This window comes from Argopecten irradians, chromosome 16 (assembly GCF_041381155.1).
Source record: "Argopecten irradians isolate NY chromosome 16, Ai_NY, whole genome shotgun sequence".
Lineage (NCBI taxonomy): Eukaryota > Metazoa > Mollusca > Bivalvia > Pectinida > Pectinidae > Argopecten > Argopecten irradians.
The window spans coordinates 10,214,408-10,341,908 of record NC_091149.1 but is presented as its reverse complement, the minus strand read 5'-3'; the positions used below and the strand labels follow the sequence as shown (position 1 = coordinate 10,341,908).

The window sequence follows — 127,501 nt, the reverse complement described above, 5'->3', positions numbered from 1 at the left end:
CCGATATAGATCGAAGAACTTTGAAGATTTTCAAATAAGATTTAACAATATCTGTTACAAGTTGTCAGTTGCAAATTTGCAAATTTTGTCCAAACTTCTTTCCTATTCTTTGTATTTTTTTATACAGGGATTCTAAAAATAACCCATTTACCAGTCAATTTGCAATCGTGTCATTTTACGATCTTTTACCTAAATTGTTTTTACTTAAATCATCACTGTGCCAGCATTTTAAGTTGTATCCAGCTTTGCTGTAATTACTATGATCGTGGTAGTTAAAATATTAAGCACTAATGTGTGAAATGATGCTCTTATTACTTACGGTTATATGACGCTTCTATTTTTACTCTAAAATATTGAAAAATAAATTTTTGAATGGGACAAAAAAGCAAGTACACAGACTCTCCAATTTTTCTTCCTGATTTAGAAAGAGCAACCTTTTCGCTATTGTTATGCAAAATATTTACAAAGGTCTAGTGGTACCAGAACTTTTTGTAAATCTGAAAAAAATGTCAGAAAATGGTGTCTTTAGTAGCTCAAAATTAAGGGGTAGGTCAGCATATGTTGTTTTCTGAGAACAAAATATGAGTCTTATCATCATAACTGCTATGTCTTTTAAAGAAGAATACCGGAAAATTAATTCTGCAAATATCCATACATATCAAAAACTTTATTAGAAAATTATGGCTTGATTATGTCAAATATGTGGTCAAAACGGCATAATTCCAATAACAAATCCAAAATTTTGTCAGTTAAGTATTTTTGAGAGACAATAGCTCAAACATTATCACACGGACATGTTTTTTCTTCCACACCTTTCAAGGCATGATTTCCTATTTCAAAAATCTAAACGAAACAAAAATGTTCGCCGTTTAAGGATTAAAAGCATTTTCGGGATAATACTGGTCCTAAAAAGTGTCAAACTTTGGGACCGTCCGAGTATGATATTTGGGTCCCACATTGAGGACAGGTTCAGTAGTAGAACAGGTGTAATACTTCTATATAGGAAGGTTACAATAAACGTTCTCTTTCTGACAATCACAAGGCGGGTTCAGTTGTCGAAATGAACTCAGGGAGAGATTGAAAACATTATTCAGAAGCTAATTGATAAACCCCATATATATTGTAATATTGTATTTGTATTGTAGAAATATAACATTAAGAACTCAAGGTAATTGATAAACCCCTTATACATTGTATTTGTATTGTAGAGATAAAAACATTAAGAAGCTTATTGATAGACCCCATATACATTGTATTTGTATTGAAGAGATACAAACATCAAGAAAGTTATTGATAGACGTCACAAATATTGTATTTGTATTGTAGAGATAAAAACATATAAAAAGTAATTGAAAAACCCCTTATACATTGAAGTTGTATTGTAGAGATATAATATTAAAAAGCTAATTGATAGACCACATATACATAGTATTTGTATTGTAGAGATATAAAATTAAGAAGCTAATTGATAGACTACATATACATTGTATTTGTATTGTAGAGATATAACATTTAAAAGCTAATTGATAGACCACATACACATTGTATTTGTATTGTAGAGAATTTAATATATAATATTAAAAAGCTAATTGATAGACCACATATACATAGTATTTGTATTGTAGAGATATAACATTAAAAGCTAATTGATAGACCACATATACATAGTATTTGTATTGTAGAGATATAACATTTAAAAGCTAATTGATAGACCACATATACATAGTATTTGTATTGTATATGTAGAAGAATAAATTAGCTAATTGATAGACCACATATACATTGTAAACTACTATAATTGATTAGACTAAAGCATGATAGACCATAACATAAGAAGCATAAAAGCTAATGATAGACCACATATACATTGTATTTGTATTGTAGAGATATAAAATTAAGAAGCTAATTGATAGACTACATATAAATTGTATTTGTATAATAGAGATATAACATTAAGAAGATAGATCCCATACACATTGTATTTGTTTTGTAGACATATAAATTAAAGAAGGTAATTGATAGAAACGTGGACATTTACGCGAGTGGGGTTTACGCTTATTACCTTATTACGCGAAAGTCTCTTGATCGCAAAAATCCCCCGCGCGTAATTTTTACATGTATCAATTTTGTTGTAATAAAATTCTGAAAGTATATCTATCGCGACAATAACAACACCGCGAAAGTGTTATACATGCCAATCGCGAAATTAAGCACTCTCGGAAATACCCATGATTACAGTATGCAGAACCGCTGAATTTTTTTTATTATTATTTTAGTGCATTCTCGTAAAATATGGAACTATGTGCATTCTTAGTTTACAAGCAGTCTCATTTCAAATGATACCGAATGCTCATCATTTTGACTGTATATACGGTAGTATGAACGCAGTTGGCAACGAATATATTCTATAGAGCGCGTTCCAAGAATGAATATGATCGTTGCCAACTGAGTTCACGCTACATGCACTATACATGCAGTCAAAATTAAGATAAATCTTATATTTACATCCTTTTTTGGCAAAAATAAGTCATTAACTATTACCACCGTGAATGTTAGGCTGAACAGCTGCATATACATTTATGATTTACTGTATACGAATTAATAAGACTTAAAGGCCCACTACCTTTCCGAAACGGCTTTTAATTTTTAAAATGGGAATGTAAAACAAGATCGATAATTTTGTAGAGTCCTATAAATTATTAACTTACCGTTAATACTACATTTATCATCACCCTCTGAACGATTTGATTAAAATAAATAAAATGTTTATTTTCATAACGCGGGTCGTATTATGTTTCCCGCCGTCGTCCTAAATACCGCACGGTAGTTGACTATCACTGCGCCAGACGGCAAAACAGCGAATTGACTCTCCGGGATCCACTGTTTTCATATATTACGCAGGCAATCTTGCATATGTTTGGTGCCGTAACCTTATTTTAGATCATCGGTATGCGTTTTCTGATATTATCAACGTTTTTTAAGAAACCTTTATATTTTGCTCCGAAACGTAATGGGCCTTTAACAAAGCCAAAGGAAAGAAAGATGTAAATGTATTTAAATTGATTTTGTACAATACCAAAATATGTAACTAAAGTAAATTTCGCCCGTCGATGTCCCATGGCCTTAGGTGTATGACTCATCTGGACATTTGAATGCAACATTTGCTGCCCATAATTCTTATCACGACTTGCTCTTGCTGAAGCTGATGTATGCAAACGTTTGTGCAAGGGAACTTAATTTGACAGTTATTTGTTGATGGCTTTCATTATGACACGTGGGACATACCTTCAATTATTTATTTATCTGAATTTAAACAAATTTATTTTTTATTGAATAAATATTGTATAATTGACAAACATCAATTTTTATATGCTAACCCAAGCTATTTGAAACGCTTATAATCTTGACATTTACTGGTGATCGCCAGAAGACAACTTAGCTGCAGACATTCATCATGTGAGTATTATTTTTTGACTGTATAACATGGAATGTCCGGGGGTACTTTCTTACGAAGTTTCAATTTATTTCATTGAAAAGGATTTTCATGGTTGAATAATTACATGACAGAAATTCAAAATAGTGTATACTGTACATCAATCCAATTTCGGTATTTCAATGGTCTGTTAAAGCAATAAAAGATTCTTCATTTAGATATCCCAATCTGTACATAGTTTGGAATCTCACGCAAGAGAGATTTTTTTCAATGTTTTCATGTCATATTCAAGAGAGATTTTTTTCAATGTTTTCATGTCATAGCATTAAAAAGTAATCATTATCACTTTAATTCAACAGTTTATCTTAATTTGATATCACGTTTGTTTTTATCCTGTATCGGAATCACTTGCCCCTTATTTTTTGCTTTTCTTGAGGTTCTTGTGTCGTCAACCGATTCCCATTTGCAAAATGTCAGATTTTAAACTAATCTAGATTAATCTTGCGGTATAGGCGATAATTCTAAGAAGAATTAAATACATGTTTTAATTAAGTAAAATACCTTCATGACAATGCTTTTTTAGGTAAGTATTAAAGTATTTGAGGAAAGAAAAATAAGCTTTCAAGCTACGGAGGAGTCTTCATTTAGAAAAACATTTTTTTCTCAATATTTTGATATTTTAACAACTTCTGTATAAAAACGTTTCGGCTGCTTTGGGATTTCCAAAAAAATATTTTTTTTAAGGTTCGATTTATATTTTCCTCAAACTTTCTAAATCATCTTATTTGTTTTAATCTGCTTGATCATAGGCATCTTAACATTTTTATCCATTCATTCTTTTAGCTTTAAAAAATGTGAAAATGTCAGGACCTTTTACAATCGCAAAAGTTACCGGTTACTCGGTATCTGTTAATGTAATATCTTCTCTGTGTTGGAGATGAGTACCACGATATATACAAAATTACGAGAAATGTATATACCAGGATACTAATTCACTTAAGTAAAGTAAGTCGTTTTATATAGTCATTAAGCTGTTAAATGTTTTAATGCATCTCGATTTGTCTATTGATCACTATGTCCATCCTTTTTTTAAAATTGTTACCTCTTGTTACATATGTCATGAGTGAGTTAATAATAAATCTTTAATAAATCTTGAATCTTGTTACCGGTCGTTTAGTTGTATTGGTGATGGAAGCAGGATCAAGTTTGTAATCCGAATTTAGAAATGTATATTTCATGAATATTTTTAATATCCTCTCTTTTGCTACTTAACCTTATATTACAATTTTATCAAATTACGAGGTTACTCTAAAATATAATTTAGATCACTAAACATTTTCTTTCATAAGTTTTGTGGACGTTCTCCCTTTATAATATTGTTTGTCGTAGGGGTGGACTTGCACATTAGTACCTCATTAACTATCATTATATCATTTAGCAAAATCCTACACACCAACCACTATATATATAAAAGTTTCTGCTCCTACTTAGCGCTCACCATAAAGAGAGTTGGACGACTGGTTCGCCAGTAGTCAGTATACTGTGGCCAGATGGGATATATTGCTTTGTGACTTCGACGGCATGCTTCAGTGATACAGCAATGCAATTATACAAGAAACATAACACGAATATAACGGAGTCTCCCAGAACACGCATTTCTCATTTCACACACGCAAGTCACCACATACACGGGAGGCAGCTGTTTTGAAATGACCCTGTCCGTTGATAGAACGTAAATATAAAAAATAGACCAAACGAAAGAAACTACATAACAAGAGTTGTTCGAGCATAGCAAAGGCCACCTCTAGAAACCTTGAATGACACTATGTGAAGTGTATTAAGGATTGACTTGGATATATTTTTTATAGTATGGAGATAGGTCACCGCGAACTGGTTTATGATAAGAGTACCCTCAGATTTTTGTTTGGGTCATGTAAGGACGGCCTCCCATGTACAATATGCGGTGTGTAGCATGTATGAGGGCACAGTGCGTGTTTTGGAAGACTGTGGTATATTCGTGTTGTGCTTTCTTGGAACTGTTGGAAAATTTGCCCTTTTTATGGTAATTATTCATCGTTCAGTTAATTATCCTGACTGACCTCGGCATTATTGATATTTTGATGATTAATAGTGTCTTCCTGTACGTAACTTATTCTGTATTTGAATGCCATAATCTGTCTCTGCATGTAGGTATTGATTGTGACGTCATCAGTTTGCATGCGTAGCGTCATACTTCCAGAAAATACGACGTGCGTTTTGTTCACAAAAATACGTCACAGTGACTACATTGTACCTACCCTCAAAGACGCTAACTTGGTGATATGCAAAGACAGAATATTCAATTGCAATATTATGACGCCATCTATGATTACAGTCGCATTTCCAGTTCCTCCAATTTTATTTTGTAGATCGGAAACAAATCTGGGCTATCGTCCTCCAAACCATTGGATTATCTCTTATTCAAAAACAAAAAAAATATTTGTTAGGATCTTAGGAGTTTTTTTAAATGTCCATAATGTACTTGAAGTTATTCTGAATGAACTTGATAAATCGTTAGCGTATATTCTGCCTGACAAACGTTAGCGACTTCCTGTCGAATTTGTTGGGGTACAACTGGTTTGTATCGTATTGCTTTCACAAAATATTCATGTCATTGTGCTTACCTGTGCCTATTAAGGGACCGATATACATTAATAGTTAAAGTGTGTTTGACCTGATTTGACTTAGTAAAAGAATAAACTTTAATGCCTGTTTGATATCGAATTGTCTATTACGGTTATAAATGATGCTGCACGAACACTAACTTTGTCAACGTTAGCGTGTCGGTCGAATTAAATCCTAGCTGCTAAATTGTACGCATTCGTGTCGGATCACGTAATATTTGCAAGGGTTGGCGAGCGGAAATGTATCCAGGTAAAAAGAAAACAAAAATTGAAGTAATTTGCCTGCTGCTGTTCCTTACATTATTTTAAAATGCGACTGATTTTGTGATATTATCTTTCTAATGTCTCCTTTGACACCGCCTCACTTTTGGCCTCGAGTCGAACGCCCCTTTAATGAATACTCTGGTTACTGTCTTCCGGCCGAGACACACTAGTCTATAAAGATGGAAGTGAGGTATCTTCGTGTGGTGTCTCCTTGTTATATATGAACTAAACAGGTGCATTGTCCAAGTTGAATGATACATATTTACTGAATATTTGACTTTAATATGTTCCCTTTCGGAGAATAATCTACCATGCATCAGAAATTCTCATAGAACATTCTTTGCCTCCGTTGTTCCATTGTTTAGACGGGGTTTGACCTCTGCGTTTGTTTTCAATTAAATTAAGGTCCAATTAACAGCCAGGTTCATGTAAGGACGGCCTTTCATGTATGTGGTGTGTTGCATGTGGGAAATGTGTGATGTGTGTTTTGGAAGGCTGCGGTAAATGCCTGGTGCATCTAACTTGTAACCGAGGATCTTTTGCGCTTTGATAGTGGTATCCCTCTAAAGACTGCCGTCGAAGAAACTAAACAAGGAAACCAAATCCGGTCCCTTTATGTTGAGCGGTAATCCGGTCCCTTTATGTTGAGCGGTAAGCAGGCGTTGAAATGATGGACACATGTTATATCTATAGTTAAATATCTTTGAAGAAAGAAATGTTCAAATAAGAACATGACCCAACAGGTAAGGCTTTCTTATTGAATGATCCTTTGTCGAAATATAACACGAAATGGCGTCATGTTTTCTTCCTCCGGATGACATGGAATATTTCAAACATTAACATGTTTTGACATTGTAAAGATTTATATATTTGCGTATGAGATGATTTACTAAATTTGAAATGAAAATTGAAATTTGAAATAACAGGTTTTTCGTGCTGAATTTCTGCTCGATTTCATTTACTGTTAATGTATTCCAACGCGTCAGGATAGCGATCATTGAATTAACGTTAAAATTCGTTGATAATGTTAGATAGAACACATACCGTAAATGTAAATTTAAATTTCTTATTGAAACAACCGCTCCCTCCTAAAAAAATGATGATGATAAATACAAAATGATTAACACTTATGCTGCAATGCATTTGGTAAAATAAAAATAAAAAATAATATTACGGAAACGACAATTGAGCGCGAGAAACCATTTTCAAACGATACCAAACCAGATGTAGGCAGACAATGAACAGAATAAATCCACGATAGGAAACACATACAATGTAATAGTTTCAGATATGTAGTCTCACGTGTTCACATTGCATACAGAAGCAGCCCGTAAACCACTAAAACTGTTTCAAGCTACATGCAACAGTTCATTTCATTTAACGGTTATTATGTATGCATTTTGTTGCAGTTTTTGGAAATTAGCAAATTACGTTGCGCGCCATGTGTAACCCGACATGTTATTATAATTAATTAATTAATTAATGAGGTATTATATTTAGCAGGCACCAGGCGTCTTCGGAGTGACAGCATTAACAAGGCAGTTACTTATTTATTACCATGTTTGACCCTCTCTGGGCATGTGGTCAGTGATATGTCGTGTATGTAATTATGTTTATTTTAATGTCATTAAAGTGTTTATTTTTAGATGAAACATTGTAAATAGATACTTTGATTTAAGTGAATATCATATTTTTATTTTTGTCATGATATCATCAAAAGACAAGGGACACTCCCTATCATTTTTATTTTAGATATCCTAAACAAATATTTTTTTTAAATGAATAATAGATTTTGTTTTTTTTCCATGACATCATCAGACACCAGGAACACTGCTATCATTTTTATTTCAGATATTCTAAATAAATAATACCTATGTTTTAAATGAACATCATTTTTTCATGATATCATCAAAAGACCAGAAACACTCCCTATCATTTTTTAATCTAGATAACCTAAATAAACAATTTGTTTTAAATGATTTTCAGATTTTGCGTTTTTCATGATATCATCAAATGACCAGTAACACTGTCTATCATAATTTTTTTCTCAAAATATTCTAAATAAATAATTTGCTTTAAATGAACTTCAAATTTTGATCCTTTTTTTCATGATATCATCAAAAGAAAAGGGACAATCCCTATCATTTTCATTCTAGACATTCTAACTGAATAATCTATTTAAAATGAATAATAGATTTAGCTTTTTTTTCCATGATATCATCAATACACCAGGAACACTGCTATCATTTTTATTTTACATATTCTAAATAAATAATACCTGTATGTTTTAAATGAACATCATATTAAGATTTTTTTCATGATATCATCAAAACACAAGGAAAACTGGCTACCATTTTTATTCTAGAGATTCTAAATAAATATTCTGTTTTATATGAATATCATATCTTTTTGATTTTTTTTGTGATATCATCAAAGGCAAAGGACTCGCTACCACTTTCATTGGAGATAATAAATACTCTTTTGAAATGCTTTCTTTAACATAGACAGTAAAACTTTTTATTATATAACGATAGCTGTGATAAATCCCAAATGTTAATTACAATAATGTTTTCTATATAGCAGAAATCTCTCCAATGCGGACAGCGGATGCCAATTTTTGTCCATGGACGTTAAAATGTGTATTTTTTTTTTATAGCTTTCGTTATCCAACATATGACATCCATATGGCTGTTTTAATCGCATAATGGGCTTGCTGGACATTTTGATAAAGATTATTGTCAAGAACACGTTGCATCAATGTTGAGAAAGTTTATCTGTTGCCCTGAATAAGATACATGCACAATTAAAGTCTTAATGAATACACCAGCGGACATGCAATTTTTGACGGATCGTGAAAAACTGTTGACGTAATTTTGATTAATTTCTCAAAATTATAATAAAGGTCGAATGGAGTAGAAAAGACGGTGTATATATATTCAGAATTGAGTTAAACTTTCTCGAATACTCAGGATATGGAGATGGATTAAGGGCACATAGGAAATCCACACTGACATTGAGGTAAAACGACGTATTTTACAAGAATGTTAAGTTTGACAAGTATATTTAATTGTCATATTCCAGAAATATTGAGACATGTTAGCTTAAAAAACAATATAATATTCATTATTATAATTTCTGTTTGTTAAATTGATGTGAAAAGCCAACGAAATAATTGCAGAGCACATACCAAGTACTCACAAGAGCTGATTGGATTCAGTGATACATCTTATAACGATTAATATGCTTTTAATAATAAAGGACACCTTTATGTCCTCAATAATATTTTTATGATAATTTATTTATTATTAGAAGCAATAATTCAAATATTTAAATGTTGTTTTGTTCTTATAAAACAAAATGCAAGTGTAGATATTCACATACACCATCAGAAATGAAAATTAAATATCTATATTGAGATATACAAAGTAGAAAATGTTGACCATTGTCGTTATTATTATTTTTTTGTCTAGTTGGAAATTATTGCCTTTCTTGTACATGTGTGGGATACAATTAAATCCTAATAAATTGGTTCACTGTAGATAAAATAACCATTTAATACTGTTTAATAAGTAAGTGATTGAATGTTGTCAATTTCGTCTATTTTTTTTTAGTATGAGGAATTAAATTAATATTTTAGATTGAATACCCGGAGAAAACCGATTATTTTGATTCATTGTGGTGAAATAGGCTTAGTTTTAATGTTTTTGACCATAATGATTAATTAATATTTTAGATGAAATATCCGGAGAAAACCGATTATTTTGATTCATTGTTGTGAATTTAGTCTTTGCTTTAATGTTTTTGACCATAAGAATTAATTAATATCTTAGATTAAATATCCGGAAAAACCATTCATTTTAGATTATTTTAGACTTTTAAAGCACAATTATTATTTTAGACTTTTATAACACATCATGTTGCATTTTATCATTTACTAAAGGTTTAACCTAATGTTTTTATAATTAGGTGACGTTATATTGACTTGATCTCAAAATAACTGACAGGTATATTGATTTATTAGATCATTACTTGTTTTTGGTGAATATAAATTCAAAGTTAAAAAAAATGGAAATAATTACATCCACGAATTTAAAATTACGACAAAGAGTACTTTGACAGGAGAAAATAATGGGATGAAAAAAAAAATCTTGTGTTTTTTCAGATTCATCAGATTTCCTTGCTTCAGTTAATATTTCTGTCAAAGTAAAATATTAGCATTTTAATTATGATACATAATAACGTCTTAATTCCTAATTTAAAGCAAACGTTCACAACGAATGATACCGACACAATTAAGAAGATAACTTACCCGACAATAATTCGTAAGATATTTTAAATATGTATTGGGGCCCATCATTATTACGATCATATATAATAAATATAATTAAGCAGAACGGATCCTGTTGCATTGTTTCCTCGTCAAGGTCAAACCGGATTATATTATTTGATTTCATTGGTTTAACGTCCTCCTATCAGTCAATGTCATTTAATACAGTCCAAAGATTGAGAGGTGAGACCAGCCGGAGTACCCTGATAAAAGCCCCCCATACATGGAAACTGCCCCACATGTGATTCGAACTCGCGACCAAGAGGTAGAGGGCATGTTGTAATATGTCGGGACATCTCAACCACTCGGCTCTTGGATTGAACTTAAAGCTCTGAAATGTAATACATGAGTAATGGCGTAGCTTTGATATCTTCTTGAAAATTTCATCTAGCTGTCTATTCCATAAATATAAGACGCCTAACATCGACCTACAGTCATAATTAATGAACTTCGTATTCAAGATATACCCAGATATCTAAGATACTTGAAGGTAGACAAAAATATATGTATTATGTGATATGGAAGAAGAAGAAGCTGACAAAATAATTATTTCAGGATGTTTTCACATGAGGTTAGGATAATTGCATTGCACTATAAAGATTATTTCTAAATAGGTTTCCATCAATGTGTCCCGAATAACATATATTGCTTTTGCAGTTATTTCTTTTTGTACTTCTTCCACCATGCCATTCGGAATGGGAATCGTACAAATAAACGTTGTTGTCCTTGCACATTTGGTCCTGTATCGATTCTATATGGCGTCAGACACATTTCTAGGAGGATTTGATAACGATACCCCTGTACGGTATATGTTGCATATGCTGGCCCATTTAGAAGCATGTGGTAGATTTGTTTTTGGTTGTAATAATGAAACATTTTGTCTATAAAAGTACCGTCGCCAAATATAGCGTCAAACAGACCAAGAGGTCACATTGTATTAAAAGTCGCCTACTAAAAGCGCTAAGCCAACAAATCAGATTTTGGTGTTCTTGGACCGCGTTCGCCGAGTGGTTAAAATGTCCCAACATAAAACACTTGATGTTCGGATGTGGGACAGTTGTCAGCTACCGCCCGCTTATCGGTGGTTTATCTCCGCGTTTCCTCTTCTATCTTCACCTGACACGTCCTTACATGACAGTGGCTGTTAATAGGAAGTTTAACGTTACAACCTTTGGTGTACGAAACAAACAGCTTTTCTTTTAACATAATGCCAAACGTGAAGCTGTATCAATGGAATCATTTTGTCAGAGAAGTGACATCTACTACATTCATTTGTCATTTATTGTCCTATAACGGGACCATAAAGTGCATCTTCAGAGGCTTGCATTCACGATGGCAAAAACAAAAACTAGATATCAAAGTTCCTGTTTTAATTAACAGAAGGACAGAAGTTATTGTCAATCTGATAAAAGCTTGTCGTATATCGTTGACAGTTTATACAGTCCATTGGTTTAAAAATAGTTGTTGACAAACAGCTTTTGAATAATTGCTTATCAATGTAACGAAAGGTGAGTCAAACGACATATTCTGTTTTTTATCAATCATATTTGTTATCAAACTGAATTTTGACATGGTATTATATACGTCATGTTAGAAATCATGTTACGTTTTATGCTAAATCCAATGGATGAGCGACTTCCATAAACGTTACTATAATTGGAGTAATGGAAAGCATTTTTCTAAGATCTTGTAAATAAATAATTCTGAAATAGATAAATGTATGGTATCGCCTATTCCGTCTTTTCATCTTACGGAGTTACTTTCCGCTAAATGTTACGTATCAATTGTGACGTCATTATTTTGTGAGCGCAACTCACGTCATTTTCTCTGAAAAGTATGGCGTTATCTTCGGAAACACATGACTTCACAATTAATATCTTCACGCAAGAGCAGATAATTTTGTAACACCAACTTATCTTCACGTCGACGTCAATTCGCATTTTTTTTACATAACGACGTTTTGGTTTCGCGATCGAAACGTCTTGCTTCTACTTTGTATGTAGTTTTGAAACATTTATTCGGTGAAATGTTTTTGCGATTTACTATCCCAATAGGAACTCGCTTAAATAAATAATACAAATAGCCAGTAATTACCTTTCATATCATTACATAAAATAAAACTCGAAATGGCAAAGGCAATGACAAATGTACTATAGCAGTAAACTCTCGTAAACTGTCAATGTCGTTATATGTGTGACTACATACAAATTAACAGACATGATTATTTGAGAATAGTCTCCCCTGAGTCTCCCATAAGTGCAAAGTAACGAGTTATGCAATTATACACAAAAACGCTTTCTTACAGTAGACAGTTATCATATTTTTTAGATCTTCGATTCCTCAAGTGACCGTATCAGAGAGATAATAATTATATCCTTTGTCATATATCTAATTAATAAAGCTGAATTGGTTCCCTTTACACAAAAGGTTTTGAAAGGCGAATACTGCAAACCAACTTTTTTTCGCGGCTATTAAATTTCGCGATTTCCATTTCAAAAACACATTCGCAAAGATTTACCAAAACTTAAACGAATTTCTTTGATCGAGAACTTCGCGAAGGTAGATCGAACGTAAAAGAAAGTTGATACATAAATAGTCAAAAGTGTTACATTTTTCGATCCATGACACGATGAACTCATAAGGGACTGTCTCAATATACGATTTGGTTGTTTTTGTCATATGCCTATAACATTATGGTAATAATACGAACCCCCTTCCGTCTTATATATATGACAGCCCTTAAGAATAAACTTAAAGTATGTGAATGTCCTTTATTGTTATTCAGATGAATGAACGTGACAAGTGCATTTTCGTGAATCATCTGAAATTAGTTATACAGGAAATGAATGCACGACACAAGACTTATTCTTATCAGAAATACTTGCTAGACATATGACGCATGCATGCAAATACTTTTGCATACTTACTGTGCGTTCCATTAGCAGGTTCGTACCGGAACAACTGATGTATCTGAAATGGAACGTACGAGTCAAACCGAAATAAATGGTTCGCACTATTTGGATGCAATATGGTAGAACCGACATTACACATTTCGTATCGAAATGGACAGAAAATATCCATATTCGATGAAATTGTATAGATTATGTCTACATTGTATTTCAATTTATGTCGATATATTTAGATAATACTTTTTATATCCGTGTGATTGTTCATATAGGTAATACAGTGTACTTCGTTTTATGGTTGAAATTTATCTTTAGGTTAATCTTTCTATACTTGAATTCTTGATACAATGATAAAAAAATATAATGTACAATTCATATAGAGGAAGACAGAAACAAAATTTATTGTTTAAGACAATTATGTTAATTTGTCACCTTAATTTAATTATTTGTAAATGTATGCACATTCTTGATGGACAGCACGTGCACATAGAAAGTTATTTTACGTACTGATTGAGAATTATAGAATTTCAATAAATCAATAGCACAGAGTTGTCTAAAGATATATAAGTAGTAATATGAATTAATAAATGAAAAAGTAGAATTTGGACTAAGAGGGAGGAGGAAGGGTCTATGGTTTTGTTGAAATAACGCGTATCGTTAATATGGGAGTCGACATATTGGAAAATATCCAAATGTGATCCATTTGATGCCGAATCGGTATAACTGGTACGAACCTGATAAGGAAAGGAAAATGAAAGAAATTCAGGTTGTCAATCAATGCCGAAACTTTAGGAAGAACAAATCACTTATGCAGAGAAAAGATAAGCAAAATATATGCCATGTAAAGTGTAATAGTTAAGATGCTTCACCGCCGACAAATGGTATTTTTAGAACGGTAGTATGGGATGAATCAGATGGGTCTTATGTAAGTGGTGTGGTGTTTAGAAGAACAGGGGAAACACATTTCTGTCTAGTGCCCCGACCGGGAATCGAACCCGGGTCTCCGGTGTGAAAAATTAGAGCTCTGCCGGTTGAGACAAGGAAAGATGCTCCGTAAGCTGAGTGACAGAGATCGTTTTTGAAACTGTGTAAGAGCCCAAACGACGATGTATTTGAAATGGAAGGTACCAGCCATAGCCAGATTTCAATAGTGCCATTCTTTCCATTATTTCGGGACGGAATAAAACTTATTTTTACTAACTTGAGTTAAAATTCGAGACTCAGATTTTTCATTGGTGATTATAGTGTAAAGTAAGTAACTTTTGTAATTGAAGGAAACTACAGATTCGTCCGCTCCTGCTTTTGCCAGAGAAAAATATAGATAGCAAACACGTATAGTACATAGTAAATGGAAACAGATATGGTCATCATATCAAACTTAAGCACCACTTATTAATGTATGCTTTGTTTTTTCCTCTTTCTTTTCAGATCTACAGTTTCAACAATGGCCCAGACTTTTTATGTCCGTGTGTTGTTTGCGGTGCTCTGCTTGGGGATTGCTTGTAAGTCTCAGAACAAACCGACAATTATTAAAATAAAACACGAATATACCGCAGCCTCCCAAAACACTACACTCTGATGTTCCAACGTCAATAAGAAATAAAATCAAACCTTCCTCATTTTGGTTTTATTCTTGCTGCACATTTGGTGAACATTTTTCTTTATACATAATGAGAAGATCAGAATAGGACCAAAGTGCGGGTCGAAAATTCATCAGCAAATTAACTTTGATAGGATAATTTGCTTTGAAAACATAATGTGTTTATGGTTTGCCTCATTCGAATATTTCCATAAAGTTTAGGAAGAGAGATATCGGTTTTAGTTGGAGCAGTAAGATTAATGTATAAAAGTTACTGTAATAGTAAAAGAAATATTAGTTGAAAGAACAGTGGGAATGACAATTTATTCCATAACTATGCATGTTTCACAATGGAAAAACCATGTGATAAATTTCATAGCAGTTGGTTATTATTTATGTTTACACACTCCAGTGTGTAAACACCTACGGCGCCTCTGATTGGTCAATTCCAAGATCTCTTGATTCCGATTGGCTTTCAACTTCAGGCTACTTTTCATAGCACATTTTCTTTAAATAGCATTGTATTTACTGTATAACAGGTAGATGCGCGTATTCAAAGTACTAAACAATAGAATATTAGTTCACTATTAAGGCACTATATTTAATGGCGGAAAGATATCATTACACATTGTATGGTGGTAAGTTTCCCTGAATGAAGACGAGATAATGGTCACCACGTTATAAATGTTGAGTTAAAGTTATGGGATAAATAAGTTCCTCAACAAGTGACTGTTGTTTATTATGTTTATCTAAACTCTCGTTAGTTAATATACAGCTCGTGTCTTTTAAAAATTTGAAAATTAACTAACGAGAGTTTGATAAACATGATAAACAACAGTCACTTGTTGGGGAACCTCTATTTAATTTGAAAGGTTCGATGTTGTAGATAACGACTCTGTATCGATTAATGTTCTTCCACCAGTGACAATATGATTCATATCAAAGGAACACAGCAGGATGAAGAGATTGAATTCTTCTGTTACAGTAATTAATAACCTCGATTGTTGTGCGACAAGTTTAACTCAATCACCCCTGAACATGTATAATGCACTCTGCCAGCATTTTAATAAGATGAGTTCAAATGCGTTTTCGGGGGTAAATGATTACAATACACTTGACCACCAGTACTTTCTTATTACATTTTATTATTAGTTTTAGTACATCAAATATAACTGAATTATTTTCTCTATTTTACCAGCGGTTACCGCACGAGCACGACGGTCAAGAATGTACGAAAAGTGCGTGGAGTTCTGTGACAAAAAGCCTATTGAAGTGAGCGGTGCCCTGAAAATGTGTGTGAAAGGGTGGGAAGCTAACTGCACGTACTGCAGATATTTCAACAACAACTGCCCCGAAATTCAGGAGTGTCAATTCCAGATGGCTCCAGTTCCATCGGAAGGAAATCGTTGCATGGTTTGTCCAGGTAATGTTTTCTGTATATTCTGTATCAGCCCTTTCGGATAGGTGCGGATTCTGACGTAATTTGTTTCTGAATATTGTTGGATACCCTACGGGCAAGGGAGGTAACTCTGTGATATAAAATGACTGAATGATGATGCGACTTATACATAATTAGATCCTAGAAATTAGAATTCGTGTCCATAAGGATTTTATTTAGCATTGTAAACTTGTTTGTTTGTTATTATCACGTCCAATTAACAGCCAAGGTCATGTAAGAACGGCCTCCAATGTATGCGATGTGTTGTGTGTATGAAGTGCGGGTGTGTGTTTTGGGAGACTGCGATATGTTTGTGTTGTGTCTTCTTGTATAGCGGAACTCTTGCCGTTTTTATAGCGCTATATCACTATGGCATGCCGCCGAAGATACCAAGCAACACATCCCACTCTGGTAGTTGTACTGTTCTCTGGGTTGGGAAAGAAAATATCTTCCATGGAACTCAACCACGTACTGAACAGAGGGTTAATAGTACATTTCCTTATTTGTACTAAGTGTTTATATCATTAACTCCCACATAAATATAACTTAATTTATTTCATTCAGGTGACGGCTGTGTCTACAACGGTGAAATACGCCAGGTTGGAGATGTATTTGATCCCGTGATTGGGCATGGCGAATGTCGCTGTCACAGCGGCGGGCGAGTGGACTGCAGAGGGCTCAGGGAAATGCCAGCCTGGGTGTTTTGTCATTAATCACCCCAAGAAGATTGAATGTATATTTTATCACAATTATTATAACATTATTAAAGAATACTGATAGAGGATATCATGAGTGAGTTATTTATCAGTTGAAAGTTTTCATCTTGTTTGGTTTATCAAATTTACGTTCTGTAAACACCTGGGTTATTAAAGAATGACATCCAGTGTATGTGGTGTCATACGTGTGTGATGGAGTTATGGGAGGCTGTGATATTTTCGGATTGTGTCTTCTTGTGTAGAGGTATATCACTGTTCAAAGCATGTTGCCGATTACCACAAGCAACGCATTCCACCGAGTTTCCATGAAAAAAGAACAGGAAAAATACCAATCTGTCACCTGATTTTTACTATAAAGCTAGAACATTACGTGTCATAAACGCTGGGAAATCTTTTTTTTTGTTTTTTTTTTCTTGTAATATCAATGGTTTTGACGACATTAGTTCTAAAAATATCGTATGTCATGGACAAACATGTTTTTCTTTATTAAAGTGATATGTGTGAAAAGTCTGACATGCTATTTTTCTCTAACGTAATCCATTGAAAACCATACGTCAAGATGAATGAAACTGTTATAACCATTCAAAGACATGGACAAATATTACGGTGCTTTATTGCAGCATTGCTAGAATTAATTTTGTGAATTCTCTTTGATTTGTAAAAACATTCTATGCATTGTAATTGTTTTAATTCCCCAAATTTAGTAATATTAAGTTGTGAGAAACTTGTTAAAAGCTTTTTATTAAATCGTGAGTATGCAATTTACGGAACATATAACCTTGATATAAGCGAAAATGAAGACTTTTAAAATGTAAAAATCCTTGCATCTACACAGTGTGTGAACAGCACTGTATGAATTCCAGATATAGCGATCGTCAAAGCGACAGATCCTGTTTAAGTAACATAGTTGTGTTCGTGTCATGTTATGAAAATGGAAGTAAAATATTTAATGTATATGATATATCTTATCGACCAGCGGTCAATACCTAGCAACTGGCTCACAAGGAATTCGAACTCGTGTACCAAAGTTGGAGGGCTTGCGGTAATATGTCGGGACATTTTAACCACTCCTGACACTCGTAAATGTCTAACAAGTAGAATTTAATTGTGTTCAACAATAACATTAGTTGTTTACAAATAAAGCTATCCTTGATTTACAATAGCAACTTTGGACATGCACTATATACTTGTAGTTTATAAAACAACAACAACAACAACAACAACAACAACAAACAAACAAATCAAGACTACAATACCCTGCGAATAGTACAAATGTTATTTGTACATAACATAATTTCATTTTGATCTGAATTCCTCTATGATTCATCAGATTTATATAAGAATTGAATAACTCGAATGAAAGTGCTGGGCCCAGTTGTTCAAAGCATGGTTAGCTTAATCACATGATTAGTGAAATTTTCATTTCTCATTGACTGCAAAAATTGAGATCATATCTTCACTAAACGCAGCAAGTAAGTAAAGAACGGAGTTCTTCAGATTCTTATAAAAAAAGTAATTTTTGTATTACCAGAATTTTTTTTATCTCGATTTGAAAATTGTCGTTAAACTAGTGAGTAGCTGAATCACCTTTTGAACAACTGGTGATTAGGTCGATTAGGTGAGTTGAAGAACAGGATTTCGGATCACTATTTTGAAATTCGGAACGCATACATTCAACGTGCAACCACTGTGATCGGGGGCCACATAATGACCCTACATGTAATCCTTTGGTTTAAAATATGAAATATCCTTTTCGGGAAAGAAAGAGGAGTAGATTTCATAAATAATGACAGGGATCAAAGATGGTAAAAATGGAAGGAAATACCACTTTGGCCAAATACAGTCAACAACCCTTTTGGAAAGAGTACGATATTTTCACTTGGCACAAAGGCAGGATGAACAAAAAGAAGTTCTGGTCCAATCGTGTAAGCACCAGAACTCCCAACAAGAAAACACAACTAAGTAAATAAGGGGGAGAGCAGAAATAACCAGAAGACCGATACTTGTCACCATTTTTCCTCAACCCAAAACATTCAACATAACAATGGTAGGGCGACATTTTCATCCACGATAAGTATATGAGACCGCAAATGGCATAAGATAGGAAAAGAACGATAACTTCACAGTGCTGCACAAACAAATTATGGAATTCCTTAACTTAAATTTTTATAGATCTGTAGAATTACAGATTTGAAAAATATGCTCCTTAACTTTCAATTATCCAAAGGAAAGTATTACAGATTTTAAGAAATGCTCCTTAACTTAAAATTCTTCACAGGAAAGCATCATAGATTTAAAGAAATTATTCTTAACTAAAAATTCTTTATATGAAAGCATTACAGATTTTAAGAAATGCTTAATAGCTAAAAGTAAAGGCGCTAGTTCATGAGACATCGGTTCACATTCAGGAACTTGGATAAACATGTGTTTCATTGTGGTAGTTATGGAAATATCATACTTTTCTGAAAATTCTTTCATTAAGTGACAGGTTGACACACTAAAACCAGTGAAAATGAAGGGTGAAGGAAGACAGTATCTATGAGAAGTATGACATGCAATGATGAATTGTTTCAGGAATTAAACATGTGTATTGACGAGGTATGACAGAAACGTACTAATTAATATAAAGGAGGAGGGAAGAGGTCAGACGGTTATGTGGGTTGTCAGAAAAACACGAATGTTAAAATGGTTACAGAGTATAGTTTTTCTATTGAGTAAAAGGGAGAAGAGGTCAGAGGGATATGTGGGTGTTAGAAAAACGAATGTTAAGATGGTGACAGAGTATAGTTTTTCTATTGAGTAAAAGGGAGAAGAGGTCATAGGGATACGTGGGCTGTCAGAAAACGAATGTAAATATAGCGAGAGAGTAAAGACTTGACGCAATCGTTTCTCGGAACGCGAGAGAGTACAGTGTTTCTGTAAAAGGGGAGAAAAGGTTATGGCTGTCACAAACTAAAAAAAGCGACAGATCACATCGTTTCTGTTGTTTATTGTATAAAGGTGATTTTTTAAATGCAGTTATCCGTACAATAATAGAATCGATGTATACATATTTTCAAATTTGTTGTTTTCAACATATAAAGAACAAAGAAATGTTAATCATTTGAATACTTAAATATTTTGTCCTTTTGATGTGCGTGAGTCGCAAAATGTCCTTTTGATGTGCGTGAGTCGCAAAATAGTCTATAAACCAAGTTATGTTCACGTTGCAATTGTTAATCATTAAAAGCATGTCTTTCATGACAATTGTTTAATAAAGAAAATAAAGTTATCTCCCTTTATCCACGTAGTAATGTATGTTCTCTGTTAAATGATAGTGTTGTATCAGTATATTGAACATTGAAACATACTGTAAACAGCAGCTGTTTTCTTCTTTCTTCAAAAACTCAACTTTAAGTTCTAAAGTCACCCAGTTTTGATTTTAATTAAAAATAATTGTAACAAGTTTATCTTGTGATGTGAAAAGACAGATTGATGGAGGGACATTCAGAATACCATATAGCCGGGTATTTTCACGATTTCGAGGGGCAATGCTATGATCACGAAAATTTGATCCGCGAAATCTTGAGAAATGGTTGAATGATATCTACCCTTAAACCCATATCGCGAAAATTTTAAACCGCTAAAAATTTGACTTTCTATAGATCAAATCGCGAAAATTTGATCTGTGAAACTAACCGGCTATACAGTTACAATAAATAGAATCGACTGATTGGATAAACAAGTTCCCCAAATGCGTGAATGTTGTTGATCAAGTTTATCTGTTATCTTTTTTTGACATGATCACCTATTCAATGGCATAAATACATGAAATACTGTTTATTGTCAGTAACCTTCAATGACTTCGTGCTACAGAATGGGTCAGACTTATACCACAGCCTCCTAAAATACACTCCCTCACAACAAACTACATAATGTCTAGATGATTTGTTATTAATTTGACTTGTTATATAAAAATAAAGTCTGCCCTACAAGTAGGGTGTAAGAATTGTACCTGCTGCCCCTACTGCATGATCGTAAAATGTGACTACATTTATGTGTGGTTTATATACGGTAAAAGATTTTTCTGATCATACAATAGGGGCAGCAGGTATAATCCTTACGCCCTACCTGCAAAGCCAAGCAGTGGGACGACTGGTTCGCCCGTTGTCAGTATAATGTGACCGGGTGGGGTGTGTCGCTTGGTGTCTTCGGCGGCATGATTCAGTGATATAGCACTATAAAAAGGGCAAGATTTCTACTATACAAGAAGACACAGCACCACTTTCACAAATGTTACATGATGTTAATAGGGCGTAAATAAAATAAACCAAAACAAATAATTTAGAATTAACAAACATATATCTGATTTAGTGTGGTTTATATGGTTTAACGAGCATACACACACGCTGTTGACACTACAGTAAACGATACCACAGACCTGAACTACGACTTAGGCTTTCACGTTTATTGATACCATTTTTTTTTTTCAATTTATCGTGAACGTCATATGACTGCTGTTATTTTGTATGTGGCAATAACAAACAAAAGTGCACTGGGGGTATCTGTCACTTTACCTAGTTCAGACGAAATCCGTTAAACATGGTAAATGTCGGGTAGATATCGGCTCCACCACTGTGGTCCGCTGTAACTCGTACCCAAACTGAATCACCAGGAACCAGCATTGTTATTGCTGACGCCGAGCCGGTTGTCCATTGATTATCGTCCCCGCTCATGCCCGAACCTATTACCACGCCGTTCCGAACCAATTCTGTAACCATCCATTGAATATTATAAACTTTGATCGTCCAAGAAAACTGGTAAACGCCAACTTCCGGACAGATGAATTCACCGGTTTGGGAATTGAAATGTGAGCCGATGTTTGTAACGGTTTTGTCAAACTGAACGATATGTCCGATGGTAGGGTCTGGGATTGTGTGTGAGAGAATGGCGTGGAATGCTATTATACTGTCGGTAGTGGAGTCTGCAAAATAACGAAATTCCAATGTTTAATTTATAAAACAAAAAACCAAAGTATATAGAAAGAAACGTTCAACAATGTTGATCACAATTACGGGTGTAGTACAGTCAGAACTGTAATTGAATTAAAGACCAAAATCTGCGCTAAAATATCACACTGTTTCTAATGCATGTAGATATTACATCGTGTCGAAGCTTTCTTGGAATTAATCAATAAAGAATTTTCAAACTAGTTTTGTATTTTAATGAGAAAAAAATTCATAATGTCAAAGTATGAGAGATCAATTTTCTGGACATTTTTAAAGGAAGAACATGACCTTTTTTTGGATCGGGAAAACATTGTTAAACCCTCTGAAAGCCTCGGGTATTGGTATTTAGTTTGCTACATTTTGTGACCCTCGGGTAGGGTTTCTACAAAATGTTCTGATCCAAATTGATCCATATTTTTCATATTTACACATACAGTATCTTATAATATCAACCTATAAATTATCATCGTCAGAGGAGAACGCTTTTTCGAGAATGGTGAATTTTCATTCATGGTTTTCTTAACAAAGAAGATATTTTAGACTTACCGACACGTTTGATTACTTTCTTGGCCCCATCTGAAATTCGAAATAAAAATGAAAAGCAACAAAAACAAGATTGTATCAAATCTGAATCATCACGATGAGAGTCTTAAAATCAATATTGTTTTAAATTTTGTACGAAAAACAAAATCACAGTAATAACGCATTTTGTGTATTTTGAACGTCATATGAAATGCAATATCAATTTTGTTCTTACACACGGCACTTTCATTATATTTCACCGATAAAAGTTAGTACAATAGCAAATACTAGTCGTAGGCTTAAAGCTGATTCATCACCGACGAATGGTAGTTCCTTTAAAACCCTTTAACTTACTTTATGTATCTGGTAATACCATTGGTTAGTTCGTTTGTGAGTTTGTGTTTGATGGCGCACGCAGGAAGATACTACTTCGCATGTGTATATTATAAGATGAACACGATATCTATAACAGCTACCATTTTGTTTAAGTACCTTTAGGTTGTCTTGTTGTTCGAGATTCATCGATTCCTCCCGATTCCTCTGGACACGGTCTAATGATCTCAGTCTGATCAGCAGAACGCTGATAATGTTCTAGCGAAGTGATTTTGTCTTCGAGAGTTACGATTTTCTCTTCAAGTGAAACAGTTTTCTCTCGAAGAAATTTAACTTCTCCTTCCAGAGTAGAAGATTTCTCTGCAAGTCGGATGTTTTCCTTTTGGAGGGCCTCTGTATATGGCAAAACGTACAATTCACAGATTATGTTATTTTCATATAAGTCTTTAGGAACGATACAAAAATAGCATTCTTAGTCAACGAAGTTTTCACAAGAAATCTGTGTTGTCCTTCAGATAAAGGTTGTAAGCCACCAGTAAAATCATCAAGCGTGACGAAACGTTTAGTAAACACTGATCGGTATCAAAAAAAAATATAGCAGACAATTAAAGTAGGAATGACAGTCGTTGTTACCTATTTGAGCTTCGTGTTTTAGCAGGAGACGTTGAACCTGGAGCAAAACTGGATCAGTGGACGCATCTCCAACCATAGAAGGACTGGCTAGCCCTAACGACACGTCCAGTATTAGGACACATACCGTAAAAATAAAGCACCATGCCATGTTCACAAATATCGTCTGGAGTGCGACTTACACATATATAAACTATTAGATAAGGCCTGACCTTAATTGTATGTAGTCTAACATTCTGGCTTATAGATAACGGATACGACGGGTTTACCAATGTCTATAAAAGTAGTGGTTTCTGTTCCTAATTAGCACTCAGCATACAGGGAGTAGGACGACTGGTTCGCCCGTTGTCAGTATATGACCGGATTATGTGTGTTGCATGGTGTCTTCGGCATAATATAGCATAATAAAAATGCCGTTTGTGATCAAAGGCATAGCACGAATATACGACAAAACACCCACCTCGCACTTCACACACACACACAACACACTGCATACATAAAAGACCGTCCTTACATAACCCTGGCTGTTAATAGGACGCTGATTTATTCAAACAAACAAACAAATAAAGTTTACAAAATGTTAACACCGAAAAGGGCCACTTACCTTGGTCTTTACAACAAATGCATTTGTTTCTTTGATTAAATAAATGTCCTATTAACAGCCAGGGTCAAGTGAAGGCCAAAAAGGAGGTGGTGTCAAGGGAAACGTTATGAAGAAAGAAAAATTAAGATACTGAATTTACTCGCCTTTTAAGATAATGCAATAGATGCAGGAGATACAATTCTAGCCCCCCCCCCCCCTACCTGCAGGACATAAATTTTTAAAGATGCTACACCGCCGGCAGAGCATTCACCATACTCATCATTCGAACAATAATTGGTGTTTAATTGTGTAGAAATATGTCTAATTTACACAAAAAATAATATCAAATAACTTGTTTAGCTTTTTGTGTATGCACAATCACTTAACCATTCCAATTAGGACATGGTACCACAGAAAGTTTGGGGACGCAATAAATTATCTAAAATAATCTTGAAGTAAAATTAGAAGCTCAAATCTTTCAACGGTGGTAAATGTGTAAAGTAATTAAATTCGTAAATGAAGAAAATTACTAATTCGTCTGCTCCTGTTTTTTTTCTTTTTTTATAGAGAAAAAAATACTGTTTGTCAGCAGTGGAACATATTCAATATACATCAATATACTTGTTTTTTTATTTTTTTTTAAACTTTCAATTTTCCTCGACGTCGTCGCCATTTCCTCATAATATGGAAACCGCCTCAAATCACGACGGATTGCTACGACGACCAAAGCAAATATCGCTTCTTGGTGGTACTTTTATATGCAGTCTTCAAAGGAGATGATCTAAGCCCGATACCAAACGGTGTCGGCGAATTCCACGTTTTCACATAGAAGTCGACAATGTAAAATGTTAAAGGACACACGACAAACGAATTACGAAGAATAGCATTCTTGATACTCCAGTGGTTCCGAGGACTTACTATCTTTACACCCCTAGACTATCTCATTATAAAACTGGAGGCAACAGAACAAAACAGGTAATTTAGTCATTTGATGTACATCAATATGATACACTGTGGTTGACTGTGTGGCTTTGAAGGTGGACGTCGCTCTCTCTGTAGTCTTCAAAGAAAATTTTTTCAGGCCTCGATTGGTTCATATTTTGTCCTCTTATCTGCATTCAGTTTTACTATGAGATAGATAAGAGTTGTATAGATCGTAAGTGATCGTAACCCTTGGAGTATCGAGGATGGAAAAATAGGTCGCCTTTACGATGTCCCCGTTGATCTAACGTTTATTTTCAGTCCCTCTACAATGTGTGTTTTATGAATATCTAGAGAGCTATGAAGATTTACTGTTATACTTTGGTAGAAAAGAAGCGTTTCCTGATGTTTTTGTGGTTTGTTTTATTTTCTATTGTGTCCTCCTATTTTAAGTAGCAGAGTCACAACCTATATTTCTTCCTATCAATGGTCATGTCACATTCATCCAATATTCTGAACGCTTGTACATAAGTATACGCTTTCTCCTGAAGGGAACAACCAACTAAATGAAAAAAAGAACTTCGAAATAGCCCCATGTATACAAGATTGATCCCATAAGAGAATTTTAACCCGGTCGCTGATTTGCTGGCTAATTATGAATTTCAAAAAAATTAAGCTTTAAGTTGTGAAAATCATTCACATCGGCTACAAATTGTATTGTTTTATAAGTAAATGTATTCCAAACAACGCAGAAAATATGCACTGTGTAACATTGCGTGTGAATGTGCTTAATTTACGTATGTTGAGATGAAAACATATCTCAATCAGTAATTTTGTTATTACTAATTTCACCGTAAAATGTGAAATGAAATGTGCTTGGGTACTTGGTTCGACCGTATGCAGTCTTTGTTCTGCACTGTATAACCTCCCCTGTGAGATGGTATTCATGACATCATGAATGATTCGTGAACTTTCAAGATATTAGCAGATTGTGGTTGATCAAAAAAATCAAAAAGTTCATGAATATTCATCAAATGACTCTCATGAAATATTTATGAAGTTTTAAGAATCCATGAAACATTCATGATTGTTCATGATCAATGTGTCAAGAATTATCCATGAAGTTTTATGCATTTATATTCATTAAAATTCTTCAAAATGAAGGAAAATGTTTCATTCATTTTTAAGAATTTTAATGAATATCAGTTATGCATAAAACTTCATGAATGATTCTTGAAATGCTATTTCCTTCATTTTAATGAATTTTATTGAATATCCACTGAAGTCACCTGACTTGTCACATGACCACATGAGTCACAACTTTTATATATATTTCCCGCCAAAACAGTCACAATCCAAAATGGCTGCTGTATCTGGTGGCATGTGGAAGGGGATCGAAATATTATTCATCTTAAAATGGAAATTTTGGCACATTAATGAACGGATTATTCCATTCCTGGATTTCTTTAAGCACAAATGAACACTTTCGGTAAGCTTTGATTTATCTGCAGTTCTTTTTCAACATGAAATTGTTGCACACTGATATTGCCATAGTGATTACGCATATATGTTTGTTTGTGAAATTTTGTCAAATGTTATTGAATTATATTGTCCATATAAACAATCATGCTTTACAACTATAGGTTTATTTTGGACAAATACTAATTAACTGGGAATGTATTATGAAATTGATTGCTGTGTATCAGTGAAAACTGATTTTGTTAGCACTTATCTGTGGCAGTATGAAAATATAATGAACACAGTAAACTGTTGGCGATCTTCTGATGTTATATATTAATATATGGATTATACCTAATGCATAAGAACTTGTTTCAACAAATATTGAATTGATTCCAATAGAATTGTTATTGGTTTGATAGAAATGTTCAATTCTGGACCCCCAGTAGAGTTCATGAAATTAAGATGCCGCTGACTCCATATTGCATTCACTAAACTTCATGAACGCGACTCAAGTTCATGAATATTCATTAATTGTTCTAGTTCATGAAGTTTCATGAATATTCATGTTATTTGTGTCAAATGTAGTTCATGAATAACTAATGAATTATCAAGAATAAACATTCATGATCTTTCATGATGGTTTTAAGTGATGCATTTTCATGAATGGGTTTTTCATGATTGTTCATGATTTCATGAATAAAAGAGTTTCATGAGCGTTAATGAATTCATGAATGAAAGGACTCACGACTGTTCATGAAATATTTTTCCTATGTTTGAATTTCATGACTTGCATTAAAATATTCATGAATAATTGAAGAATATTAAGGAATTTTATTCATGAATAATTCATAAATTATTCATGAATGTTAATGAATTATTCATCAACGTCTCGCAGGGGCAGTTTTGCCAAATTTCATTTTAAACTCTGATTTGATATTGTAAAATTAAAACCTATGCATTATAATTCTCAAAAGGCTGGTACCTTTTGTTGGTGAATAACATATTGAAAGCTCTTCCTGATTCGTGGATATTTAGCTTTAAACATTTTCTAACTCTTTGCCAGTAGCAATAAATTTCCGGTAATCTTAGTAAATGTAACACGAAGACTGCCGGAAATTACTCCGAGATGTCGCGATTGTGCCAGTAGTGTGCTCTAAACCCTGACCACACATTCCAACTGGGTTCTTATTAAAGATACTACACCGCTGACGAAATGTATTTTTCTCTATCAAAAACAGTAGCAGACGGATTAGTATTTTCATTCAGTTACAAAAGTTACTTTACACCATTACCATCATTAAAAAGTTTGAGCTTCTTACTTTACTTCAAGATAAAGATGTTAAAAATATCATTAGCACCCCGCCATGGCACGATGTCCTATATGAGATGAAGTACTGATTGTATATGCACCAAAAGAGAATTATTTTATATGTATTTTTGTTTGAATTAGACGCATATATACACGATTAAACTCCAGTACTTAAAAAAATCTTTCTTTTTTCTTTTTCTGTCGGCGGTGGATCATCTTTAAAGATTAATATTTACAATTGCCACTGTTTATGTATCGATAAACTAAGTTGGAGCAGATCTGTTTATTTCCCAATAACTTGAGTGCAGAACGTGACCCAATTCAGTGCGTATGGATACATGTAAACTTTGGCGGATTTTTTTGACAACCCACAAAATTACGTGTCAATGTTTACAAATAACACGTGTACGAGACAATCGGAGATATACAATAAAACAAATTTTATTTTCTAATGTGTAATTACTACATGGCCTGAATTAAATAAGTGAAATATAAGAACTATTTTTGTGACGTCATAGAAGAAAGGGCGGATGGGATGAAACTGTCAGTCAACGCCGCGGTTTTTCAGAATGGCTGTTGTGCACCATTACAACGAAGCACAACGGGATTGCACTGCAATCTACAAAATCACTCACGTACATCAACCACGCAGCATACCACACACGTACGCCATCCTTAAATGATCCCTGGCTGTTGATAGGACGTACATCTCATTAAAAACCGACGTAATTTATGTTTAACGTTTAGTCTCCTTGCGATAGCGAAACTCCTACTAAATGGCCCTACCTGCATGTACAAAGATATTCCATCCATTGATTTTAGACCTAAACCCTTGTAAAGATGGTTTCTAATAAGTTCCCAAATTATGTATTTATGACACAGGACACAAAAAGAAAGAATTATAAGCAGAATAAAAACATGTGAATGATAAATTTGATATCACCGAATATGTGACATATGAAAGACAATGCTGTTTATTATGCAGCTAATAAGATAAATTCTTTGTCGATTGTGCATTTGCGTGCATTTTACAAGGAAGGAATAGCAAGCACTATGAAATTATCTGCGACGTAATCAAGAATGTTAAAGATGTTTGAAAGGAGATCTAAGCAAATCAGACTCAATTAAAAAGGTAGAGGCAGTTTTATAAATAGAGAATTAATATGGTCGGTCCATATTACGCAAAAAGCATGAATACATGTATATGTCGCATTTTAAATATGATTAAATGTATGAAATGTAGATTGCGTTGAGTTTAGTCGACAACTATGGCATCTGCAATGGGATAATTCCTGACATATTGTAATCGCGGAACATATTTACATAAAACTGGACTTTCTAACACCTTAATCTCATCTAGATGTGTGTATTAAACGTCGCAATGGTCTTGAAATAGCACAGCAATTTATATAGACGGTGGGAGTGAACTGCGCCTGTTCGGACTGAAGGTATGTGTTCGTTTTACCAATAGACACAATTTACTGTGAAAATGATTAATTAGTTTATCACTAATACATCATTAATCAAATTAAAGTAGAACTTGAATGGCAACGGAGAAAATGTTATCAAAAGAATTGTAAACAGTTCGTTTATTTCATGAACATTCATTTTCATCAATTATATATAATTTTCTGTAAAATGATTCATTAGTTTTAGCATTAATATATTATTGAGCAAATCAAAGTAAAACTTAAATGGCAACGAAGTATATATCATCAAAGTAAAACTTAAATGGCAACGGAGTATATATCATCAAAGTAAAACTTAAATGGCAACGGAGTATATATCATCAAAGTAAACAAGAACAGTTCATTTATTTTATGAACACCAAGAAGACACAATTTCCTTTTGAAAATGGTTAGTTATTATTTTGCCATTAATCCATCATTAAGTGTAAAATCATTAAGGTAAAACTTGAATGACAAGTAAGTTAATATTATCATAAAGAATAATTCTATGAATACCGTATATCCACAACAATTATTTGTTTTGTCATAAATACATAATCAAACAAATTTGGGTAAACCTGAATGGGCAACAAAGTAAATGTTATTAAAGGAAAAACACACAGTTCGTTCATTTCATAACTATTTTGTTTTCACAAATACACACAATTTTCTGTTAAAATGGTTTATTATTGTTTTACCATTAGTACATAGTTAAGATGAATGAAGTAAAACTTGAATGAACAACAAGGAAATAGGAACAGTTCGTTTATTTCACCAGTGATAAAAATTATTAATTAGTTTTGGAATTAGTACATTCACATGTACATGTTTGAGAAAATTCGGGTAAAAAAAGAAATGGGAAACGAAGTAAATATTATGAAAAGAAATAGAAACAGTTTGTTTATTTCATAAACATTTCTTTTCACCAGTAAGATTTTCTGTTCCAATTTTCTGTAAATGTGTTTATTATGTTCTTGCCATTAATACATTATTTAAAAAAATGGGTAAAAATTGAATGGACACACAAACATTTCGTTTATTTCATTTTAAAGTTTATTACTCGACTTTTTCGATATAATAATTTATGAAATAATGATTTATAGATGCCAAATAATTATAACCTACAAAAAAACCCAAACAAATAATTATTATTAAAAAAGAATTTTCACAGCTTCTAAATTAACATTAAGCAAACCTATTAAATATATTAATTATTGTCTAGATTATTTTAAAGCAAATATATGAATTGTCCTATATATACCTATTTTTATATTTCCATGGTAAGCCTTTCTTTGTTTTTCAGCATCAGCAGTATGAACGGGTCTACACTTATATCATTGGTATGGATAACCCTCATAGGCTATGCAGGTATGTTAAACTGATTATGTTGAAGATCTTACACCTCCAACATAGCATAAACGATACCCATATCATTTGAACAATAACTGGTGTATAATCGTGTATATATGTGTCCAATTAATACCAACGTACAACTAAAACAATTTAATTTGTGTTGGTGCACGCACAACCAGTACCAAATTCCATATAGATATAAATGCCATGGACAATTTCCGAGACGTAATTAAATATTTTTCTAAATATTTGTATCTTGAATTAAAATAAGAAGCTAAAATTTTCAATGGTGGCAATGATGTAAAGTAAGTATTTTTTAATTGAGTAAAAAGATTAATTCATCCGCTCCGATTTTGATTGAGAAAAATATTATTAATCGGCAGTGGCGCGTCTTTAAAGTTATATGTACCGTTATTTCATACAGATAAATCCAGAAGTTCATATGGTCAATCTGATTAAAATACAGATCCATATAACCACTCCGTTAAATAGAGGATCTGAGAACATCCCATAAAGGGTCATGTTCGGATGACCTTTCTACCACGTGTACTTCAGATCACATACATTTTCTACACATTGCTAAGTTAAATGCTAACGTCATTTCGTCCCAGTATAATATATTTAGCATTGTTGTGCTCTTTGGTCGAGACGACTACGTACACGAAAATAATTCGGACAGCTTTTCAAACTATTTCGTCCCCAGTCAGGATTATGGCAGTGCCAATTTGATTTGCCATTTCCAAAGATCATCTGGACGTGACCCCTAATGGGATGTTGTCAGATCCTCTTACTAAACGTAGTGATAATAAGGATCTCTATTGTAATCAAATTGTTCATATGGTAATCCTTACCAGTAATGGCCAACATTTTGAGAATTACAATACACGCAATGCATAGGTTTTACAAGTACACAGACAAATAAGAGCTCAGCATGAATGTTGTGAGTGCTGACAAAATCACGCCTACGTCTATGTACAGTGTTCTGAAATGGGTACATACATATATGGTCTGACAATGAAGTCAAGTTGTACTGTACATTTTTATTTCACATTTAAACAGTAATATACGAGTGATATTAGTTATTTTAAAATGAAACCTACACATTTTTACAATGCAAAAAATCTGTGTTTATAAGGCATAAAACCTATTTGTTTTTTTATCTTTGACTGATTTTCATGACTTAATTCATCAATCCTTTTGGTTTTCAATTTATTATGGAATACAAAAATAACTTTTTTTTCTCTCATAATTTTGGCCCTCTTATGGCACATAAAACTTAGATGTTGTGTTAAGTTTCCATACCACACCAATCAGCAATGTATAAATATCCGGTCGAGTAGATTGTGAATTTGTACGACTTTTCAGGTATACGGAACTCTTAAATAACGATTACCCAATAGTTACAAATGAAAGATTTCCCTTTGTTACTGTTTAGATTATTTTAGGACTTCCGTTCATAGTTTTACGTTTTCGTTATATTGCTAAAATATGTTATAAATACAGGGAAAACTTTCTACTCCGACACAATGGGGGAACGACGCATTTGGTCGGATTAAACAGGTTGTCGGAAACGTCAGTTGATTACTATTGTTGTTCACAAGAATATGGTACAGTGTCGGATTTGAAAGGATGTCGGCAATGTCCCCTATTGTTGTTGGCTATTATTGTTCACGAGAATGTGGTACAGTGTCGGATTTGACAGGATGTCGGAAATGTCCCCTATTGTTGTTGGCTATTATTGTTCACGAGAATGTGGTACAGTGTCGGATTTGACAGGATGTCGGAAATGTCCCCTATTGTTGTTGGCTATTATTGTTCACGAGAATGTGGTACAGTGTCGGATTTGACAGGATGTCGGAAAAGCCAGGTGTCGAATTAGACAGGTTTCAATGTGTATGTGAATTACTCCTTCTGGACTATGTCTTGATTATGAAGTATTCTTTAATTCTTTTTTACACTTTTATGGTACCAGATCATGCAAGACACTCGCATATTGCACCTGTTTGGTAACTGAGATTACAAAATACCGTATAACAGTATAATTTTGACTTGATGAGGGAAATAAATTTATATTTCATTGATATCTAATGATATCCTAGTGCAACTAGTGGCTATCTACAATAATATATTAATGAAAATCGCAAAAATACGTGAAAAAATCGGCTGTTTATTGTTTTTTCATTAATTTTCATGAAGATATTTAAAAAAATCTTTTTCCTTATTATCAACTGTAAGATTCCTGTATTAATCTACCGTTTTCCGGAATATTAAATATGGTATTGTACCGCCCTGAACGAATGGAATAAAGAGCGAGGCGTACATTAATGTGACAATCTTATTATTTCAAAGTTTTTGGCAGTAAAACGCTATATTCACCAAAAAGGTCTGCATTGTTTTATTATCACACGTAAAATGTATATCAGAATGTTAATATAAAATACATATGATATATAAGTTGATATGCACGTTTATGAACTTATAAAAAATCTGACCTTAGATCATCGCTTTGAGTAACTCGAAAGTTTTGGCAGTGTGAGTTTAGAAGCGTAGTATCAAACACAGAGTCAATATTGCTTTACAACCTATTATCCACCGAGTGACAATGTATTAGGCAATGAGAAAGGTGTCAAGAGCAGAAATGATACAGCCAATATCACTTTTTCGTCTTCAAGATGCTCCACCGCCGATAGAGCACACTTGACACTAGCCCGAGTTACTCTGGCCGCGAAACCAGACTTAGACATTATGACAGATAGATGTCTTGTTTAGGGCCAGAGCGCAGTATTACTCGAAAACAATTAATAAGCCGACACCGTTAAGTCCCGACCTGGTCCGATACCAAACGGTGTCGGCTTATTCCATGTTTTCGAGTACTTCTGCGCTCTTGCCCTAAACCAGACATCTATCTGTCGTAATGTGTAAGTCTGGTGTCAGGGCCAGAGTATCTCGGGTAAACTCGACACTCATCGTTTGAACAATAATTAGTGTTTACTCATGTAAATGTATGTCTTATCAACACAAAAATATCATTAAATAATTTATTTTGCATTTGGTGGAAGCGCAATCGGCACTTCATTTAACATATGTTATAGTGCCATGGACATTTTTCGATCATAGTTATTTTTTTTTATTAATTTTATCTTGAAGTCAAAGTAAAAAGCTCAAACTTTTCAATGAATGTGATGGAATAAAGTAAGTAACTTTTGTCACTGAAGAAATATACAAATCCGTGTGCTCCTGTTTTTGATAGAGGAAAATGCCATTCGTCAGCAGTGTAGACATGTCTTCGCTAACCAAAGACTTCAGATTGCGTTACACCCCAATGGGACGTTGTGGAATTATTCAAGTTGGTGTAATCGAACTATTGATTAGTATAAAAGGGCATTTTATTCGGTCAATATGGTGTTTTAATGATTGGTAACATCTGTAATAATAATTAATGTCGGGCTATAGCCTCGGTCATTTGTTATTATTCTTGATTCCGATTTTTCGAAACAAAATTGCAGACTTGAGAATAATTTTTCCCTTGTTTAACTTATATAGAAAGTGACTCGAGTTTTTCTTTGTAAAATGTGAGATCTGTTCTCACCATATTATCATCAAGACCGAATTAATGTACATAATGGATAAAGATATGAAGATATTTTGCATGTTTGTCCATAATGGATAAAGATATGAAGATATTTTGCATGTTTGTCCATAATGGATAAAGATATGAAGATATTTTGCATGTTTGTCCATAATGGATAAAGATATGAAGATATTTTGCATGTTAATGGATAAAGATATGAAGATGCATGTTTGTCCATAATGGATAAAGATATGAAGATATTTTGCATGTTTGTCCATAATGGATAAAGATATGAAGATATTTTGCATGTTTGTCCATAATGGATAAAGATATGAAGATATTTTGCATGTTTGTCCATAATGGATAAAGATATGAAGATATTTTGCATGTTTGTCCATAATGGATAAAGATATGAAGATATTTTGCATGTTTGTCCATAATGGATAAAGATATGAAGATATTTTGCATGTTTTTATTTGTCAGCATGTACGGAGGTCCCCATGGAAATGCTAGGAGAATGTGTAAAGACATGTGGGTATAAAGGGCAGCCTACAGTTAGGATGATGGACAGAGAGTGCATGAAGAAGGACGACTGTTTATACTGTAAATACTACGGCTGTCCAATTGTCGAGTGTCATAAGAAAGGAAAGAGGGTTCCCCCTACGCTTACCCCAGATCGTCGATGTCTCGTCTGTGAAGGTACTGTTTTCATATCTTTCTAAACGATATTCTTTATTTGCATATTACAGAGTTATCTGTCCTTGTGGGTACGCATATATTGTAACGTCATTTATTTATGAACTTAACGTCACATTTTGCAGAGAGAATTTATACTCACAAAATTACGTAAAGGCTCGTGGCATATCAAAGTATTTCACTCGTTTGATAAATATCGTATCACACAGCCACTCATGTAAGATCCTCTATAAATTGTTTTTTGTTCTGTGAACTCAATGAAATTGTTTTGTGATTACAGATGAATGCATTCACGGTTGGGATATATTTAAGAAGGGAGATACCTTCGTGGCCTTAGATGATATCAATCACTGTGAATGTAAAGCGAAAGGCCGTGTACTCTGTAAACTTGAGAAGAAAAATCCATCCGTGAGGGATTTCTGTGAACTGTAACGGTTTACTTGAAAATTCGGCCTTCCTCATTGTTACATACAAATATTTGGTGTTATTCTAATGTATTTGCTTCTCTGAAGTCGTTATTTGTTAACTCCAACTTCAAGACACTCACTCCTCACGCGACTATGGAGATGAACATTTGTACAACGATGAAAGTTTTTTTCGTCAGGTATCATCTTTTAACCACCGGACATGATTTTTTACACTCTGCGAGTGATATATATGTATGTATACATATCAAAGGATATATGAAATTGGCTTAAACAAATACAAAGATCAAGGAGAGCCATGGAATCATATCTGACAGCTAATAATTATCAAAATTTATATAAAAAATATGTTCTTTTGGTTAACTTTTTGATGTTTGGTTAATAAAACAAATACCATTTCTATAGGTAAAATGTGTTTTTAAATGTTAAAGACGTTCAGAGAGACATAATACCGGTAGCTTAATGTAAGTGGTAGCTTCTGCATTTGCGCTCAACATAATAGTATTGGGACGAATGGTCTGGCTGTTGGCAGTACACTGTGACCGGATTAAATGTGCTTCTTCGTTGTCTTCGGCGGCATGCTTCGTTGAAATAACACTACAGAAAGGACAGGAATGTCACTATCACAAGGAGACACAAATCATACAGCATCTTCCCAAATATACATATATTCACAGATGACAGACGTTCATCTAATAATCCAAATCAAATAAGAAATGTACACGTCAAAGTTTTTTTTTAATTCCGATTGTGCAGGATGTAACCGTGACCAACACATTTGGCCGACATAGACAGGTTTCCGGATTACACAGGCGTAGTTACAATTAATTAGGAATTACGTTAACGCGGTCTGATTTATATTGTTGTCTTGTGTGGTTTGCTTACGTAAGGTTTGTCATATTTGCATTAACATATGAAACTGAAAATAAACATGAAAAACTATCACAGAAAAAAAGAGAAAAGAAAACCCACAATTTTCATCAATCTTATAATGAAAATTTTACTCTTACGACATGCATTATGATTTATAAGGGAACTGTAAAGCTCGTCTCTCATTGCATTGTCTAAATCAAATTCGTCAAATTATATATCCGCTTCATAAAATATTTCATCATGAAATATTCATATCATATTTTAATGTTACATGCCATTAATAGATTACGAAGGTTGTTTTTGGACATAAAAAGTTGGCGGAGGTGAGTGGTGTGTGCCAAAAACGAAATAATTAATTCGAACTATAGGCTATTTAAATTGAGATATTTTTGTTGTTAGTGTTTAAACAAGAATTGGCGTATAAATGCGTTTGCATCCAATTTCATCATATATTGCTGTCGTCATCCGTATCCTTTTCCACAATTTCCATTTTATTTTAAACGTTTTATTAAGTTTCTTCTTTTTTGTTTTACTTAAACCCATTTCATTGAAACATTTTTTAAACAATGGGACAGAGCAGAAGTCCTTCAACTTATATGAAGCCATCTCCCTACAGAATTATTAATACTAGTATTACACAAGGAACACAATATGGTATATATTGACTTATATTGAGAGAGACCGACAGACAGAGAGACAGACACAGAGAGAGAGATAGAGAGAGATAGAGAGAGAGGGATACTGTATAAACTGTATATTTAAGGATTAACTTGAATAGATTTTTTATGTTATGGAGATATAACACAAAAATCTGAGTGTACTCTAAATAAACCGCGAAGCGGTTTATGATGAGAGTACACTCAGATTTTTGTGTTATATCTCCATAACATAAAAAATCTAATCAAATTAATCCTTATAATTCAATTTACTATAGATAATCTCTTCAACATTTAAAATTCATTTTGGGACTCTTTTGTCTATGAAATTATTACGCCGTCATCTCAGCCAATCAGAAGCGACGTTACAAACGGCGACGCCATTTTTTCCTTTATGGGCTGATAAAGTAAATTTTTAAGCCAATGGAAATGCTCGTAACAAGCAAAATTGAATTATATATATATATCGATGATGACGACCGTAGTTCTTACTACAGGTAAGAGAGTGTGCTTAATATACAAAATTATTTAAAGAAAAAAACGATGTATCAACTAACTATGAGTATAGATTTCAAATGTTGCAAACATTCAAAAAGTGTTTCAAATGTTATTTATCATCATAATTAGCCATCCGGGTATGAACTCGTATAAGACTAACCATTATATGCTGACAATCGTATAATTTGGTAGGTTTAAGATTTGGCACCTGCGTTCTCGACATCTAAAACATAATATAACCAAACTTATCCGAAATCGGAAACTGTAGGGTGTCTTCACACTTCTAAATAGTTGGTATAGAAACTCATAATCTTTCCAGAACTTATCTCCTTTTATTTTACACAATTACAATAATAGTTTTAGCCTCACTTACGGTCGGACACGAAACACGTAAACCATAGTCTAAAGATGCCGACCGACATTCTTATAATCCTTTTAAGTGAAGTCATATCTTCATATAGTAAAATCTGCCTGATATCCAGCGACTTTGCCGATCTTCTATTATAGCATATGCCACTGGTGTTATATGACCTGGAGTACATTCCATTGACTGGAAATTCATCGTGACATCATTACTTGACGCCAGTAAACAATGGCGTGACGTCAGGATTCGAGACAGTCGTGACGTCAGGCTGCTTCCGCTGGATTTTTGGAACACAATTTGACGTTGAGATTCTTCTAAATGGAGGTAGTTTGTAATTATGTGATAAAAAGTATCTTAAATTTGCGTTCATTTCATATCAAATTTTATGAAACCCTTCTCGAAGTTTAAACGTTTGCTCGCCAATGCTCGCAAAATTAAAATAAAACTTCATAGACTCCTTTAATAAAATCTTTTATGAAATGAACACTCCTATCAGGCTGTGAATGCTAAAACTAGCTTGTGTTACCGGGCTGTTTTCACCTACAGACATCCGTGTCCCATTATAATGGATTGCCTATCTGTCGCCGTGGATGACTCCTTCAGACAGTTATATATCAGAGGAATGACACATGCCTTATATAACATGCAAATTAGTTTGCTTTGGTTTTTGTTCTGTCGAGAACGCCTTATTACAAAATATGCAAATTACTGGCTAGGTTAAAGGTTAGATTTGTGCGTACATGTCAAACAACGACAGCGCTACGCGATATCAAAGATACCAACATCACACGTAATCAGAAACTATGATTCATAGCGGTCTACTTTATTTATCGCGTTCACGACTCTAATTCACCACATCATTGACAGAAATCAACATATTCATACGCTCGGGTTACTAGTATCAATTCAGAGCAGGGACCCCTAATTGCTATTCATAAACTAATCAAACTGAAAAAATTAAATAATGGTTTGTTTATTATCACTGTCGTAATGCAGTTATTTAAACACATGAATGGGCACGTGCCGATAAAGTTGTTAAGGGGATCCTTTAAATTCGTTGTTCGAATACCACTTGTTTCCAGAAAGTGAGCGTAGGTCGGTTGTTGATCTCCGTATGCTCTGACTTCTCTTCGCCTCTCAAAACAGACTCGTCCTTTATCACCACATAGGGCTGTTTAATGAACCAAAAAAATTTAACCTACATAATGACGTCAAACAAATGCGTGGGGCAAGTAACAAGGTCGAAAACAACTTGGAGAAGTGGCCAGATACTTATCATAGTTCGTTGGTTTTTCTCCAGATACTCCCATGTGCTTTCATCTGGGTTTGTCCTTAATAACCGTGAAACATGGAGTTGATTGTCGGTCAATCTTATTGATGCATTTTATATAAAAACGTGTTCGATTACACCAAACAAACCAAAGCAATTATTCAAATTAATGTCAATGATGCAACATTATACTGTAGACAATAGTCACATTTTTGATAAAAGGATATGGTATGGACTGCGTGTTACGTGTCTGACGTGCGCCTGTGTCTTTGGAAGGCTGCAGTATATTCATGATATGTTTCTATGTCATATTTGAATCTCACAGTCCGCCCGAGCAAATTAAACTGACAACGGAAAAACCAGTCGTCCCACTTCATGTACGCTGAGATCAAAGTAGAAGGAAGAACTACTTTCTATAGACTATGGTTGTGTTTCGGCCAGGGTACATACCATGTAGTCTTCCACACAGAGGCAAGCGCAAAACTCGGGGCCAAAAGTGACGCGATTTCAAGGGTGAAGTTAGCAAAAAATGTCATTTAGAAACAGAAAAGAACAAACGATAAATTTACTCGCCTTATACGTCGTAAAATAGGAACTGCAGGTACAATGAATTATCACTATGAAATATTAAATGATAACACCTGACTATTTCGTGGAAAAATTATATATATATATATATATACCTGTATTGAATAACTACTTTGTTTCAAAAATCCAATTACAAATAGCTTAATTAGGCACGCAAATTAATTGATAAATGCCTTGTAGTGGTTATCACTAAGTCTATGACATCAAATGCATTTGATTGCCACTATTAATATGTGACTGATATGAAAGGAGCCGTTGTCCTTGAATATGCTGTTTAGTGCTACCGAGTCACAACTTTTAATCAAAACGTCAGAGACGGAGTTTATAGAAGACTGTTAGTACCGGTAAATGTTCATTTTACGGAATGTCTTAAATCATCATTACTGTACGAAGAAAATTGCCTTCAATGTAAATTCTCTTAATATTTTGATATCAGAGACAATACTGAACAATGGGTATCGTGTAATAAACATTTATTGTGAGGAACAGTGCAGTGCAAGACAAATCATGTAATATTGTCACTCCCTTTCATGAAATATCAAATGAAAATATTTACTTAAATCAGCATAAGATAAAGTTGTAATGATTTCTGAAAAAATCGTGATTGATATGGCACATCTTTATTCTTTCCAAACATAAGACAGAAGTCTTTAAAATTAATGGATTCCCTTGAAATGAAACAAAACTACCAATACAACCCCCCCCCCCCCCCCCCTTGCAAAAAACATCATCTTATTCCATCCCATTTATATTGCCATTTACGCAATCAAGAAGAAAATCATTGAGCGGGACATTTTGATTGAAACGAGTTCGCTATAATGCAACAATTACGACAAACCAATCACGTTCTAAGCGTGTATTATCCACAGGTTTACGACGCGCGCGCGCAAAAAAAAAAAAAATACTAAAAATACTGAAAGGTTGTTTACTTAGCCCTGTATCCCATTTCCAGAAAATGGGTTAATTAATTTTAAAATGCTCTGAACACCACAAAATTAAGCCGATCTGAATATTTTTCAGCTTACATTGAAGACAATTCCTTACTGGTCACTATGGTATATGATATGATGGGATTATGGGCGAATTTTATTTCATATCGAAAGTTGAATTACGAGGATTCGTGTAAAAATCGTTAGTCGGAAAAGTACACGCTACATCCCCAGGTCACGATTCCCTAATGAGCACAGACCGACTGTATGGATACAGGGCTAAGTAAACAACCTTTCAGTATTTTTATTTTTTTTTTTTTTTGCGCGCGCGTCGTAAACATGTGGTATTATCCAATATGGCGGCGTCGTCGTACTCAATTGTTTTATCCAATTATTCCTTAAACCCTACAAAAAATTACGATTCTTAATTTTGGAATTCCAACTTTGAACCTTTACACGAGGCATGCTTTAGCTTTGGGTTCGCACCGAAATAAATAGTCCGCTGAAACTGACCATAATCGCAGGCTCAAAATTCTGAATGATCGCCTGTTTATGGTCAGCTACCTACTGCTCTTAAAAAGATTGTAGTACAAATCCGAAACACTGATTCTTGGACGTCTCGAACATAACTAGGGACATAGCATCGTTAATGTGATGAATTGGGATGTGACATGTATTAAAGTGAGTGCCAAACGTTTTCTTTTAACTGTCAATACCTTTCTGACCCAAATTAAACCTACAGAAGTCCCATAATCACTGTCGCCAGATTTGTACTACAATCCCCGACTTTTTAAGAGCAGTAGGTAGCTGACCATAAAACAGGCGATCAGTCAGAATTTTGAGCCTGCGATTATGGTCAGTTTTAGCGGACTACGAAATAAATAGACCGGAATCCATACAAAGTGTGCATTCAACCTTTACTCACATCTTATCAAACCAATACGTTTCTGAACCCTTATGACCCTGTGAGTACGTACTAAACTGTCAGCATTGTATTAAGTGAAATGCACTTCCGGTTATGCATTATCAATATGGCGGAAATGAAAAATACGCATAAACTCTCGCTTGTTATACGTACTAGTCACAGATAAACTTTAACATTTTAATTATGTGATAGAGTCTTTCATTAAGGCGCCAGCGTGTGTATTTTTCCGCCCTAAGAAGGCATTTTATGAATGAAATTATCCCGCTGTCTTCGATAGAAATGAATAATGTCATAATTAACATTAATTTCTCATTATACTCATTAGATGTTAAGAATCATTACAGTAATTATGCAGTTGCGTTAGAAACATCTGCCCAGGTGGGAATTTTCAAGCTTTTAACTGCTACCTGATGTATAATATCTTCACGTAACACTGGTAACACGTGTGTACTACTAGGAAGAGGACATCAGTACAATGGTACTGTTGGTTGGTCATTTAAAGATGCTCCACCGCCGACAGAGCTTAAATGATACTCATCATTTGAACAATAATTGGTGTTTAATCGTGTATATATTTGTCTAATTAACACAAAAAATAATATAAAATAATTTTTTTGTCTTTGATACATGCGCAATCAGTACCTCATCCTACATAGGACATGTGCCACGGATTTTTTTTCGGGATGCAATAAAAAAAATTCATATTTTTAACTTGAAGTAAATTAGACGTTCAAACTTTTTAATGGTGGTAATGGTGTAAAGTAAGTAACTTTTGTAACTGAAGAAAAATACTAAATCGTATGCTGCTTATTTTGATAGTGAAAATATACCATTTGACAGAGGTGGAGCATCTTTAATGACCGAGTCTCTTTATACAATGTTTTTGTGTGAATGTCTTTATATTCTGGAGATGAAGTTGTGGTATGTTCGCAAAGCGTCTCTATTGTGCTGTCTTTATTAATTGATTATTTTATTTACTTCTTATTCACAGACATCTAATGACGGCCTCTTCTGTATGCAATGTGTTATTGTGAATGTTTGTATATTTTGGAAAGCTGTGGTATATTCATCCTGTGTCTCTTTACTATAAGGAGGGCATTAGTACAATTGTATTGCAATGATGGTAAATTTTATTTACGTCCTATTAGCAGTCAGGTAATGTCGGCCTTCTCTGTTTGCAATGTGTTTGTATGAATAACTGTATGTTTAATACGTCTGTGATATGTTGGTGTTGTCATTGAGATATTGGTTTTATAATATGACTGGTGCTTTTGCTGTATTTTGATTGGCCAATAAGTTTCTCAGAAGTATTCATCAACTGCGATATCAACCCCGAAATCGGCGGCAAAAAGCACGCGAGGTTACTGGACTCATTCCAGATGCCTCTCGCGAGTCCAATAACCTGTGTCAAAAATAGATCGAGGAAAACTCCCTTGAAATGTGACGTCATAATCACTTTTGACGTCAAGTCGTACCCAAATATAGCGTAACAGGAGTTTCCCCTCATTCAATGACGTCGGGATAATCTATTGTGACGTCAATATTATAGTCAGCAACATTTATGGCGGAAGGCAGCAAGTTTACTGTGATCAACGGTGACAACTGCAAACTTCAATTTATGGAAAACGTTCAAGAATGCCAGACGGGCTGCAGTTGATACATTATTCCAGTTCTACCAGTCTAAACCGTGAGATATTAGTGAATAGTATAGTACAATCCCACTGAAGCATACTACAAGAGTCACCGAAGAACACACCCAAACCGTCACATTATACTTCTTTTGAATCCAAAATTAATCTGCTCCTTTTTTTGATAGAGAAAAAACCCACCATATCCTCTTTACGCCACATCCTTCTTTCATATTTTAGAGTTTTGCTCCAATGGAAAGGTTATAGATAAAAAAAGGTTAATGTTACTGTTTATAGACTAACATGACGCTATCCAAATTGGAACGCTACCGAAAATGGTACACTCTGATATATATGAAGCAGAATTTTCAGTTTAAAATCATCTAAAACTGACAATAATTGTCCTTAATAAAATAAAGGTGCTTATTAGTGACTGTGACATTTTTTTTATGTCATACTGTTTCTTGTTGCTTATCATTTATATTTAAATATGAAAATAACGAAATTGTGGAAAAAATCCTCGAGACGACTTCATGCGCCAATCCTTAAAACACCATGTATTTCAAAACGATGAAAACAATTGCAGAATGGGATTATTTTTGACTTAGATGAAAAAAATATTTGAACTTTCCTTAAATGAATCTAAACATTTTTAGCATGGCTAGACGTTTATTAATGAAATCAAAAGAAGGAGTACCATTTTGGGAACTCGAATCTGCTGAAAAAACAGGGCTGGACCGGGGATGTTTCAAAGCTCTCTATTAATAAATATACGTATTGCTGACAAGTAAACAAATTATGAAATTAAAACTAAAGGCATCTATTTGTTGAATGTTAAGAGAAAAATCGGGATTCAAGCATACGTTAGAAAATTTCAACAATTATCCTCCAAAATTTGAACAATAATTGGTGTTTACTCATGTAAATGTATGGCTAAATATCACAAAAATATATAATGGAATAACTTTGTTTGCTTTTTGGATGTGCAATCAGTACTTCATTCCATACAGGGCATATTGTAATGGACTTTTCTGGGTCGTAATTAAACATTTTTGATATTTTTATCTTGAAGTAAAATAAGAATTTTAAACTTTTCAATGGTGGTATTGGTGTTAAGCAGAGAACTTTTTCAGCTGAAGAAAAAATGATTCGAATGCTCCTGTTTTGATATATGAAAAATACCATTTGTCAGCATCTTTAGATATAGTTTGAAAAAAAAGTGTTTTTTTTCTCTCTCTTTGCTATACTATAAAGTCCAATGACACACGATGGTAATCAAGTTATTTCATCCTTTATTATGCTTTACAAAATATGTTCAACATCAATTTCGCTATTTCCTTAAAGATTTGTATATTTTACAACATATAAGTCAAAAAGGTTTCCAGTTATCACTATATATTAAAAATGGGTTTCTAAATATTATTTCTAAAAAAATTAATATACAAATCAAATAATAAATGAGTTTATTATTTATACTTAAAATTTTCTTAACAAAGGTTCCAATTAACACATGATCGTAAATTATACAATCCATTAATTAAAAAAAAGGTGACACGTGTTTGCGGAGAACGGAAAATGAGCGAAACTTCCCAGGAGGAAGTCTTTAAGTTTAAGCTATACAACATTGTTTACTGATTTGACACGAGTGTCAAATCCATTAATACACATTAATTAATCATAGAGTTAATTACTATGAAGTAACTTTACCTTCCTATTAATTCATGCTCATAATTGATACAATCCAGAAGTATGAATGCATCTTTTTCGGAGAACGGAAATTGACCGCAAATATACGTATTATATAAGTTTAATTCATACAACAATATATAATTTTTATTTGTTTTCATACTAAATCTGATTGGCAAATTGTTTGTCTTCATACTGCTATGAACAAAAAATTCCAGAATGGCGCGAAGAAACAGACTTTATTATGACGTCACAATAGAGACGTCGACGTTACGTATTGATTTAGTAAAAATAATCATCGAAAAAAAATGAAATCGTACAGTTAAACGTATTTTATGTTATCAGGTAGTCAGAAAAATTTCAATTCATAAAGCATTGATGTTACTTTTTTTTTAACTTCATGGGGTGATACATAATATATATTTTATATAAATTTTGTTCCCAATTTTTTTGGAGAATCCGCTGCACAGTTTTCAAACCAAAATTTCTTTCAAACCCCGATGAAGTAAAAATTAGTGACCTCAATGTTTTATTGTTTATCTGTGTAACAGGTGTGGGCAGTCATCAGACCCTGCGTGACTGTTATAAATACTGATTCACAAGAAGTTGTATATCATTGCATAGAACACATTACAAACGTCAAATAGTCTGAGCTCGCGTGCCCACGGAGACTGTTTCTGTCACTCCGACATTGATAAATGTCAATTTCCTTGTTCCAAATGGAGTCTGATTATGCGTAAACTAATTTTTCAGCAAATCAACCACATAAAAACTACCCATTCTTCTCAATTTTCTAAAAAATAAATTCACAAGTTATATGCGTGGTTGCAATACGAATTATCAACATATTGTGTTTACCAGTTTAACTGTAAAAATCATACATGAGACGACACATGCCTCCATGGACGGTACAGAGATATAAAAGTGTCTGATATCTTCACGTATAACATCCGCACACTTGACAGACAGACAGATGATCCGCTAACTAAACGATGTACAGTCTAATTATAACTTATTTTTCACCTGTATTTACAAATTATCATAAAGACTGATTAACATAAGGTCACAATTTCACCTGTATCGCCAATCGGTATATATATAATGTGTCGATCCGTGTAGCAATCGAGAAAGTCGAAACCCTTCCCATCGGATTCCATTCTCCAAGGTGGGTAGCATGCATTTCACTTCTCTTATGTTAACCTTTACTGAAATATTTAATATTATAAGTAGTTACTATATATTTATATTTTTCACATTTTTTTTTAAATTTGGTTTAAGCAATATTTTATTCAATAAGGATTCAGAACAATATACATGTTACTAGATGTTGGATTCAGAAACAAGTACAATGCACTTATATATTTTTCATTTTCAATTTGATATAGTTGTGTGTAATTTAGCATGTCATGACTTCTCAACCTTTCATCCAGTGCATTTTAAAATTTAAAAATATATATATATACGTGAAGGAAGATTGCTCCGAAGGAATTTTCTTGTGTTTCATTTGATATATTTTAAAATCTTTATTATAGGCGGACCATGGTAACGCTTTTCAAGTAATTCGAGTTAAATGAGTTTCGATATAAAGTTAGAGTTTCACTGTTCCAACAAAAACTTAGACTTAAACAAATTCTATATGAGCCTCGAGTTAAAGAGGTTTAACTGTATATGCCAATTTTTTATATCGTTTTAAACTGAAAAAAAAAATACTTTAATAGCTATCATATCTTGATTTTGGGCATGAGGAAATCCTGATTAGTAATACATGTTTTACAGATGACGATATAGTTTTTAATTTAAAACCGAAACGTAATACATAAAGATCCTGTTTGTTTAATTCGAAGAGTTGGACTGGTCCCAACAACATTTTACAGTTCACACTCTTTTGTGACAACCCATATTAACAATAATATCGCATACTAATCACACATGTACAATATCCGGAGTGTAATGGTCGATATTGGGTTCACTTCTCAAAAACACCCAACTATGATCGGTCATAGAGACATGCATTTGTTTCTGACGTAATACAGTTTACTCTCGTTAACACGAAGATCCTGCCTGTTTAATTCGAAGAATTTGGCTCGACCACACTCTACAGGTTACACTCTTTTGGCATTATATTCACATAAACAATAATATCGGTCATTAAAATGCACACTAATTAACATGTTGTATAATATAATGTAAAAATAGAGAGTTTTGAACAACATTATTCGGAGTGTAATGGTCGATATTGGGTTCACTTCTCAAAACCGGCCAAAATGCTATACACCTACCACGATCGGTTTAGGGAAGTGTTAACAATAAACAATTGCACCTTACACAGAAACGCAGATTGATAAATGTATCATGGACATACCTATTTAATCAAATTAACGAGTATGTATATATTAGTATAAATTTAGTCTGTTTTGCTCCCGTTTCAATTATCAATGTGTAATTGATTTCTTTTGAGCCTTTATTTTGTGTTTTTTTTTCAGGTCATGATAATCAAATGTTGCAACGCTTTCTAAAACCTTTATTCAAACACTTCATTGCGTGCCTTACACCAATTTGTCACATTATTTATCCAATGATTTAACCAATGTAATATTTTTGCATATTTAATATAATCTGAAGCGTTTTGCATTGGCTGGAAATGTATTGTGACGTCATAATTAAACGTAAGTTAACAATGATATTATCTCAGGATTCGGTAGATACTTCCTTCGATAAATGTTTGAAAATAATTTTGAGATCAATAAGATATTTATATAATTAGATATTTAGTAAGTTGTTGTAATTATGTGATAGAGGTATCTAAATTCGTATTCATATAATTTGAGATGAAACAACTCATCTTGAAATGAAATGTCTCGCAAAAAAGAAGAAGAAAAAACAAGCAAACAAACAAAACAAAATCCTAAAATCTCGTTTTATAAATATCATATGACATGAGCACGGATATTAGATAATCATAAGATGGTAGTATATATCATAATCTGAAATAAATTTACTTTTGTTTTGCAGTCCATAGGGCATGTATTGCAGCATGAATTCCATCCCCCTCTGCGCATGCGTACTGTGGATTTGCGTGGTGGTATCTGCTGGTAATGGTAAGAAAATTTATCATGCTATTTCCCGACAAAATCACTCTGATATGGCAATCAGATTTAAATAAAGTTCCTTAAAACCACTCCGTTCTTTAGAGGATCTGACAACATCCCATAAGGGGTCATGTTCGGATGACCTTTATACCACCTGTATTTCAGATCAAATGCATTTTCTACACCTTACTTCATCAATGTAAAACGCCATTTCGTCTCAGTATATTTATACAATTAGCTTTGTTGTGCTATTTTGGTGAGGTGACCACATACACGAGAATAATTCTGACAGATTTTTCAAACGATTTCGTCACCTGAAATTCACATTCAAGATTCTGCAGGCAGTAATTTGATTGGCCATTTCCAAAGGTCTCCAGGACTTGACCCCTTAATGGGATGTAGTCAACACCTCGTATCAAAGGTAGTGATAAAAAGAATCTGTATTTTAAGCAGATCGTCGGATATATAAAAGCAACTTGTTTGATTCCACTTCCTACAGGATCTGACAATTTATCCTTAGTGGTCGGTTCGTTTATTTTATGTTCGGATACAATGGTATATTTGCGATGTGCCGTCTAGCCATAATTTAAATCTTGCTCAATGTATAGGGCTCTCACTTCATCATTCTAGCGAAGACACTTAACAGCACACCCCACCCGGTCACATTATACTGACGACGAGCGTACCAGTCGTCCTCGTCCATGAGTCACTTCCATGTAATGTGCTCAGCAGGGAGGACGTTAGAACGCATTTAATTTTGCTACTCTTTGTTCTTAACATTCAGTATACAAGAAGTGGAACGATTGGTTTGCCTGGTATCCGTATCAGTGATTGAGTGGAGTGTCACGTGTGTTATTCATTGTGTCTAGCAATATGATTCATAGATATAGCAATATTAAATATTAAGTAAATTAATGGACAGTATGAATTAATAAGCAGTTGCCTATATAATCATATATACATTACTGGAATTGAAATTGATCTAATCATTTTAAATTTGTATTTCATTATCCTATTTTGAAATTGTGTCCAAAACAACATATGAAAAGTTACTTGTTCTTTCAATTACTTTTCATTCTGGGAAAGCGTGCAGTTTTCCTATTCAATGGCGGTCGCGAACACGGAGAGACCTATTCTTGAGTTGCCATTGCTTTACTCAGCTCTCTTTCCCTTTCAATATATCAATTGAAAAGCAGATGCTTATCCTCACTTTAATTTGACAACATCCCATATGAGGTCACGATTTGATGACCTTTCACATTGACCAATCAAATAGTAGTCTAACCTCTGATTTTTTTCTGCCGGTAAAAAATAGTAAGCAAGAGCTATCATAATTATTCTTTTGTGTGTGGTCATTTCGTCCAAAGAGCAAAACAAATTCTACATCTATATGGCATTCTGTGACGAAATGACGTTTTCAGAAATGTACTAAACTGGCGTAAATACACATGAACTGAAGTACAAAGGTCACCAGAACGTGACCCCTAATGTTGCCATATCCTTTATAAAACGAAGTGATGATAAGGATACATATCTTGATAAGGTTGAAATTCAATTACCCTAAAAAGAATCAATCAATAGTTTTGCAAAACAAACACAACCAATGAGTCTATGCTTGAATAATTTTTAATGTTTAAAAAATTAATAACGAAGCTCCGTGTACTTCGCTTATTGTCTATATCAATTGACATTCCATTGCAATATGTATATTGATATGTCTGTTGTGAAAATTACTTAATATGGCAAAAACGTGACTTCCATAAAGTACTGTAATTTGGAAACTTAAGTCGAAAACCAACTTTGAGAATATTGATTTGAAAACAGAAAGTGACCCCAAATGGATTATGTGCCTGATAACAAAATTTAATAAAAAAAAGTACTGCATTCTTTACTTAGTTTGCTCGTATTTGAAAAGATATATGAAAAAACAGGGTTTACAGCAAAGACGAAATGAAAATGTTGCTAATCATGTCACTTTAAACAACGAATCTGATTAAAATACAGTTCCTTATAACAATTGCATTAAATAGATAATCTGAAAACATCCTAAAAGGGGTCATCTTCGGATGACCTTTGTATCACCTGTACTTCAGATAAATGCATTCTCTACATCCTTGCTACATCAATTGAAAACTCCATTTCGTCCTAGTATCTTTATACAATTAGCTTTGTTATTCCTGTTTGGGTGAGATGACTACGTACACGAATTTAATTCTGACAGGTTTTTTTTCGTCCCCTCAAATTCACTTTCAAGAGTCTGTAGGCAGCAATTTGATTGGTCCAAAGGTCCCCAGGACGTAACACCTAATGGGATGTTGTCAGATCCTCTTATCAAATGTCGTGATAATAAGGATATGTATTTAATCAGATTGAACAACTGCACCCTGTATGTTAAAATTCGATGATCACATCATTTGAATGTGATCTATTCAACGTAAAAAACCGAGTCACGTAGTTGTATCCATATACAGACTGCAAGTACGTCAATCCCATTGTATATAAAATATCGCAATAAAACATGTTTAAATCATCAAACACATCCAAATATAATACTTCCATTCACTAAGTATTGCAGAACAGCTGAATCTCATAAAATTTACATAATCTTTTGCAATAAATTAACATGAAATTTAACATGAAAATTTGAGTCATCAACTCCCTTTCAAGTTATAGAAGATACATTGGAACTGTCACATCTAAAACATGTAATTGTCTCGTATTTTACACGACATGGCAAATTGATTTATTCAGAATAATCGTTTGAGTATACCGATTCAAATCCAATGATTGTACAGCTTTAATTGAGGATTACCTTATTGAATAGATTCGTGGTTTATAATGGGGACTTTTGTGTTATATTTCCATAAAGAGAAAAAATCATAATAATTTATTCTATTGTAGATAATCTCTTCAAATTTACAAATTCATTTTGGGACTCTTTTTCTAAGAAATCCTTACGTTATTACATCCGTTAATCAGAAAAAAAGTGACGTCATATTTCCTTAATGGATGGATAAAGTAAATTTGCAAGTTAGACTCTGTCTTTGGAAGTAATCAAGACATGATAAACGACGAATAGGCGTGAACAAAAACAAACCTGTACAATTTACTTTTCTACACTTCCCTCGACATTTTGGACTACAAAATGCAAGTATACATGCTAAAAAACCTGTAAAATGTCCTTTTTCTACACTTTGCAGTGACATATTAGACTATATATGTATTATCTTCTTTCCCAGGGAGTAATATCAAACGTGACGTCTACGGAGATTGCGTGAGAGTTTGCCACCCACATGAACCTTTATGGATAAAGAAGATGTTCCGACACTGTATCTTTGACAATGAATGTGTCTACTGCAAGTACTTCAGTTGTCCTGACCTGCAGGAATGCAAGAGGAAAAGGAAAGTTATTCCTCCGGTACCAACACTGGATAGAAATTGCATGACCTGCCCAGGTAAGTTGTCCTTGGTTTGTTGTATTTGTTTCTCGCAATTACTCTCAATCAGATTTATATCAGATCCTTGGTCTGCTTTAATAGATCAACGTGCTATTAACAGCCAGGATCAGTACTCATAGCAAAGACTTGTGTAGTTATATAAAATTAAAAAATTGGAGATGACAAAGACAAACACACAAATTGGAGATGACAAAGACAAACACACAAATTGGAGATGACAAAGACAAACACACAAATTGGAGATGACAAAGACAGAAACAAAAATTGGAGATGACAAAGACAAACACACAAATTGGAGATGACAAAGACAGAAATAAAAATTGGAGATGACAAAGACAAACACACAAATTGGAGATGACAAAGACAAACACACAAATTGGAGATGACAAAGACAAACACACAAATTGGAGATGACAAAGACAAACACACAAAATTGGAGATGACAAAGACAAACACACAAATTGGAGATGACAAAGACAAACACACAAATTGGAGATGACAAAGACAAACACACAAATTGGAGATGACAAAGACAAACACACAAATTGGAGATGACAAAGACAAACACACAAATTGGAGATGACAAAGACAAAAAACAAATTGGAGATGACAAAGACAAACACACAAATTGGAGATGACAAAGACAAAAACAACAAATTGGAGATGACAAAGACAAACACACAAATTGGAGATGACAAAGACAAACACACAAATTGGAGATGACAAAGACAAACACACAAATTGGAGATGACAAAGACAAACACATAAATTGGATATGACAAAGACAAACACACAAATTGGAGATGACAAAGACAAACACACAAATTGGAGATGACAAAGACAAAAACAAAAAATTGGAGATGACAAAGACAAACACACAAATTGGAGATGACAAAGACAAACACACAAATTGGAGATGACAAAGACAGAAGAAAAATTGGAGATGACAAAGACAAACACACAAATTGGAGATGACAAAGACAGAAGAAAAATTGGAGATGACAAAGACAAACACACAAATTGGAGATGACAAAGACAAACACACAAATTGGAGATGACAAAGACAAACACACAAATTGGAGATGACAAAGACAGAAACACAAATTGGAGATGACAAAGACAAACACACAAATTGGAGATGACAAAGACAAACACACAAATTGGAGATGACAAAGACAAACACACAAATTGGAGAAGAAAAATTGGAGATGACAAAGACAAACACACAAATTGGAGATGACAAAGACAAACACACAAATTGGAGATGACAAAGACAAACACACAAATTGGAGATGACAAAGACAAACACACAAATTGGAGATGACAAAGACAGAAACAAAAATTGGAGATGACAAAGACAAACACACAAATTGGAGATGACAAAGACAAACACACAAATTGGAGATGACAAAGACAAACACACAAATTGGAGATGACAAAGACAAACACACAAATTGGAGATGACAAAGACAAACACACAAATTGGAGATGACAAAGACAAACACACAAATTGGAGATGACAAAGACAGAAACAAAAATTGGAGATGACAAAGACAAACACACAAATTGGAGATGACAAAGACAAACACACAAATTGGAGATGACAAAGACAAACACACAAATTGGAGATGACAAAGACAAACACACAAAATTGGAGATGACAAAGACAAACACACAAATTGGAGATGACAAAGACAGAAACACAAAATTGGAGATGACAAAGACAAACACACAAATTGGAGATGACAAAGACAAACACACAAATTGGAGATGACAAAAACAAACACACAAATTGGAGATGACAAAGACAAACACACAAATTGGAGATGACAAAGACAAACACACAAATTGGAGATGACAAAAACAAACACACAAATTGGAGATGACAAAGACAAACACACAAATTGGAGATGACAAAGACAGAAACAAAAATTGGAGATGACAAAGACAAAACACACAATTGGAGATGACAAAGACAAACACACAAATTGGAGATGACAAAGACAAACACACAAATTGGAGATGACAAAGACAGAAACAAAAATTGGAGATGACAAAGACAAACACACAAATTGGAGATGACAAAGACAAACACACAAATTGGAGATGACAAAGACAAACACACAAATTGGAGATAACAAAGACATAAACGAAAATTGGAGATGACAAAGACAAACACACAAATTGGAGATGACAAAGACAGAAACAAAAATTGGAGATGACAAAGACAAACACACAAATTGGAGATGACAAAGACAAACACACAAATTGGAGATGACAAAGACAAACACACAAATTGGAGATGACAAAGACAGAAACAAAAATTGGAGATGACAAAGACAAAACACACAAATTGGAGATGACAAAGACAAACACACAAATTGGAGATGACAAAGACAAACACACACAAATTGGAGATGACAAAGACAAACACACAAATTGGAGATGACAAAGACAAACACACAAATTGGAGATGACAAAGACAAACACACAAATTGGAGATGACAAAGACAAACACACAAATTGGAGATGACAAAGACAAACACACAAATTGGAGATGACAAAGACAAACACACAAATTGGAGATGACAAAGACAAACACACAAATTGGAGATGACAAAGACAAACACACAAATTGGAGATGACAAAGACAAACACACAAAGATGACAAAGACAAACACAAAATTGGAGATGACAAAGACAAACACACAAATTGGAGATGACAAAGAAATAAGAAAAATTGGAGATGACAAAGACAAACACACAAATTGGAGATGACAAAGACAGAAACACAAATTGGAGATGACAAAGACAAACACACAAATTCGAGATGACAAAGACTAACACACAAATTGGAGATGACAAAGACAGAAAAAAATTGGAGATGACAAAGACAAACACACAAATTGGAGATGACAAAGACAGAAACGAAAATTGGAGATGACAAAGACAAACACACAAATTCGAGATGACAAAGACTAACACACAAATTGGAGATGACAAAGACAGAAACGAAAATTGGAGATGACAAAGACAAAACACACAAATTTGAGATGACAAAGACAAACACACAAATTGGAGATGACAAAGACAAACACACAAATTGGAGATGACAAAGACAGAAACAAAAATTGGAGATGACAAAGACAAACACACAAATTGGAGATGACAAAGACAAACACACAAATTGGAGATGACAAAGACAAACACACAAATTGGAGATGACAAAGACAAACACACAAATTGGAGATGACAAAGACAAACACACAAATTGGAGATGACAAAGACAGAAACAAAAATTGGAGATGACAAAGACAAACACGCAAATTGGAGATGACAAAGACAGAAGTTGGAAGTTTTATTTATAACATAAAATTTAAATCAAATCAAAAATCCATTAGTTCCTATTGATGACAGCCTCCCATGTGTGCATTTTTTGTGTCGATGTATGTATGTTTTCGGAGGCTGCGGTATATTAGTGTAGGCGACATGCTTCAGTAAGCACTTAGAAAGGGTTAGAATGTCACTATCAGAAAGAGACACAACACTTCCATAAACACACTATCACAAGGGAATAAAACACAATATAGACCGCAGCCACCTAAAACACACTATCACAAGGAGACACAACACAAATATACCGAAGTCTCCTTAAACATACAGACATTTACAAAGCAACATGGTGATATACCTCACCGCTCAGCCGCCTATAGAGCATATAAGGATGGTCCCGCATGTGTACTATGTGCTTAAAGTAAAGTCGGTCACACGGTCGATGTTTAAATCCTCATATATATTTTAGCTCATGACATTACTTAACATAAATCTGAAAGTGAATAGATAACGGAATGAAATATAGTTTATTGTTTTAATTATACTCTTAATAAATTCATAACTGTCAATCAATAATTCTAAATAAGAAAAAGATAATCTCTATATTATATATAGTGTAGAGTTCCAAATATAAAGCAATTCAATGAGGAAATTGCGACAGTTGAGTTTAGTTAAAACCATATTTTATTTTCAAAACAAAGTCATTACCTTACATTACTTTACAAATGCAAGGATTCAGAAAAAATATTGATATAATTATACAAATCTGGCTCTTTAGTACAGACAGGCTGGCGACAACCACATTAGAGCAAATTATAAATAGAAAGTAATAACAGCAAAACCAGATATAGTGAATAAGTTACAAGTATGAGATAAGTGTAAACCGGGGGGAGGGGGAGAATATGAGGATGGTGAGAAAGTGGGAGACAGTGCCAGTAGGTTGAATTAAATTATGAATTAAAGGTAGGAGGGGGGAGGTTGGTAGGATATAAGGATGATGAGAAAGTGGGAGACAGTGCCAGTAGGATGGATTAAATTATGAATTAAAGGAAGGAAGGGGGTGGGGGGTTGGTAGGATATGAGGATGAGGAGAAAGTGGGAGACAGTGCCAGTAGGATGGATTAAATTGTGAATTAAAGGATGGAGGGGGGAGGTTGGTAGGATATGAGGATGAGGAGAAAGTGGGAGACAGTGCCAGTAGGATGGATTAAATTATGAATTAAAGGAAGGAGGGGGGAGGTTGGTAGGATATGAGGATGAGGAGAAAGTGGGAGACAGTGCCAGTAGGATGGATTAAATTATGAATTAAAGGAAGGAGGGGGAGGTTGGTAGGATATGAGGATAAGGAGAAAAGTGGGAGACAGTGCCAGTAGGATGGATTAAATTATGAATTAAAGGAAGGAGGGAGGGGGTTGGTAGGATATGAGGATGAGGAGAAAGTGGGAGACAGTGCCAGTAGGATGGATTAAATTATGAATTAAAGGAAGGAGGGGGGAAGGTTGGTAGGATATGAGGATGAGGAGAAAGTGGGATACAGTGCCAGTAGGATGGATTAAATTATGAATTAAAGGAAGGAGGGGGAGGTTGGTAGGATATGAGGATGAGGAGAAAGTGGGAGACAGTGCCAGTAGGATGGATTAAATTATGAATTAAAGGAAGGAGGGGGAGGTTGGTAGGATATGAGGATGAGGAGAAAGTGGGAGACAGTGCCAGTAGGATGGATTAAATTATGAATTAAAGGAAGGAGGGGGGAGGTTGGTAGGATATGAGGATGAGGAGAAAGTGGGAGACAGTGCCAGTAGGATGGATTAAATTATGAATTAAAGGAAGGAGGGAGGAGAGAAAAGATCGATGGTGAAATACATTTTCATAAGGAATGTTACTGAGTTACAAAAATTAATAATTATGTATAATTCTACAAATGTTTGCATGACGACATTGTGTTATGACAAGATAAACATTATCTCGTCCAGGTGTACCTTGGTAACAAAATAACTTTTCATTCAAAGTGCACAACATATCAGGAGTGTCCAGAGTGAAGCCTTCTGGTGAATTCCTGAAAAATGGTTGTCTAATGTCACTATGACTAGTACAATAGAGAAGAAAATGAGCTGCTGTTTCGTCAGCTTGTCTTCAGAATCATAAGGGACTACTAATATTACGATAGAAAAGATAACATTTCAAAACGCTACAGATCATTCTCAGTCTGGCATGATAGATCTTATCTAGACTTTTTACGTAATTGTAATATGGAGGGACTGTTCGGGAGTGTCTGTTCAAGTATTTTTAAGGTTAATTATTTAATGGTTGTTTTTTTATCAGAAGGAAGATAGTTCAATAAAATAAGGAAGAAATGATCTTTTATGAAAGTTTGGTTTTACAAAAGACATTTGTAAGGTGATCAGTATCACATATATCAAAATGATGTGAATCATTTCTGCATTGTTGGAGTAGCTCAGGGAGATAAGGAGACAAAAACCAAAGACAATTTTATTTATTTGAATATTTTTTTATGCTACGTTTTTATTTCAAGCTATCTAACCAAGATTCCCTATAAAGATTTTCATGACTAGTAAGTTTAGTGCCCCCAGTATTTAACCTCGCAGCTCCAAGTTGTTTATTTTCAAGTAGCTGAGATTGTGAAATGGTTAAGTTGTTCCAGACAATATCAGTGTATTCCAGCATGGATCAAATAAAAAGAGAAGTAAATAATTTGGAACGATTTCCCATCAATATTAACTTTAAATTTTCTGAGAATACTTAGTTTGGCAGAAGCTTTTTTAATCATATAATGTACTTGATCTGTCCATGTCCCATCGTGAGAGAAAAAACATTCCTGTATGTTTATGGTTTTCAACCACAGAAATCGGAAAGTCGTCCATGCGAAGAGGGGGCTTATTCATTTTCCCACTGATTTAGAGATTCATTTTTTAGGATGAAATTTAACCAACCAACGTTCATAGCAGATATGAATTTCCCTTAAATTATTTATTTAACAAGTTTGCATATCTAGGCAGAATGTCTACGATGGCGTAGAGGGAAAAATCATCTGCGAACAGATTAGATAAGTTTATTTAGACGTCCCTTCCATCCTTACACGGAACTACGTTGAGTTATTTAAAATACTATATACATTCGGGTCATTGTTAAATTAAACAATAAAACTTGAAAACAATAAAACACGCAGTCAGACCCGTGTAATTACCTAGAAGGCATGTCTAAGAGACACATCGAGTTAATTAAAGACCATATATCAAACTTGTGAAATATAAACAGACACTATCTAGTAGATTTTAAAAGTTAAATGTCATATACGAGTCATGTACAGGCCAAGTTTAATACCGCACATGATCTTAATGATACAAAACCTTTGAAATATTTTTCCTCGCGAAATGACCCGATCGCCGTGTCAACAAGACAGGTAATAAATCAAATATTGTAAAACGACACGAAATATTTATTTATTAATATAATGCTGTAGTAATGCGATGCAGCTAAACAAAACGTCTGTCAAGTTATTTTTATGATAGAAAACGCTTTAAAACAAACTTCCTTTTACGTCGCATGCAATTTACTTTTGCGAATTTTGCGATCCAAATATATTTGCAAAACATTATCTCCACGAACTAACACCTTCATCAATGTAACTGTTAGAAATTTTCACACATTTTTAACATTCGCGAATGTTGTTCTTCGGGAACTTTTTTTAATGAAATCACAAAATTAAGTAGCCACGAAAAAAAGTCGATTCACAATATTTTGAAATGTTGTGCCTTGTGTAATAACCTGTGTAACTACGTCTGGAAAACTTTCTGTGAATAATTCGGTACTCCGATATATTGCAAGATGATATTTTTATATTTACTTCTCTAATGGTCCGATGAACGTTACAAGACAGCTATTTATAAAATAAATGAATACGTATAAATTATGTTTGAGAATGAACATTTTGCTTGTGGGCCTTAGTTGTGTAACAATCCGTATAATTATTGTTAATCATTTGATATTTGCGAAATACACTTTTTTTGCGTTAGCTTTAACGCTATACAATGAGACACAACACGAATATACCACAGCCTCCCAAAACACGCACCTTGCACTTCATACACCCAACACACTGCATATATTGGAGGCCGTCCATACACGATCCATACATACTGTTTATACATACTGTTATAATAGTATTTAATTAATCCTAAAGTTTATATAATCCGTACAATTTGTATATATGACTGAACGATTGTCATTAAGAGACATTGATCGTAAATCCAAGCATTTGTAAATACATTGTCAATACCGAAGATCGAAATATTATATACGGGAAAATGAGGTAGTTGGTAGTAAGTCTACAGAATACGTCATTGATAGAAATGAATTCAAGTAAAACAAAAATAAAAAATAAAAAAAGTAAATTTTATAATAACTGCCTTGACGATCAAACAATAAAAACACCTTTGTTTCCAAATAAATAAAACAAAATCAATAAAAATAAACAAATCCTACCAAACGTCTAGTTCCATATGAAGGCATCCTCCCAAAGCAGGTATCTACACACAACAGATTGCACATATATGAGAGGCCGTCCTAAAATGACTGTAAGTGAACAGTTTGCCCATTTGATACTAGTTCTGTCTGCGCCGCCACATCAGCTCCCGGATAAGAGTTATCGGTCCCGGCGAAAATTACATTATCCGGGTTTATCACTCCGGATTTTAGTGTTGCCGCTACGATTCAGTTTCCGGCACAGAGTTGTTTTTTTTTTTAAATATGGACGGTTTATATAACTTTTTATTCCTTCACCCTGACTGTTGATAGTGCATTAACAGTTTTGGTAAAGCTACTTTGTTAATATTATGTACTATTAACTATAAATAAACAGATAAATAAACTATATATCAATAGAAAAAAAAACTATAAATTAAAAAGATAAATTACCTATAAATAAACGAAAATATAAACTATAAATCAACAGATAAACAAATTATAAGTAAACAGATAAATAAACTATAAAGAAATAGATAAATAAACTATAAATAAATAATCTACAAATAAACAGATGAATAAACTATAAATCACAGATAGATAAACAATAAATACACAAATAAATAAACAGGTAAATAAACTAAATATAAACAGATAAATAAACTAAAAATAAACAGATAAATAAAATATAGATAAGCATCACCAGGTATATAAACTAAAAATAAACAAGTACATGAATTTGATATCTTAATACCATATGAATGAAGTATTTCTAAAACTACCGTTACGTCTGAAATTGTATGTGAAATATTATAAACCTGCACTACATGCATTAATGTCTGCATTTGTCAGATTAGCACTATCTATACATGTAAATCTCGTGACCTCCTGCACACGAAACATGTTAAAATGCACGAGCTGACAACAATTATGCATCTTATGCATCCTAATGACGACAGGTGTATGAATATTCATGAGTTGTTTTGTCTCTATCTGTTGCAATATGTATATAAACATAATTGTCTATGGTGTCTTATGAAACGCAGAGAAAGGTAACGAATTCTTTATTAATTATATTTTGTATTGCAATACACTGATTAACGTAATCTCGAAAAAAAACAATTTTTCCTACAGATACCATATATTCGGCAATCTTCGCTGGTCAATCTTTTTGCGATTCTGTCGGCAATAAGTTATATTTATATAAATGGAGTAATGTGTATGATGCACTGTGTGATATGTTCCATTGATGGAGCAGGGCCCAGTTTCACCAACATTCCTTTATAACTTAAAGGAATTCCTTAACTTAAATTTCCCCATTGGTAAGCACTACAGAAAATAAGGAAAAAATGTGAAGTTAAGAAGTCCTCCTTTAAGTTAATATTCGGGCAAAGGAAGGCTAGAGACGGTAAAAATGATGTTGATATCTCCAGTAAAATTTCTTTGGAAAAAAGAAAAATGAAACTTCGCATCAAAATCGCTCTATATGCGACGAAATTAGTTTATATTATAGGAGTCCTCCCGACTGGCTATGTCCGTGTTAACATCCCCACGCAGTCCCGGTTTCAGAATTTATTTTTAGAACTTTGCTAAATTTACACGGGACTTTTCCATAATTTCGAAGGTCAAACCCAACAGCGTAAGCAGAACTTGACCGTCGTTTTGATATAATAGAATTTTTGGAAGGCAAATGAACGCATTTAGACTGGTTTCATTGACTTACTTTACACTTTAAATTCTGTAATGCTTTCCTAAAGAGAATTTGAAGTTAAGAGATGCTTTAAATTTAAGGAATGTGCATTAAACTGGGCCCAAAAATGCTTTACCCTTAGCATGTCTTGTTTTAAATTTCATGGTAAGATTGGATAATGTATTAAAGACTTTATTTGTTATTCATTACCGTGATCTCCGTGAATTTAATAATAATTATGTTATGTCCCTAATGTTTAAAAAAAAACCTTGTAAAACATGAGTTTGTGTTCTTTGGCGGCGTATTTCAATGAGATACCACTATGACAGAGTTCCACTACATGTGTAACATAAATACAAAACACGAGTATACCACAGCCTTCTAAAAACACGTATACCCTCAGACATGCTTAAATGGCACTCTTGATAGCGTGATCGGGAAATATGGTGATTAAGCCACTAGCATTTAACCTACCGGCCTGGGTTCTGTTACTGACATGTACGCGAAGAGGTATGGGTCACCTGTCCGATTATGTTGGTTTTCTTCGGGTAGTCTGGTTATTAAGACCCCGTCGTGTGTATAGTCGTCCAATCGAAAGTGACAAGTTATATAACAAATGTTGTAAAATGAACATAGTTTATTCGTTCATAGGGCGTTAATATACTCAATCAACCAACTAGATTATTTCTCTGTTTCAGGTACATGTGTGTATGCTGGAAAAACATACAAAAGGACCGACCGGTTTAAGGCAGCAGACGATATCAACGAGTGTAGTTGTCAAAACTATGGGAAAGTAAGATGTACTAGTGAAAAATCGCCGTCCCCTAGACGATTCTGTGGCGTCTGAAATTAGAAATAAAAGCAACGTATTATTCCATCTTTGTATATTACAGAGTTGCCTTCCTTGCGGGAAGGTATCCATTCTGACGTCATAATTGTGCATGCGAAATTCTTGTCTTTTGCTCAAAAAAGTAGTACGTTACGCACGCGAACACATGACGACACAATCAATACCTACCTGCAAATGAAGATAACTCTGTAATATGCAAATAAAAACAGTTATAAGAGATAATTTGTTATGAAGAAGTATGTTTTTACGAGCAGGAATAGATTTCAAAGTCTATAGAATCCTTGCGATCATTGTGAAGTGTTCTAATACATCAATGGGGTAACAATTCTGTCGATACTAGACCAAGTTGGTCAGTGATATATATTTCACCTGATCCTTCAGGTGGTTCAGAGGTTCTGAGTCCGAACCCCAGCCCGGCTGCTGTATCATTGTCTTAATTGCTCATTAAATTCCTGCTACTTCCCTTAGAGTACAGCTCTACATAACAAATTGACCCAATTAATGTCATACTTGTCTGAATGCTTGAACAACTTCCGCAGTATTAGATGCCTCCCAGGTGCTACTTATCCGCTAAACGCAAAAGCCGTCAGTCTGTCACATTAACCGAAGCGGCTGGAGACTTTAAAAAGAATGGAGACATCTCTACGAGATAGGATGCATAAATGGAATATTAACTCCATTTTTTTTTGTTATTTATGCTGTTCATTTAAGATTTGTATAATGATTTTACTAATCTGTGAAGGTTTTCCGAATATTTCATCTTCTAACCATTACCAAAAGCGTTACGTTAAAAATAAATTAAATCTTTGTTATCTTACAGATTCTAGACTATGTTGTCCCATCAAATATAACTTAATAAAAACTTAACTACTGATGTCATTGTTTTTGTCATTTTTAATTACCAAACAATATCATTTATATGTCTTTTTAATGACATAGTTCATTTAATAACAATTAAATGTGTTTTCATCCACTTTAAAAGTCCAACAAACACAAATAGGACTTTTATTACTTTGTATTTTCCATGTTGTTGAAATGCATATTAAGTCATGTTTGCTAAAGCTAATAAAATAAGTAAATATTCAATTTAGAGAAAGAGGAAATTATTTTGATTCATTATTAAACAAATATTCAAGATTAAAAGATGTCTTCTAGAAATTATTTTTTAATTTAAAGATACTTAAAATGTCATAAATGTATTTCGTTTTAGTCCTTCTCTTTTAAGTTTCACATTTTAATGATATCTCATTCATCGCTACCTCCCTGAAACGATGATTTAAAAACCAAAATTATGCACATTATTGTGCATAAATTTAATTATCATTCTAATAAACCCTCATTATTTTGAAATCATGTAAAAACGCAGATGTTTAATGCTAATAAGACGGAATAAAAAAAAGACTGTGTGGTCAACATCTCAGATCTGTTTTAGAATTTTTTAGAACTGGAAAAAACCCCGAAAAAGTATAATGAGATAAAAGCGAAATAAAGCTATTATATTAATAATCCGAAATAAAAGGCAAAAATAAATTCAAAATAAAATAAAATAAAAAAAAAATTCAATGGAATATATTCAGCCACTAAAGAGCCTTCATCAGCCCAATATCTATAAAAAAAAAACGTTCGAAAAAGCGTATGGGTATTCTTTTATGTGTTCATTATTTCGTGATTTTGAAGATTACCAGTTTGATTTGTTTAGGATTTGGTTTGGTTCGGCTTATGACATAAACGTCTTATAAACAGACACGGTTTAGCATGAAATGGTTGATATGATTAACATCCTATTAACAGCCGGTGTCATTTAAGGCCGACATCCCATGCATGTATACAATTTGTTCTGGTGAGCGGACGTCTGTATATTTTAGGAGCCTCTTTAGACGTTGTGTCTCCTTGTGATATTGATACATTTGAACTTTTTATAGTGTTATCTCGATGAAGCATACTGCCGAAAAAATAAATAACTACATCCACCATTATACTGAAAATGGACAAACCTCGCCCCACTCACTTTATACTGAGCTTTCAGCAAGAATAGAAACTACCACCTTTATAGACTCTGGTGTTTCTCGGCCAGGGTAAAAAACCCAAAACTTACCTCAGTGTCGAGTGCTGAAATAAAGGCAAACAAGGGAGACGTTAGGAAGTAGAAAAAAGATAAAATCCTAGTCTTCAACTTATACGAATTTGACATTTTCACGATACGTTTCGTTGACCGGAACGATATATAGAGAGAAAACATGGGCAGTATCTTCAAATATAAGCTGTATTTTGGCGAGGGTGCATGAAAGACAAAAGTGGCGAGCTTTTTGCATGTCACTTTTGTCTTCTGTCCCGAGCTAAAAATCAGTTAATATTCAAAGATACTGACCATGTATTTTACTTTTTATTCTGTAACTTTGCAAAAATGCATATGATTTTTAGCTCACCTGGCTGAAAGGGCCAGTGAGCTAATGTCATGGTACGTCGTCCGTCTTCCGTCAACTTTTCACACAAAAAACACCTTCTTGTCGTGGGTCTGTTCCCCCGAGGGCCTGAGGGGCGGGGCCTGAGGGGCGGGGCCTGAGGGGCGGGGCCTAATAGGGAAATATAGCAACATTTTTTACAATCAATCTTCTTCTGTAGGAATAAAGGGATTTTATTCTAATTTGGTCTGAAGCTTCCTTGGATGAAGGGAAACCAACTTTGTATGAACGGTAGGTCTGGTCCCCCAGGGGCCCGAGGGCAGGGCCCAATAAAGCTAAATAAAGTTAATATTTGAAAATCCGTATTCTGTAGGAATGAAGGGATTAATTATATAAGTTCTAATTCTGTTAAGCTTCCTTGGGTGAAGAGAAACCAATTTTTTAAACGTGAGTGTGGCTCCCCAAGGGGCCCAGGGCGGGTCCTAATAGGGAAATATAAATTCTTTAAAATCCCTCTTCTTTTGTATGAAGAAGGGATTGAGTTTCTAATTTAATCTCGAGCTTCTTTGGTCGAAGAGGAACTAATTTTGTATAAACGGTGGTTCTGGTCCCTCAGTGGCCCGAGGAGCTGGCTCAATAGGGGAAATGTAGCAAATCCTTAAAATCATTCTTCTGTAGGAATAAAGGGATTGATTTCCAATTTAATCTGAGCTTCATTGGGTGAAGGGGAACTAATTATTTATAAACGGTGGGGTTGGTCCCAAGTCCCCCCCCCCCCCTTCAAGTTGTTAGCTTCTGTTCTTTTCCTGAAACAGCTGAACGATACAGGCCTAATGAGTCTCTTAAGCTTGTTATTTGTGAAAGTGCTACATTTATTAACATATTCGTATTATAATGTTCAACAAATATGTTCGACTTTCAAAACAATGAATCAGCCAATAGGAGTTCGATAGAATCGACGCACGTGCACAAATACAGCTACTTTACGTCAGTGTCGAATACAGCAAACATGTATGTGGTAGGTGTATGCCGACAATGCAATGCATCTGCTGGTTGCAGAATGGTTTTGGTTTTATAAGTTATATGTCCTATTAACAATCAGAGTCATGTAAGGACGTGTCAGGTTTGTTGGTGGAGGAAAGCCGGAATACCCGGAGAAAAACCACCGAACAGCGGTCAGTACCTGGCAACTGACCATTCGGCCCCCACACTTTTTGAAGATAATTGTTTCAATTTTCTGACGTATGCTTGAATATAGATTTTTTCTTTAACATTCCATAAAAAGATGCCTTCAGTTTTAATTTAATTATTTGTTTACCTGTCAGCAGTGCATATGTTTATCAATATATAGCACTGTGATTAAGCAGATTTGAACATCCAAAATGGTACACCTCCTAAAATAGACATAATAAAAAATGTCCGAATTCATTTTAGGAAAATTCAAATATTTTTAGCTTATTGAAGCCTCATCTAAGTCATAAATATCTCATTAAGCGATTGTTTGTTTGTTTTTTTTTTAATATATAGTGTTTAAGGGTTGTCGCATGACGTCGTTTCCGTAATTTTTTTTTTTTTTTTTTTTTTTTTAGTACTATTTTGTTATCTTCCTGTTTAAAGGAGATAAGCAACAGGAAACGCGACATGAAGAACTTCCACCATTTCTGAAACACATTTTAATATCAAACACAACATCCAACGAAACAGCTATTTTATTTTACAAACACTATATCGATTTTAGTTAACATACACTATATTTTCCAATTTTGAAGAAATGTTCAGAAATGTCAATTTAACTTTGCATAATTTATTATATTGCAACACACAAACGTTAAAAACGGATTCACTTAATATACAATACAGTATCAAATATAGTAAAACAAATATCAAAAATATCGATTTAACGTTGCGTACACTATTAGACTTTGCCATACGAAGAAAATATACATGTAAAACATGTGATCCAAGGGTCTAAACCGTCATCTGACTACATTAGCAATAGTCGTATATAACATTGATAAGATATGTGTTTAGTTTCAGGTAAATCGCACTGGTAGAACTTGAGAAGTTCAAAATGTGTTTTCAAATTGGCGGTTATCTTGGATTTCGGATCGACCCGATAAATAACAACACTTTGCTTTCCACCTTGGTTACCTCCCTTTTTAAAAATAGACTTTCGAATTAATATATGTTCAAATTTTGAAATTGATAAAACTTTTTTCAAAACGTCCGACAGTTATAATTGTCATTTTTTAATCAAGTGGCAGCTGTAACATTAAACAAGCGAGACTACATATTCGGTCATTCTGACTACCGTATTTACCTAACTTGGCAAGCATCGCCGTTTCAAATTTGACGACGTGTAAAAATAAATAAACAAATTGACAAAATATATAAATAAATGGATTTAACAGTGTTTTGCTTACAATTATATACAGCCATATGAAATGCAGCTGAATACAGACATATTCAACCTGTAGCGCTAACTCAAAACACTATTCAATCCCTATACACTTCCTAACAAGAAAAATAAACGTTGGAAATATCGATTTCACTTTACTATTATCCTGACCCTATCCACAGGGGAAAACATGAGACCCTAGGGCCATGAAATTTACAAATTTCGAAGTGAGCCTTAAGACCTTAATATATTATGAGTACTTGATCCAATCGCATCTGTGAATTCGGAAGAAGGTTATTGATATGTAAGTCATATCGGTCCAGTCAGTGGGGGTTGCCAAGATCAAAGGATGAGTGTCAATTCGGGCCCTCTGATGGTCATGACCGATAAGCATAATTTTTGTTTACAAATACCCAGGGGTTAGGACATCATGATATGACCTATGATTCGGAAAGGTCGGATTCCCTTGTGAGTTATGCAATTTTCTGTTTTGTCCCGTTTTGTTAGAACCAAATTATATATTTGAATGTTTTTTTTATGAATTATAATGCATTTATATGTTAAAATTTAAAGATTTTGGAAAATATAACTTAGTGTCAAAAATAGGTCACAGTGACCTTAATTTTGTAAAATGTCAATTATTTAAGAATAAAGTTCATCTGGTGCCTTAATATACCAGAAAAAAAAGTTATATATCATATGAGATTGCATCGAACAATACATTTTTATAGTATAAACTAAGGCAAAAATATAACAGAAAATTGTCCCTCCTGTTTAACCCCTCATAACTCACAAGGGACTCCGACCTGACCTTAATAATATGTCATATCATGATTCCTAACCCCCGGGTATCTGTAAACAAAAATAATACTTATCGGTCATGGCCACCAGAGGGCCCAAATTGACACTTGATCTGAAGTACAGGTTGTGTTCAAGTCAACCAAACATGACCCCTAATGTGATGTTGTCAGATCCCATATGAACGAGGTTGTTATAAGGATCTGTATTTCAATCAGATTGCATACGATGTTTCAACGGTTTTAAAAAAATATTAAAATTTGAGTGGCCGATTTGATTTATGAAACATGCACGATTGATGAGACACGAATAAAGATGGCAAGTTCATGTATTCGTTTAGTGTATAACGTAGCTGTTTGGAACGAAGCTATGATCACATAAGTATGCCAGACGGAAAACTATATGGTTCAGTTAAAGGGATAATTCAGTAAGGCTAATTCTGTTACAAAACCACAAAGCAAAATATGGCATAAATGTATTATGTAATGTTCTACATTCCTTATAAATCATATAAGAAGAAATATTGACAAATTTCACAACATTGTTAAGTATTTTGATTGATACCATTGAAATTCCAAATCGTTGATCAATATTATTATTAAGCAGGTACAACATGTACGACGTACCCATACCGGAGCCAAAGTAACGCATGTTAGATAAATGCAATGCATACCCACTAAGGAGTTGATGAAATTATTTTTAAGCAAGAACATGCATCTAATAAGGTAAACACACTACTGTAGGAGAGCGATTTGAGTAGTTCTAGACAAAAAAATTCTGTACTACACTGGCAAGGGCGAGGGTTCATCATGCAAGACATCCGACCGCTATGTGTAATGGCGGACAGAAAGCGAGTTCGAACATTTCACATACATTTCACTACAGTTTGTTTTTTCTGGCATATCACTGTAAACTCCAACTAATCTAATTTCAATAAGAACTTAATTATTTCTTATATATGTGCAGATGTATTCTTAGACTAAATTGCCCCTTTGGAAAACTCGAAAGAGCCAGCATGTACTATAATTATAAATTGATAAATCGTAACAAGTAAGAAACTTATAATATGTAATAGAACATTTTTCAATTACAATCATGGAAATTCGGTTGATGAAACTGAACCCAGATACTCCGTGAAAATAAGCGTCCTCACGTTCGATGACATCACAACATTTGCCAATCTAAGTCTCATCCTAACCAAATACGTTAATCGGGTATTTGAAACAATATCACTTAGCTTGTTAAGAACCATTTTAATACCAGACTTCATATCATATTAAACCCCAACATAATTAAATACGCGATAATAAAATTTGGCTGGCACATACAATATAAAAGCCGTGACAGACTTAACGTAACAGTCACCATTAATGAAAGATATTTCATGTGTAATATAAATATGCGTTGTTTTGAGTAAAACCATAAATTTTGACCCTATGTGGAATTAATTAAATTGCTGTGGCTATGAATTAATACTCCGACTACGTAAGTGTCTTTCGCTATATAAGGTACCAATAATGAAATATGTCAATTTACTGTCTTTGGTAAAGTTATATTAGAGAAAAAACGGATATAACACTAATAGGTGCTCAGGACAATTTACATAAACATTCATAATTTACCATTACATCGTACGTATAGTTCATATCTTCAAAGTGTATGGGAGTTTAATTTGTCAAGGGCGTCGACGTTCTTCGAAACTCGGAGAAATCGACATGGATCGTTTCACCTCTTTTCTTGTGTTTTTGATGATACTCCTTCATGCAACAGGTAAGATATCTTTTATCTTATGAAAATAACTTATGTTTCGTTCAAGAAAGTACATTGACACACATTTCTGTTTTCTACAGAACATTTGAAGCTATATATCAAATTCACGACGATAAATCACTGAGGTGTGTTTATATTGTGAAACAGCATGTTTAGACTTGGTTGTTATAAAGGACAGATAATTATTTCCCACATATGTCTAAAAGAGAAATAACTGTTTTAAAATTTATAGATAATAACAACAGTATTCAAAATACTTTTTTCATAATTTTTAAAACATTCCGTCTACAAAAACACCAGTGTAATGCTAAAATACATTTTTATACATAATCACATTTAAACAGGGAAACAGTTGTTCCACATGCAAATGTGAAATTTAATTGTACTTAAAATCATAAACAATAATAAAAGTACCATTTTAGTGCATAAACCATACTTTTTAATTAATTAGTATACAGGCAATATATATGTGCTATGACATAATAAATCATACGTTTTTAAAACGTTAGAAAAACAGTTGCCATATTTTATGATAATATTTCACCGTGTGGCATCGACTGAAATATAACTCTATGAGCACCTGGCCCAATATTTTGCAAATGTTGGTGTCTGGACCAGGATGTACAGGATTCAGCAAGCAGCCAATGTTTCGCTTCTTGCTAACATATTAATGTTTATGTCACGAGAAAATCTTACACAATTTCAAGACATTGTTTTAGTTGGAAGACAGAGTAAGTTGATAAAGAGCATTAACATTCATTATAATATTATTTTAATTATGGTTTTGAATTTTAAAGTTATATGTACTTTTTTCTTTCATGTATAATTATAACTGCTTTTTTGAAAATTATAATTATTGTAAGGGGGCTTTAAAGAAAAAGTTTAATTATTCTCCTGGATATGCAGAAATCTTGCGTTTAAAATAAATATGCACTCATTTTGTTGCGTCAAAAGCAATTAGTGTTTATATCAATTATTTTGCACAAAGCTTAATTCAGTCTGAAAGCTCTTTTTTTTTGCATTTTTTAGGATATATGCCTTATTTTTTACTCTTAAGTTTTTATTCAATATTAGAAATATATTCTGATGTGTATTTCATCACATAAACTATTATCGAAACATAATTTCAAGTTCAACTAAAGAATATTGAAGGTAAATTAAAACATATACAGTTTATATAGCGTGAATCTTAACTTAAATACTTTATATAATTTAATAGTAATACAATGTGAGACACACATTGCAAAATGTATCTTAATTACCTGTCAGATATTGCTGTATTATCATTTGTATAACAATCAATCTTACTTAAGGTTTACCCTCCGCAAGGTTTTTTTTTTCAAAACAATTCCCTAAATTGTCGATAACTTCATTAAATCCAACTTATACTTTACCCTCGAAAATGGTATGATTTCAAAGGTCTTTCTAAATATAATTTAAAATTTACCCTCAATAGAGGTGTTTTGAATTATCTTCCTAATTTCATTTTAGTATAAACCTTCGATAGTGGTATGATATATCTTCCATACATGACGCTATTTTCTCTAAATCTATTTATTATTAACCTTCGTTAGTGGATCTTTCTAACATCGGTATTTTCATTATTTGACAGTACCCCGAGCCGCACCGCCGGAATGGTACGGCAAATGTGTGAAGTACTGTAGACCCAGGCCCCCTCCAAAGATAAAGGGCTACCAGATCGAGTGTTTACCGGTGGGCGGCTGCTCGTATTGCAAATTCTTTCCATGTCCGGAGTTTCCAGTTTGTGGCAACGGAGAAGTGCCAATACCAACACGGGAAAGAGTATGCATGACGTGTCCTGGTAGGTAACATATAGCTGCAATCAACCGGAACTCCTCGAATGTGATAACACTAAGGGGCTACTTTTATAACAACTTGCCACCGAGGATTTACGTCTCTTGAGGGTCTGTCAATTGATGTTGTGTATTTTCCATCGCGAAGGGGAAGAAGTTGTAATCAATTTCTTAAAATAATGCTAATAGTTGTTCAACATTTAAATAAATGTTCATTTTCTAATACGCATGTAGGGTGTAGTTAGGTTTTGACTTGAATGATGTTTGATTTTCTTTTATAGTCTTACACTTATTACATCCGAGGAGTTACGATTGTAGCCTACATAGGCATATATGCATATGACCAATATGTTTTTAATTTTTACTTTGCAAAGCATGTGATCAGCTCTTATGTATTTCTGATATATCCTTTCTGGTACCGCAAAGAAATAGTTATTTAGTTAACCACGTTCACATTTAATACACATCGTGATTTTACTAATCAGAATTGTCTGCTTAATGATATGAATTGATCGAATGCTGTCACTCATTTCGAACGCCTCACGTCTGAGTATCGGTTGTAAACATATTTGGTGAATTATCTTTTTCCTCTGCTATACTTTCTGGAGCCGTTACGGTAATACTAAGAGTTCAAATGTCATATATTATAATTTTAATTTATAAATTGTATACTTTTGTAACTTTTTCATTAAAATTTGAAAGTGTTTTTTTTTTCATTCTACATCCCGACACTTGTGTAAATCGCTAACAGTTATGAATATATTTCAAAAGTTTTGTTTAACCATTAAGATCATTGACTATCCATTGGAAATGAAACACTGGCATACTGATGTGTAACCTTTGTATTGGTGTCTTTGATACATCAATTTTCATATTAAATAGGCAATGCCGATATTTAAAACGTTGAGTTTCTTCTGTGTAAGACGTGTACATGGAATAGATGTAATCACCAAAGACAACAACCACTCTGACCCCGTTCAATAGAGGATCTGACAACATCCCTTTGGGGTAATGTTCGGATGACCTTTATACATGTACCACATTTCTACACCTTGTTACATCAATTGAAAATGCCATTTCGTTCCATTATACATATACAATTAGCTTTGTTGTGGTGCTTGGGCGAGATGACTACATACACGAAACTAATTATGATAGCTTTTTCAAATATTCGTTCCCCTGAAATTTACATTCGATTTACATTACATTAGATTCTGAAGGCAGCGATTTGATTGGATATTTCAAAGGTCACCCCTACATGACCCCTAATGGGATGTTATCCTCTATCCTCCAATCAAATGTAGTGACAAGGTCACGTCTTAACTCTAATCTGGCGAGTCATTGTGAAACTTTAGGTCTTCAAGAATTGGAATTATCTGTGCATGAATATAAGTGGTACAAATCTAAAAACATTATTCGAGTTCACCCATTCAATAGATTCTGTAGATACTCTTTGGTTTGTTTTAGTTCTTATATTAATACGTTTATTCTATTTATTTAGGTTATGGTAGTTTCTGATTTTGTTGCGTTAAGTTTGGTTATTTTATATAGCAACGCCAGCGTCTTGTGTTTGATACCAATTTCATTCACGTTTGTGATCGAGAAGGTAAACAGGTATATCGTGTATATTCAAACTACACGAATGCTTTGTTTGATTAACGTCCTATTATCAGGTAGGTTCATGTAAGGACAACCTCCCATCTCTCATCGGTGTGTAGTGTGTATGGGGTGCGAGGTGCGTGTTTTCGGAGAATGCGGTATGTTCAATATAAATGATCCATATCACTATTATATTATTTCTGAGTGCTAAAACGAAAACTTACTTATTTGTTAAAAATAACTTATATCAGTATTTGACATTTCATTCTTCTACCATTGCAGGCGAATGTCTCTACCTTGGAGAAACCTTTGCACTCGGGGAATCCGGAATAAAATCTGTGGATAATGTTAATGAATGCCACTGTCGGGGATTTTGGAATTTCCCACAGCTTGTGTGCCACAACAAAGAGCCAACACCAACGCCACAGATTTTCTGTGAATATTGACATTTCCTATGGGAGTATACCCATATTTTCTGTGAATATTGACATTTACAATGGAGTATACCAGATGAATTATTTACCCAACACATCTACGTTAATATAGACATTTCCTATGGATTTTGCCCGATGAATTATTTACCCAACACATCTAAGTCTATGACAATTTGATTGAGATTTAGATCCTTTTTATCACTTCGTTTCCTAGAGGATCTCACAACGTCACAATTAGTGATCATGGTCCGGTGACTTTTATGCTTCGCTACATCAAATGAAGACATTTCGTCCCACTATTCGTATACATGCAACAATGTTCTGCTCTATGTTCGAGATGACTACATACACGGGAATAATCTGATAGCTCCTCCAAACAGCTACTTTTTCGTCAAAATACCCATGATGTCACCGGAACGTGACCCCGAACGGGATGTTATCAGATCCTCTGTAAAACTCAGTGGTATGGATGTGTATTCTAATAAATCTATGACAAAATGTACAAAATGTTTAGGTAACCAAGGTGACTGCAATATATCAATATATACTTACAATACCAAATGTCTACATATTAACTTGGATAATTTGAATACCAGAAAGAGTTCCTTCAACTGCCTTCAGCAGAGCGTGAAAACACCGAGCGAACAACCTTTTATCCTCGATACTCAAGGGGTTATTATCACTGTCGTCATACCCAACCCTGAACTTTGTTATAGAAAACGAAATTGAAGGCTCTGTGTACGACCACATATGGTATCGGTAATTTGGTCCTATTATGTACATAAAAAAAATCGAATAACGGTATGGTTTTAAAGTTAGTCTGTCGGTCTTCTGTAGTCTTCAAATGAAATTTTTCCAAATCTGTGATTGGCCAGTTCTTGTTCAAGTGCTTCATGTTTGCTACGACTTAGGCCAGGTGAGGATATTACGACAGTGATAGTAACCCCTAATATATTGAGAATCGACTAGTAAGATAGTAGGATCTGTTAGACACCATCGTATGCGACAGTAATCTGCATAATTAGACTTTACTGAGTGGCTCTTATATTTGTATATTTTATTTAAAGATTTTTGAATTTCCCGCAAATTTGTATATCGACATAAATCAGGGAAGGTTTCCCATGTATGTACTTCAAAGTTCCAAAATAAATTATTATTTCCAAATATCTATCAATTGTTACTAAAGCACATGCCTTTCGTTTTATCTTACAGATACTGAATATAAAGGGGAACAATTGTCCTTTTTTATAAATGGGGAGGGGGCGGTTGGTAGGGGGGTTGGTTTCGGTGAGATAGCACTTTAAAAACGTCTCGCTATCACAAGCATACATGATGTTCAAACGAATTCAATTACATTTTCAATTTAATGCCAGTAGCATGTATATCAAATTATTTAACGAGTTTGATAAATTTCATATCACATACTCACGAGTGTAAGATTATATTTATCCCATAACTTCCAAGATACGTAACACATGATGTGATAATAGTGAATGTCGTTCTTAAATGACATCAGTTGCCTGTTAAGGTAAAGCCAAATCAATCAACAAACCATCAATGTAAAGAAGTCAGGAAGAGACAGGAAAAAATAACAAAATATTCGTCTTAAATTCTTTTTTTTTATTATTATTAAATAAAGGTCATATAAACAGTCAGAATCATTTTAAGGACGGCCTCCCATGTATGCGATGTGCGTGTTTTGGGAGACTGCGATAAATGCATGTTATGTCTTCTTGTATAGTGAAACTCTTGTCCATTTTATAGTGCTATATCACTGAAGCATGCTACTAAGCAATACACCCCTACCACTATTTAGTCTTCATCCCACTGATTTTATGCTGAGCGTCAAGCAGCAGAAGGAAATGCTATAGACTTTGGTGTGTCTCGGAGACAGAACCCAAAGCCTGCCTCACAGGGGCGAGCGCTCAACAGAAGGTCAAAAGTGAGGCGGTGTCAAGGGAAACGGTAGGAAGAAGGGGAAGATACAATCCTAAATGTAGTCGCCTTTTACGATCATGCATTAGGGACAGCAGTTACAGTTCTAATGTAGTAATAGTTTGGTAGAAAGTGGAAACTTTTGTTTTTCCTATTCTGCCGAATAACTCTTACACGTTAATAACACAGTATATTAAATGTGATTAATTATTACTATAATTTTGGCTAGCCTGAAGGTTTACTAAATTTTCTTTCCTTTCGTCCTTTTATCAGCTTCAGAGTGAACACAATGTTTATATTTCATGGCATATTTAAAAATACATGGATTCTATTTGCTGTCATTTGGTAAATGTTTAAAGGGCCACTACCTTTCCGAAACGACTTTTAATTTTAAAATGGGAATATAAAACGAGATCGATGATTGTGTAGAGTCGCATAAGATATAAACTTACCATTAATACTGCACTCATCATCATCTCCTGGAAAAAAAGTTAATTTTCATAACGCGGGTCGTCTTATGTTTCCCACCGTCAATATCGTTTTACATTCCCATTTTAAAATCAAATATTTTTAAATTTACGGTTTATGCTACACTTACCATCAGTTTTTTTTAATAATTTATTTTAAATAAATTAAATGCTTATTTTCATAACGCGGGTCGTATTATGTTTCCCGCCACCGTCCTAATTACCGCGTGTCGATTGATTATCACTGCGCCAGACGGCAAAACAGAGAAATTAATCTTCACTGTTAACTTAGTTTACGCAGGGAATCTAGCATTTGGTCGGTGTTTTAACATCCTCTTAGGCAATTGATATACATTTTCGTATATTATTATTGTTTTTAAGAAGTTTAAAATTTCTGTTTCGTAAAGATAGTGGGTCTTTAAAGATATTTAAAAAATGCGAACAAAATCTGCAATACTTGCACAAAGTCAAAAATGAGAAAAACGTTCAGGTCGTGCCGCACGACTGCGGCTTGAGTTGATAGATAAGAGCGGTAATTATGTAATGTGCATGAATAATAATGTGCAAGGAAATCATGCTTACTCTGAAGACAAAATAGCTTGTCGAATTTTCAAGACAGTCTGCCCCTTAACAAGACACACATAAAACAAACACGGTCACATAATATACAATTAACAATTCTAGTAAATAGCTGATTAAAAAGGAAACAAATATTCTGAAGTTTAATGCAAAACCTTTCGGCCGAATGTGAACTTTACAGAGAATATCTTGCTACTCTTGAATACCTCACTATAGGCAATATGTCAAGTATACGTCATGCTCCCGTTCAATAGATTACTAAATGTTGTATATTGACGAACTTTTACAGGTTTAGTTTGGTTTCTTAGACATGCTTCAGTGGGATATCGCTTTAAAAAGGGAATTAATTCATCTAACCTCCTTCATCATAATTTATTCATAAACGTCCTATTAACAGCCAGGATCATGTTAGGACGGCATGTATGTGTTGTCTTGCTTGTGCGAAGAGCGAGGTGCGTGTTCGTGGAGACTGCGGTATATTTGATTATGCCTTCTTGTATAGTGGAACTCTTGCACTTTTATAGTGCGATGTCACTGAAGCAAGCCGCCGACGACACCAAGCAACACATCCCATCCGGTCATATTATACTGACAATCGGCGAACCAGTTGCCTCACTCCTATAATGCTGAGCGCTAAGAAGGAACAGAAGCTATTACTTTTATAGACTTTGTCCCGGCAGGGGACAGAACTCAAAGTCTATTACAGGGGCAAGTACTCATCCGAAGGCGAAGTTATGGGAGACTTTAGGAAGAAGATAAAAAAACATATACAAAGAGATGACTCTGAGTAATTTAATCCGACATTCATCTTGTCCACAATGACATCTGCCAACGTATTTTCAAATTTTCACAAATACTTGTTGGTTGTTTTACATGATGTGCAAACCGACGAATTAAAAAGACAGAAAACAAGTCCTGTATCTTCTTAATTGTGACACGTCTACAAAAACCAAGACATGACAAATTCAAAATGTCACAGGTTCTTCAATCAAAATTCTTATTTTCTATAAATTAAGGGTGTTATTTGATGAAGTAGTGAAACTTCCGCGAAGATAAATGATGTTTAGTATAAATAATATTTATGTATTCCCTTATTATATTCGGTTGCCATGTCGGCCAAATGTGTGGTCTTTGCCCTGCAGGTAGGGCGTTAGAATTGTACCTGTTGTCTCTATTACTTGATCGTAAAAGGCGACTAAATTTAGGATCTTATATTTTCTCTTCCTCCTAACTGATGACTTTATGTTTCCTAATGCCTCCTTTGGCGCCGCCTCACTTTTGGAATTGAGTTGAGCGTTCGCCTCTGTGAGGAAGGCTATTGGTTCTGTCCCCTGACCGAGTCATGCTAAAGTCTATAAAAGTGGTAGTTTCTGCCCCTGCTTAGCGTTCAGTATACAGGGAGTGGGACGACTGGTTCGCCCCTTGCCAGTATAATGTGACCGGGTCGGGTGTATTTCTTGATGTTTTCGGCGGCATGTTTCAGTGATAAATAGAACTATAAAAAGGGCAACAGTTCCACTATACAATAAGACACACCACGAACATACCGCTGTCTCCCAAAACACTCACTTCATACCATCTGATCATATTACGAAGACAACGGGCGAACCAGTCGTTCCATCCCGGTAAGCTGAGCGCTAAGCAGTAACAGAAACCACCAATTTTATAGACTTTGGTTTGTCTCGGCTAGTGAAGATTAAGGTCATAGTAACAGCCAGGATCATTTAAGAACGGACTTCAATGTGTGCTATGTGTTGCGTTTTGTAATTTTTTTCCCGGGAGAACGCTATATGTGCATGTTGTGTCTTTATGATATATTGGATCTCCTTAGTACTTAATAATTAACTTGATTTTTTTTATGTTCAAATGCTATCTCAGGCTTATAATTCTAACCAGATCTGGCTCATATCTCATGGAAATTGAACAAATTACGTTTTACTAAATCAACTTTAATAGTAAATTTGACCACATCGCCAGTGGAAAATCTGAGACCAAGGGGCCATGAATTTCACATTTTTCGTAAAGAGTCTCTTATATCTATTTAATATTTGATTATACCGCGTCTGAAACTTGAGAGGAAGATTTGTGAAACGTAAATCTACTCATTTTTTACATTTCCTACACGGACACACGGCGATGGACAAAAGGCGATAAGCATATTATAGGTCATTTGAAACTTCGTCTCAGGTGATCTAAAAAGTAAAGTTATTTTAATTTTGGAAGAAAAATAACGACATAACTAAAATAACGAAATTTCGGGAGTTTATTTAACGAATACTGCAATAGAATCTTGAGATTCAATTCTAATAATAATTTTAATATCTTCAATGTCATTCTATCGTGCACAATAAATACATACCTACCGTTAAATATTATTTTGCACGTATATAATGGCATATTGTTACTATACGTAGCTAAACTAAATCATAATGTGATTTTAATTATGTCATAAATGTTTGCTTTCAGGTACAATTCAATTAATTTTACTGAAATTTCTCTCGCCCAAATCAAATTATTCGTGTCCTGACAAATAAATCTGCTATCTAAGAAGGTATTTCTTCTGTTTATCCGCTGTTAATAACTGCAAAAACCAAAGCCCGACATATGTAAAATTATACTTAGTGTCAGCGATGCATGTCGCATGCATATTATTTAGCTAATTTGAAATGTCCATAGGACGAAAAGGCTATCTTCAAAGAGAGATTTCCAATTTGATGAAACACAGACAAAAATTATTTCTCTCAATTTCAGTCAAGGAAAAATAGTTTTTGTTATATACGCATACGCATCACAAATAGGAGGGTTATGCATTGCAAATTGTAATTATAGTTTGGATTTTTTCGTTAGGTTTAAGACCCCGTTTAAATCACTTCTTAGGTGTACTAACATACACTTATTTGATATAAAGTGTCTATGTATTCGTCCTAACCTGAGATATTACTGTTGACTCGTAGATTGTTGTGTTTTTGTAAAGTTTGGTAAAATAGGAAAAAATGTACATTTAGAGTTTACAGGGTTCAGTACCTTTTTTTCTTCTAATTTTACTGTTTTTATTTTATTTCTGGATGCGACGGAAGCGTTCATAATAATTGCAATACGCAATATAATTATTCTATGGGTAATGTTGACACATTTTATTGTGTATTTTAATTGGAGCACTGGCCATACAGACACATTGTATACATGGGAGGCTGTCCTTAACACTGACAGTGCAAGTTAAAAAAATATTTATTTAAAAAAATACACTTGGATTTCAAGAATCGTTTATGACACGGTCATTTTTATTCTTCTTCTTTCTACACGTGTCTGCGCTCACCAACTCCTATATAAAGAAAGTTAATCGGCACACCTGCGCTCAGTCTATACATGTATACCTGTAAAACAGTTGACCACTGTGTATCACTCAGTAGTATGTTGTATGGGGCTTGTCTTAGCAAGAAAATATGTCATATCATCTAAGCTGTGTTTCTAAAAATAAGATTTCCACACAAGTGAATTAAAATCGAAATTCGTCCATATATCTCGTTTATTATCAAAGAAACTCGGAAAAAGCTCATGCGAGTTATTATTCTTACTTATTTAAACGTGTTTATGTACGTGTAAAACCTAATATCTTTTTTAGTGTTTATTAGCTCGTATTGAACAAATTTTGTAATCTAACAAATATATCCACATTCTGTTTTAATATCGCGCGCTCTCAACAAAGTTGACTGAAAATCAGAATGCAAGATATATTACGAAAAATTGTTTTGTACAGTTTGATCTTCAACCTATAATTCTACAGTCATTTTTGTTTTGTATATCCTCTTACTGGACCAAAACGTTGTCGGTCAAAGGACCAGCTACGTGACAAAAATTGTATGTCTTACTATAAACGTTGCCGGTCACGAGCAGACGGACAGGCGTGAATTTCGAACGAAGTTATGGGGTTATACTGAACTCAGACTGACTGTCCATAGGACACTTTATACAGGTTTCAAAATTTGTCCGAAAACCTTCTAAAGAACTGGATTGATTTCAATGAAACTTGGCGAGTATTAGTCAGCGATCGCTTACAGGTCTAATTATTTTCAGTTTGGAAAAGTGTTATATGCAATATCGTGACAGGTGTTTCCGAGGCCAGCTATGTTTAGAATGACGCGCATGTTTTGATTCCCATGCTTTGTATAGTGGGTTTGTCAGTGAAAGATAACAAAAAGCAGGGCAAAGAAACAATGGCTACCTATCTTGGATACAACACTGTCATAACTAGGGGGTTCTCAGAAGCGACTTTTAAAACATATTATTTCATTGATGATTGACGTCATATTAACCAGGGTCATGTAAGGACGGCCTCCTATGTGTGCATTGTCTTGCGGTGTGCGGATGTCTATGTTTCTGGAAGCTGCAGTATATTCCATCAATTTTATTGACTTTGTCTCGACCAGAGGACAGAACCTAGAGCCTACCTCAACATGGGCAAATGATGAACTGAAGGCCAAAAGTGAGGCAGTGTCAATGGAGACGTTTGGAAGAAGAAAGTACAATGTAGGTTGAGAAAAAAATTCCTAAGTTTAGTTTAACGAGATGTACATCTAGTATCATCCATGTACAACAGCCAGATTTCATCATCTATTTTGACCCAATATTATTCTGGATTAGATATTGTTCGTCATATGTCTTCTATCCTCGACCAGCAATTCTCTTGGTGCCCAAGTGCAAACAGTCTATATTTCAAAAGACCAGGGACCTTTCTGGCTGTGCTATATAAATATGGAGACGAAAACCTCTCTCAATTTCTGTCAACAAAGATGGAGCCGGAATCACACCTAGCATGACCGTAATGTCTCATTTCACCTGTCTCGCTTGTCATTATACATGGATGTAAATCCAATATAACAATGTTTTTCCAATCGTCTATTTTTACGTAATTTAACATCACTTTTTGAATTCATGAAATTGTACCTGTTGGCCCTATTGTTTCTGATGAGCGCTCACCCCTTTAATGTCTCCTTTGACACCGCATCATTTTTGGGCTTCAGCTGAAGCCTCTGGGTTCTGTGCCCTGGCCGAGACACACCATAGCCTATACAAAAAGTGGTAGTTCTGTTCCTACTTGGCGCTCGGCATAAAGTGATAATGTAGTGACTGGGTAGCCTGTTGTCAGTATAATGTGACCGGAAGGTGTTTGTTGCTTGGTGTCTTCGGCTGCATGCTTTATTGACATAGCACTATTTCAAGAACATAACGCGAATATTCCGCAGCTTCCAAAACCACGCACCACGAACATCATATACGCATGAGCCACATACATGGGAGGCCGTCCTTGAATGACTGTAAGCATATAATAAACCAAACAAAACAAACACAAAAAGACAAGAAAGGCATCTTAAAACGTTATGGTATATCCATTAAAAGAACACTAAAATTATTTCTTTTGATATTTCACATCACATGTGAGTTCCACTATTACTAGGGAACACAACACGAACACACCGCTGCCTTCCGAAACAAAGACGTACGTTTCATACATGAGCGACCGCGCTCAAATTACCCTGGTATTTAAGGGCTATTGGACTTGACAATGTCAGGCATAACAGGGTGAATGTAGAATACATCTAACAAGACTTATAAGTATAAGAATTCCCATTATTAGCATACAATATCTTAAAAATAAAATAAAAAACACATGTATGGTGCCACAAATTGCAAAAATTTAGTAAATAAATTATAAACTTATTTTCAAGTACATTGCAGAAATGTAGGAAACTCCAAGAATCCATAAAATGTTTGTATCTGAAATATAAATATTTACCTTCTGTTATGTTCAGTATATGCATGATTAATCATAAATTTTAACGATAACCCAACATTTTATTTTAGTTGTCATAAATTTGAACCAAAGATCTAGGCAAAATGATTTCACGGAGCAGCCATTTTGTTTACAATAAAGTAGTTCCATAGAGCAGTATGGAAGCCTATCTGCACAATTTCATAAGAGTCATTCCCCTTGTTTAAATGGCAAATATTAGTGACATTTTTATTGTCATCATTTCTTTTTTAACATTTCTTTTTTTTTCACAAATATTAGACACATTTGTAATACATATTGTAATATATTTTTATCATTCATTGGACTTAACAGGAAAACCCTCTGGGAAGCGGGTTCGAATCCCATGTGGGGCAGTTGCCAGGTACTGACCGCTGGTCGGTGGTTTTTCTCCGGGTACTCCGGCTTTCCTCCACCAACAAACCCGGCACGTCCTTACATGACCCTGGCTGTTAATAGGACGTAAAAATAAACAAACCAAAAATAACAGGAAAACTTATTATAACTAAAATTTATTTTCAAAGTAATTATGATTTTTTTTTCTTTTATAATATATAATTCTTGTTCAAGATTTATGCTTATCCCTATAATATCATGGATTCAACATTCCTGGCAAAAGAATTTGGCACATTTTGGATATTTATCATGGCTTTTGTTTTGGTTAATAAACCAATGCCTTTGTTTACAGTATCATTCTAATGGTGTTTTCTGATTTCACATCTGAATAAGTCAATTTATAGTGAAATTACAGCAACAAAACTTTTATCTTGATAGATTAAAACCAAACTTACATTACAATGCAATAGTTAGATATCGATGAACTTCAATTTCCCCTTGTCCAAGTCCTCCTGTAGATCGGTCACTTCCACTGCATCCTGCTCCCCATCATAGGCTACTTCATACACAGCTTTCTTGTCACCATCTTTCCCCTGATATACAAATTAAAAATATAAAAATAACACCTTATAAACCTCCAAATTTGTGAATGCAATGGGATCACAGTGGTAAGTTCATATGGTAGACTTCTACATTTGACTCCCAATCATCATCAATCATCTCAATCTTAATCAAACTTTGCACAAATAATCATCATGCTGTAGAGGCCTAGGGCTACACACGATTCTTAATTTTCCAATCCGTTAATTAACATGATAGTCATTTCCGGCTTGTATTGGTTAAAATTTAGATAATGTCGGATTACTGTGAAAATAGATATATAGGGCTTTTAAGGGATGCCGCACAAAATGATATATGTATTTTCGAAATTCTCTGTCGCCATGGTAACCAAATATTGCTCTCTGATTGGTCAAAACTTATATATTGTCGGATTTTAGCAAAATCACATTTTGATGAACATTGTAATATACAATGTACCTGGTAAAGGGTTTCAGGGACATGCAACAACACGGCTGGGTAGTGTTTGAGGTATATCTGTAATGGTTTTACATGACAATCTATTCTTATGATTTTTAACTGATTTTGTATACCTTTTTACAATCCGGAACTATTCCGCTATACCACTGGGTTCTGTTGGAATCTTCAGAAGGACACCACTCATGAGAAATCTTTCTGCCAACAAATTTCATGCATCTTCTGCGGCCACTACTCCTAGTACCTGAAGTGGTGTTTGGAATTGTGTTGAGAAAATTAAATATGTTATATATAAATTGTTTAACACATACATGTTTCCTATATAGCTAAGAATGAAGAAGCATAATACATGTACTTAAATGTTATTTCCTTTCTCTATATCTGCCTAATAATTTGAAATGTTCCATTTCAACACAAAACTCATTAGTTTCCCACCAGATAGGAAGGAGGGGGAGGACTATGATTCAAGTGTCAACACTAAAGTCATTGTGACCTATATTTTATCATTTGATCTCAATTTAAAAAAAAAAACAACTGTCTCCTGTATTTCTTCACTACTATGAGATACTAGATAACCAACTCAAGATAAATTACCTGAACAAGTCTTCTTTGAAGTGGATGAGATTTCTTTTGATGATTTTGGTGCAGCATTAGGCTCTTTAAACTGAAACAAATAACACAATCATATTTTAATAATTTATAGAACATGATGCTGGTCAATCTAACCACAGAAAATTCACATTTATTATTTTCACGTTAAAGAGAAAAACAAACATTTGCCAAAGAAACATTAACAATTCAATTATTACACATTGTGTGATAATAATGGTTATTACCCAAGGCTTGGAAGCACTGATGAAAAGTAAAATGCTTTTAGTTTTGGTACCATGCATCTGTGCCAAAGATCATTGTCACAGAAAATGCGTTCTACATGTAGCTGGTGAGGGTTTTGTCGTCTTACCACAAAATCTATCCATTTTTCTTGAACACATTAATCTGTCCTTGACATTGCATATAATATGCATGTGTTGTTTTTAGTTTAGGAGGTTTCCTTTCATTTCCAAACAAACTGCTGACTGTTTCTCACATGCTTCTTTGAAGGATAGCTGATTTTTTTGTAACACATTTTTTATTTCAAGAAGGCCAGATTCCGATGTCTCAATGTAATTCACCAATCCATCAGTACTTGCTGCTAGGAATTTGTTGGCTACATCAACTAGGAGACCTGCTGGTGTAACAGACACCTTTTCACCTTCATCACACTTTGAATGTACTCCTTTATTGATGATTTTTCTTCAGCCATCCCAAATGCAATGTACTTGTTCCCAGAAAAAGTGCTGTACAAAAGCCTCTTCACAAGTGGCACCACTGGTCGATTCACATTCTTTCGCACAACTTCTCCGGACGATGATGATGTGATTCGAAGGCGACGTTGTTCTTTCCAAGTTGTGCTGAGGCTTTTTGTCTTAGTTGATGCATAAATTTCCTTATTTTTTTCATGAGAAACTTGTACATGTTTCTTGTAGAACACATCACACCGCTCCTTAAGGTCCTCTGGTGATACATCAGCAACAGACTCCAAGACCTCCTCTCCATATGCTTTTCGAGCTTTCTTTGTATTTCTCACTGATGTTGTTTTGGTTTTCCGCTTCCTTGCTCTGGCTTTGGTTTCTGGCATTTGATTGGCATTTCAGACTTCGTAGCAGGTGATTTGACCTCTGTCTGTAGAGGGAAGTGAACACTTCTCCAGGTTTTCGTCCAGTACATCTCTGATACACTAGTGGTGACCAAGCTGGACCGAAATTCTTTCTTAAACCTCCACCATAACACCTTGCATGCCAAGAACCTCGCTTACATGTAGCGATTCACTACTTTTCCTCCATCGAACTTCATTCTTATAGACATCCAGCTTTCCGCAAGATTTGTTGTGAAGTTTCCTAGGAGACGGTCACTCTTTACTGCTAAGCGATCTAACAAGATGCTGACATCTCTGATCATATCTGTGTCCAGGTCTACTTCATAGGAAACATCAAAACGAGACTCATCCATGTCCTTCTTTCCAAAATGCCTGTTGGTCTTGAATGATTTCATTGGTATCAGATGTTGAACATCCTGATGATATTGTAGCTTCTACAGATATCAGCTCACTATGATCAGATGATGAGGACGCAGATGTAGATGCTGTGGACACATGTGGTGACTTCTTCTCCGTACCGGTGACTGCATTGCAGAAGTTACTACAATTCCTATGGTCGCCAAAAATGTGAAAAATGGAGTTTTCCTGATAACTTTCTCCAACTGCTTGGTAGCCTTTGACTTATCATCTTCAAGAGACCGCATTCTGATTGCACAGCGTACTGCTGTTGTTAGTCGAACCCGTACAAGTTTGGTGAGTTTGCCCTTTCCTTTGTATTGTAGTTTGTCCTGAACAAGTTTTTCCAAATTGGAACGCAAGCACTTGCATGCATGATTTGCACATTCCAGCTTTTTTACATGTTGACCCCAAATCGGAATTTTCTCTTGTATATTGGCATATACAGAGCTGTCACCATCCCCAATGACGTGCATATAACGAAGGCCATGTTTGGTCTCAGCCTGTAGAAAGCCCTCACAAATTATATCAGTTTACATGGCCTGGCTACTGAATTCCAAGTTTTTGAAGCAGATGTGAGCCGGAGGGTCTGTCTGTCGAGATTCAGCAATCGTACATATATGGCAATGGCGATTCCTAACACCTATATATAAAGTTTCCCAGTGTCAGCACCGAAAATAACACCAACACCTCCTAGAGCATTATACGTGTGGCGGTGGCTCCTCTTAGACCATCCGCCATCACACACAACAGTAATAGATGGAACGCCGTTATAAAAGTCACCCCTTTCAATAGCTAACTGTTTCTCCTCGGCATTCGCTAAATCCATGTCACTTTCTAAACATTTTAGCCACAAGTTACCGATATGATTCTCAATATGTGTATACATTTTTGGATTCATTCCTGGCACACCAAATTGTCCCTAATGACTCATTCATCTGGGAACATCCATTCCCAGTGACCATTGATCCCCACACAGCTCTAAGGTTGACATCATGAAAAGGAGTTCCAGTTGTTTGGCGGTTACTAGTGTTGAAATAGAAGGTTTTACCACAACAACATGATACAACTAACGTGGAAACAACCCCAGACTTCTTGGTTTCCCTCACAATATGAAACGCATTTTATCCATTTGCTAATAAAGTATTAGCTTCAGTACAAGATATAGCATGCTTGCTAGTGATATTCACAAAGTTTGGTATTATGTCAACATCAGTGAAACGATATCCTGTTACTGGCACTTTCTTTGCAGGAGTACATATAAATTTTAATGAAGAAGTATTAGTGTTTTTAGAATTTCGAAATTTCAAGGTGTTACATAATGTCAAACGCTTCAAAATAATTTTCACATGCGATTTTCCATCAGAATTCACAATACTGAGGGACAATTTTATATGGCTTCACCTTTCTTTCTTTCTACATTTTTAATAATAGTAAGCAATTGTTCTTGAAGCAGCTGAGCATGTTTTGAATAGCGACGCTTGTTGGCATATGTATGACTTCCACGACATGAATTAAATTTTGTCGGTCTTTTTTTGGCTCGTCTTCCCATTTTCAAATTTTCAAATATTCTGAATGTCTCTAAAATTCACTATAATACAGAGTCATGTTGGTACATATCTGTCCATGAATAATTAATATAAACAATGCATAAAATTCAGTTGAAATACATCACCAGTTCCGTAAGCCATAAGGAAATATTGTGACACGACTGTTTGGTTCCCTATGCGCTTCTGTAATGCCCCTACACTATATACTTGTTTCATGAGTTGACGTGCATGGGGCCATTTAGGGTAAATAGCAAGTAGAAATTCATAAATTTCAAAAATATAAATACAAAACTAAAAACTATAGTAGTATTGACATACTTATTTAAATAATATGTAGGCAAAAACATGAAAATATCCTTTGTTCACTTACCGAAAAGTAATATTATTACCTTCGATGCACCCAAGTGAATGTAAACAACTTACTTGTCAGTTTTGTCTTTATTGACGACTATGTGGACATGGAATCCAGTATACTGGAAACAGATGACATGCGATTGCGTCTGTTGTCGATGTAAAATAGACTAATATACCAGAGTCACCAACATCATCAAAGTATGCCTTCCTCTTCAACTGTAATTATCCAAAAAATACACTTCGTGATGATATTAAATCCAAAAGGTATATAAACCGGAAGTTGGTGAAGTGTTGGCCCCCTACGCCACCGCAAAAACAAACTTTTGTGTTGTCGGTACCATGAACTATTAACACATATGAATAAATATATCACACAAATAAAACATAGACTGTAAAAAAGTCGTTTCACCCGATGTTTCACCCCAAAGACACACATGCGCAATGATATTTCTACTGACATAAACGACAAGATGGCGACCAGAGGTGAAAGTAGACAGCATGTCGGAAACAGAGATGTTGCTGTGGATACACACATGGGTTGATTACCGAGTGTTTGCGATATTTTGTATCAGAGGATAATCATTATTATATATGCCAAAGTTTATGTTCGACATTTGTATAATTTTTGTGTTACATTAGTGTTTGTTCCGGCCGAAATATCGTTAACGCCACATCGATAAGTAGGTGTTATACAATTTTTTTTAACAAAACTCGGTAAATACGTATAGCCATATCATCGAAGAACGTACATAGAAGTATGTTTGTTCGGATTATTTTAATAATATGACAAATTTCAAACATTTATTTTTTTGAACACCGACAAAAGATAAGTTTTTGTTGTGTCAAAGTTTTTTTTTTTAAATGTTGCATTCAAACCTTTTTATATGTTTTTATTGAAATGAGGCAAATATAAAAGCATTTCATGCAGTTTATTGCTTGTTTCATAAAAGAAATTTTACAGCCTCCAAAATGGCGATAGTATCGTCCAATAGCCCTTAATAGGACGTTGAAGTCCTATTATGTTTACGTAATATTTTAATCGTAAAAATACAAAATTTTGCCAAATGATAGAGTTGATAACCTTATGGCGATATTTCTTACTGAAACATGTCGTAGTTAATCAGGATTGTAGCAATGATGGGAGAATACCAGGATATTCCGTTATTTACGTCCTGTTGGCGCCACAGTCCACACGTGGGTAAAATCACACATGAGGGCCACTCTGTATAACCTTTGACCCTAGGAACATGTATGTATGTCAACTGGTAGATGTTGACAGACGACGCTAATGCAATGTCATCTTATTTTCGGCTTTTTTATAAATGGGTTTATAAGCATTAATTAAAATCGAATTAAAACTTTTAAAAACAATTATCAGAGATTGGGCATATGGAAACTGTAAGGGAACACTTACTTAGAAATAAGCAAGTATTATGCAAAAAAAAACAGTTTTGCACGAGACCATACAATGCATTCTATACTGGTAAAGCGAAAAACCAGAACACGAGCTCGATTTGAGGCAACTGAGGGGTATTCTCTACTTAGTGATTCTTTGCTCTTTTGTAGTTTTTAGGTACAGGTGCGTGTTTAAAGTCATCAGAATGGAGTATATAAATCTACCTGAAATAGTATATATATTTTATTTTGGAAAGAAGAACCAGTTTTATAAAGATGAACATTGTCAAACATTGAAAAATTATAAACAAATTTCCCCGTGGTGTCGCTGGGATTTACCTGGTGATCATCCGGGTACGTACAGGCATATAGGCTATTTTCAGACATGCACATTTACGTGTTCTATTTATATATATATACATTTATTGTATTTTCAATGTATATTTTTGTCGAAACTGTGCATATTTAAAAAAAATTAAAGATGCTCCACCGCCGACAGAGCATAAATGATACCCTTCATTTGAACAATTATTGGTATTTAATCGTGTATATATATGTCTAATTAACACAAAAAAATTATTAAAAATTATTTATTGTGCTTTCGGTGCATGCGCAATTAATACTGCATTCCATATAGGACATAGTGCTACGGAATTTTCACGGGATGTAATTAATTATTTTTAATATTTTTATCTTGAAGTAAAATTAGCAGCTTAAACATTTCAATGGTGGTATTGGTGTAAATTAAGTAATTTTTATAAGTGAAGAAAGATACTAAATCGTCTGATCCTGTTCTTGTAAGAGAAAAATTACTATTTGTCAGCGGTGGAGCATCTTTAAGTAAAGATAAATTCATAAGGATCATCCATGTTTAGTTACAGAACAATCATAAAAAACATATTGGGACTTTAATCCTAATAAACAGAAAATGTGTAAATGTTATATATTTTTATTCATATTTTTTTAAACACTGATTCCTTGGATTTCCCTATATGTTGAGATTCATAAAAATTGCTGGCCATTTATGATAAAAAAAATTTCTCTTTTCTTTTGTTAAAGTCGATATAATTATTTTTTCTTTGTTTTCATACCAAATCTGGCTTTCTGATTGGCCAATATTTTTTTGCATACCACTATGAAAAAAAAAATCCTAGAATGGCGCGAAACCCCGACGTTATCGTGACGTCACAATAGAGACATTGCGTTGCGTATTGATTCGGAAAAAAGAATCCCTTGAAAAACCATTATAACGTTACATTTAAACATACTTCATATTTTATCAAATAGAGTATACAATTAATTATAAGTATTGATGTCACTATTTTTTAATTTTATCGGGGTATGAAAAAAAATGTTTGCAAACTTTTGTGAGAATCCGCTACGCGGATTCACACAGTTTGTAAACAATTTTTTTTCATACCCCGATAAATTAAAAAATAGTGACATCAATATTTAAATAATAATGTATAGATCCCTATTGGTTCAGTTGAATTAATATAATATAGAAAAAATCACCACGATGATCCTTTCTAAGCCCCTTCTCATGAAATGGATTTCTATTAATTCAATGTAAATTCATTAAACCTAGCATTAAACTTTGTGTTACAGACACCACTACTGAAAGTATAATAGCATTCAATGCCATACTTATACAGACCATAACATATCTAGGTACCAATCATATCGTTCAGTTTGACAAAATCATTACAAATACCGGCTCTCACTTCAATTTTCAAACTGGCGTGTTTATCTGTCAAGAAATTGGCGTTTACAAGTTTTCTTGGATGATAACCAAGACTAGTGATCATCACATCGTTACAGAATTGTTTCGTAAAGGCTTGGTCATAGGGACAAGCATCAGTAGAGACAAATAATTAGATACCACAGGCTCAAAGTGATGGAGGCGGTATCCACGATACGCATATCATGTTTAACGGATTTCGTCTGTGCTAAGTGAAATAACAAAACCTTAAATAAATGTTGAAACCAAAATCGATGTTTAGTGTCTGTGGTATTTTATAATGTAGTACCAAAAGTATGTATGTCAAAAAACTTGTTTGTATCCTCTTTAAACCCTAAAAAGCAAAATATTAAATCTAATTGTCTGGTTTTGTTTGTTATCCTTACGTCTGTAGTATGTATGTGATGTGTCTTCTTGTATAGTTGTACTTTCGCCCTTATTACAGTACTATTTCACTGAAGCTTGCCGCCGAAAGACACCAATCAACACACCCCACCTGGTCACATTATACTAGCAACGAGCAAACCAGTCGTCAAGCTGCCTTTATGCTGAGAGCTAAGCAGAAGTAGAAATTACCATCACTTTTATAGATTATGGTATGTCTCGACCAGGGGAATAGAACCCAGGTGCGAACGTTCAATCGAATGCCAAAACTCAGGTGATGTCAAGGGAGGCGTTAAGAAGAACGAAATTTGATTGGTAGAAGAGAAGATTAAGATCAAGTCACCTTGTATGATATCATCCAATGGAGGCTGTAGGTACAATCAGTAAAAACAACAACAAAATCAAAAATAAATAAAAATGAAAGAGAGAATTATTGATATACCCTCATTAGGTTTAAAAACATAATCGGGTGCGTATAATGGGCATATGCTATTTTTCTGACACTAGTGTTTCCTGGTTTATTATAATTTCCTTTAAAAGAACATTGACTATTGACGATTTATAAATAGAAAAAAATAATGTAAAGTTGACAGAATATCTATGTGGGACAAGTCACAGTTTAACATAATCCATTTTCATGTTTGAATTTTTGAGATTTGCAGCGTCTCAAAAATAACTATTACAGCACAACACCTACTGATAGCGTAACAAATGTAACCTAAGCTAATCCTGTGTTTACGTTAGTATAATCAACAGTTACAAAACGTTTGTGTCTTTGAAAATGAGCACATTCATTGTTAATTTCCTATGCACAGCATAAACAAAATGTCAGATTGTTACTTCAATGTCACATGTTTCTTTCACCGGTTCTTGATGATAATCATTATTATGGCGCGTGCTATCTCACTGATCTATCCACTTAAGAGACTCGGCATGTCTGGTAGATGGTAGTCCAAATTAGAGTAATCGAGATATCAGTATCAAACTCGTCGAAAGCCAGAGCGCCATCTTCAGTGTTGATAAGCTGATGTGGCACTACATTACCAAGTGTTGTTCCAACCAAAATGTCAATGTTATGACTATATTTCAATTTTTAGTGAAATTCGAGATGACTGCCATTTTGATGACGTAATAACCGGAACTTTGTTAACATTGGTTTTTGTTGTTGTTGTTGTTGTTGTTTCATCCGATTGATATGTGGTAAAAACTGATTAGAAATAATAGTTTGCTGTTGGAAAACATTTTTGCTGCGTCATTCCAAATATGAAAAATTTGCTAGAAATTAAACATTTTTGAGTTTAAAATCCGATTTTTCATTTCCTGCGTAAAAATTACTACATATATTGGATTATTTGGTCCTGATATGTAATAGCATTTCTATTGTGGTCTTTTCGATACCTCATTTGTCTACTTCGGTTGAAAAATATCAATGCTATGGCTATTTTTCATTTTTTAGTGAAGTTCGAGATGGCGGCCATCTTGATGAGGTCATAACCGGAAGTTCATCCCAACTTATGCAATGTTAACATTTTGATTTGTGATCAGTGGGTCATAAGGGTTAAGAAAAAATATTGGTTCCGAGGTTTGGGGGGTGCATGTCTGACCCTCCTAGCACATGGCTTATAACGGGAGTCGGACGACTAGTTTGTAATCAGTATAATGTGACCGGGCGGGAAGTGTTGTTTGGTGTCTTCGGCGCTATGTTCCAGTGAGATCGCACCATATCAAAGCAAGAGTTCCTTGTCACACAAGACAAATATACCGCTCTCCATACACGAAACACACCGCATACATGCATGGGAGACCGTCCATACAGTACCCTAACTGTTAGATAGAACGGAACTTTAAACAAACCGATGATATTGTGTCATGAAAGGCCATTACATTGTCCCCTTATCTCTAAGCAAGAATGTTTGTCTATGTAAAACTAAGGTCAGGCCTTATCTTATTCTTCATGTACGTGTTGATTTAATCGGAATCATTCCAGACGATATTTGTGAACATGGCACAGTGGTTTGTGTTAACGGCGTGCATCCTAATACTGGATGTGTCGTTTGGTCTAGCCAGTCCTTCTATGGTTGGAGATGGGTCTACTGATCCAGTGTTGCTTCAGGTCCAACGTATCCTGCTAAAACACGAGGCTCAAATAGGTAACATAAAACACCATGTTTACTGGAATTATTTCATATTTATTTTCGTTTTGATACCAGTCGGTTTATACTAAATGTCTCGTCATGCTTATATGTAAATAACATAATCTGTAAATTTTACGTTTTGCAATATACAGAGGCCCTCCAAAAGGAAAATATCCGACTTGCAGAGAAATCTTCTACTCTCGAAGGAGAAGTTAAATTTCTTCAAGAGAAAACTGTTTCACTTGAAGAGAAAATCGTAACTCTCGAAGACAAAATCACTTCATTAGAACAAGATCAGCCTAAACATGAAAAGCCTACTGCTGACAAGGAAGAAATCACTAGACCGTGTCGAGAAGAATCAGGAGGGATTGGCGAATCCCGATTAACAGATGGTGTCAAGAAAATAAGTAAACGTGTCGGTAAGTCAATGGTATATTAGTTCCAAACACTGTATTTGATTTTTGTTATATGTCCTCGATGAATGTTTCCTGTTTTCTCTATGTTGAGATTTGGAAATTGTCCACCATTTCTGATAAAAGGTATTTTTCTTTATTTTAAGTTCATATAATGATATATAGATACCTGTCGTTAAAGTTGTCTTCCTAATACACTTATACATCAAGATGATCCTTTCTAAGTCTCTGCACGTCAAATGCAAAATCTAAAAATTCATGTAAATTCATATCACCTAACTTCAAATTTATTTTGTAGACACCAGCACTGACAGTGTAATAGCTTTCCACGCCATTCTCACACACACCGTAACAGATCCAGGTAACCACCACGTCGTGGATTTTAATAAAACTGTTACAAACATCGGTTCTCACTTCAATTCTCAGACGAGCGTGTTTATCTGTCCTGAAGTTGGCGTTTACAAGTTTTCATGGACGATCTCCACGAATAGTAATCATTACATCGTTACAGAATTGGTTCGTAATGGCGAGGTCATAGGAACAATCAGGAGTGCAGACGCTGACTATGCTTCCACAAGCTCAGCCTCGGCGATAACAATGCTTGTTCCTGGTGACTCAGTTTGGGTACGAGTAACGGCACACAAAGGCGGAGCCGATATCCAAAAAACGCTTACGATGTTTAACGGATTTCGTCTGCAATAAGATATATAACAACACCTCCCAGTGCATTTTTTTATATTCCATGTACGATGTAACATCAATTGTATGTCTTTGGAGGTAAACAAAAAATGTATCAATAAATAGCAAAGTTATTGTTCAGAGTTTGTGGTATGTCTTTATGTAGTACCAAACAACCTATTTAATTTGGTTTATTGTATTTACGTCCTATTATCAGCCAGGATCTTTTTGTGTGCTCGTCAAACCTAATAATACCAAATTGTATGCTTATTAAATGTAATAAGCCGAACCAAATCACATGCTCCTTAAAGCAAACTGAAGAAATTGCTACCGTGTATGCTGTTGAAAATAAATGAGCATTATAACATTTAATATTACTCTGTGTCGGATGGAAATGCTAGATATTTCATCAACAAAACACTAATATAATATTTGGCATATTATACAGTGTTTTATCATTTTCATTACTTCTTGTAAGTATACTCAAACCTCATACATAAGTCATTATTTTAAAAAGCTTAACGGAACTTATAACACAATTCATAGAAAAATTAAAATTAACAGCATATTTTGACTGTATTGAAATCATACATACATGTATTTATAAAAGAGCACCAACATCATTAAAAATTGATGATAAAAATGAAAGGCCATTACATTGTCCCCTTATCTCTAAGCAAGAATGTTTGTCTATGTAAAACTAAGGTCAGGCCTTATCTTATTCTTCATGTACGTGTTGATTTAATCGGAATCATTCCAGACGATATTTGTGAACATGGCACAGTGGTTTGTGTTAACGGCGTGCATCCTAATACTGGATGTGTCGTTTGGTCTAGCCAGTCCTTCTATGGTTGGAGATGGGTCTACTGATCCAGTGTTGCTTCAGGTCCAACGTATCCTGCTAAAACACGAGGCTCAAATAGGTAACATAAAACACCATGTTTACTGGAATTATTTCATATTTATTTTCGTTTTGATACCAGTCGGTTTATACTAAATGTCTCGTCATGCTTATATGTAAATAACATAATCTGTAAATTTTACGTTTTGCAATATACAGAGGCCCTCCAAAAGGAAAATATCCGACTTGCAGAGAAATCTTCTACTCTCGAAGGAGAAGTTAAATTTCTTCAAGAGAAAACTGTTTCACTTGAAGAGAAAATCGTAACTCTCGAAGACAAAATCACTTCATTAGAACAAGATCAGCCTAAACATGAAAAGCCTACTGCTGACAAGGAAGAAATCACTAGACCGTGTCGAGAAGAATCAGGAGGGATTGGCGAATCCCGATTAACAGATGGTGTCAAGAAAATAAGTAAACGTGTCGGTAAGTCAATGGTATATTAGTTCCAAACACTGTATTTGATTTTTGTTATATGTCCTCGATGAATGTTTCCTGTTTTCTCTATGTTGAGATTTGGAAATTGTCCACCATTTCTGATAAAAGGTATTTTTCTTTATTTTAAGTTCATATAATGATATATAGATACCTGTCGTTAAAGTTGTCTTCCTAATACACTTATACATCAAGATGATCCTTTCTAAGTCTCTGCACGTCAAATGCAAAATCTAAAAATTCATGTAAATTCATATCACCTAACTTCAAATTTATTTTGTAGACACCAGCACTGACAGTGTAATAGCTTTCCACGCCATTCTCACACACACCGTAACAGATCCAGGTAACCACCACGTCGTGGATTTTAATAAAACTGTTACAAACATCGGTTCTCACTTCAATTCTCAGACGAGCGTGTTTATCTGTCCTGAAGTTGGCGTTTACAAGTTTTCATGGACGATCTCCACGAATAGTAATCATTACATCGTTACAGAATTGGTTCGTAATGGCGAGGTCATAGGAACAATCAGGAGTGCAGACGCTGACTATGCTTCCACAAGCTCAGCCTCGGCGATAACAATGCTTGTTCCTGGTGACTCAGTTTGGGTACGAGTAACGGCACACAAAGGCGGAGCCGATATCCAAAAAACGCTTACGATGTTTAACGGATTTCGTCTGCAATAAGATATATAACAACACCTCCCAGTGCATTTTTTATATTCCATGTACGATGTAACATCAATTGTATGTCTTTGGAGGTAAACAAAAAATGTATCAATAAATAGCAAAGTTATTGTTCAGAGTTTGTGGTATGTCTTTATGTAGTACCAAACAACCTATTTAATTTGGTTTATTGTATTTACGTCCTATTATCAGCCAGGATCTTTTTGTGTGTTCGTCAAACCTAATAATACCAAATTGTATGCTTATTAAATGTAATAAGCCGAACCAAATCACATGCTCCTTAAAGCAAACTGAAGAAATTGCTACCGTGTATGCTGTTGAAAATGAATGAGCATTATAACATTTAATATTACTCTGTGTCGGATGAAAATGCTAGATATTTCATCAACAAAACACTAATATAATATTTGGCATATTACAGTGTTTTATCATTTTCATTACTTCTTGTAAGTATACTCAAACCTCATACATAAGTCATTATTTCAAAAAGCTTAAACGCGATTGTTTTAAGTTAGGATTTGTTTATCATTATTTTGTTCATACATTTATTGTTGCTTACCAAAACTACAACTAAAGATGTTTTCTTTCTCTGGAATTATATTAGAATGTTCATTATTCATAGAAAAATTAAAATTAACAGCATATTTTGACTGTATTGAAATATCATACATACATGTATTTATAAAAGAGCACCAACATCATTAAAAATTGGTATGAGGTTCATGGATCTGATCCCAGTTTCATGAACATTCCTTAACTTAAATTTCCCCATAGAAAAGCATTACAAAGTTAAGGAAAAAATCATTCGTAATGCATTCCTATGGAAAATTTTAAGTTAAGGAATTCCTTAAATTTAAAAAAATGTTCATGAAACTGGACCCATATGGTAACTCTTTATATAAGGGTTAAGAAGTGTTTAGATATGATAATATTGTGAGGTTGTACTAAGCTTGTATGTAGAGTTTAAATTATCATCTGTTAATCCCTATGTAGATATTTCGGATTTGACCAAAGTGTCAAAGTAATGTGCTAAATGATGAGCCAAGAACGCCTACACTTTAGGTTCTGTTTAATTACTTCAAATATACATGTATGTCTACGTTATATTTGTGTATTTACCATTGCTAGCAGATTTCAGTATGAACCAAACCAAACAAGTATGAAATGAGGTTTTATTATCACGTACATATAGATACATAAACTGGCATCTATCCTAGAACTCTCACCATTGAAACCATATATAGACACATTTACGAGATGCAACTATAATCCATCGTATGGTGTCATCGAAGACCGTTACATAATAGAAGCATTTGATTGACATTGTCTTTAATAAGGGGTAACTAGCTAAGGATATTAGTATAACTAACCATTGGTTTATACTTCTAGTTAAATGACGTGTATTATTTTTTCCGTGTGTATGAATATTTACATATATCTGTAGCGCTATAAAAATATTTTTACGTTCTATTATCGGCCAGAGTATTGTTTGTGTACTCTTTAGACATAATAAAGCAAACCAAATTGTACGTTTGTGTTCAGTACCTAATAACCAGAATCTTCTCAAATGAGGAAATGGAAATATGGAGTTGTTTTAGTGCTCGTGCATCCTTGCAAACTTAACAGCAAACATTTTTGTCGTGATCAGTGAGTAGTATGCTTGTCTTATCTAACATTTAGGAGATGGAGTTTAATGTAAGGAAGATACCTCAGACTACAAACTCAAATTCGTTGGTTAATATTTTTGTTTGGTTTCGTTACCAAAATATTAGATAGATATGTCTTAAAACACACTAACAATTAATTTAGAATAAAGACTGTAAACTGTGTCCCCTTATCTATAAGTCAAAGAGTTTGTCTACATAAAACTTAGATCAGGGCCTTATCTGATACTTTATATACGTGTTGCTGTTTAATCGGAATCATTCTCAGACGATATTTGTGAACATGGCACAGTGGTTTGTGTTTACGGCGTGCGTCCTAATACTGGATGTGTCGTTTGGTCTAGCCAGTCCTTCTATGGTTGGAGATGGGTCTACTGATCCAGTGTTGCTTCAGGTCCAACGTTCTCCTGCTAAAACACGAGGCTCAAATAGGTAACATAAAAAACACCATGTTTACTGGAATTATTTCATATTTATTTTCGTTTTGATACCAGTCGGTTTAATACTAAAGGTCTCGTCACTGCCGTATATGTAAATAACATAATCTGTAAATTTTTACGTTTTTGCCATATACAGAGGCCCTCCAAAAGGAAAACATCCGACTTGCAGAGAAATCTTCTACTCTGGAAGGAGAAGTTAAATTTCTTCAAGAGAAAACTTTTCACTTGAAGAAAAAAATCGTAACTCTCGAAGACAAAATCACTTCATTGAACAAGAATCAAGCCTAAACATGAAAAGCCTACTGCAAGGAAGAAATCACTAGACCGTGTCGAGAAGAATCAAAGAAGTGTCGAGAGGAATTGGCGAATCCCGATTAACAAATGGTGTCAAGAAAATAAGTAAACGTGGTCGGTAAGGTCAATGGTATATTTAAGTTCCAACACTGTATTTGATTTTTGATATGTCCTCGATGAATGTTTCCTGTTTTTCTACTAGATTTGGGTAATATGTCCCAGCCATTTCTGATAAAAGGTATTTTATCTTTATTTTAAGTTTCATATAAATGATAATATAGATACCTGTTTTAAAGTTGTCCTTCCTAATACACTTATACATCAAGATGATCCTTTCTAAGTCTCTGCACAGACTCAAATGCAAATTCCAAAAATTCATGTATATTTTGTAGACACCAGCACTGACAGTGTAATAGCTTTCCACGCCATTCTCTCACACACCATAACAGATCCAGCGTAGCCACAACAATCGTGGAGTTTGATAAAACTGCTACAAACATCGGTTTTTCCTCACTTCAATTCTCAGACGCAGCGTGTTTATCTGTCCAGAAGTTGGCGTTTACAAGTTTTCATGGACGATCTACACGGCTGGTGAATCAGCTACATCGCTACAGAATTATCAGTTCGTAATAGCTAGTGTATTACATAATGGGTCGAGCGTCAGTGGAGACATGTCAGTATTATGGGTACTTTGCAAGATCAGCCTCGGTAATAACAATATGTATACCTGGTGATCGGTTTGGGTACGAGTAGCATACACATTGTGGAGCCGATATCTATCTACCGTACGTATATTTTAACGGATTTCGTCTGCAATAAGAGATATTAACAACACCTCTCAGTGCATTTTTTATATTCCTTGTACGATTAACATCATTGTATGTCTTTGATCAGATAGCAAAAGGTAATGTTACCATAAATATTCTAGCTCAAAGTGCGTTGTGGGGTGTTTGTTGTATGACATTTCAATAGTTCCAACCGTGTTTTATTTTTTCTTATAAAAGTTTAATTACCAAATTTAAACCAAATTACAATTTTATCAGTATCGTTAAACTGGTCAACTAAAAATATATTTTGGTTGTGTTCAGTGTACATATGGGCATTCTCATATAACACTGAAATCAAGTATTTTGCATCCTTGCAGATAATGGCCCTTAACAAAGGTTTGTCCATTTATAAAATACCTTAAAGAAGTTAGTATTTTTCTTCAGCTACAAATGTTACTTATCTTCATACCATTCCTTCACTACAATTGAAAACAATTGAAAAATTTTTAATTTAAAATGCTATTATAGTTAAAATTATATTGAAAATAATGAATTGCATCTCGGAAAAAAAATCCACGGCCTTATGCCATTATATGGAATGAAGTACTAATTGCGCATGCACACCAAAAACGCAATTCAGATATATTTCTGTTATATCATTTTTTTTGTCAATTAGACAATATGTTTACATGACTAGACCCCGATTATTGCTCAAATGATAAGCATCGTTTATGTTCTATCGACGATGGAGCATCTTAAATCTTCATTCATTATTATCAGAGAGAATGGAATCTTTTTAACAAACCTTTTATAAATACCAACAAAAATTAATGGCTTTGATGAGGCTACTGTACTATGTATTGTATGATTATGCGCAATGGCATCCGGAAAAAAATTGTTTTCAATTTTAATAGCATTTATTTTATCCTGGTTCATGATCTTTGCTATGTTTTATGCTTTGTATATTACTTAGGAGCAGATACAAATAATGAAATTTAGGTAGTTTGAAAATTCCTTAAGTGCCTTGTCAGATATGTTCTTTATACAGAACGCAAATATCAACCAATTGTCGTTATACGTTTTTCATGAGGATGTCTGTTACCGGAAAACTTTGGTATCATTAATATTTGTACTAAAAATCCTGAGTATGACTTATTGGATTTTTACTTAGGTCTTAACAGATACATATGATATTTTGAATATGCTGCATATCTTAGAACTCTCACCATTGAAGGACAACATATATATATATTCACGAGATATAACTACAATTAAACATTATTGTTTGATTAATGACGTTACATTAACACCATACATTGATTGAATTGTTAGAAATTCAATGATCCCATGTATGTGTATGTATGTGTCATGTTATTCGGATGAAGTGGGTTATTCGACTTAAAACTCATGCATTTTATAGTGCTGTATTCATTGAAATATGCTGCCAAAGACGCCAAGCAGTAAAAATTTAAAACCATTTTTTATAGTATGCGAGGCCAAAGTAAACTCGTTTGTATCTTTGTATGCACAGATAAAAAATTAGGAACTACCAAAATGTATTCAGAGACATTGGTAAATTCGTCGTATATTATTCTATAAGCCAGAATCTTAGACTTCAAAGCATAAAATTAAGGTCAATTTGCCTTATCAAAATTTTTAGATCAGTGTTCATGCTCGTTACTCCTTGACAAAATTTAAACAGTCATGGACATTTCATATTTTGTCGTGTTTTGAGTAGTTTCAACATTTACTTAAATCTTAGTCAGTCATGCTTTTCGTGAAAAATGCTGGTGAACATTTACAATAAACTGGCCCTCTTTGGAGGGATTACTTTGAAAGTTGGCTACCTCTGTAAAAAAGGCATTCTTCTCGAGGGCAAAATTATTTTTGGACTTTGACATACAACAGTTTGTTACATTAACCAAGTTTATCAAGTTTCTGGTAAAAAAAACCCATAAATATATTATCCAACATGCACGTTGATGTGATTATTTGGACTCATTCAAAAAAACTTCCTTTTGAGACATGTTGTGACGTTGTAAGATACGTCATGTTCCTGTCATAGGAGCTTTCAAGTTATTTCCTAGATGACACAGTCCCTGATGCTTTGGTTGGATTTCCCTAATAGGTTGGCACACATAGATCCACAGTTTGAAGCTTTGGAACAATCTCCCCTGAAAAAATTCATATGAAACATTAAGCTTGGAGATCATCTAAAGTGTTATCCAATAGATGAACATCTAAATGAAGGTTTGAGTTATAGACTATAAGTAACCTTTATTCTGATGAACACACATTTCTTATGAAAAATTTGCTGAATGCGTATCGTTCCCAAAGACTGATATGAAAATAACATAATCTCTGAATTTTTTACGGGTTTTTTAATATACAGAGGCCCTCCAAAAGGAAAACATCCGACTTTGCAGAGAAATATTCTACTCTGGAAGGAGAAGAAATAAATTTCTTCAAGAGAAAACTGTTTCACTTGAAGAGAAAATCATGTACTCTCGAAGACAAAATCACTTCTTAAGAACAGAAAAGCCTAAACATGGAAAAGCCTACTGCTGACAAGGAAGAAATCACTATACCGTGTCGAGAAGAATCAGGAGGGATTGGCGAATCCCGATTAACAGATGGGTGTCCAAAAAATAAGTAAACGTTGTCGGTAAGTCAATGGTAAATATTAGTTCCAACACTGTATTTGATTTTTGTTATATGTCCTCGATGAATGGTTTCCTGTTTTCTCATGATTGAGATTTGGTTAATTTTCCCACCATCGGTTCTGATAAAAGGTATTTTTCTTTATTATTGTTAAAGTTCACATAATGATATATAGATACCTGTTGGTTAATTTGCCTTCCTAATACACTTATAACTTCAAGATGATCCTTTCTAAGTCTCTTCACGTCAAATGCAAAATCCAAAAATTCAATGTAAATTCATATCACCTAACTTCAATTTATTTTGTAGGACACCACACTGACAGTGTAATAGCTTTCCACGCCATTCTCACACTTTCACCGTAAGCAGATCCAGGTAAACCACCACGTCGTGGATTTTTAATAAAACTGTTGCAAACCTCGGTTTCTCACTTCAATTCTCAGACGGAGCGTGTTTTCCTGTCCTGAATTGGCGTTTACAAGTTTTGCATGGTACGATCTCCACGAAATAGTAAAATCATTACATCCGCTACAGAAATAGGTTTACGTAATTGGGGCGAGGGTCATAGAACAACAGTACCGAGTGCAGACGCTGGACTATGCTTCACAAGCTCAGCCTCGCGATAACAATGCTTTGGTTCCTGGTGACTCAGTTTTGTGGGTACGAGTATATCGGCACACAAAGGCGGAGCCGATATCCAAAAGACTCTTACGATGTTTAACGGATTTCGTCTGCAATAAGATATTGATAACAACACCTCCCAGTGCAATTTTTATATTCCATGTACGATGTAACATCAATTGTATGTCTTTGAGGTAAACAAAAAATGGTATCAATAAATAGCAAAGTTTATTGTTCAGAGTTTGTGGTATGTCTTTATGTAGTACCAAACAACCTATTTAATTTGGTTTAAATTGTATTTACGTCCTATTATCAGCCAGGATCTTTTTGTGTGCAGTTAAAACCTAATAGTAAGCCAAAATTGGTGCTTTGTAATGATTGTAACTTAGGAGCAGAAACCAAATGAAGAATGCTTTTAAAACAAATGAAAAAAGTTGCACCGTGTTGGGCTTTTTATGAAGCGATTATAAGGTCATGTCAATATTACTGTGTCGGATGGAAATGCTAGATATTTCATCAACAAAAAACTATATCATATTTTTTATTACACGTGTTTTATCATCTGGTTTATTACTTCTTGTAATTTCAAACCAAACATACATAAGTTAATTATTTTTAAAAAGCTTAAACGCCCAACCTAAATTAGAATTATATTCGACAAATTATCCAAATCATCGTTTCATGGGTAATGCAACCCGGAAATCACGGATTATATTTATGACCAAATATTGTGAAATCTTATTCATACATGTATTTATAAAAGCATATACATCATTCCAAAAAATGCGATTGTTTCATTCTCTAAGAGCCCTAGTTTCATGAACATTCCTTAACTTAAATTTCCCCATAGAAAAGCATTACAAAGTTAAGGCCTAACTTAAAAATTTGTAATGCATTCCTATGGAGAATTTTAAGTTAAGGAATTCCTTAAATTTAAGAAATGTTCCTGAAACTGTACCCATATGGTAAGTCTTTATAGAAATTGTTAATTAGTGTTTAGTCATGATAATATTGTGAGTTGTTACTAAGCTTATATGTAGAGTTTATATTATCATTTGTCAATCCCTAATGTAGTATTTCGGATTTGACCAAAGTGTCAAAGTAATGTGCTAAAATGATGTGCCGAGAACGCTTACACTTTAGATTCTGTTTAAAGTCCCATTATGCTTTCACTAAACTTTGCTAAATATACATTTACATCCCTTATGGAAGGTTCTTCATTTGGGTTTCTTTCCAATGAAGATAATTACGGCAATAATCAATTAGTAAAGAATTCTTAAAATAGAATGGGTTTGATTTGCATAGTTTAAAAATACCTTGTGTTATACGTATATTTTTGATACCCGGAATATAAATAAACAAAACAAGCATGGCCGAGACAGAGGGCAGTTTTGAGGAAACGGTGAGCAATACCATGCTCTATAATTGTTTAAGTATATGATACATATTAGATTTCACAGATTATAAATGTGTCCTGTCAAAGGTTACATATAGTTTATATAAAGCTTAATACAAAATACGTATTAATCGAAAAAATAGTGGATGTAAATCGTGAAATGCATACATGGGGGGGCACCATATGGGGTATTTTATCGTATAAATATAAACACGTGGCCGTGTCAATTTTGGTGATGATCGGTTGATTTTCTTTCCTTACTCTGTGTAATAATTTGAGATAAATACAGTATTAATCCAAAACTATATATAGATAAATAAATATAATGATACTACTAATCTATTCAAATTTGAGAGTAAGGAGAGCACAGTATATCTAAATACTCCAGAACTTACGTAAAGAGGTGAACTAATAGCTTACTATATACATGTATTATAAAAACTGCTTTCTATTTATTCTTTGGATATTTTATAACGATATTCGTTTATGAAATATCTGATAGTACATACATGTACATATAGAATGAAATATCACTGGAATCGACGCTAGTCGAGATACATCAATCTGTATGTTGAACATGTCTGCGATTATATTACTTTGCTTATGATCAACACGGTTATACTATATGTATAACGTTATTTGTAAATATATGTATACAATATCGTATATTACATCTATATATACGTATATATATATATATATTCTCAGTATTCATGTACCCATCAGATATGTAAGAATCAAGTCTTTGAATTGACATTTATATATACCGTTGCTATTACCTCCTTTATTTTTGTTATCAATAAATACATGTAAACTTTTTTGGTATATATAATCCAACCGGGTGGGGGATGGTGTGGGGGGGGTGGGCTATATACCGATTCCGTCGAGATTTCATTTCTGTATAATTAACTGATTAAATGTTTCTTGATTACGTTTCGTGCATTTAGAAAAGGATCATTATATACATTTCATCAGAGTATGCGTGTATATACATCAACTAGTGATTACCAGGTGCATGAGTCTTAATTATCATAATGGGCATTTTTGAATATAGTCCTACAATTTTATGTACAACGGAGCGAATTAAACTAATCAAAGACTCGCATCTATATTAGTACAAACGTTAGTATTAGAGTGAACTAAGGGGATATAAATATTGTCAGACTATTGGAGTTTCATCATTAAAAGGACACAACATATATTATTTTGACCCTTGATTCTACCTGGGTGGATATCATTTGCCGTCGGTACGTAATTCTTACATGTACGTAGTAAAAAGAAAAAGGGAATTGAAACTGAAATTTCTCTAATTTCACGAGTGTGTAAGAGGTAATTCATGGTTAATTAATGAGAACATCATACAGTAGTGGTTACCAGTCTTACTAAAACGGATATTTTTCCCATTTTCTCTTCTTTTAATGAAGGACTGATCCAGGTTTTCTTTAGCTTTTTTGGTACTTTTCCACCAGATCTTCTTCGCTTGATGAACTGTATATAAATCATTAACGGACTGTTTTTATACTCCATTTCTTAATTAGTACTTAATTTGTACATGCATTCCTTTTCCTGTCCCGTGCATGCAATGAATTTTGAGATAAAAATGAATCACATTGGCGTACATATGTGGTTCATGCACTGGTGTTTGGCTCTATAGACATTTTTCTCTCTTCATATATTGACACGGTATTACATATATATTTGTACATGTATATATATATAGAGAGAGAAAAAAAGTATATAGAGCCAAACACCTGTGGTTCATATACATGTATCTTTACATGTAGCATAAACGTATATTATGTATATGTAACAGGCGAGGTTTTCACCTGTCTAGATGTGAACAAATATAGTTACCCAGGTTTAGGTACTCTGGGTTCTGTACCAGTTATGACATAAAACAAGAAGGCAAATAAACATTAACTAACATATATTTATATTATACCCCGTGGATATTAGACAAGGAAATACAATATGAAAGGCTACAGAATATTCCCTATAACCTAAATGTCAAGCTGCCCTCACAGTAGTTACTATATAACTTCACATACTGGGGACAGTGTGCGTGTGTAATAAGCCACCCCCGACCCGGTTCCACAGGACAATTTACTTAACCTATAATAATACCCCTACACGTGCGTATATACCTAAATCCTACATTAGAAAAGGAGAGAAAGTTAGAAAGGTGAGCTGACCTGCGACTCAACGCATCCGTCTGACTAACGATTTACACGTGCGCTCGCTATTTATACCCATAGTTAACAATACCCTGTGTCAACCAATGAACGATAAGGTTACATAATGCTTACGGAATTGATTCAAGAGCGGAAGTAGATAGACTTCCGGAATATTACTAACGACGCTAACTGCGAACACAAGGTGAAACATTTAAGTATATATAAATTATCCATTCCCGTTACACTCCCCCCTCTTTGAAAACTAGGCCAATGTCATTAACCTACAATTATACTAGGTGAGACATTTGCCTATAATACTATAGATATAAATATAATACATGATAAGTACCAACTATCTACTGATTAACATGTTGTTGTCTATCTCACATGGAGTCTGACTAACAACTTGACTATAGCACAAGTATCAGTAGATGATAAAAAAATAAACAGTTATAATATCTCCCCACTATAAGTATATAATAACCAATACGTATAATATGAAATATACAATGTAGCCTCATCTATACAAGTCAAGAGTATACACAATTATTCAACACAAGGAAAAACAATAGTATCATACAACAATCAATTATCTTTACAAAGTTCATACACGAACATCAACTGGTACTGCACTTGACGCGTTACTGCTCCAAATGTCACATACATGTATAATTACAGATCACAGAAACCACAGTATCCACAGGAATATAATTTAACACAGAAAGGAAAGGAGAAATAAATGAAGTCCGCCCTAATTATATTCTAAGCTAAAACGCATAACGCCTATAACGTCCTATTCTAGAAAGAATTGTCCCATAATCTCAGGCACCACAACTGGTCTAGGGGTGTGATCCTGCCCCCTTCCCATAACTGACGTAGTAACCTGCACGGCATTATCACTGAACATGACGGACACCTCCTCGTCCCGTGACTGATGAATTGAGAAGAGCTCCTGTTGGGGATCCGGAACAACTATGGATGCACGCCTCCTACGAGCTGCTTCCTGCCTAAATCGGTTGGCCCGAGTCGACACCTCAGCCACAGGAAGTTGAGCTTCCCCTGGCGAGATGTATTTACTATTTTCCTCAAGGGAACTCTTGGTGACTCCGACCCTGGCCTTAGCCACATCCACTGGCAGATGGTGCGAATGAGTCAGGTGCCTCATTAATTGCTGCCTGTTTATGAATTTCTTCACACAGGTTCCCTGGACACACGTAAACTTTTTGATAAATTCATGGTGAATCTGAACCCAGTGTTGCACCAGATGCTTATACCTGGTGTATACTCTGGAACCACATGCGGTGACGGGGCAGGGCATCCCGACATCTTGCCATGTTGGTCTTAAATCCCTATCAAGGGCTTGAAGCTCCCTAGACTCCACATCGATATCGAGTACATCCATATCTACTAAGATAAAAAGTTTATATTCTCATTAGACATATATCAGATGATTAAATATCAGTTAGTATATAATATAAATATATATATATATGTGCGCACTATAATATATACCGAGTGATAATTACTCAAACTTAGCTTACTCAATAGCCTATTATTCCGACATGTGCATATAATTTTTATGAACTATCTTAAGTTAACAGAACATGTTATGAAATTAGCTGTTTGTACCAACACGTAATAATCCATCTATCTATTATTTTTTTAAAGAACAGAGAGAAGAAAGAGAAGAGAAAAAGAAAAAGCTAGTAGAAGTTATCCTGTGGAACCGGGCTCCTGTGATTTTACGGTGAAAATATTTTCTTGGGGACTACCACTCGACCTGCCCGAGTTTTAACTTGGGTTTTTACTGGAGATTCTACACTTCCTGTTTGTGGTACCGACTTCCCCAGTTCCACTTCAGGCTCTGAATCAGATGAACAAACAGTGTTCTCTTCCATCCATGCCTTCGGAACACCTACCCCTTGATAAGGTTTTAAATGGTCTACATGGACGCTTACAGATCTACCCCTAGGTTCCTTTTTTACCTCATATGTGACTTTAGAAATGACCTTGACGACCTTGTAAGGTCCTGTCCAACCTTGACCTAATTTACATGCTAAGGCCGGAGGGTACCACCTCCATACAAACTCACCTACAGAGTAAGTCCTAGGTTTTAGCCCACAATCATAATGTCTCACCTGGCGAGCAGCCGCTTCACCAAGATAATTATATGCATAGCCAAATGCATTCCCCATGGCCTTCCTAAGCCATTCGACATATATCTGTGGACAATTTTCCTCTTGAGACAGTGGGGGAACACCCATCATAACATCTAACGGGCAGTTAGTTTCCCTCCCAAACATCATCAAATTCGGACTACAACCTGTACTACTCTGCCTAGTAGCCCTATATGCCATTAACATGTATGGTAAATGTTCATCCCAATCATCATAATGCTCATTAACAAAAGATGATAGCATTTGTATCAATGTGCGGTTAAATCTCTCGACTAAACCATCCGATTGGGGCCTATAAGGGGTAGTTCTGGTTTTAGAAATTCCTAATTTCTCACATAAAGCACTGAATAATTCTCCCTCAAATTCTGCACCTCTGTCAGTATGAATCTGTGCAGGCACCCCATATCTACTTATGAATTCCGTACACAATTTGTCTGCTACTGTCATTGCTGTATGATCAGAAACCGCATAAGCTTCCGTCCACTTAGTGAAATAATCACACACTACAATGATATTTTGTTTCCAGACTCTGTTACAGGAATTCCACTCAAGATATCTATGGCTATCCTATCTAATGGTCTTGCTACCTGAGTGATTGAAGAGTGTAAAGGTGACTTCCCCAACCCTGGACCAGTTTTCCTCCTTGCACACTGATCACATTGTCTACACCATCTCCTGACATCTTCTGATAACCCAGGCCAGAAAAATCTTTTCTTTACTAGATCTGTGGTTTTGTCCCTGCCTAAGTGACCTGATGTTCTGGTCTTATGTAACTGAGTGAAAATCTCCTCCCTCAGTACTTGTGGGGCTACTATCTGGTAAGTTACCTCCCCTGTTGGATCAACTCTACCCGACAAATATAACATACCATCCTCCAAGAGCACAAGCTCCTCCCAGGATTGGCAATAAACCCTAACTTCATATGGAAAAGCTGATAAGGTCTGGCGTTTGGGCTTATGTCGTAATGTAGCTTTTAAATGTTTGAACTGAGCTATATATCTGTCTTGTTCTTGCCAGGTACGGATCTTGTCGGGACCCCAACTATCCAACCAATTGATCAACTCAGAAGATGTGTCAACTGCTGCTATAGGAACCCCTGGAACCCCCTCAGACACATTTTGGATTATGTGACAACTGATGGGCTCTAACTGGAAAGGATTATCTCCCTTGGATTGGAATGACAGTCAACACACCCTTCCCTCTGACATTTCCTAGGTTGCACCCGAGATAAACTATCAGCATTTTGGTGTTGTTTGCCTGGCCTATGTTTGATTTCGAAGTCATACATGTCTATCACTGATAACCACCTAGCAACCATACCCTCTGGATTTTTGAAGTTCTTAAGCCATACCAATGAAGAGTGGTCTGTTCTAATCAGAAAATTCCTTCCCCATAAAAAATGTTTGAAATGGGTGAGAAAAGTAACCACAGCTAACAGTTCCCTATGGGTTGTGCAATAATTTTGCTGGGATCTACTCAGTATTTTACTGGCGTATGCAATGACATGTTCCTCCCCATCTTGAATTTGTGAGAGTACAGCGCCTATACCGGTATTGCTAGCATCAGTGTCTAAGATAAATTTTCCTTCTGAGGTTGGGTAGGACAAAACCGGAGCAGTTGTTAACAGCTCTTTCAGCTTAATGAATGATTGCTCACAGTGTTCATCCCACCGAAACCTTTTATCTTTTCTTGTCAAATTGGTAAGAGGTTTTGAAATACTAGCAAAGTCTGGGATAAACCTACGATAATATCCAGCCAAGCCGAGGAAACCCCTAACACTAGAAATGTCGGTAGGACGAGGCCATTCTATGACAGCCTTAATCTTCTCTGGGTTAGTGCTCACGCCATCCTCAGAAACTATGTGGCCTAGATATAATACATTGGTCTGAAATAGACTACATTTCTTAGATTTTAATTTCAAGTTTGCTTCTCTCAGACACTGAAACACTGCTTCTAGGTTTGTCAAAGCATTGTCGAAAGAATCCCCAAACACTATGACGTCATCTAAGTAGCACAAACATTTTGTCCATAGGAGACCACCAAGTACTAAATGCATCATTCTACAGAAGGTAGCTGGGGCATTACAGAGCCCAAATGGCATAACATTAAAGTGGTACAGACCCTGATGTGTTGAAAAGGCTGTTTTGAGTTTATCTTGACTATCCATACCACATTGCCAGTAGCCACTAGCTAAATCTAATGTCGAGAACCACTTAGCACCAGATAAAGTGTCTAATGCATCATTGATATGTGGGAGGGGAAAAGCATCTTTTTTCGGGTCACAGCATTCAATTTACGATAATCAATACAAAAGCGTATCGACCCATCCTTTTTCTTAACCAGGACCACTGGAGCTGCCCATGGACTGTTACTAGGTTCTATAACCCCATTCTCTAACATAGATGTTATCTCTTTTTCTACCACTCCCTTTTGTTTCTGAGCTATCCTACGGGCTGGAATTTTAATAGGTGGTGTCTGTCCAGTATCTATACTATGTTCCACTATATCTGTATGACCAAGTTTACCATCTGGACCAGAAAATATATCCTGATATTCTGTCAACAGGGATTTAACTTTACCCTTTTCAGTAGGTGATAACTCATTAGAGACCCTATCTAACACTGATTGTAAGTGTTCAGGTAATATAGTGTCATCTACTGATGGTTCAGCATCTTCTACATTATGTACCTCCTCCACTACTTGTATTTTCCCTACATGGGTGTTCTGTTGTAACTTGACTACTTGAGAGGTTAAGTTCAGGACTGCTAAGGTGACATTCCTACCTGTCTTTGAGACGAGAGTCTTAGCCATAAGTAAACCCTTATTATTCACTATCTGCATTGGCTCAACTATTCCAATATCACTATCAATGTCCCCATCTACATACCCTGGGAAATAGCATTCTGAGTTCTCAGGTATAACAACTGTCTCAGTAACTCTAACACTGGCACACTTAGAGTTCTTTATTGGGCTAACCTTCACCATTTGGCCACTTAGTTTGAGGGTATTATCTCCAAAATTCAACTCACCCCTATTCTTGGTAAGGAAATCTACACCTATAATCCCTGTCAAACCTTCCAACTGGGCCACTATAGCCTCATTCTCAAAAGACAGCTTCCCTATCCTAAACACAAAGTCTGCTCTCCCCAGGACATGCAAATTTTGACCTGAAGCAGTTGTCAGTTGTATGTTACCACTTCGCAACTGAGGTCTTGTCCCTTCGGGCATCCTGTTATACATATCTATGTGTATAATTGTAACTGACGACCCTGAATCTAACAAAAAGTTAGTTCTGACCCCTTCTATAGTTGACTCTAAGTACAGACTCGGTTGAACCGCATTCAACCTAATAATAGGCCCTTCTACGCTAACTGACTCTTGGGCTGAACTGTCGGGCTCGAGCTCAACCCTCCCTAGTTTTCCTGCTTCCCATTTCCCTTTGCTTTCTTACAGTCATAAGACAAATGTCCCCGCTCCCCACAATTATAGCATGTTTTCTCTGACAATGGAGTTTTATTGTACTGCTGTTTAGGTCTTTTCCTATATGATAGTTTCTTTGTTAATTTCTCAAACTGTTCTACTAATAGGGCACCTAAATCCTTCTCCGGTTCCCTCCTATCAAGGGTTTCTATGGGGGCTTTCCCAGAAACAGCTTGTACGAACACAGGGGCCTCGGGATTTAAATCTTTAGGCTTTCTCAAAGACACAGATGAACTTTTCTTAAGAAAAGCTTCAAACTCTATAGCTGAACTAATGGCATCATCCAACCCCTGGGGGTGTCTAAACTGTACATGTCTACGTAGCTCCTGACTACCTAAACCATCTATGAATTGGTCAACTACATGCATTTCCCTCACTGAGGCTGACAATGTAGGAAAAGCTAAAGCTGCTAGAGTCCTAAGCTCCTCCCCATAAGACATGATAGATTCTCCCTCCCTCTTTGTCCTACTTCTGAATTCACACTTGTGTGCTACCTCCCTACCAGGTGGTGAAAATCTCTTATATAGAACATATTTCATCTCTGTGTAATCTTCTATCTGACTAGGGGTAAGTTCTGATAGTATTTTCTGTGCTTTTCCCTTTAAACACATTGCTAGTTGTTGTGCCATTTCATACACATCCCAGCCATTCCATTTAGAAACCTGTTCAAAATGAACTATGAAATCTTTCAAATTCGAGGACCCATCAAATGGTTGGGGATCTTTTGTCTCCTATGTTTGCTAACACCCTGGCTACCTGTTGAATAACTAGGTTGTCGCCCCTCTCCCTGACTAGGTGTTACCCTCAGAGGTTCACTAGCATACGCATAGTACGCACCAGGAGACCTCTCCCCTGACCCTGCCCTCCATGGATCTTGCCTAGACTGAACCATTGTCGTTGGAATTGGTCTAGAAATAGCTTGGCTATATGTACACGAAACATCCCCGTAATTATCATAGTAAGTACGGTAAGAAGACCCTGCTCTAATAGGTGTACCCTGTATAGGGGTTGAATGTACAGTATCAAGGAATGAAACCGATTTTCCAGATGTAGACTGTTTATTACTATCCCTAAATGCCATCAAATCCTGTTCCATTCTCTCATCAATCGGAGACACTCGCGCTCTACCTGTACCAGTCCCTACAGTATTACTATCTGTACCTAATGACCCGTAGTCGTACCCCGTCACGTCTACTATATCGTACTGCCTTGGTCACGGTAGTCAATGGATTCTTCATTACCTGTATTATAAGCAGGCTGGTTTATACCTATCTGTGTAAGTCGTATACCTCATATGAGACAGGTATGTGTCAACGTGACTAGTAACAGGTGTTGTATAGTCAGAACTATTAGGTACCGGCCAGCTAAACCTATTATCCCAATTACTCTGCATAGTTAAACTATAAGGGAAACTTGTAATGTAAATAACCAAAAAAATGACTACTAGTAACGGATTACCAGAATATATATCACAGCACCAGTTTGTAACAGGCGAGGTTTTCACCTGTCTAGATGTGAACAAATATAGTTACCCAGGTTCGGTATTCTGGGTTCCGTACCAGTTAGGACATGAAACAAGAAGGCAAATAAACATTAACTAACATATATTTATTATACCCCGTGGATATTAGACAAGTAAATACAATATGAAAGGCTACAGAATATTCCCTATAACCTACATGTCAAGCTGCCCTCACAGTAGTTACTATATAACTTCACATACTGGGGACAGTGTGCGTGTGTAATAAGCCACCCCCGACCCGGTTCCACAGGACAATTTACTTAACCTATAATAATACCCCTACACGTGCGTATATACCTAAATCCTACATTAGAAAAGGAGAGAAAGTTAGAAAGGTGAGCTGACCTGCGACTCAACGCATCCGTCTGACTAACGATTTACACGTGCGCTCGCTATTTATACCCATAGTTAACAATACCCTGTGTCAACCAATGAACGATAAGGTTACATAACGCTTACGGAATTGATTCAAGAGCGGAAGTAGATAGACTTCCGGAATATTACTAACGACGCTAACTGCGAACACAAGGTGAAACATTTAAGTATATATAAATTATCCATTCCCGTTACATGTATTATAAAGATTGGTGTTTTTGTTTGTGATTACTTATCAATTGTTTACTAGTTTGGCGTAGTCACCCCTGTGTGGAGGCCTCATCAGGTAACAGCAAACGATACGTGTGAGTTCGGTTCGATGAAGTACAAAACGTGTGGTTCGGTTAATTCAATGTACATTTCAATAAAGCTAGATTTAGACCCTATAGGCATCTATAAATCGTTTATTACAAAATACATAAGATCAGCCAAATACCATTGTAATTATAATTTTGTTAATTGCCTTGTCTTTTCCATTCCAAGTGAACTAACAGCTTTTTGAATAGTTTTAGCCTATATAATTTATAATGTACAAGTAAAAATACATGCCATTGTGCCCGACTAACAAGTACATTTGTAAAACCACGGCGTGGAAAAAGCATGGAAGTTCGTATCTCAAACTGGCCCGTGGAGCAAGCCGGCTGTTCGAATCTCGATCGAACGGCAATGGCAACTTGATCCGCAAAGTATGATCATTTGTATCCGTTGAAGTAACTTGCAACTGTTGGAAGATACAGTACCACGATGTTCGCTGGAAGTACGAACTAGCGATCCTTTTGTGTGCGGAGTCATCCAGTGCTGTTGCGCCAGTGCACGATTGTGATACAGATTTGTATAACGGAAATTCCAACCCCACTTATATTTTTTTTGAGGAGTGCCCTAATAACGAGCATTTCGTACTAGATGAATATATTAATAGCTTCTAGTTGGGTCCGCGGGGGGGGTGGGGCGTTGGAGACGAGGTGTGGAACTACGGATCATCCACCCACATCCTGATGAGGAAGGTTATCCCTTATCCCCCCCCCCCCCCCCCCCCCCCCTCTCCCCCCCCCCCCCCCCCTCCCCCCCCTTAATTTGTTTTTTAAAAAAAAACAAGGTTGAAATGTTGGTCCATTGTATAATATAATCATATAGCATATATTTTCAATAAGGCAGTATATGCTGCTACAATTCAGCAATTTGTGGGTACTTATATGACCGATATTTTTTCACCGGGGCCAAAAGACATTAATGGGGCTTAACTACTTTCAAATATCCATAAAGTATTGTCTACGTTATTTTGGAGTGTGTTTATCAATGCTAGCAGATTTCAGTATGAACCAAACCAAACCAGTATGAGATGAGGTTTTTAATATGACGTACATATTAGACACAAAAACTGCATACATCCTAGAACTCTCACCATTGAAACCATATATAGATACATTTTAAACGAGATGCAACTACAATCCATCGTGTGATGTCATCGAAGACCGTTACATAATAGAATGCATTTGATTGACATTGTCTGAAATAAGGGGTAAATAGCTAAGGATATTAGTTAATACCATTGGTTCATACTTCTAGTTAAATGACGGTATCTCGTTTTTCCGTGTGTATGAATATTTACATATATCTGTAGCGCTATAAAAATGTTTTTTTTTTTTTTTCGTTCTATTATCGGCCAGAGTATTGTATGTATACTCGTTAGACCTAATAAAGCAAACCAAATTGTATGTTTGTGTTCAGTACCTAATAACCAGAATATTCTCAAATGAGGAAATGGAAATATGGAGTTGATTTTAGTGCTCGTCATCCTTGCAAACTAACAGCAAACATTTTTGTCGTGATCAGTGAGTAGTGTGCTTGTCTTATCTTACATTTAGGAGATGGAGTTTAATGTAAGGAAGATACCTCAGACTACAAACTCAAATCGTTGGTTAATATTTGTTTTTGGTTTCGTTACCGAAGTATTAGATAGATGTCTTAAAATACACTAACAATTAATTTGGAGTAAAGACTGTAACTATGACCCCTTATCTATAAGTCAAAGTGTTTGTCTTCATAAAACTTAGGTCAGGGCCTTATTTATATATACGTGTTGCTGTTTTTATCGGAATCATTCTAGACGAGATTTGTGAACATGGTACGGTGGTTTGTTTTTTACGGTATGTGTCCTAATACTGGACGTGTCGTTAGGTCTAGCCAGTCCTTCTATGGTTGGAGATGGGTCCACTGATCCAGTGTTGCTTCAGGTCCAACGTCTCCTGCTAAAACACGAGGCTCAAGTAGGTAACATCAACCGCCATTTTTACTGGAATTATTTCATATCCATTTTCGTTTTGATACCAGTCGGTTTATACTAAATGTATCGCCATGCTTATATGTAAATAACATAATCTGTGAATTTTACGTTTTGTCATATATACAATTATATGTAGAGGCCCTCCAAAAGGAAAACATCCGACTTGCAGAGAAATCTTCTACTCTCGAAGGGGAAGTTATATTTCTTCGAGAGAAAAACTGTTTCACTTGAAGAGAAAATTGTAATTCTCGAAGACAAAATCATTTCACTAGAACATGATCAACTGAAACAGGAAAAGCCTACTCTTGACAAGGAGGAAATCACTAGGACCGTGTCCAGAAAGAATCAGGGATTGATGAATCCCGAATAACGAGACAACCCAAAGGTACGAATCGGTTACTGGTATTATCTCAACTGAATTATCATATTATCATATTCATATGACGATGCAGAATGCAGACAAATAACGTGAAATGTCACTGTAAAATTGAATCTTTCGCTATAACCTTTAATGAATACTCCTTTTAGTATCTTCTGACGACGTGAAATACAGAAACGTGAATCATTTATTCTTATATTTATATGATGCTTCGAACTTTCATTGTAATGGCTATTGATTTCTTTCTGTGTTCATGACAATTTGTTTTCAAATTATTGCTTTTATTTTTGTATTTAGATGGTGACAAGAAAATAACCAAACGTGTCGGTAAGTCAATGGTATATTAGTTCAAACACTGTCATTGTTTTTTATTATGTGAAATCTATTTCTGTTTCCTGTTTTCTCTATGTTGCGATTTAGAAATTGCCTACCATTTCTGATAAGATATTCTTTATTTTGTTAAATTTCAAATAATGATAAATGGATACCTATTATAAAACTTGCCTCCCTGACACACTTTGTAAAATATTCACTAATATGATCCTTACTAAGTCTCTCCACATCATATGATCTTCCAAAAGTTCATGAAAGTTCATATCACCTGACATCAGACTTTGTGTTATTTTGCAGACACCAACACTGACAGTATAATAGCTTTCCACGCCATTCTCTCACACACCATAACAGATCCAGGTACCCATCGTAACGTTCATTTTGACAAAATGGTTACAAATATCGGTTCCACTACAAATCTCAAACTGGAGAATTCATTTGTCCTGAAGTTGGTGTTTACAAGTTTTCATGGATGATCTTCACGGATGTTCATCAGTACATCTATACAGAATTAGTTCGTGACGGCGAGGTTATAGGAACAAGCAGGAGTGCAGACGCTGACTACGCTTCCACAGCCTCAGCCTCAGGCGATAACAATGCTGATCCTGGTGACTCAGTTTGGGTACGGTATCAGGACACAATAGTGGAGCCGATATCCACGCGACGCTTACGATGTTTAACGGATTTCGTCTGCAATAAAGATATATAACAACACCTCCCAGTGCATTTTTATATATTTCATGTACGATGTAACATCAATTGTATGTCTTTGGAGGTAAACAAAAAATGTATCAATAAATATCAAAGTTATTGTTCAGAGTTTGTGGTATGTCTTTATGTAGTACCAAACAACCTATTTAATTTGGTTTATTGTATTTACGTCCTATTATCAGCCAGGATCTTTTTGTGTGCTCGTCAAACCTAATAATACCAAATTATATGCTTATTAAATGTAATAAGCCGAACCGAATCACATGCTCCTTAAAGCAAACTGAAGAAATTGCTACCGTGTATGCTGTTGAAAATGAATGAGCATTATAACATTTAATGTTACTCTGTGTCGGATGAAAATGCTAGATATTTCATCAACAAAACACTAAATATAATATTTGGCATATTACAGTGTTTTATCATTTTCATTACTTCTTGTAAGTATACTCAAACCTCATACATAAGTCTTTTTTTTTTTAAAGCTTAAACGCGATTGTTTTAAGTTAGGATTTGTGTATCATTATTTTGTTCATACATTTATTGTTGCTTACCAAAACTACAACTAAAGATGTTCTCTTTCTCTGGAATTATATTAGATTTTCATTAATTCATAGATAAATTAAAATTAACACAGCATATTTTGACTGTATTGAAATCTTATACATACATGTATTTATAAAAGAGCATCAACATCATTAAAAATGGTATGAGGTTCATGGATCTGAGCCTAGTTTCATGAACATTCCTTAACTTAAATTTCCCCATAGAAAAAAGCATTACAAAGTTAAGGCCTACCTTAAAATTTGTAATGCATTCCTATGGAGAATTTTAAGTTAAGGAATTCCTTAAATTTAAGAAATGTTCCTGAAACTGGACCCAGATGGTAAGTCTTTATAAAAAACGTTAATTAGTGTTTAGTCATGATAATATTGTGATGTTGTACTAAGCTTATATGTAGAGTTTATATTATCATCTGTCAATCCCTATGTAGTTTTCGGATTTGACCAAAGTGTCAAAGTAATTGCTAAAGTCCCATTATGACCAAAGTGTTTGCTAAAATATACATTAACATCCCTTATGGAAGGTTCTTCATTTGGTTTCTTTCCAATGAAGATAATTACGCAATAATCAATTAGTAAAGAATTCTTAAAATAGAATGGGTTGATTTGCATAGTTAAAAACACCTTGTGTATACGTATATGTTTGATACCCGGATAAATAGTAAACAAAACAAGCATGGCCGAGACAGAGGGCAGTTTTGAGGAAACGGTGAGCAATACCATGTTCTATAATTGTTTAAGTATATGATACATATTAGATTTCACAGATTATAAATGTGTCCTGTCAAAGGTTACATATAGTTTATATAAAGCTTAATACAAAATACGTATTAATCGAAAAATAGTGGATGTAAATCGTGAAATGCATACAATGGGGACCACCAATATGGGGTATTTTATCGTAATAAGAATATAAAGACGTTTGCCGTCAGTCAATTTTGGTGATGATCGGTTTGATTTTCTTTCTTCTCTCGTGTAATAAGATTTGAGACAAATTACAGTATTAATCCAAAACTTTATATAGATAAATAAATATCTTTATGATTACTGAACTATTAAATCTATTAAGGAGACAACAGTATTTGAGACTCAGAACAAGGAGAAACAACAGTATATCATAATTATAATTCTAGATGGGTTTAAGTCACTATCTGTATTGTTGAAGGAATATGATGGGGACTTGTGTATTATAAATTCCACTGGAATTGATATGCTCGAGATAAACAATCAAATGTTCAGCCGACGTTATCTATATGCTTCATCACGTTTAGTCTTGTAAATATTGACGATGTATATATGATACTATCGTATATTACATCTTATATATATATTATATATATATATTCTCAGTATTCATGTACCCAGCAGATATGTAAGATCAAGTCTTAATTGACATATATATACCGTTGCTATTACCTCCTTTATTCTTGTTATCAATAATACATGTAAACTTTTTCTGGTATATATTCCAACCGGGTGGGGGATGGGGGGGGGTGGTGGGTGGGGGTGGGCTATATACCGATTCCGTCGAGATTTCATTTCTGTATAATTAACTGATTAAATGTTTCTTGATTACGTTTCGTGCATTTAGAAAAGGATCATTATACATTTCATCAGAGTATGCGTGTATATACATCAACTAGTGATTACCAGGTGCATGAGTCTTAATTATCATATGGGCATTTTTAAATATAGTCCTACAATTTTATGTACACGGAGCGAATTAAACTAATCAAAGACTCGCATCTATATTAGTACAAACGTCAGTATTAGAGTGAACTAAGGGGGATATAAATATTGTCAGACTATTGGAGTTTCATCATTAAAAAGACACAACATATATTATTTTGACCCTTGATTCTACCTGGTGGATTATCATTTGCCGTCGGTACGTAATTCTTACATGTACGTAGTAAAAAGGAAAAAGGGAATTGAAACTGAAATTTCTCTAATTTCACGAGTGTGCATTCCATTTTACGCTGAACGTAAATTATGTTTATTAGCATTTAGCCCATTTGTTTTCATAGGAAAAGTTCGATTTATCGAGCAAGTCTAAAAGTTTTATGCGCTAAATAAAATATTTGAGAAAAAAATAAGTTTGTGATGCCTGCTAGGACGTTACCAGTCTTACTAAAACGGATATTTTTCCCATTTCCTCTTCTTTTAATGAAGGACTGATCCAGGTTTTCTTTAGCTTTTTTGGTACTTTTCCACCAGATCTTCTTCGCTTGATGAACTGTATATAAATCATTAACGGACTGTTTTTATACTCCATTTCTTAATTAGTACTTAATTTGTACATGCATTCCTTTTCCTGTCCCGTGCATGCAATGAATTTTGAGATAAAAATGAATCACATTGGCGTACAGTATGTGGTTCATGCACTGGTGTTTGGCTCTATAGACATTTTTCTCTCTTTATATATTGACACGGTATTACATATATATTTGTACATGTATATATATATATAGAGAGAGAAAAAAAGTCTATAGAGCCAAACACCTGTGGGTTCATATACCTGTATCTTTACATGTAGCATAAACGTATATTATGTATATGTAACAGGCGATGTTTTCACCTGTCTAGATGTGAAACAAATATAGTTACCCAGGTTTAGGTACTCTGGGTTCTGTACCAGTTATGACATAAAACAAGAAGGCAAATAAAACATTAACTAACATATATTTATTATACCCCGTGGATATTAGACAAGGAAATACAATATGACATTTTTCTACAGAATATCCCTCTATAAGGTGAGCTTTTACTATATAACTTCACACAGGGGACAGTGTGATGTGTAATAAGCATATACCGGTTTCCACAGACAAATTTACTTAACCTATAAATAATACCCCTACACGAGCGTAATATACCTAAATCCTTACATTTAGAAAAGGAGAGAAAGTTGATAAAAGGTGAGCTGACCTGCGACTCAAACGCTCCGTCTGACTAACGATTTACACGTGCGCTCGCTATTTATACCCCATAGTTAACAATACCCTGTGTCAACCAATGAACGATAAGGTTACATAACGCTTACGGAATTGATTCAAGAGCGGAAGTATATAGACTTCCGGAATATTACTAACGACGCTAACTGCGAACACAAGGTGAAACATTTAAGTATAAATATAAATTATCCATTTCCGTTACATATATATGTTTTTGTATGTAGTAACTACAAAGTTCATAATTGTACTTCAGTTAGTAATTCATGATCATGGATCATTGATGATATAAATCCGATAATGCCGATATCGTCGTTGGGACCCTGTTGTCTCAAACACTGGTCTAAGTTTCATGTTCGCGATCGGTCTTCGATGGAGTAGAGCATGTAGGCTTTCCAGACTTCGTATGTATGTATGAATACATGTACATCGCTGTATTATTATAAAAAGAAACAAAGTGTAATATTTATATAGCAGGAAACGACATGGCGTGTTTGTGTTTACTTTCAATTGTTTACTAGTTTGGCGAGTCACCCCGTGGGAGGCCTCATCAGGTAACACAAACGTACGTGAGTTCGGTTTCGATGTACACAAACGTGTGTTCGGTTTCAATGTACATTTCAATAAAGCTAGATTAGACCCTATAGGCATCTATAAATCTTTATTACAAAATACATAAGATCAGCAAATACCATTGTAATTATAATTTTGTTAATTGCTTGCTTTCCATTCAAGAACTAACACTTTTTGAATAGTTTTAGCCTATTTATGTTTATATAGAAACTACATGTAAATACATGCATGCACAACATGTATTTGTAAGTCCACGCGTGGAATGCATGGGTTCGTAACGTGCAGCCGATCGCGATCGAGCAATGCAACTTGACCGCTAAATTGTCATTGTTTGAAGGAACGTGCACGTGGTGAAGAACGGACCCACGTGTGTTCGCTGACACGTATTTGGCGAGTCTTCAGTGCGTTCGCCATGCACGATGTTGAAGTTTGTTAGGGAAATTCCACTTTTTTTGTGCCTACGCATGCGTACTAGATTGTTTTAGCTCTGGAGCGGAACTACGGATTTCCCCCTCTCCGAAGAGGGGTTTTCTATTGTTTTTTTAAAAACATGGAAATGTTGGCCATTTTTTATTAGCAGATATTTTCATAAGGATATATGCTCTACAATTCAGCAAATTTGGTACTTTATGACGATATTTTTTTCACCCCAAAACATAATGGGGCTTTAACTACTTCAAATATCCATATATGTCTACGTTGTTTTTGGTGTGTTTATCATTGCTAGCAGATTTCAGTATGAACCAAACCAAACCAGTATGAGATGAGGTTTTATTATGACGTACATATTAGACACAAAACTGCATACATCCTAGAACTCTCACCATTGAAACCATATATAGATACATTTACGAGATGCAACTACAATCCGTCGTATGGTGTCATCAAAGACCGTTACATAATAGAAGCATTTGATTGACATTGTCTGAAATAAGGGGTAACCAGCTAAGGATATTAGTAAACCATTGGTTTATTTTTCTAGTTAAATGGCGGTATTTCTTTTTTCCGTGTGTATGAATATTTACATATATCTGAAATGCTATGAAAATATTTTTACGTTATATTATCGGCCAGAGTATTGTTTGTATACTCTTTAGACATAGTAAAGCAAACCAAATTGTATATTTGTGTTCAGTACCTAATAACCAGAATCTTCTCAAATGAGGAAATGGAAATATGGAGTTGTTTTAAGGGCTCGTGCATCCTTGCAAACTTAACAACAAACATTTTTGTCGTGATCAGTGAGTAGTCTGCTTGTCTTATCTTACATTTATAATTAGGAGATGGAGTTTAATGTAAGGAAGATACCTCAGACTACAAACTCAAATCGTTGGTTAATATTTGTTGTTTGGTTTCGTTACCGAAGTATTAGATAGATGTCTTAAAACACACTAACAATTAATTTGGAGTAAAGACTGTAACTATGACCCCTTATCTATAAGTCAAAGTGTTTGTCTTCATAAAACTTAGGTCAGGGCCTTATCTATATATACGTGTTGCTGTTTTTATCGGAATCATTCTAGACGATACTTGTGAACATGGCACGGGGGTTTGTGTTTACGGCGTGCGTCTTAATACTGGATGTGTCGTTAGGTCTAGCCAGTCCTTCTATGGTTGGAGATGGGTCCACTGATCCAGTGTTGCTTCAGGTCCAACGTCTCCTGCTAAAACACGAGGCTCAAATAGGTAACATCATTCGCCATTTCTGCTTAATTATTTCATATCTATTTTCGTTTTGATATCAATCGGCGTTTACTAAATTTTAGTCACGCTTTTCATGATTTTGCTGGTGAACAGTATACAACAATGGCCCTCTTTGGAGGGATACATCTAAAATTGTATACCTTGAAAAATGCATTTTCTCAAGGTATAAATTTTTTTAACAAACCCATACATTTGTTACATTAACAAGCTATCTAAGTCTCTGGTAAAACACTCATAAAGATAAATTCCAACAACGTTGATAAATTCTTTGGACTGCAAAAACTGCGTTTCCATGTTGGTTGACGTTGTAGACGACGTCAACTTCCTGTCATGGAGTTTCCAAGGGGTTATTTCTCCTCGGGTCATTTCCCTCATGGGTTATTTCCCTTTGGTTATTTCTCTCCCCACACAATTCCGGTGAAATATCTAACTTATTCAAAGTCATCTGATCAAGTGTTATCCAATCAGAACATTTTAAATGAAGGTGAGGTATAGAAGTAACATTTATCTGAAGGAACACACATTTCTTGTAAAAAAAATGCTGAATGTTATCGTTCCCAAAGACTGATATGAAAATAACATAATCTGTGAATTTTTACGTTTTGCAATATACAGAGGCCCTCCAAAAGGAAAACATCCGACTTGCAGAGAAATCTTCTACTCTGGAAGGAGAAGTTAAATTTCTTCAAGAGAAAACTGTTTCACTTGAAGAGAAAATCGTAACTCTCGAAGACAAAATCACTTCACTTGAACAGGATCAGCGTTCTACAGAACAGACAGAAATCACTAGACCATGTCCAGAAGATTCGGGAGGAATTGATGAATCCCGAATAGCAAGCCAACCTAAAGGTACTTGAACGAAATGGTAACTATAATGAATACCGAGCTCAACTCGATTTGCGCTCCTCTAAGAAGAGAAGTCTTCTCAGAAGATCTTCCAGCCTATAGACGGAAGAGATTCCAGAAGTAGAAGAGCTACAATCGAGTGAACGGAAGTTATATTCTGCAAGTAGAAGAGGGCAAATCGAGTTAGGCTCCGTGCACGTCTAATACACACACGTGCGTACGCATGAACAACCATACACATTCACACGTGCCCCCTATAAACAAATGCACCACTAGTAATTTTAAAGCATATTGGTGAAGTAAAATGCCAGAAAAATATCAGCTATTACACAGGAAAATAATAGCAGGTGAAATACAAGTGAACGGCAATATAAGCTTATGCCATAGAGAGTTGTACAACATGATGTAGCAAAGTAATAATGTATCTACCAAAACACAGGTATGTACTCGGTGGAGATTTACCACTCCATGGAAAATGTGTTATCCCTTTCTCCATAAAATAAGTAGTTAATGCTTAAAATGTCTATATATTCTGTTCTGTCTAATTTCATTTTAAACAAACTGAACATAGTGAGAAAACCAATCTTTTTCCATGTTCATCTGTTAGCATGTGATACTATAAACATAATACATAGTCCACATGCCAGAGTCAATTACAAGCATTATTCACACAAACCAAATTATACAATCGTATATTATATGCATATTATGATAATTCATCGATTTCCATTAAATAGAAGAATGCATTTTGTATGGAAGAAATATTTTTCTTGAATCTTATATCAAGTCAAACTCAAGGGAAGTAACTCTCACATAAAAAGCCAACATCAATGTTATGTGTGTAATTTTAGTCAGTTAGCTTATTTTTCTGTTATTAATAAGTATTCCTAATTTTAATAAAAACTAATATTTTTTTTACATTTCGAAATATATTTTAATTTTGAAAAAATAAGAATAAAAATATTGACATAAATTAAAGATATAGACGAGGCCCCTCTGGATAATCATTTAATGGCTAGAGACTGGTCATTTAATATCAATCATAACTTTGATGTGAGAACAATCATGATTGTTTGATTTTTTTGTCATAATAACTAATGATATAAAAATAAATTATACTTTTATTTAGTAGTCTTGGTTGCAAACGAAACAAGCTTCAATGTCATGAATTATTCTTTTTTATTTATTTAAGGGGTTTTATATCATTTAATTCTACAATTTTTTGGAATAAGCTCTCGCATGAATTATTAAAAAAACTCATTATGGACTTTAAGAAATGTATTCCTTTTTACGTAGATTTTTTTTTTCAGTTCGATAACCGAATACATAGAACGTGAAACTACATTACTAATATATTTTTTTTTATATTTATTATTTTTTGTTATTATCATTATTTATATGTTTCAGATGGCGCTAAGAAGATAAGCAAACGTGTAGGTAAGTCAGGAATATTTTTGTTTTTAAAGTCGTTTTAATGTATTTCTTTTATTAATCTTTCCCTTGAACTTTTCCGACCATTTTGTAAAAAACTGAAGATAAAGTAAATAGATTTATCAACATTGTTTATTTTAAGCTCTCTATAATTAATGCGGCAATGTCGCAATTATTTTCTTCCTAACGAACTGAATTCCTTTTCTTGTACACCCGTACCGAAATTAATAAATCTCATAACTTTGCAGAATCCTTCATCAACTGAATTTCATGAACTGAATTTCTATCTATTCTTGTAGATTCATACTGGAATTAAATATGGCAATTTTCCAGATACCTTCAAGAAATGAATTTCTATCTATTCCTGTAGACCCATACTGAAATCAGAATTTGTTATCCTTTTTGTAGACACCACCACTGAGAGTATAGTAGCATTCCACGCCATTCTCACACAAACGATAACAAATCCAACGTCAGGTCATATCATTCAGTTCGGCAAAACTGTCACAAACATCGGCTCACACTACAATTCTCAAAATGGCGAATTCGTCTGTCCTGAAGTTGGCGTTTACAAGTTTTCCTGGACAATCCATGTTCATCAGGGCCAATATATGACTACAGAATTGGTTCGCAATGGCGTGGTAATAGGGTCCGGTATTAGCGGGGCCGATACATATTTTACCACCGGCTCGGCCTCGGCGATAACAATGCTGGTTCCTGGTGACTCAGTTTGGTTACGAGTATTATACCACGACAGTGGTAGTAGCATATACCCTAACTTTACGATGTTTAATGGATTTCGCCTGCACTAGATGACATGAATGATAGTCTTGAAGTTTTGGAGACAAATAATTCCCCTACGTCATCAACGTATGATGTTTTCAATGTTATTGAATAAATATCATCTAAGACGAGACAACATATTGTTCTTTTTAGGAAAACCAGTATGTAGATGACAACATCTTCTTTACTTCACGTAAATGACATGTATTTTATTTAAAGTATGCGTGGAAAACAACATATTTTCTTTTTAGATAACAACGAAATCGCGAGACCTGATATCCGCCCGAAGCGTGGCGGCAGGAAAACATTCCAAGTCTGACCAATCGGATGGCGTCTATACACTTACTATATATTCTCTATAGAATATATGGCTAGTATCTTACAATACAAGGTTTGTTTTGGTGCGAAACGTAGGAAAGCCGACATGACGAGCACAAAATAAAACATGTATTGTAAAATACTAACCATGTATTCTGTTTATCCCTCAACCATTATGGCATTCAAAACGAAAGCAAATTGTCGGTTATTTACTTGGTTTCGCTCGAGACGATTCTTTGATGCGCAGAAAAAGATTCATTCACTAAACCGTATGAGAGTGTACTCCGTTGTACTACCGTGGGAATTATATATTAAGTGCCTTTACAAACAGTACCAGTTATTCTGTTCAGTGTACAATATGACTGAAAGAATATGGAAATACTAAAAAAAAAAACAATAATTAAGGTACATGTAGAAGAGGTCCGTCAGATGTAAAACAAATTCACGTGATCGTATTGGCGGATAAAGCATTTTGTATTGATAAATCACAAGTTTATCCGATAGTAGTTATCCGTCAGTATGTGCGACAGTTGCAGGGTAGTCTAATAATGATGGGCTTAGAATGGCTTGTTTGCATAAAATTTGAAGCTAAATGCTAATTTGCAAATCATTTCCAAAATGCCTATTTTCGAAACTTCATACATGTCTATTACAATTTTTATGTTAATGTGAATGGTAAACAAGTTTGAAAACGAAAATAGAGTACAACGCCTAATATTACTTTCTACTTAAAAATCAATTAAAATAAATTTAACATTAATTTTCATAGCGCGGGCCGTTTTATGTTTCCTATTGCCGTCTTAATTAACGCGCGTTAATTGGCTTGCACCGCCTTTGTTTCCTATTGTCCCCGCGTTAATTGTTCACATAGATAACACAGAGAATCTTGCATTTGTTTGATGTTGTAACAGCGTTATAGATTCTCTTTAGTGAATTGTTTTAAAAAGAACTCTTTCACGAACAATGGAAATTTGCCCACGAACCAATTTTATTAAAACTAAATGTTACAGTAGCAACATTAATGCAAACCC

General features: G+C 34.6%; 9 protein-coding genes across 10 annotated transcripts; 7 read left to right on the top strand and 2 right to left on the bottom strand.

The window, feature by feature from the left end:
- Positions 1-9,306: 9,306 nt before the first annotated feature.
- Positions 9,307-17,392, top strand: LOC138310623 (uncharacterized). Its single transcript, XM_069251902.1, has 4 exons — positions 9,307-9,378; positions 15,022-15,095; positions 16,371-16,595; positions 17,175-17,392. Exons 2-4 carry the CDS (start codon positions 15,038-15,040, stop codon positions 17,321-17,323), a joined length of 432 nt encoding a protein of 143 aa, XP_069108003.1. The 5' UTR covers positions 9,307-9,378; positions 15,022-15,037; the 3' UTR covers positions 17,324-17,392.
- Positions 17,393-21,758: 4,366 nt separating this feature from the next.
- Positions 21,759-23,954, bottom strand: LOC138310578 (cerebellin-1-like). Its single transcript, XM_069251850.1, has 4 exons — positions 23,803-23,954; positions 23,329-23,562; positions 22,861-22,890; positions 21,759-22,289 (listed from the first exon to the last, which is right to left on the bottom strand). The coding sequence occupies exons 1-4, from the start codon at positions 23,948-23,950 to the stop codon at positions 21,883-21,885; spliced, it is 819 nt and encodes a 272-aa protein (XP_069107951.1). The 5' UTR covers positions 23,951-23,954; the 3' UTR covers positions 21,759-21,882.
- Positions 23,955-29,302: 5,348 nt separating this feature from the next.
- LOC138311066 (uncharacterized) lies at positions 29,303-35,948 on the top strand. The gene is made up of 4 exons (XM_069252493.1): positions 29,303-29,521; positions 30,825-30,889; positions 34,929-35,144; positions 35,422-35,948. Exons 2-4 carry the CDS (start codon positions 30,835-30,837, stop codon positions 35,571-35,573), a joined length of 423 nt encoding a protein of 140 aa, XP_069108594.1. The 5' UTR covers positions 29,303-29,521; positions 30,825-30,834; the 3' UTR covers positions 35,574-35,948.
- A 9,898-nt stretch (positions 35,949-45,846) lies between these two features.
- On the top strand, positions 45,847-62,759 carry LOC138311124 (uncharacterized). Its single transcript, XM_069252570.1, has 4 exons — positions 45,847-46,148; positions 47,996-48,081; positions 51,312-51,527; positions 61,734-62,759. The coding sequence occupies exons 2-4, from the start codon at positions 48,006-48,008 to the stop codon at positions 61,880-61,882; spliced, it is 441 nt and encodes a 146-aa protein (XP_069108671.1). The 5' UTR covers positions 45,847-46,148; positions 47,996-48,005; the 3' UTR covers positions 61,883-62,759.
- Positions 62,760-69,001: 6,242 nt separating this feature from the next.
- Positions 69,002-74,211, top strand: LOC138310955 (uncharacterized). Of its 2 annotated transcripts, none has more exons than XM_069252321.1 (3): positions 69,002-69,253; positions 70,866-71,075; positions 72,949-74,211. In XM_069252321.1, the coding sequence occupies exons 1-3, from the start codon at positions 69,199-69,201 to the stop codon at positions 73,110-73,112; spliced, it is 429 nt and encodes a 142-aa protein (XP_069108422.1). In that variant the 5' UTR covers positions 69,002-69,198; the 3' UTR covers positions 73,113-74,211. The 2 variants fall into 2 exon arrangements, with proteins under 2 accessions (XP_069108422.1, XP_069108421.1); XM_069252320.1 differs by lacking the exon at positions 69,002-69,253 and adding an exon at positions 69,873-69,984.
- Positions 74,212-92,737: 18,526 nt separating this feature from the next.
- Positions 92,738-94,142, top strand: LOC138310657 (heavy metal-binding protein HIP-like). Its single transcript, XM_069251943.1, has 3 exons — positions 92,738-92,927; positions 93,065-93,331; positions 93,624-94,142. Exons 1-3 carry the CDS (start codon positions 92,780-92,782, stop codon positions 94,025-94,027), a joined length of 819 nt encoding a protein of 272 aa, XP_069108044.1. The 5' UTR covers positions 92,738-92,779; the 3' UTR covers positions 94,028-94,142.
- A 599-nt stretch (positions 94,143-94,741) lies between these two features.
- Positions 94,742-96,136, top strand: LOC138310633 (heavy metal-binding protein HIP-like). Its single transcript, XM_069251916.1, has 3 exons — positions 94,742-94,926; positions 95,064-95,330; positions 95,623-96,136. Exons 1-3 carry the CDS (start codon positions 94,779-94,781, stop codon positions 96,024-96,026), a joined length of 819 nt encoding a protein of 272 aa, XP_069108017.1. The 5' UTR covers positions 94,742-94,778; the 3' UTR covers positions 96,027-96,136.
- Positions 96,137-105,935: 9,799 nt separating this feature from the next.
- LOC138310950 (uncharacterized) lies at positions 105,936-107,636 on the bottom strand. Its single transcript, XM_069252316.1, has one exon. The coding sequence runs from the start codon at positions 107,443-107,445 to the stop codon at positions 106,837-106,839; it is 609 nt and encodes a 202-aa protein (XP_069108417.1). The 5' UTR covers positions 107,446-107,636; the 3' UTR covers positions 105,936-106,836.
- Positions 107,637-122,778: 15,142 nt separating this feature from the next.
- LOC138310967 (C1q-related factor-like) lies at positions 122,779-126,279 on the top strand. Its single transcript, XM_069252341.1, has 4 exons — positions 122,779-123,074; positions 123,708-123,941; positions 125,346-125,375; positions 125,778-126,279. Exons 1-4 carry the CDS (start codon positions 122,927-122,929, stop codon positions 126,179-126,181), a joined length of 816 nt encoding a protein of 271 aa, XP_069108442.1. The 5' UTR covers positions 122,779-122,926; the 3' UTR covers positions 126,182-126,279.
- Positions 126,280-127,501: the final 1,222 nt, after the last annotated feature.

Excerpts from the sequence above, each read along its gene's own strand:
- LOC138311124 (XM_069252570.1), top strand. The coding sequence starts at position 48,006 with ATGTATTGCAGCATGAATTCCATCCCCCTCTGCGCATGCGTACTGTGG. Across the intron at positions 48,082-51,311 it reads GGTGGTATCTGCTGGTAATG|GGAGTAATATCAAACGTGAC; the intron begins GTAAGAAAATTT and ends CTTCTTTCCCAG. Across the intron at positions 51,528-61,733 it reads AAATTGCATGACCTGCCCAG|GTACATGTGTGTATGCTGGA; the intron begins GTAAGTTGTCCT and ends TCTCTGTTTCAG.
- LOC138310657 (XM_069251943.1), top strand. The coding sequence starts at position 92,780 with ATGGCACAGTGGTTTGTGTTAACGGCGTGCATCCTAATACTGGATGTG. Across the intron at positions 92,928-93,064 it reads AAAACACGAGGCTCAAATAG|AGGCCCTCCAAAAGGAAAAT; the intron begins GTAACATAAAAC and ends TGCAATATACAG. Across the intron at positions 93,332-93,623 it reads GAAAATAAGTAAACGTGTCG|ACACCAGCACTGACAGTGTA; the intron begins GTAAGTCAATGG and ends TTTATTTTGTAG.
- LOC138310955 (XM_069252320.1), top strand. The coding sequence starts at position 69,873 with ATGTACAGGATTCAGCAAGCAGCCAATGTTTCGCTTCTTGCTAACATA. Across the intron at positions 69,985-70,865 it reads TGTTTTAGTTGGAAGACAGA|TACCCCGAGCCGCACCGCCG; the intron begins GTAAGTTGATAA and ends ATTATTTGACAG. Across the intron at positions 71,076-72,948 it reads AGTATGCATGACGTGTCCTG|GCGAATGTCTCTACCTTGGA; the intron begins GTAGGTAACATA and ends CTACCATTGCAG.
- LOC138310578 (XM_069251850.1), bottom strand. The coding sequence starts at position 23,950 with ATGGCATGGTGCTTTATTTTTACGGTATGTGTCCTAATACTGGACGTG. Across the intron at positions 23,563-23,802 it reads AAAACACGAAGCTCAAATAG|AGGCCCTCCAAAAGGAAAAC; the intron begins GTAACAACGACT and ends TGCCATATACAG. Across the intron at positions 22,290-22,860 it reads GAAAGTAATCAAACGTGTCG|ACTCCACTACCGACAGTATA; the intron begins GTAAGTCTAAAA and ends GTTATTTTGCAG.
- LOC138310950 (XM_069252316.1), bottom strand. The coding sequence starts at position 107,445 with ATGGATGTACTCGATATCGATGTGGAGTCTAGGGAGCTTCAAGCCCTT.
- LOC138310967 (XM_069252341.1), top strand. The coding sequence starts at position 122,927 with ATGGCACGGGGGTTTGTGTTTACGGCGTGCGTCTTAATACTGGATGTG. Across the intron at positions 123,075-123,707 it reads AAAACACGAGGCTCAAATAG|AGGCCCTCCAAAAGGAAAAC; the intron begins GTAACATCATTC and ends TGCAATATACAG. Across the intron at positions 125,376-125,777 it reads GAAGATAAGCAAACGTGTAG|ACACCACCACTGAGAGTATA; the intron begins GTAAGTCAGGAA and ends TCCTTTTTGTAG.
- LOC138310633 (XM_069251916.1), top strand. The coding sequence starts at position 94,779 with ATGGCACAGTGGTTTGTGTTAACGGCGTGCATCCTAATACTGGATGTG. Across the intron at positions 94,927-95,063 it reads AAAACACGAGGCTCAAATAG|AGGCCCTCCAAAAGGAAAAT; the intron begins GTAACATAAAAC and ends TGCAATATACAG. Across the intron at positions 95,331-95,622 it reads GAAAATAAGTAAACGTGTCG|ACACCAGCACTGACAGTGTA; the intron begins GTAAGTCAATGG and ends TTTATTTTGTAG.
- LOC138310623 (XM_069251902.1), top strand. The coding sequence starts at position 15,038 with ATGGCCCAGACTTTTTATGTCCGTGTGTTGTTTGCGGTGCTCTGCTTG. Across the intron at positions 15,096-16,370 it reads GCTCTGCTTGGGGATTGCTT|CGGTTACCGCACGAGCACGA; the intron begins GTAAGTCTCAGA and ends CTATTTTACCAG. Across the intron at positions 16,596-17,174 it reads TCGTTGCATGGTTTGTCCAG|GTGACGGCTGTGTCTACAAC; the intron begins GTAATGTTTTCT and ends TATTTCATTCAG.
- LOC138311066 (XM_069252493.1), top strand. The coding sequence starts at position 30,835 with ATGAACGGGTCTACACTTATATCATTGGTATGGATAACCCTCATAGGC. Across the intron at positions 30,890-34,928 it reads AACCCTCATAGGCTATGCAG|CATGTACGGAGGTCCCCATG; the intron begins GTATGTTAAACT and ends TTTATTTGTCAG. Across the intron at positions 35,145-35,421 it reads TCGATGTCTCGTCTGTGAAG|ATGAATGCATTCACGGTTGG; the intron begins GTACTGTTTTCA and ends TTGTGATTACAG.